We start from the raw sequence: 128,235 nt of genomic DNA, 5'->3' as shown, positions 1-128,235 counted from the left end.
ACTTTAAGTCTAACTATAATACATTCTCGACCACTAAATTTCATGCCTACAATTGTGATATCCTTATTCCAGGACTTTATGTCTAATTATGGTACATTCTCGACAATTTCATGCTTACAATTGTGATATCCTTAATCTAGGACTTTATGTCTAATTATGGTATATTTTCAACCACTAAATTTCATGCCTACTATTGTGATATCCTTATTCCAAAAGCAAATAAGCTTATTGTATATGTTTCCTTATATAATAGACATAAGCTAGGATTTGAACTTAGAATGATGTATTGGATATGTCAAATCTTAACCAATGGGCAAAACAGACCCTACTCATTTTTTTCAAATAGATTAAGAATTAGCATTTTCTAAGGTATTAATGAGGGTGGTATTAGTGGTGAGAATGGAAACTACAACATGATGACTAGGTTTTGAGGTGATGAGTGGCAAATATTTGTAAACTATAGTGCAATCCTGTATTTTTCTTCTATTTTATGAGAAAAAACACACCATGATAAAATAATTTTTGTATGCTACAAATAATATCATTCATCTGTTGTGGACATAGTGAACCATTAACATCAGCTTGAGGAGAAACAAGTAGCCCATGTTATTCCATGACTGAAAATTGTGCTATAAGTATATAAAAATCCTTATCTCATTACACAAATAAGCGCCTTTTTTCAGGTGTCAATCTTTAATTATTACTAACCTTTAGATTGTTTTTTTAAATATTTCAGGGACATATGTGGAATTAGCCCATTATATGAGGACTGATGAGATTCAAACTTTGTTTGTTATCTTTTGTGCCTCTAACCCTAGCACCCCACTACCCACGTTATGGCCCAGAGGGCCTATCCCTTTATTCGACGTGTGCCACGTCATCGTGGTAGTTCCACGTTGGCATCACATTTAGGTGTAGACGAAGAAGATGAGGTGCTCGAGTGGACTAGGAAAATAAGGGGTTGCTAATCCTACAAGGTACTACAGTCGAGCTGACTACGAAATAAAATCATAGTCCGTTAGATCTTGCCGTCCATTGAATGGATGAAGGACGTTTCATGCTCTAGTAGGGCTGTCTCGTTGATCCATCCATTAAGGCGACGATTATGACAATACTTGATTTATGGAACACAATTGTTTTGATATTTAAAAGTTGTTGTACTCTCCAGAAGTGAAATTTTGAGGTTTATTGCAGCATTTACAGCCCTGTTGGGTTTTATTTCAAATAACACAAATGAATTTTTTGCACTTGGAAAAGGTATTTTTCTAACCAGGGAGTTAAATTGTGTACTTCTTGGCATTGAAAGTGCCTTCAAATTTACCGTTGATTCTATGAATCAACGTAGTAGGCCCCCTTAAAGACCAAGCATAATTTTGGCTAATTGTATGTCTATGCTTGTATCTTTTGTTGACCATCAAAGGATAACCCATCATGCTTATAGAGAAGTTAATACGGTCGCCAACTCTTTGGCCAATAAGTGATTTTTGTTTATGAAACAACTGTGTGGCGTGCTCATTCCCCATATTTTGTAACAGCTTTTATTTTATCTGATGTTGCAAGTGTTTCTTTTCCAAAGTTTGTATGATTGCTCACGCAATATATTTGTTAGCTTCTTAATAAATGGGTAGGGCCAAATGTACCCATTGATTCACCCAAAAAATGAAGAAGTTTGAGCACTAGAAAGCCATGGAATTGATTATATTGACCTTTATAATGATAGATTGTAAATAGATTTCAACCCCTGAAAAATGGTGTATCTTGTGACATGTTATCCCAGCTAAACATTTTTAAGTATATACTAATCCATGTATGTGTACCATTTTTTAAATTTTGAATTTCAAAAACACATGTATAAAACATATTTGAGAAAAGCCATTGGTGTGTCAAGGGATGCACTTCTTCAATTTCGTCCTGTGACACACTCAATATCATCTTGTCTATGGATGTAAACAAACAGGCCCCACCCAGCTTTAAAACTAGGATGTTAATACTATATTAAAATTTGTTATTTTTATTTTTGAAATTTACTTTTTCTTTTCTGATTTGTAGTAATCCTGGTGTAGATATTTAATCTTTAGACTTTTAGATCCAAAATCCATTTTTAAAATATATTTTTAAGAGAGGACTCATTTAAATAGGTGGGGGGCGAGAGACTCAAAGAAACCTTGCCTATATATTTTTGGAAAAGGTTTATATAGATCCTAGGCTCTAAACAATCAAATTAGATCCCACCTTAAAAACTTCAATAAAAGAGGTTGTTTTGATGCCCAACTATCGTCAAATTAATCATCTTGACATCAACATGCATGGACATGAGAAAAAAAAAAATAGATTTCAAATTTTAGAAATAATGCATCTTATAAATGCAGTTTTTAACCGTCAATTTTCAACTTTTCATAGATCCGCTTGATCTACATTATGTTTTCAATTTTAAATTTTATAATTAGTGATGAAAATATTTTAACACCATCACAAATATTTTCAGGATTAAATTACATTTCTCGACGCTACTTGAAGGAGCACTTTACTTTGATTGTTTAGAGCCTCGGCTCTATAGTCGCACTATACATTTTTAGGTCCGGATATCTGACATCAAAAATTCCCTATATTTTTAGGTCATCATAAGGATATCTGACATCAAAATTCCATTTTTCCAGCAAGGTTTTGATCGTACATATTTGCATTATATCTAAAGCTGCAACCTCATGTAAATTGTACTCGTCGATATGTTTATTTTTATAGATGTATATAACACCTAGATATTGACTACAATATTACGTATGCAAATCCATATCTGCCGGTTAATCCATTTTGTTAGAGCTTTGACTTTTAAGAGTGTCAAAATATTATATGCTCCCACTGGAGCATATTGTCTATTCACTCCCTCAGTTAAAAGTAACACCATGCTTTTTTTAGGATCCCACGATTTTGGATATTTAGGCCCCTCAACCTAGCTATCAAAATCCAAAATTAAAATAAAACAAATTCATGAACACCAAAATATTATTGTCCTTAGATTATAGAATAACAGTCTAATTTTTGAATTATCAAATCTAATCTAAGTCTTTAGGAACTCAATTTTCATTTTTTTATTTTTTGAAAATATTCATTCCGTGATTCTCAAAGTGGAGCTCAAGATTTCAAATTGAATAAATCTAAATCTAAGTAGTATTTTTAACTTACGTAGCACGGGCATTCTCCCACAAGTGTATACTATACAGACTTAGAAATTGGAAATGTTTAAGTTTTGGGATTGTATATAATGAGTTCATTTACTTTTTATGTAAACAGGTCACAACTTCTTGTAAACATCTAATGTGAAATCTGATACCTTGGATGTGTCATAAAGTCCGATAAAATTTCTTTTAAAGTTTGGGCTTGATCAATGCAATAAATGCAGCCACCCAATTTCAATTACAATGGTCAAGATTAATCGTGACTATCTTGTACCAAAGATAAATGGTCTCACTATATACTTTTCCTTAAGTTTTCGAAAAATAAAGATATGTACATTCTGGTGATCACTCTCAAGCCAATAGAGTACATGCTCCCATGGGATCGTATCATCCATTCAAATAAGAGTGCGGTTTGTATGGGGTCGAGGCTCTAAACAATCAAAGTAAAGCGTACCTTCAAATAATGTCAAAAAATATGGTTTCAACGCTGAAAATCTTTGTGATGACCTTAAAATATATTTCTAGTTATAATTATAAAATTTAAAGCTTAAAATATAGTGTAGATAGAGCAGATCTATGAAAATCTTGAAAATTGACGGTCAAAAAATTCATTACAAGATGCACTATTTCCAAAACTTGAAATCCATTTTTTTCTCATGTCCATCCATATTGAGGTCGAGATGATCAATTTGAAGATATTTGACCATCAAAACAATCTCTTCTAGTGAATTTTTTGAGATGCGCCCTAATTTGATTGTTTAGAGCATCGCACTTATATCAACTTTTTCCTTCACAAATAAAATCCTATCTTTTTTTCGGACCCATTATTTTGGATATGTAACCACCTCAATTTAGCAACCAACTTTAAAAATAAATAAATTACGACCATATACACCCTATATGTTTGCAATGTTGACGTTTGAAGATTAAACAAAGATAATTGAAGTGTTCATGAGACCGATGGAGCAATGTATGCTCCAACAAATGCACACCATATCCACTTGAAATTTGAAAGTAATTAAGTCTTCCAAAATTTAAGATATGTGCATTGCAATCAGTGTGACATAGACATGCCACTCTCGAACAAAAATGTTATATGCTCACATGAGTGCATATCATCTATTCACGCTGCCAAGTAAAAACATATCAAAGGCTTTTATGGGCCCCCATATTTTGGAACATTTTCATAAAAGGGTTAAGGCCTTCCTTTGGATAGCTGCCAGAAACATGTGCTTGATGGTGGATCACTCAAGAAACAAAGGAGTCATCATCGTGAATGTTTGTATCTTTTGCAAGGAGGATGAAGAAACAAATGATCATATATTCCTCATCGTGAATGTTTGTATCTTTTGCAAGGAGGATGAAGAAACAAATGATCATATATTCCTCATGTATCCTTTTTCGAGAACCATATAGACTTCATTTCTCTCTCAGTTATGCCTCTATTCCTCTTATTTGGTGAGTCATCTTTTTACCCAATGGTATTCACCTCCTTTATCTAAGCAAGGAATTCAGTTATTATGGCTCTCATGGCTGCTGATTTATGGAACATATGACAAGAACCTTTTAAGACCTGGCTAGGGATGCGTACTAAGTGAGAGCCTTTATCCTTAACCACCTATATTCATGGATGCAATCATTGAATGGACTTGTATGTTTTATCTTATTTTAAGAAACCCAAGCCTATTAGACCAAGCCTATGGAGCCCGCCACCTGCAAGATGGGTGAAATTAAATTTTGATGAAGTGTGAAAGAGTTATCTCAGATTGCAGGGTTTGGAGACCTCTTGAGGGATCATAATGCTAATGTGTTGGGGACATATTCAGGTAGCCTGCCTTTTTGTAGTGTGAATGAGGCGGAGTTGATTAAAGAGAGTATTTCAAGATTGTTAAGAAATTAGAGAAAATTATAGATACATCTTAAAATGATTTTTTTAGACATCCTACTTCTAATACTTTTAGTATTACATCCATCCGCCACTCATGGTTTTTTCTCTCTAGCCGAACTCTCTCTCCTTATTTTTCTCTCTCCCCGGACTCTCTTTTCTCTCTAACCGTCCCCTCTCTCTTTCTCTCTCTACACCCCGCTCTCTCTCTACGAACTCCCTCCAAAACTAGATTTTATCTAAAAATAATCTCTACCTTTTTTTTTCTCATGCATATGGTGCCCCAGGACTCACTCTAACATAACCCAACAAGAACCTACAGAACCTCTCACGCGCCCTCTACATTCCACCCAACCCACTTACTTGAATTCCTTGCCCCCTGCAAAAACTAAATCCCCAATTTAGCAGCCATAGCTTGCAAGTCCAAGTTGCAATTTTGCATTCTATGGATGGGATCTTCAGATTGCAGTGAAATTACCAATTTTATTTTGCCTTTCTTTCTTTCTTTCTGTTTTTTTTTTTTTTTTATCATTCTCTGATTCTCTTTCTTACATATTGTAAAATCCATTATAAAAGCAAAAGGATTTCGGGGTTTTGGTGGTGGTGGGTGAGAGAAAGGATTTTGGGGTTCCTACCAATGTGTTACAAGACTTGGAGTTCCTGCCAAATTGTTCTCCCGAAATCTCTCTTTAGAGAGTGAGGGAAAGAGAGAGGAGAGAGAGAGGGTGGGTAGAGGAAGAAAAAGAGATAGAGAGGGCGGGTAGGGAGAGCAAGAGGAAGAAGGTAGGTAGAGAGAGTGAGAGAGGGTAGAGAGAGTGAGAGAGGAGAAGGATATTAGTCTCAATTTTTTTGACTTTGTGATTGGGGGTCTAAATGCAAGAAAAAACAACGTTGGAAGGGAAATATTGACCACGGCTTTATTTGTTTTATAGCAAGTTTGCTTTAAAGGGATATGGTCAATTTGAATAGATAGTAAATTTTGACCTTATCTTATTTATATTTGGTAGTATTTATTTACTTGATAATATTTGTCATATCCTTATGGAATATGTGACATAGAACATGCAATTTTATAGAATACATGACATTTATTTTATTTAAATATATTGGTGGGAAAATGATTTAAAGAAAGGAGGATAATGGTTCAAGTACCTTCCATAATATTGATGGCCCATCTATGGAATGGATGGCTTAGATCTCTCACCCCACAAGTCACATTGATCAACAGTCTAGATTCAATCTCATGAAAGAGGCAAACTATGGGAAAACCTTAAGAAATCCTAAACCTAAATACTTACTATAAATATGAGTGCTCTCCTCCAATCTCTACACAACCGCTCTCTGTCTCCCATAACCTGTCTCTCTCTCCTCCATATTTCTCTCTCTAATTTTCTCTCTCCAAAACCTTAGGTAGTACTCTCTTTCCTCTCTAGACCTAAGTTAATTTTAAGGGTTGAAAAAATTAGAAGGGGGCCTAAGTTAATTTAGGGGGTTATGGTTTAGTAAAGATTTTAAGGGTTGGTTACCTAGTTTGGCCAAAATCAGCTATCCCTGTTCGTGATTGAAGCTAGACCATAGATCCCATGCCATTGGATGTGGTGACTCGGTGTGTGGTATAAAAAGTCCGGTTGAGTAATCTCCGGCATCTTTTCTTTTATTTGTTTGTTCTTTTATTTTATATTCTTAAGCATAGTATTAGGTTGTATGAATTACATCAAGTAGTTGAGATTTATTTTATTGATGTGTTATTTATTTTGAAATTTCTATTGTTTGTAATAAGATCATATGTAAGTGATCTTGTTGCCAAAACTATAAGGGGTTTAGTGATCTTGTTGCCAAAACTATAATGGGTTATTATTATTAAAAAAAAAAAATTGTATTTCCTCGGCAAAAGATCACATAGGTCTTTCTTTCAACTTCTTGTGGCTTTATACTTAGCATGCACATACACAAACCCAACAAGGAAGGTCCCTAACTTCAAATCATGGAGGGGATTTGATCAAGCTTTGCCCCTTAAGTTTTCAAGGTTCATTTGATTTCCTCTCTCTGATTTGGAAGAGCCTGTGTGTGTGAATAACGCTAGTGAGTAAAGAATGAATGTTCTTTCTCTCAACGACTCAAGTGATTTTGGTGATTTAAGCAATAATGTTCCTATACCATGGAAATCTCAATTGCAGTGCCGTCAACGCCCTGCACCTTGGCTTACCCAAAACAAATAAAAAAGAAATTGCTTCTTGATTGATGCATGCCAAAAACACTTGGAATTGCATTCTGGTTAACCCATCCACTGTATTAATCCAAATCAACCTGATTGACTATCGAAGTCTGCCGAAATGGATATCAGCAGTTTGAGAAGGGGGTGGGGAATGTTGGGTTTATGTGGCATTTAAAAGCCTTATGAGAACTTGTACGAGCATTTTATATAGTAAAACATAAACTCAGTGGGAGTGTGGTCCTCTTGTGGACCATACTAGACAAATGCAATTTGTCGATACTCGGACTAGGCTCGACATGTTAGGCCAGCCATGTTTGGAAAAACCTAAGATCCCCGAGGATAAGGATTTACCGAGAAGAGTTTAGTAGGTTAGCCCTTGATGAGATCAAAGTATGCCCAGATGAGAGCTTAGGGACAGTGTGGCCCTTACGTGTGATGAATAGCCTTTAGAGACAAGGCTAAAACCTCATTGTTATATCATCACAGGACATGTAGATAGATAACCATTGTGAGATTCGCCAATGAGGGTGAAGCGTGTATATGTGCGAGAGATTGCCCCTATGCACTATAGAGTCATGGTTGCATCTTGGTAAGGAGGACCATGATTTTTTGATCTTTAGAGAGAACCTAAAATCCATAAATTGTGATTGCATCCCTTAGCCTATTGGCTGACTTTGGTGGTCCAATCATGAGCCTTTACAGTGGACTCTAGGTCATGGGTCAGTTTGGGAAAGCTAAGTGGATTATGGTCCGCAGTTGAAGGTGGAGTGCTCCAGTATATTGATAAATTCTTAGATCTAATGGATCTGATTCCTATCAAAATTAATTAGTTTTAATTAATTTTATGATATATGATTTTTAAAATATTTATTTGAATTTTTGTTAATCTTTTGATATTTTATTTTTGTCATTGGGTTTATAAATTAAAAAATTTTAATTTTCCAATGTTTTAAGGAAAATATAAGATTTAAAATTTATAAATACAAAATAAAATATTTTCTAAAATTATATTGGAGCCTCCATAAATATAGGGCCTAATTTAAAAAATGTGGGATTGGGTGGGGCCACATGTGGCAACACGCCTCACCCATAGGGACTAACTTGTTCTCCAAGATTAGATGATAGTTATCCATTGTTTGTTGGCTTATCTTTTGGGTATAACCAACGTACATAATAAAGTTAAATATTTAAAATATTTAATAAATCTTTGAATCAAGATTGATTGATCCAATAAATAAATATAGGATACACTAAAATAGAAAGGAAGATATATACTTTCTTTATTTTAAAGATTTGATGAGAATAGATCTAAGAAAATGATGATAAAGCTCTAGCTCATCTCTTTGAATCTTAATGGTGGATCAACTAGATGGATGACTCAAATCTCTCACTTCACTAGTGTCCTTAGATCGACGGTCAAGATTTGACCCTACGAATTGGAGCAAACCCCAAGGCATTGAAAATCTATAAAAAGATGGCTCTCCCACCTCATAAAATCTCTACACCTATTTTATCTTCTCTCTCTAAAGGTTTATCTCTCTCTCTCTCTCAAATATTTCTTTATAGGTAGTACACCCTACTTAGGGCTTAAAGATCACTCCCAAGTTTTTCTAAGGGGGCACATCCCAACCAAAATCTCTCTCAAGCCAAAGAGGGCACGCTCAAGTCATCTCTTTCTCGTTTATAGGTGGCACGCCCAAGCTAAGGTTAGCTTTTGGTAGTTTGATTTTTGGGTAACAAAAGGGAGGATTCGTTGCTAGTATATCTCTCCCTCTTTCTTTGATGTATCTCCCATCCCTCCAAAGATCAAGTTAAAGGGGCTTGAGCAAGACTAAGGCATTGAGGCCTTAAGTAGTTAGTTTTAGATCAATATCTATATGCCATTGAGAGAGTTTTGCTATATGAAGAGAATCAAGAGACCTATCATAGATCCCGAGTACCATCGGAAAGAAGAAACTCAGTGTGAGGTGCACTAAACCCGGTTGAAGTAATTTTCGACAAGTTTACTTCTTTAAATATTTATTTGTGATTTGATCTTCTCTTCTCATAAAACAATGAGTTAATGTTTTTATTTAAAGAATTGCATTTAATAGTGGTAGTAAGCGAGAACTCTGTTTTTTTTTCTTTTATTTATTTGTTTTAAGAGTTATTTGTTTGTAATTGGACAATATCAGTGGTATTGTCGGTGTAATAATAAAAAAAGTAAGAAACTTTTTAATTTATATACATTGTGCTTGATCAGTGGGAAAAATCGGGTTGGGGCCTATTTTTCCCACTGGATTTCCAAATTATCAAATGCAGCTGTATGCAACAATGGTAATTGTTTTGATATACCTTTTATTATGGTAAAAGGATTGAGTCAAGCAGTAATATTAGGAACTCCACTTTTAAATATGCTCTATCTCCTAAAAATAGATAATACAAGAATAGAAGCAAATTTAGATGGTCACAAAGTCAAGTTTGAGTTCATAGAAAAACCAAAAGTAAAAGAAATCAATAATATTAAACATACTATAAAAAATAAAGAAAATTTCTCATGCTTTTTAAAAACTGAAGTCAGATATAAGCAAATAGAAAATAGTCTATTACTTCCAGAAATTAAAGAAAAAATTGAGACTATTAAAAGGCAAATAGAACAAGAAATCTGTAATGAATTACCAGATGCCTTCTGGAATAGGAAAAAACATATGGTAAGCCTACCATATGAAGACGGGTTTATTGACAGTAAAATCCCTACAAAAGCAAGATCAATATAAATGAACTCAAGACTTCTAAAAATATGCAAAAAAGAGTTTAATTAGAAAGAGTACATCACCTTGGAGCTGTGCAACATTCTATGTAGAAAACGCTGCTAAAAAGGAACGAGGAGTACCTAGACTAGTAATAAATTATAAACCTCTCAATAAAGTCTTAAAATGGATCAGGTACCCAATACTCAATAAAAAAGACTTACTAGATAGATTACTCAATGCATGTATATTCTCAAAATTCGATTTAAAGTCAGAATATTGGTAAATTCAAATAAATGAACAAAATAGATATAAAACAACTTTTAATGTCCCATTTGGTCAATATGAATGGAATGTAATGCCTTTTGGGCTAAAAAATGCCCCTTCTGAGTTTTAGCAGATTATGAATGATGTTTTTAATCCTTATACAAAATTTATAATTGTTTATATAGATGATGTCTTGATCTTTTCAGAAAACATTCAGCAGCACTTCAAGCATCTCAATGCTTTCTTGAATGCGGTAAAAAATGCAGGTTTGGTTGTTTCTGCTAGAAAAATGAGCTTATGCCAAACTGAAATTAGATTCTTAAGACATAGTATATTTCAAGGAACAATTGTTCCAATAGATAGAGCAATAGAATTTGTAACCAAATTTCCTGATATTACTCTTGATAAAACAGAACTACAAAGGTTTTTAGGATGCTTAAACTATATTGCTAATTTCATTAAAGATTTAGCTATTATAGCTAAACCTTTATATGAAGGATTAAAAAGAACCCTCCGAAATGGACGGATAAACATACTCTTGCAGTACAGCATCTCAAAGGTAATGCAAAAGAATTACCTTGCTTAGTATTAGCTGATCCAAATGCTTATAAAATTATAGAATGTGATGCCTCCGAACTCTGATTAGGAGGAATACTTAAACAAAGAATTGATAATAAAAAACAACTAGTTCGGTTTACATCCAAAGCATGGAATAGTACACAACAAAATTAGTCCACCATTAAAAAGGAAATATTAGCAATAGTCCACTGTGTTACTAAATTCCAGAGTGATATCCTCAATACAACATTTTTAGTGCGAACTGATTGTAAAGCAGCCAAAGATGTCTTGCTTAAAGATGTCAAAAATCTGATTTCTAAACAAATTTTTGCCTGTTGGCAACCCATTCTTTCCTCTTTTGATTTTACTATTGAATATCTCCCTAGTATTGCCAATCACCTTCCTGATTTTCTCACACGTGAATTTTTGCAAGGGGCAGAGCGGAGGACGAACGCCAGCAACAACAGCAAAAATTTAATATCAATGTCAATAAGAATACAAATATAAATCCCCAAAACAAAGGAAAGCCAAGATGGAAATAGTTCCATCCTCACCTGTAGGATCCCCAATAATGAGTTATCCACCTTTATCACCTGCATCCTATCCAGAATACTCTAGCCAAATCAGTAAATCTCAGACCCAGACTCAGACTTCAGTATTTATCCAATCGCCAATCCCAAATAAAGTATCTTCATCCGGATAATCCCAGTTTGAAGAAACCACTTTCTTAATAGATACCATTGTAGAAGATGACCATTGGGCAGCCGACCCAAATAAAATTGCCAACATTTATCTTATGTACAACTTAAACCCATCCAATGGGAATAAAACCTGTAAATGGTATGAAGCTATCTTACCTGAGACAGGCTCAATCACCCTGATACATTTTTACCAGCGGAATACAAATATAATTGCCTACTCAAAACTACAAATAAGAAAAATATTGTCATACAGTGAATGGGGCTCAAATCCCTTCAGAGGAAAAAAGTTACAGGCTCAAGAATTTCACAATAAATATTATAAATACTCAAAATACACTGATGCCAGGCATAAAGTACTTTCTCTCCAAAATAATAATAGTTCTCACACGTGGTTTATTCAGTTTAAAATGCCTATCCTTGAGGCATTCCCTAATTGGTTCAGAAATTGGTTCTTAATCTGGGGATCAGATTCCCAAATTCTTCCTCAAAGCCTACAAGTATCTCAAGTTAAATTTGTTGAATACAATGGAAAAGACCCCAATATAGACTACCACCTATATTTCATGGCTATTTACGAAATACCATGGATAATGAAGTGGCAATATGGAATAGTTGAGAATACAACCAATAATTTTGAATATATCCCAAGATTGGGAGAAAAGATCTTTATAAAATGGTGGGATGTATTTGAGAATAAAGCCCTAGAACCAGAAAAAATAATATTGAAGAAAATACCAGGGCAAGCCCAATATGAAAACCTAAATAGTTTCTCAGAATACATCAATAAAATGAAAAAACAGAACCCGCAAGCAACTAAGGAGGGGTTAAAGAAACAATTATTACAAATGTTTGAAGAAGAAGCATATAATATGACACTCTCTTCTCAAAATGAAGACGAAGCTGAAATGGACGATGAAGGGTTTTTACAAAGGCCCGACCTTAGAGAATTTTCACAAAAACCCGAATAAAGATTAAAGACTCGGTGAAAGCCCTATAAAATCCAAAACCACGTCTCTTCCACTTGAAAAAAGAGATTCCCTCTGTCGGCGATTTAGAAGATGTCGTACCACCACCTGGCGATTCCCTCTCAGATGCAGTGCCTCCACCGACACCACAGTGCCTCCACCGACACCACAGTGCCTCCACTAACAGCACAGTACATCCACTAATACCATCCGTACCTCCAGCTGGCCACAATAAATCACCACCAGCCAAAAAAGATACTATTGAAGATACAGACTTATACAAAATATTTGTTAGTCCTTTGAGTTCTGGACTCTATAAAAGGAGGAAGAAGTCCTCAGTGAAGGCAGATCGAAAATCATCCTCGAGTGAAGCCAGCTCTCTACTTCCTCCACTTCCAGCCCTTATCTTCCCTCTTCATTTTCTTTCCATGTAAAACTCTTCCTTCATACCTATTGCTACACTATTCCTTTTAAGGCTACCGGAAGTTATACTCTTCTTTCAACTCTATAGATATTTCGGGTAACTGTTTTTGTAACCTATTTTGTACTTTTATGCTTCTGTATCAAATGGTATGATGTACCATAAGATAGATGCGCGACTGTAATTTCGGTTCTCTACCTAGTTACTGCCTTGACAATTAGAAACTATTTCATAGTTTCTGTATATGCTCTCAGTAAGTCTTGTAATTTTCTAATCTTGTTATGAATAAATGATTAGTTATTGTGTGCTATGCAATTTTGATTAAATTTGATTAGTATTGCATGCTATGCAATTGAAATTTATTTTTAGCATTAAAGTTCAAGGTATTACATATACCAGTTGGATAATTTTAGACATATCTCCCTTCTCTGTATTTGTGATAATACTTGTTTTATTATATTTAGGATTTATTAAATTATTGAGTTGAAAATAGATTTAAATATTCAAAATCTATTTAATATTCAATACTGCAACTACTTAAAGAATTAACATCAGATTAAAATCGGTCTTGGTTTACATTGGTATCAGAGCCATAGTGCTTTAAGTAGTTGGACTTAAAATCTAAAGGTTTAGAAACTTAATAAAATTTATCCATTTAGGAAGTTAGTCCGAGAGTTAAGACCATTGGCGCCCAGTCCAATTGACCGTTAAGGCCAGGAATAGCCGTTGAGGTTGCAGAGACATAAGAGGTTGCCTAGAGTCATTATCTGTAACTCCAAATGGAAAATTTTATTAGGAACCTATCCAAGAAGACTTTAGCCCCAACTAGTAGCACATTAAGAATTAAAAATAACGAAGAAATAGTAATTGAAAATATAGAAAAACAGATACAGAATTGAAATATTCTTAAAATACCAATAACTGATATATATAAAAAAGGAACATTTGATCTAAAAGTAGGTTATGCTATTAAAACAGTTGAACAAAGCTTATCCGTTACTAGTGACCAAGAAAGTTTTCAATTACTATCAAATAAAATAATTCAATCACATAAAAATAAAAATTTTAAATATTTGCATATACGATTAATACAGGTAGCAATTAAACCTCTTACAAGGCTAGGACTAAATAATTCAATATTACTATGCCTACGAGATAGTCGCCACAATAAATTTACACATTCATTATTAGGAATAGTGGAATCAAGCCTATGTAGTGGTCCGGTTTACTTTAATTGTTTTCCTCATTTTTTGGTATCTTTGAGTGATCCCAACCTTCTTAAGGTCCTTACACTTAATTTGAAAACTTAGGGATTAGGGATTTGATATGAATCGAGGATCTCAAAACATTGCTTTAATATATAGAATTTGCTATAAAGTAATGAATACACTAAGCCCAAACGTATTACAAATTGATACAAAAGGTCAGACTGTAATCTTCCAGACAAACATAGAAAAATCAAATACAGTAATTCCTAAGTCAATAGACTGGTCCCAAATAAATTTGCCAAAAACTTGGACTATCCAAAACGAAAATCAACAATATTTAGTACCTGTAAATAAAACTCCCAAGCAAATAATTGAGCATCCAAATGGAGACATTGAACTACACTTCAATTCTAGTCGAAGGACTAGATTAAATATACTGGATGACAGTACAATCAAACCAGCAAGAAGAGTACCTATTCTGTCAAGGCTTTCCACCTCATCAATAAATACTGAACCAAAATTACAAGGATTAGCTAGAACAACTAGTAATGTTCATATACCCTTATACCAGCCAATAGATTCTATCCCTTCAACTAACGAGGTTACTTTGTTTGATCTAGACCTGCAAGTTTTGACCCTACACAAAAAAGAAAAAATAAACTTAGAATATTTAAAAGAAGATTACCTGTCAAAACAAAATGAACAAATAAGAAATTGGTATTTAGAAACCTTCCCAAAAAAATTAATAGATATGTGCCATAAAAGATATAATAAATTTCTAAAAGAATACAAACAGAATATTGGATATTTTGAATGGTTAAAAGCAACACTTAAACAAAAAGGATATCCTGTACCAGAATTTGAAATAAATACTATTGAAAATCAATATCAGACTTTACAGACAACAGGGGGAGGAAGCGAAGAAAGTATACATCCTCCTGAAACAGTTCTTATCATAACACACTTAGAATCAAGAGCTTCACCATATAAACTAATTCAAGGAGAACATGCCCATAAAATTGAACTACTTCCACATATAATAGAATAGAATAAATATACTAATTTATATCTTCACTCTTTAGGAAAACAGATGACCCGCATAGAAAACCTTATAAATAAACCATAAAAACAGATTGAAGAGAAGAAAAAGGCAATAATGTTTAAACCCCCTCCTACAATAAACAAGGATAGATTTACCCTCAGAGAAGACAATAAAGACTTAAGGGATGAATTAGTAAAAAGACTATCTCAGTTAAAATATAAAAGAATCAGAAGGAAAAAGAATAGTATTATAATTTGAAGCAATGGTACTCCAACAAGAACAAATAAATTTAAATGACATATCACAAATTGAGGAAGCCTTTAAAGAAGAAGATTTAAATATTAATAGAATAGACTATGGAAAGAAATGGAGGCTTACCTCTTTACAGCGCATGTACCATACTAGGCTAACACCTATAGACATACAATTCGAAGAAGACCTAATCTCGCATACCGTATCCTACTCAGGAAGAACTATAGTAAAGTGAAACATAGATGGGATGTCTGATCACCAGATCCTAGATACAATGAGACATATGACTATGTATGCTACTGCATGCAAAGTTTCTGGAAGTCATGACCAAGATGTTGCAAAAGCAATAATCTGCGGTTTTACAGGATAGCTTCGAGGTTGGTGGGACTTCCATATGAGTGAACATATAAAAAAATCAGATATTATCAGCTACTCGACAGCGGGTTGTTAAAAATGAACATAATCAAGATGTTCCCCATAGTGAAATTGATGTGGTAAATACACTCATATTTACCATAACCCTTCACTTTGTAGGAAGCACATCATTACTAGAAGCTAGATCTGAGGATCTACTGTCTAACCTAAGATGCCCTACTCTTTCTCACTATAAATGGTATAAAGACGTGTTCTTCTCCAGACTTTTGTTAAGAGAAGACAGTAGTGCTGACCATTGAAAAGAGAAATTCATAGCTGGCTTACCTTACCTTTTTGCTGAAAAGGTCAAAAATAGATTAAAAAAATAAAAATAACGATATAATCCCATATTCCCAATATACGTTAGGAGAATTATCTGTAAATATATATGCAGAAGGAATAGCTTTATACACTGATCTAAAATTAAAAAGACAACTAGATAAACAAAAAATGACAGGAAAGAAAGAATTAGGAGACTTTTGTGAACAATTTGGGTATAGTATAAGAATATAAAAAATCCTCTGGACATAGAAAAAATAAGCCTCAGAGAAAGGAATATCAAAAGAATGAACATAAACAAAAGAATAAATTCATCAAAAAGTTTGCCCCTAAAAGAAAACAGGGAACAAAGAGACTACCAGTCTATTATAAGTATGGCGGGGTTGGACATTACAAGAGTAATTGTAGAGTAAAAAGAAAAATTGATGCTTTAAGTTTAAACGAAGAAATAAAAGATCAATTATATAATATTATCCAAATAGAAAACCAATCAGATGATGAGTCTTCAACATCCGATGATGGTTCATTAATTGGAAAAATAGAAGATGAACATTTAATTTGGAGTAGTTCTGAATCTGAAACTGATTCAAATGCAGACGAGCAAATGCAAGACTATTTTTGCCATACTCTTACCAAAGAAGAAAATTTTATCCTTGATTTAATAGATAAAATATCTGATCCTAAAGAAAAAAGAGAAGCAATAACCCAATATGTACAAGTAGCAAAAGCTAAAAATAAATCACCTCAATTAGTAAAACCCTAGGAATATAGCCTATCCGAAATTCTCAAACGAATAAATAAAAGGGAAGTTAAACAAAGAGAACCAACTTTAGCGGAATTAAAACAAGAAATTAATGAGGTAAAAACGGAAGTACAACAGTTAAAGAATAGAATTAGAATACTTGAAATGGCAACAGATTTCTCTGAACCTGAATCTAATGAAGAACTAGAATTTGAAAATTTGTTAAATAGAATTGATAAACCTGAGTCATCTGGAATCTCTCAAACAGAGAATATACAAGAAAATCATTTAAATATAATAGATAAAGTTATTACTAAAAAATGGTATACTCTAGTAAGAATAGTAATACAAAATGAATACAGCTTCCAATCATTAGCATTGATTGATTCTGGAGTTGATTTGAACTACATAAATGAAGGTTTAGTTCCCACAAAATATTTTGATAAAACTACTCAAATACTTAACACCGTTGATGGTAGTAGACTTATAATTAATTATAAATTATCAATATATATATATATATATATATATATATATATATATATATGAAAAAATCTGGGATTAGCCCACTAGCTCATATGAACATATGAGCCCAACGGCCTAGATTGAATCTGGGCCGATCTGACGATCACAGATGTTTGATAGTTCTTGAATTTTATTTATTTTTCTACAAATCCAAATCACTTGAAATTTTAGTTGTGTTCTTCTCATCAAGACGCATCTAATAAAAATATAAAAAAAATTATTTGAAAAACAACCAAAATACCCCCAAACATTTTCGGGGTATTTTGGTCAATTTATTTAATGTAAAATATTTTGTTGATATTTTTCAAAGATTCCCCTATTTTTGATAAACAGATGTCTAAAATTTCAAGTGATTTGAATTTTTTAAAAAATAAAAATAAAAATAAAATTCAAACACTATCGAACATCTGTGACCGTCAAATGGACCCAGATTCAATCTGGGTCATTGGGCTCATATGTTCATATAAACTAGTGGGCTAATCCCAACTTTTTCCTATATATATATATATATATAGCAATGATTTCATGCAATTGTTGTATAGTAATATGATGCAACAATCTTACAAAATCATCTTATAGTCATTTGTTTGATCCAAAATTTGGAATATACACTCTTTTCATTCTAATGAACAATCACAAAAAAAGAAAAAATTCAAAACACAACCTAGAAAGTATTTTTTTATCCCAATTAACATAGATTTAGATCTTAGAAGGATTTTCTCATCTCCGATTTTTTTGGATGACTATATTATCATTAGATGAACAATGTTAAAAAAGAAAAAAATAGTTTGAGTTTATAAAGGCTAAGATCTTAAAAATCACCAAACAAATGGTCTAGATTCGTTTTTGGAGCGAACTCATTTTGGCTATATGTAGGATTCAAATTGAACTTTGTTTTTGGGTGGATTGATTATTGAGATGAAGAGAGAGTGTGTACAAAAATTGAGGTCATACAAATACCACAAACATGGTTTTCTAAAAGTGTCGTTTCATTATACTATGGTACAATCGTTGCATTGGATCATTGTTTATATATATATATATATATATATATATATATATATATATATATATATAAACTGCATAACGTCTCTAGGCGAAACTGAATTGTGATTTCGCCAATGCTCATCACCGGTCAAAATTCATTGCACGATCACAGTTGTCCGGTAGTGTTTCAATTTTTATTTTTATTTGTAAAAATGAGAATGGCATGAAATTTGGAGCGTGTCTTCATGAAAAATAGGTGAATCTAATAAAATATAAAACAATTATTTGGAAAAATATAAATTGACCAAAATACCCCTGAAAATTTATAGGGGTATTTTAGCAAATTTATATTTATGAAATATTGTATTCATATTTTTATTAGGTGCGCCTCACTAAGATGTACACACACTCCAAATTTCAGATTATTCCAATTTATAAAATAAATGAAAATTAAAACACTACCGGACAATCGTGACCGTGCAATGAGTTTTGGACGGTAACGAGCACATGCGAAATCACTGTTCATTTTCGCCTATAGGCGTTCGGAATACTTATATATATATATATATATATATATATATATATATATATATGAGCAATAATCCAATGCAACGGTTGTATCATAGTATAATGCGACGACACTTCTAGAAACCATGTTTGTGGTATTTGTATGGCTCCAAATTTTGCACACACACTCCCTTTATCTCAATAATCAATCCCCTAAAAAAAAAAAGTTCAATTTGAACCCTAGATATGATCAAAATGAGTCCCCTCCAAAAACGAATCTGACCATTCATTTTGTGAATTTCAATATCATAGCCTTTATAAACTCAAAATCAAATTTTTTTTTTTAACATTGTTCATCTAATGATAATAATGACATCCAAAAAACTTGGAAATGAAAAAATCCTTCTAAGGCGTAAATCTAAGCATCTCACCAAAATAAACGGATTATGTTAATTGGGCTGAAGAAGTATTTTTTTTTAAGTTGTGCTTTCAATATTTTTTTTTTTTTTTTGTGATTGTTCATTAGAATGAAAATAGTGTATATTTCAAGTTTTGGTTTAAACAAATAGCCACAAGATAGTTTTTTAAGGTTGTTGCATCATATTACTATACAACAGTTGCATGAAATCATTGTGATATATATATATATATATTGCTGATTATTATAAAAATTTGGCGGCTGATTGTAAGCCCCTTTTTTCAACGCCTTCGAAAGAATCCTCCAGATTGGGGGAGGAGCATACTCTTGCAGTAAAAAAAATTAAGGCAAAAGCCAAATAATTACCTTGCTTAGTTATTGCTCATCTTAAAGCTTTCAAAATTATTGAAACTGAAGCTTCTGAGCTTGGTTATGGTGGAATCTTAAAATAAAGATTTCAACCAACTGAAAAGAAACATTGATAAGATAATATTTCTAGACTTTGGAATTTAGCACAACAAAATTATTCAACTATTAAAAAGGAAATACTTTCAATCGTAAAATGTGCTACAAAATTCAAAAGTTATGTTCTTGAAAGTGGATACAAAGACTAGAGCAAATTTTCAAGTAAAAAAACAAGGCAAAATGGACACCTTCAACAAGCCACTTGCTAAAAACTAAGCTAAGTGAATAAGTTACAATCCTTTTACATAATAATTACAATCATTTCTATCCTTGTATAACCACTGTAAATAAACTTAAATACCAACCCCTTATGGGGCAATTACAAATAAAGCATGACTAGCTTATGAATTACATTTTCATAGCACAAATTACATAAACTATGTCCCAAAGCTTAAATACATCATGCAACTAATTTAAACAAAATTATGAAGAATAAAATCAACTAAACAGGGAATTAGAATGCCAAATTAAAATAGAGAAGCCACGTTTCGAACCCCTTGTGCCGGGGCTACACAATCGGGCTCTATAGGGACTTAATTTTGTCCCTTCGGATTGTACAAAAGTGGTTAAATCTTACAAGAGTATCTAATCCAAATGGGAATAAATTACACACCTTAAAATAATTTTTTAAGATCTCAAAACATTGGTATTATCATCTAAAATAGAATGCAAAATGTTTTAATCGAATCAGATAAAGAACACGAGAGTTATGACTAAACTACACACGGTGGTCCCTCGGACCACTAAAACCGTATTGTATGGAAAGATTATGAACCCCCATAGGTAAAAACGTAATGAAAAAGTTTTGAAAATGGAGTAACACTCTGAGACTAAATTATTTGATGGGTTTGAAGCAAAATAATTAATGGATACTATGCATGATCATGAATTCTCATGCATAAAAGCTATAACTCATGAAGGACTACGCTATGAATAAGCATGATGAAAAATATGATCAAATGGAGATTCTAAGATCAATAAAACTTTTCTAAATTCAAAACTCCAGCAACTATAGATGCCAACGACATATTCTTATGAGAAAAGGAAATTCAATGGAGTTTACCTTGATAAATGCATACTATGAACTTAAGCGTAAGAAATGAGAACCACCATGAAGATCACCATTAATGGAACTTTAAAAACTCTCTCTCTTCAATTTTCTCTCACAAAACCTTAAAAGAATGAGGGGAGCAACAATTTTCCAAAATAGTTCAAGAGTTGAGATAGTTAGGGCTTGAGATCTCATGATATACTTTTATAATATGGGTGTAACTTTTGATTTAATCAACACCCTTGATGCACTAATCCAAAGGCACATGAAAGGCTAACGTACCTAGCCACCCATCCCCATCCAACCACTAGGATAAAAGGATGTGATTTCACACTATTATCACTCCCCCTAACCCTAAGTTATGCCACTTTACCATTTTGTCAATGGCCCATGCATTTGTTGCAATTGTATCTAATATGGTTTTACAAAAATACCCTTAGTTTTTTTTAATAATGTATTAGAGTAGATAACCACAAAGGCTAAAAGGCAAAGAAATAATTAGCAAAGCTCACATATGTGGAGATATTCCTTTTTATCAAAGCCAATCACTTTGTAGATCTAAAATTTCAAACTATCAATTTAAAGAAAACGTTCCCTTCATACATGTGTGTGAAGATATTTTTCAACTCAAATATTTTCTCTTTAATATCAAGTAAATAAATAAATTAAACTTCATACATGCCATGCATGACCCATGTGTGAGTTAATTAAGACATGTGATAAAAAGGGGGCCTTAATTTATAACATTATATAATAAAATATAACAAGACACCAAAATACATCCCCTTATAAAACAAGTAACCAAATATCAATCTAGTCCCCCGCCTAGGGATCAGTGCCCAGCTGGGCGGTGATCCTAGAGTGAGGTATGGGTTGCCATGTGGCAGCCCTATGGCCACTCGGACGTCACATGATACTACTAGGTCAGAATTAAAGTGGAATTTGAGCCAAACAATATGAAAACCCTTATTTTTTTTACAAATAAAATTCCAAAATTTTTTCTAAAATTCATAATAAATATTTAAAGTTATTTGAACAATTATTAGGTTTTCTCATCATTATAAAATTAGACAAAAGGTATAGTGAGATATCAGGCTAATAACTATAGGTATCGGAGTACTCCATTGGACTAGTCTCGAATGATGTTCTGCCGAGTCTCAGATCGACCCAATAGATCAATATTCCACAGTCTAAAGTATAGACATATAATTGGTCATATCAAAGCCGTTGAGCCAAAACTTTCGATCATTCGGCTCTCAATGGATTACAGGTATACCCCTGTGGGATATGACCCAACTCAATTACATGGGTCCTCTCAAAGCACATGTACACTGACTCTTCCAAACTCGGATAATGCATTTGGAAGATTGGATATCCATATGAAATGAAAATACACATGCCATACAATGGTCTCGTGTCAGGATACGGACTTATGTCTTATAAGTCTTGACCATTCCTGACAGGTCGAATACTCAATAAGTACTCGAGTTTTATTTTTCTCATTTGGATTCTCCAAGCCCTGGCCTATTGCAGTTAAACATAAGGCTAACCTATAAAATCCTGACTAGGAGGTGACCCTCACACCTACTTGAGAAATTGTTTTATCAACACGTGAACTCTCGATGCCTCATGCGTACTCGGGGTAAAAGAATCTGAGCTCAATTTCGCAAGACGCCAAGATTTCAATCTCTCAATCGCTCCCATTGAATGAGAGACTACATGAATTTAAGCCTTAATAGGCCATATTTTCAACAGTTATGAATCAAGCATTTCTTATAAGAGTTAATTGCAAATCTGCGAAAGGCGTTTTAGAAAAAGATGTTAAAAATATAGCCTCTAAATATATTTTTGCCAGATGGCAAGCGATTCTCTCTGCCTTTGATTTTAAAATTGACATACATCAAGCGAGAAACAAATTCCCTGCATGATTTGTTAACCCATGAATTTCTGCAGGGATACTTGGAGAAAAATGGCTAACACTGCTCCAAGCAGTAGTAAGAATATGTATTCCCCTAAAAATAAGGAGGATCAAAATAAGGCTAAAAGCCCTAAGCCAAAGCCAATGACACCTTATATTGAGAAGGCTATAATTCCTATATGGTCATAGAAAACAAACATGCTCTAAAAGAGCAAAATGATATTGCTAAACTCTATCCTATAGATAATTTGCATCCAAAAACAGGATACAAAACCTGTGAATACTATGAGAAAATATTGACTGAAACTGAGTCAATAAGAATTGTCCATCATTATAGAAGTAGCAAAATCATTGGCTATTCTAAGTTCCAGATTTATAAAATCATAACCTATGAAGAATGGGGATTTGATCCCCTAAAATACAAAGATCTGTCTAAAATCCTCAAACTAAAGGCTTACAATTATTATGACTACATAAAATCTTGGAATGTAGTTATGTTATTCCAAAATATTCAGCGGACTCATAACTGGTTTTTGCAATTTCGTCTAAACACTAAAATAACTGAGTTTCCACAATGGTTCAAAACGTGGATGCCCCGGATATCTACCCACCAAAACCAAAAGAGTCATATGAATTGTTTCAAGTCTCTAATAGATGGATAAATAAGGTAGATATTTGTATGCATTTCACGGCCTTATATGAGGTCCCCTGGATTCTTAGATGGGAATTTTCAGTAACCCCAAACAAAATGAATGGGATTATATCCCTTATTTAGAACGAAGAATATTGATAAAATGGTGGGATTCTTTTGATGATTCTTATCTATATCCTGAAAAAATAAATTTAGAAAGGCTAAAAGCAGCCAGTCTTGAGAGTCCATATTCTAATAAAATAAATGACTATTTTAAGCTTCTAAAAGAGCAAAACTCATAATGGTCTTCAAAAGACATTAAATGACATTTGTTATTAGCTTTTAATGAAGCCTGATGATATATCTATTCCTTCCTTAAAAGACAAGGAAGAAGATTATGAGCAAGAAAATGAGGATGATTCTTATGGTATCATCACACCTCCTAATAATTAAGGAGATATAATTGGGCCAGCTCGACTCCAACCTGATTTAAGACACGAGGCCCATCAATTAACGAAAGCACTTCAGCTCAATTATTGCCCTACAAAGAACACTTTAGCCATAGGAAGAGAATCTCAACTGGAGCAACTTTTCCTGTAGCCACTTACCCCTTGTCGGCTACATGTCTATTACCGACATCTTTATGTCTCATCTCCCATTGAAGCCACATGAAGGCCCAGTTGGAAGCATCTTTCCGGACCTCAAAATTAAAATTTAAAGTCCGTCATCCCTCTATATAAAGGGAAGAAAACCACTTTCTAAGGCATTGAAGTTTAGAAACTTAGGATTGGCTTGAGTGTGTTTTCTCTTAAGAGTGCTCTTCTTTGTTTCAAGATTATAAGATAAGAGTGGATTGTGAGTGTAAAGTTTCCTCTTGAGTGCTTGTAAGATACATGTGTGATGGCTATTGGGGAAATGTACCTGTAAACTTTCCTGAAGAGTGGAAGTTATTTGCCAGTTATTGCCAGTGTGAAATGTAAGTCAGTTTATTATGCAAACAAAATTTGTATTATGCTTTCGTACTTTAAGAATTTCTTATGTTGTCTGGTTTATTTTTAATCTGTCTAGTTCTTTACTTATTTGCGATCTGTGTATAATCATATTCTTATTAAGCATTATTTTAATCAAACACTAGGGACTAATACTTAGTGTAAATTAATGCACTGTCAATACTTTGTCTCAGTGGGTTTTGTAGTTTGATCTAGAATTTAAAATAGTAGTTTTGATTAAGTGGTATCAGAGCCAAGTTTACCAAGTTATCAAGTTATTAAGTTATTGTTTAAAGTTTGACCTAAACCTAAATAGGTAAGCTGTTAAAGTCGTAATTAACAATACGTCTTATCCTGTGAAACCTTAAGTCGTGGTCGAGCACATACACAGAGGAAGTAAGTCGCTAGTGCATTTATCCCATTGACTGTGAACCACGAAATAGATAACTGTGTTATTGCCTCAATGGTCAGCTTGTTTAGGAGTAGATCTCAAACCTTAAACAATGAAGCAAGTTCTTCTAGTTCTCATATTAATAGTATTAAGAATATAGAAGAGATAGTTATATCTAACATAGAAAAAAACATACAAAATTGGAATATTCCTAAGGTCCCAATATACGAGATATATAGAAAATGATATTTTCAATTCAAAAGTGACTATGCAATAAAGACAGTTGAAAAAACTATATCTATTTTAGAATCACAAGATACCTTTTCTCTTCTATCTAAGGACAGATTAGAAAAACTTAAGAAGAAATGATATAATTATTTGCATATAGGATTGGTTTAGGTTGCTGTTAAACCTTTAACTCGAACTGGACTTAATGATTATGTTCTTTTATGCTTAAGATATGTTAGGCATACAAACTTTTCTGATTCCTTATTAGGAATTGTTGAATCTAGCCTTTGTGAATGCCCAATTATTTTAATTGCTATCCCAATTTCTCAGTATCTTTAACTAATCCCAATATATTAAAAGCATTAACTTTAAACCTTAAAACTCAAGGTTTTGACATGGAATTTGATTCGCAAAATATTGTTATAAGCTATCGTATTTGTTATAAGGTAATGAATACAATATGCCTTAATGTCAAGAAAATGGGCAAAAGGGATCAAACCATATATTTTCAAACTAATGTTAAAAAATCAAACCTTATAGTCCCAAAAACAATAACTTGGGAGCAAGTTAAATTGCCAGCACAATGGAATTTACATAATGAAACCCCATCTAGACCTGTGCAGAATACTAATATCAACTCTATAGTTAAATTCCCTAATGGGAAAGTTCAAATACAATTTAACCCCCAAAAGAGTGTTAGAATTCATATAGCTTCACATAGTCCTAGAATTCCTGTTAGAAGCTCAACATCTTATATTCCTAATTCAAAATATGAGCACCAACATATTGATGCTATTATACAAGGATTACAGGTTGGTGGTATATAACAACCCATTTACAATGTGGAAACACCTAAGACAAAAAATTCTAGACCCATGTCACTTGAACCAACCTTTTCTGATGTTCAATATGACCCACAAGTTAACGTAATTGAAATCCAGACATTTCAAATTAATTATGAAAAAATTGAAGCTGATTTCAATTCTGATAATAATAAAGAAATTAGGGAATGGTTCCTAAATAAAAGAACTCAAAGATCACGATAATATAGTAAAGGAAAATATATTGAAGTTATGGAAAAACTGGAGGAAGTATATTCTTTTTTAGATGGTTTGGAGATATTTTTGTCAAGCAAAATAAATTAACGTTCCCATTTCAATATATAGAAAAGACGTATGTCAGAAAATCTCCTAATGTTAATACAATAAATTCACAAATACTATTCTTATAAAACTGCTAAAGGAGAAATAAAATCTAGGCATCCTCTTGAAGATATTATAATGGATGTTATGGGGACTACAACTGCCCCTTACAAAAAAGCTCTTAATACTCATAATATGGAAGGATTTAAAACAATCATTGTCTAAAATAATTGTACAAATCTCTATCTTATATCCTAAGAAGAGCAAACGGATAGGATAGAAGATTTGGTATCTAAAAGAGATACATTTCAAGATAAAGCTTCATCGTCGAAAAATGTACTATCCTCTATCAAAACCACTGCGCCACTAGTTTTTAAACCTTCACCAGAGTTGCCTAAAAATAGGTTCAGATTACAACCTGTAAGCTCTGAATTCCTAGATGCAGTCATATCTAGATTAGGAAATCTAAAAATTGATAAAAAGGGAAAAACTGTAGAAAAAATCCCTGAAACTTCTAATAACATGATTGAAAATATTACTGATGATTGTTCCGAACAGGATATTGATAAGTTGGAGCAAATATTTAAACAATCACTTAATAGTCAGACTGATCAAATTAATAAAGTAGGATGTGGTATTAAAACAAGACCAACAACTCCTACCAAAATGTGCTATCCTAGACCTTCTCCTGTAGATATCAAACATGAAGAAAACATTCTTATGGGGTCTGCCATGTATGATGGCAAAGCAATCGTTGAATGGAACCTGGATACCCTTAGTGAATATCAAATCCTTACCCTACTTAGACATATGGTGATGTACGCCACAACAAATATAAACAATAGAAATCAAGACCCTAATGTAGCCAAAGCAATTATTGTGGGCTTTACTGGTCAATTAAGAGGATGGTGGGATAATTATCTCACAAAAGCAGAGAAAAATTATATCCAGACTTCTAAAAAGCAGTATACTAATAACAAGAGAAATAAACTTGACCAAATACAAACAATTGAGGTTACTGAAGATGAGTGAGTAAACACTCTAATCTATACTATTGCCCTACATTTTATAGGCAGCACTAGCATCCTGACTCAAAGGCAGTCAGACTTATTGCAAAATCTAAGATGTTCTACCCTTTCTCATCATAAATGGTAGAAGGATACCTTTACTTCTAGACTTCTTACAGTTGAAGACTGTAGAGCCAGTTACTAAAGAGGAAAATTTAGTGCTGGACTTCCTAGATTATTTGCTGAAAGAGTTAAAAATACGCTAAAAGCCAAAAATAATGGTGAACTTAATTATGATCTTTATACTCTAAGAGAACTTTATGTTGAGGTCTGTGCATCAGGCTGAGAAATTTGCATTGATCTAAAACTTAGAAAACAATTAGAAAAACAAAATCTAACTAGAAGAAAAAAGTTAGGGGACATTTGTGAACAATTTAGCTTTGAATCCATAAAATCAAAACCGCATATGTCTCAATATGATAAAAAAAAGATCTTTTAAATCCTATAAGGAGAAATCTAAAAGATTTAAGAATTTTTTTTTAAAAAAGAATAATAAGCCAAAAAAAGAAGAAGAGGATAAAGAAAATTTTTCCAGGCATAAAAGGAAGACTATCATTTGTAGGAAGTGCGTAAATTTGGCCATTATGCAAATAAGTGTAGAACAAAAACGAAGATCAATAACTTAAATATTGATGAAGGCCTTGAAAGGCAACAATGTCAAGTCCTCATGACCTCAGATGATGACTCAAAATCTTATCAGAAGAATATGTAAATATTATTGATGAATCTGACTCTTCTAGTGAAGAAGAAATGAGCAATAATACAGATTGCCAATGTGATTATTATAAATTAATTTTCCTTATGAATGGGTTAGAATTAAATAATTTAACCCAAGAAGAAAATATTATTTTAAATATTATAGACAAAATAGAAGATCATGTTGCTAAAAGAGAAGCCATGCTCACTTATATGTCTAAGCTGAAAACTAATGAAGATTCTCTTGAACAAAAATATCGTTATATTGAACCTACTTATGACTTTAAAACTATTATAAGTATGATAAAACCATAGGAAAAATCAATAGGTACTTTCAAGAATACAACTGTGGAGGAAATAAAATATGAAATAAATAATATTAAACAAGACATAAAGTAGCTAAAGCTAAGAGTTGAACAATTAGAAACTCCTAATACATCAGAAGATAAAGAGCTTGTAGCTCCATTGGTTAATGAATTTGAAGACCCTAATGTTCCTCTACCTTAGACTAATCATATTTATGAGAAAGATCTGAAAGACGTAACGTATGTCAATTTGGTTGATAGGGTTATATCACAAAAATGGCATACGTATCTCACTATTGTGATTAATAAAAAATTTAATTTTCAAACTATTTAATTTTCAAACTATCGCCTTAATAGACTCAGGCGCTGATTTAAACTGCAAAAAAGAAGGCTTTATTCACAAAACTACTCAATACTTAATATTGTTGATGGAAAAAAAATGATTATTAATTATAAACTCTCTGATGGAGCAATATGTATAATGGAGCCTGTTTTATTCTGCCATTTATTATGGTAAAAGGCTTATCACAAGCCGTAATACTAGGGACTCCTTTTTTGAACCTTATGTATCCAATAAAACTATTGGATCATACTGGCATAGAATCGGAAATTAATGGTCATAAAGTAAAATTTGAATTTATTGATAAACGTAAAATAAAAGAAACAAACCAAGTACAGAATCAAATAAAGAATAAAGAAAAAATTTTCTTCTCCCAAAAAGACGAAATAAATTATAAGATAATAGAAGAAAAATTGAAATCTCCCGTATTCAAAAGGAAATTCAAACATTTTAGAATGCGCTTGAAAAAAAAGTTTGTGTTGAAATCCTTAATGCTTTTTGGAACAGAAAACAACACATGGTTGAATTGCCTTATGAACCAAATTTTGATGAAAGGGGTATTCCAACAAAGTCCAGGCATATTCAAATGAATAGTAGATTATTGAAAATCTGCAAAAAGGAAATACAAGATTTATTGGACAAAAATCTCATAAGAAAATCGTACTTCCCATGGAGCTGTCCAGCAGTTTATGTAGAAAAAACTGCATAACTAGAAAGAAGAGTATCTAAACTGGTAATAAATTATAAACTGCTAAATAAAACATTAAGAAGGGTTCGTTGTCCAATTCCTAATAAAAGGGATTTGTTGAATAGGCTCTTCAAAGCAACCATATTCTCAAAGTTTGATATGAAGGCGAGATATTGGTAAATGCAAATAGCTGAAAAAGATAAGTATAAAACTGCTTTTACTGTACCATTCGGGCATTAATAATATAATGTAATGCTATATAGACTAAAAAATGCCCCTTCAGAATTTCAAAATATTATGAATGAAATTTTTAATCCTTATACAACATTTACATTTGTTTATATTGATGATGTACTTATATTCTCTGAATCTATAGATCAACATTGGAAAGATATTTTCCATAAAATCATTATGCAAAATGGTTTCGTAGTCTCAGCTAAAAAGATTAAGCTCTTCCAAACTAATTTACGTTTCTTAGGTCACAATATATTCCATGGCACTATAACTCCAATTGATAGAGTTTTGCAATTTGCTGACAAATTTCCTGAATGGTACAGTAAAAGCAGTTTTATACTTATCTTTTTCAGTGATTTGAATTTGCCAATATCCCGCCTTCATATCAAACTTTGAGAATATGGTTGCTTTGAAGAGCCTATTAAGCAAACTCCTTTTATTAGGAATTGGACAACGAACCCTTCTTAATGTTTTATTTAGCAGTTTATAATTTATTACCAGTCTAGGTACTCTTCTTTCCAGTTATGCAGTTTTTTCTACATAAACTGCTGGACTCCATGGGGAGTAAAATTTTCTTATAAGATTTTTATCCAATAAATCTTGTATTTCTTTTTTTGCAGATTTTCAATAATCTACTATTCATTTGAATAGGCCTGGACTTCGTTGGAATACCCCTTTCATCAAAATTTGGTCCATAAGGCAATTCAACCATGTGTTGTTTTCTGTTCCAAAAAGCATTAGGGATTTCAACACAAACTTCTTTTTCAAGCTTATTCTGAAATGTTTGAATTTCCTTTTGAATATGTAGAGGTTTGAAATTTTCTTTTATTATCTTATAATTTATTTCTTCTTTTAGGGAGAATAAGATTTTTTCTTTATTCTTCATTTGATTCTGTACTTGGTTTATTTCTTTTATTTTATGTTTATCAATAAATTCAAATTTTACTTTATGTCCATCAATTTCTGATTCTATGCCAATATGATCCAATAGTTTAATTGGATACATAAGGTTCAAAACAGGAGTTCCTAGTATTACGGCTTGTGATAAGCTTTTTACCATAATAAATGGTAGAATAAAACAAGCGCCATTATTACATATTGCTGTATCTGAGAGTTTATAATTAATAATCATTCTTTTTTCATCCACAGTATTAAATATTTGAGTAGTTTTATCAAAATATGTAGAGGGAACAAGGCATTCATTTATGTAGTTTAAATCAACGTCTGAGTCTATTAAGGTGATAATTTGAAAATTAAATTCTTTATTAACCACAATGGTGACATAAGTATGCCATTTTTGTGATATAACCCTATTAACTAAATTGACATACGTTAAGTCTTTCTAATCTTTCTTAGAAATATGATTATTCTAAGTTAGAGGAATATTAGGGTCTTTAAATTCATTAACCAGTGAAGCTATATGCTCTTTATCTTATGATAAATTAGGAGTTTCCAGTTGTTTAACTCTTAGCTTTAGCTGCTTTATGTCTTGTTTAATATTATTTATTTCATATTTTAATTCTTCCACAGTTGTATTCTTGGAAGTACCTATTGATTTTTCCTTTCGTTTTATCATACTTATAATATTTTTAAAGTCATAAGTAGGTTTAATATAACGATCTTTTTGTTCAAGAGAATCTTCATTAGTTTTCAGCTTAGACATATAAGTGAGTATGGCTTCTCTTTTAGCAACATGATGTTTTATTTTGTCTATAATATTTAAAATAATATTTTCTTCATGGGTTAAATTATTTAATTCTAACTCATTCATAAGGCAAATTGATTTTAATAATCACATTGGCAATCTGTATTATTGCTCATTTCTTCTTCACTAGAAGAGTCAGATTCATCAATAATATTTACAGATTCTTCTGAGAATGATTCCGAGTCATCATCTGAGGTCAGGAGGACTTGACATTGTTGCTTTTTAAGGCCTTCATCAATATTTAAGTTATTGATCTTCTTTTTTGTTCTACCCTTATTTGCATAATGGCCAAATTTACCACACTTCCTACATATGATAATCTTCCTTTTATGCATGGAAAATCTTTCTTTATCCTCTTCTTTTTTTTTCGGCTTATTATTCTTTTTTAAAAAAATTTTCTTAAATATTTTAGATTTCTTCTTCTAGGATTTAAAAGATCCTTTTTTATCAGATTGAGACATATGCGGTTTTGATTTTATGGATTCAAAGCCAAATTGTTCACAAAAGTCCAATAACTCTTTTCTTCTGGTTAGATTTTGTTTTTCTAATTGTTTTTTGAGTTTTAGATCAATGCAAATTTCTAAGCATGATGCACAGGCCTCAACAGAAAGTTCTCCTAGAGTATAAAGATCATAATTAAGTTCACCATTATTTTTTGCTTTTAGCTTATTTTTAACTTTTTCAGCGAATAATCTAAGAAGTCCAACAATGAATTGTCCTTTTTAGTAACTGGCTCTACAGTCTTCAACTATAAGGAGTCTAGAAGTAAATGTATCATTATGCCATTTATAATGAGAAAGGGTAGGACATCTTAGATTTTGCAATAAGTCTGACTGCCTTTGAGTTAGGGTGATAGTGTTGCCTATAAAATGTAGGGCAATAGTATAGATTAGAGTGTTTTGAACTCATCTTCAGTAACCGGAATTATTTGTATTTGGTCAGGTTGTATTGCTCTTGTTGTAGTATGCAAGTAGTCAGGGTATAATTATTCTCTGCTTCTGTGAGATAATTATCCCACCATCCTCTTAATTGACCGGTAAAGCCCACAATAATTGCTTTGGCTACATTAGGGTCTTGATTTCCATTGTTTATATTTGTTGTGGCGTACATCATCATGTGTCTAAGCAGGGTAAGGATTTGAGATTCAATAATGGCTTCCAGGTTCTAATCAATGATTGCTTTGCCATCATACATGGCAGACCCTGTAAGAATATCTTCTTCATGTTGGATATCTACAGGAGAAGGTCTGGGATAGTAAATTTTGGTAGGAGTTGTTGGTCTTGTTTTAATAACACATCCTACTTTATTAATTTCAGCAGTTAGACTATTAAGTGACTGTTTAAATATTTGCTCCAACTTATCAATGTCCTGTTTGGAACAATGATTAGTAATATCTTCAATCATGTTATTAGAAGTTTCAGGGATTTTTTCTAAAGTTTTTCCCTTTTCATCAACTTTTAGATTTTCTAATCTAAATATGATTTCATCGAGGAATTCAGAGCTTACAAGTTGTAATCTGAACCTATTTTTAGGCAACTCTGGTGAAGGTTTAAAAATTAGTGGCACAGTGGTTTTGATAGAGGATAGTACATTTTTTGACGATGAAGCTTTATCTTCAAATGTATCTATTTTAGATACCAAACTTCTATCCTATCCGCTTGCTCTCCTAACGATTTAAGAAAGAGATTTGTATAATTATTTTGGTCAATGATAGTTTTAAATATTAGGAGATTTTTTGACATACCTCTTTTCTATATATTCAAATGGGAAAGTTAATTTATTTTGTTTGGCAAAAATTTCCCCAAACCATCTAGAAAAGAACATATTTCTTCCAGCATTTTCCATCTCTTCAATATATTTTCCTTTGATAGATTGTCGTGATCTTTGAGTTCCTTTATTTAGGATACATTCCCTCATTTCTTTATTAGGATCAGAATTGAAATCAGCTTCAATTTTTTCATAATTAATTTGAAATGTCTGCATTTCAATTACATTAACTTGTGGGTCATATTCAACATCAGAAAAGGTTGGTTCAGGTGATATGGGTCTAGAATTTTCTGTCTTAGGTGTTTTCACATTGTAAATGCGTTGTTGTATACCACCAACCCTTTGTAATTCTTATATAATAGCATCAATATGTTGGTGCTCATATTCCGTATTAGGAATATAAGATGTTGAGCTTCTAACATGAATTCTAGGACTATGTGAAGCTATATGAATTCTAGCACTCCTTTGATGGTTAAATTGTATTTGAACTTCCCCATTAGGGAATTCAACTATAGAGTTGATATTAGTATTCTGATGTTGGGTTTACGTGGCCTTTAAAAGCCTTATGAGTACTTGTAAAATGAAATGATATAGTGAAACATAAACTCAATAGGAGTGTAGTCCCTCGTGGACCATACTTAACAAATGATGGTTTGCTGATACCGATATGTGCTTAACGATTTAGGCCAGTCGGTTGAGAAAAACCCATGTTACCTGGGCATAAAAAACAAACCAATGAGGGTTTATGGGTTAGCCCTTGATGATGTCGGAGAACATGCCCGGATGAGTGAGCCGAGGGACTGTGTGACCCTTGTGTGTGATGGTGACCTACTGAGACATGGGCCAAAACCTCATCCATGTTTCATGTTTCATCACACGTCATGTATATTGATAGATCGTTCGGGAAGGCCAGATATTCACCTTTGGGTGAAGCGAAGCATGTGCGATAGATACCCTTATGCGCCATAGAGCTATGGTAGCATCAAGTCGTGGTGACCTTGACTCGTCTCTAGGGGAAGACCTGTAATCCACATATTGGGATTGCGACCCCTTAATTCATCGATCTGACTTTGGTGACCCGCTAATGAGCCCTTGCTTAGACTGTGGGTCATGAAAAACACTAGGTCGGTAAGATAAAGCTAGTGTGGTCAGTAGTCCACAGTTGAAGGTGGAGTACCCCGTTATTACAGATTGGATTCGTAAAACCATATGGATCATTTTCCCATCATATTAATTTAATTGTGTTCATTTTATTATTGAAATGATTTTAGTTTTATTATTTGAATTTTTATGAATCTCTCAATATTTATTTGTGATTTTTGGACTTATAAGAATATAATTATTGTTCTTACAAAGTTATAAAAAAATTCAAATATATATTAAATTGTTAAAATAATATTTTTTTTAATGGGGGCCCATAGTGCAGATGGGCCCACCATGTGACATGTGGGTGGGGGTCCACATGTGCCACAAAAGAGTGGCACACCCCACCCTCTTTGGATTCTCTTGCTTGCTTTTAAGATAATGTTAGTTTGATTTGTGGTATGTGGTCAAATCTTGGAAGGGATATATTGACTATGTCTTTATCTATTTTGTAGCAAGTTTGTTTTAAAGAGATATGGTCAATTTGAATTGATATGGATCTTATTTTATTTATATTTGATAGTATTTATCTACTTGATATTATTTGACATATCCGTATGGAATATCTGACATGGTTCGTGCAATTTTATAGAATGCATGATATTTATTTTATTTAAATTTATTGATGGGAAAATGGTTTAGGAAAGGGGGATAATGGTTCATGCATCTTCTATAATGTTGATGGTCCATCTATGGAATGGATGGCTCAGATCTCTCACCCCACAAGACGGTCTATGTTCAATCTCACAAGAAGAGGCAAGCCAAAGAAAACCCTAAGAAACCCTAATATTATTCAAAGCCTATAAAAATGGATTGTCTCTACCCAAAAATCTCTACACTTTATCTCTTGTACCTAATTCCTATATTTCTCTCTCATATCCCAAAAAGGGGGCACACACCTCTCTCTCATGTTTGATCTTTCTCTATCACGTTGTGAAAGAACCTAAGGGTATAGGTTATGGATTTCTTCTCTCATATCTCTCACATTGTGAAAGAACCTAAGGGTTTAAGGGTTTAGCAAAAAGATAATCCATCTCTCTCAACTAGGTTGCTAAGAGAAGTCACCTAGGGTTTGAGTTTGTGTTCAAAGGGGTTTATGTTCCATTGGTGTGGCTTGGCTAAAATTTGCTTTCTCAATTCGAGATTGAAGCTAGACTGTTAATCCCGAGCCATCGGATGTTGGTGACTCGGTGTGGGGTGTAATAAGCCCGGTTGAGGTAATCTCCGGCACTTTTCCTTTTTGTTTTTGCAATCCTGTCTTTTATTCTCAAGCATAGTGCATAGTTATTTCAATGACATCAAGTTGTTAAGATCTTGGTTTTATTGTTATCTTGATTTTATTTTGAAATTTATCTTATTATAATAAAGACCACCTGGAAGTGATCTTTTGCCAAAAGAAAGGGTGAAAAAAAAAAAGAAAAAAAAAAAAAATGTATTCCCCAATAAAAGATCACATAGGTCTTTCTTTCATTTTGCACAGGTCTAGATGGGGTTTCATTATATAATTCCATTGTGATGGCAATTTAACTTGGTCCCAAGTTATAGTCTTTAGAACTATAAGGTTTGATTTTTCAACATTAGTTTTGTCCATTTTTTTGACATCATGGCATATCGTATTCATTACCTTAAAACAAATACGATAGCTGATAACAATATTTTGCGAACCAAATTACATGTCAAAACATTCAGTTTTAAGGTTTAAATTTAATACTTTTAATATATTGGGATTAGTTAAAGATATTGAGAAATTGGGATAGTAATTAAAATAAATTGGGCATGCACAAAGCCTAGATTCAACAATTCCTAATACGGAATCAGAAAAGTTTCTATGGCTAACATCTCTTAAGTATCGAAGAACATAATCATTAAGTCCAGTTCGAGTAAAGGTTTAACAACAATCTGAACCAATCCTACATGCAAGTAATTATATCAGTTCTTTTTACGTTCTTCTAATCTGTCCTTAGTTAAAAGAGAAAAGGTATCTTGTGATTCTAAAATAGATATAGTTTTTTCAACTGTCTTTATTGCATAGTGACTTTTGAATTGAAAATATCATTTTCTATATATCTCGTATATTGGGACCTTAGGAATATTTTAATTTTGTATGCTTTTTTCTATGTTAGATATAACTATCTCTTCTGTATTCTGAATAGTACTAATATGAGAATTAGAAGAACTTGCTTCATTGTTTAAGGTTTGAGATCTACTTCTAAACAAGCTGACCATTGAGGCAATAACACAGTTATCTATTTCGTGATTCACAGTCAATGGGATAAATGCACTAGCGACTTACTTCCTCTGTGTACGTGCTCGACCACGACTTAAGGTTTCACAAGATAAGACGTATTGTTAATTACGACTTTAACAGCTTACCTATTTAGATTTAGGTCAAACTTTACACAATAACCTAATAACTTGATAACTAGGTAAACTTGGCTCTGATACCACTTAATCAAAACTACTATTTTAAATTCTAGATCAAACTACAAAAGCCACTGAGACAAAGTATTGACAGTGTATTATTTACACTAAGTATTAATTCCTAAAGTATTAATCCCTAGTGTTTGATTAAAATAATACTTAATAAGAATATGATTATACACAAATATCAAATAAGTAAAGAGCTAGACAGATTAACAAGAAACCAGACAACATAAGAAATTCTTAAAGTACGAAAGCATAATACAAATTTTATTTGCATAATAAACTGACTTACATTTCACACTGGCAATAACTAGCAAGTAACTTCCACTCTTTTGGGAAGTTTACAATTACATTTCCCCAGTAGCAATCACACATGTATCTTACAAGCACTCAAGAGGAAACTTTACCCTCACAATCCACTCTTATCTTAAAATCTTGAGACATAGAAGAACACTGAGAAAACACACTCAAGCCAATCCTAAATTTCTAAACTTCGATGCCTTAGAATGAGGCTTTCTTCCCTTTATATAGAGGGATAATGGACTTCAAATTTTGATTTGAGGTCCGGAAAGATGCTTCCAGCGGGGTCTTCATGTGGCTTCACATGGGAGATGAGACTTAATGATGTCGGCAATAGACAGGTGGCCGATAAGGGGTAAGTGGCTACATGAAAAGTTGCTACAGTGGAGATTCTCTTCCTGTGGCCAAAGTGTTCTTTGTCGGGTAATAATTGAGCAGATGGCGTAAGTGCTTTCGTCAATTGATGGGCCTTGTGTCCTGGATTAGGTTGGAGTCGGGCCGGCCCAATTATATATCCTTAATTATTAGGAGGTGTGAGGATACCATAAGAATCATCCTCATTTTCTTTTGCATAATCTTCTTCCTTGTCTTTTGAGGAAGTAATAGACATATCATCAGGCTCTTCTTCATTAAGAGCTAATAACAATTGTCATTTAATGTCTTTTGAAGACCATTCTAGGTTTTGCTCTTTTAGAAGCTTAAAATAGTCATTTATTTTATTAGGATATGGACTTTCAAGACTGACTGCTTTTAGCCTTTCTAAATTTATTCTTTCAGGATATAGATAAGAATCCTCAAAAGAATCCCACCATTTTATCAATATTCTTCGTTCTAAATAAGGGATATAATCCCATTCATTTTTGTTTGGGGTTACTGACTATTCCCATCTAAAAATCCAGGGGACCTCATATATGGCCGTGAAATGCATACAAATGTCTACCTTATTTATGCCTCTATTAGAGACTTGAAACAATTCATGTGACTCTTTTGGTTTTGGTGGGTAGATATCTGGGGTTGGTCCCCAATATGGCATCCACCTTTTGAACTATTGTGGAAACTCAGTTATTTTAGTATTTAGACAAAATTGCAAAAACCAGTTATGAGGCCGCTGAATATTTGGAACAACAGAACTACATCCCAAGTTTTTATGGAGTCATAATAATTGTAAACCTTTATTTTGAGGGTTTTCGACAAATATTTGTATTTTAGGGGATCAAATCCCCATTCTTCATAGGTTATGATTTTATAAATCTGGAACTTAGAATAGCTAGTGATTTTGCTACTTCTATAATGATGGACAATTCTTATTGACTCAGTTTCAGTCAATATTTTCTCATAGTATTCACGGGTTTTGTATCCTGTTTTCAAATGCAAATTATCTATAAGTTAGAGTTCAACAATATCATTTGGCTCTTTCAGAGCACGTTTGTTTTCTTTGACCATAATAGGAATTATAACCTTCTCAATATAAGGTGTCATTGGCTTTGGGTTAGGGCTTTTAGCCTTATTCTAATCCTCCTTATTTTTAGGGGAATACATATTCTTACAGCTGCTTGGAGCAGTGTTAGCCATTTTTCTCCGAGTGTCGCAGATCAAGGAAAGTATGAAAGTGCATCTCAAATCAGCACTCTAGCTATTCCATCTGACGTTCTGCAGCAGATTATATCGTCTCTCAATATGAAGAGTAATTTTTCTCCCACCAGGTAAACCACTCTTTGAAAGTCAATGTCTTCTTCTTTTAGCTGCTAAATTTTGTAATTCTGAGTGGTTTCTTGACTCTGGTGCTTCGAATCACATGACATGATATCCTACTACCTTTTCCTTTTCCTACGAATTGGATAGTAATTCTCGAGTTTGTCTTGGTGATGGTTCTTATATAAGACCACATTGGTTCTGTCAAAATTTCCGAGAAACGATGAAAAATCATTTCTTCTGTGCTTTAGTAGTTCCCAAACTCTCCAAGAATCAACTATTCGTCTGTTGGACAATTGATTGAACGGTCTTATAATGGAGTCTTTTTTCTGGATCTTTGTGTCCTGGAGGACGATGAATATATTTGAAATCTACAGAAATTCACGAGTTAAAAAATTAGGCAGGGAATTTACTTCTCCTTTAATGTATTCAATTTTAAAATCAAAAGCACAGAGAATCGCTTGCCATCTAGCGAAAATCTGTTTAGAGGCTATATTTTTAACATCTTTTTCTAAAACGTCTTTAGCAACCTTGCAATCAATTCTTATAAGAAATTATTGATTTATAACATTACTTTTGAATTTTGTAACACAATTTACAATTGAAAGAATTTCCTTTTTAATAGTTGATTAATTTTTTTGTGCTGAATTCCAAAGTTCAGAAGTATATCTTACAAATTTTTTTTTTTCAGTTGGTTGAAATCTTTGTTTTAAGATCCACCATAACCAAGCTCAGAAGCATCAGTTTCAATAATTTGGAGTGTATATATATATATATATAGGAAAAAGCTTGGGCGAACCCATTAGCTCATGGAATAGTATAAGCCTAACGACCCAGATTAAATCTGGGCCGATCTGACAAATACGAATGTCAGGTAGTGTTTGAATTTAAATTTTTTTTTTTACAAATCCAAATAACTTGAAATTTTAGGTGTATGTTCTTCTCATCAAGCCGCACCTAATAAAAATATAAAAAAAATTCATAAAAAATAAAAATGTTTTATTTCATGTAAAATATTTTTTTGATATTTTTCAAAGATTCACATATTATTGATGTACACACTATCTAAATTTCAAGTGATTTGGATTTATAGAAAAAAAAAATTAAAATTCAAACACTACTAGACATCCGTAATGGTTAGATCGGCCCAGATTCAATCTGGATCATTGGGCTCATTTTTTCCTGTGAGCTAGTGGGCTCACCCTAAGATCTTCCATATATATATATATATATATATATATATATATATATATATATATATATATATATGTGTGTGTGTGTGTGTGTGTGTGTGTGTGTGTGTGTGTGTGTGTGTGTGTGTGTGTGTGTGTGTGTGTGTGTGTGTGTGTGTGTGTGTGTGTGTGTGTGTGGTGGGAATGGAGACCACAAATGTGGTGAGCTTTAAATTTGATTTTTCATGTAGATTAGTAGTTAGCTTTTTGAATGTATTAGACAGGTGGTGTTATTGGTGGGAATGGAGACCACTGTGTGGTGAGCTTTAAATTTTATAATTAGAGATGAAAATAAATTTGGACGCCGTCACGAAGATTTCCAATACTAAAATAATATCTTTGACACTATTTAAAGGTGTGTGATTGTTTAGAGCTTCGGCCTTATAGAAACCACACATTTAGTGTGAAAATATCTCCTTCAACCCTTTCTCTATCTAGAATAGGTGGATTTTCTATCTCATATCTCAATAGGATGGCTTTTCTTTCTTATCCCCCATTCATTCTCTCTCTCTAATTTGGGTAATTAATGTGGGGAAGGCAAGTCCCTACCCATTTTCTGCAATTCGTTTACGAGTTAAAGTTTTGAAGCCATTAGCGGGGTTGTGTTGGTAAAATGACAACCACAAATGGTGACTATGGTGTCTGGGTGCTACCATGGTGGCTCAGTCTCTCTCTCTACAAAATTTATGGAAGAATTCCCTTTGTCTCTCAATCTCTTACCTTATATATCTCTTTGTACATGCAAAGAAAAATTTCATCTATATAAAGATATTGTATTTCTCCTAGATTATACTGTTACCCCCTCGGAGTAAATTCTTTTTAAGATAAATTTTGGTACTCTGAATTTTGGGGATGTAATCTCTTTAACCCACAAATTAACTTCAATAAAAAAAAATCTTAATTGCATCTCACTTGAAAAAAATATACAGTCTCGAGAATAAAAAGAAACCGTCCAATTTTCAGAGGATGAGATCTAAGTCCTAGAAAAGTTAAATTTCAATTTTTTTAACAATGATCATCTGGTATATTTGTAAAAAGTCATTTAGCTGGGGGAGTAGATGTACATATACTCAGGTGGAAGTATATAATACGTGCTCTAAAAGCCAAAATCCCTGTATAAAATACATCTCTCCAATTCCATGAAATGGCCTTAGTGTCTCTCTCATCCTTGGGCATTACAAAAAACAGCTCTTGATGAGGGGCTTGCTTTCTCTGTTTCCCCCCATTTCTCTCTCCCCACATTTTGGTTTGAAATCCGAATGCCGGGTTGTATCGGTGTTGAGTCAAAGCGGTCGAATTGATGTAGGAAACCACAAACCAAACTCATTTCAATTTGGGTATAATAGCGATGTGAATCAGTAAAGTTTTTGGTGACCCAAAGCCAACCGGTTCTATTACCAGACCTATTTTTGTTCCAACTAAGGGTGGCAATGGGTTGGTTGGGGTCAGGCCAACCTAAAAAATAAAATATTTATATATTTAATTATATTTAAATATATTTCATATATTGGGACCCAAAAAATATTATCAAGCTTGGATCCGAATAGTATTCGTGTTCAAGATTTGGACTTGAACCCGATCTGTTGGGTCTAATTTTTGGACCTATACCCGAACTCAGATTAGGTCGACCCCTCAGAACTCGAATCGGGTCCAGGTCCATTGTGACCTCCTAGTGCCAACGATACTTGGTCGATAACTCGGGGGAAAGCTCAAAAACTACTTTGTAGATAAAATGAGCAGACCGAGAAAAGCAACTCCGTAGATTGTGTGGGTCTTTGGGACCATTTGAGGAAAATGACTACTAGCCTTTAATCAATCGGCTCGATCAACTCAGCAAAGTTTTTTTAAAATTGAATGAGTCTAGAAAGATTAAACCAGGAATAAGAACCCAAATCATTCTAAAAAATAATATTCTTAATATATTGACTTAATGTGATCTGGGGGTGAACATGTTTGAGTTCCAATTTAAGGTCACCCTCCAGTTCTGAGTTGAAACGAGAAAATCGAATAGTTCGGTCTGATTTTTAAAAATCCTGCCTTGACATTTGATCTTTCAATGCCCTATGGTAAAACTTGGTCTTGGTACTACTATTTTTATCATAAATAAATAATCTTTGCTACCCGATTGAATTTTGATAAAAATGACAACTTATTAAAGATGAGCTTGTGTTTGATTACGTTGCATTATAAATTGAAAATTTGTTTTATTTTATTATTTTTAATAACCATGAAAATTCACCAAAAAATATTTACATGTATCATATAACCCATTTTTTAAGTTCAATTTTTAGACAAATATGAAATTATCAATTTTTTTCTATCCCAAAGGTTTTTATGGCACTCACAAATTCCTAGCTCATTTCTTTTTCTCAATTTCTTTAAACAAAAACCAAAGGAATACTCATTTTCTTCTTAGGACAACTTGAAGAGCAAATTAGTAGTCTGTCTTTTGCTTGTAAATTTTTCCTTGGGCATCTAGACCTTGAATGTCAATGGGAGACAAAAAAGATATTTAGGAGTTCCATTGAATAATCAAGGACTTACGATTGGACAAAGGAATGATTCTTGGAAAAGCAACAAATGGATGCAACTTTATCACTAGCCAATAAAATGTAAGGATTATCCTCAAAATTTCATCTCGCCCATGAAAATTTTATGCTATGATTATTCTTTTGAAATGTTATGAAGCTCTGTAGACGTCACGTTGTAGTACCAATCACCCTTTCCACCTCTGCCTACATGACAATTCTTGATTTTTTCTAATATGATATTATTTACAAGGAATGAAGTTTGATCAAGTTTAGAGAAATCACAAATTCCAACTATTAGCTAAGGTAATCTTTCTCATATAGATGGATATTGCTGGCATGATTTTCTAAACAATTTTTTGAATAATTTTTGTGTTCTCATAATTTTGATGGTATCTTTCCAATAACTTGACGATATTGCCAATGTATCTCCGATGTTTTGAAAATATTCACAATATTTTCGCAAGGCCAATTTGTCAAAATACCTGTAACGGATCAACAATTTAACATTTTAGTCATATAGGTTGATTCAATTTCAAAATACCTATCAAAATCCACGACATAGTTTGGAATATTTACAAATATGTAAAATGTTAAATAATATGTCTTGCATGGGGTCGTCATCATCATCATCATTTTAGTTTTTTCGAATCAATTGGGGCTGGCTACATAAATCCTGGTTCTGCATTCTACTTTATTAAAGGTCATATCCTCAGTGAGGCCATATGTCCTTGTATCTTTTCGAATTACTTCCAACTATGTTCTTTTAGGAGTTCCTCTTGCCCTTTTTTGTCATTCTACTTGAACTAATTCGTACCTCTTAACATGTGTTCTACTTGGTCGGTGCCAGACATGGCTAGCCCACCTAAATCTATTCTCTCCTATTTTATCGCCAATTGGTGCGACGCGTAAATTCTCTCGAATAAATTCATAGCAAATTCTATCCCTTTTTGTCTTGCCACTCAGGCATCTCAACATCTTTATCTCTGTTACACTCATACTATGGGTATATTGTTTTTTGTCTGCCCAATATTCTGCCCCATAGAGCAAAGCTGGTCTCACCGCTATCCTATAGAACTTGCCCTTTAGCCTCATTGATATGCGGTGATCAAATAAAATTCCAGTTGCACATCTCCACTTCGCCTACCCAACTCTAATTCTGTGTGACATATTCCTCAATATCTCTATTTTCTTGGATTATCGACCCAAGATATCGAACGTGTACTTTTTTTTGTACTTTTTGGCCATCAATCTTAACTACTTCATTGTCTCTATTCATATTATTACTAAATTTATACTCTATATACTCTATCTTCGTCTGACTAATTTTAAAACCTTTAGATTCTAGAGCATCATTCAAAAGTTTTAACTGTTGATATCGTTTCGGGTTCATTAATCAAAAGTATGTATATGACTCGCATAGGTAATTTTTAAAATTTCTCTTTTCAAAATATTAGTTCTCCTATTTGTGGGAATAGAATAAAAAAATAATCAAGCATGTAATTTGCCTAGAAGAAAATTATGCAACTTGTACCTTAAATAATTACCTTTTTGAAGCATGATTTTGAAATTTTCTCAATGAATTACACCTCCAAGAACTCGAGAATGCGATCTATATTTTCACTCTAGCTTAGAAAGAGAGAGAGCTTAGTTATAGTTTTGTAAGAAAATGAATATTTCTATATGATAGAGGGGACATCTTGTTGGAATGTTGGATTTAAAAGATATTTCTTTTAACGATCACCCAGTAAATAAGGTGATGGGTGGAAGTCAAAGAGACTTCATTCAAGTAAACACACACACTCTCTCTCTCTGTCTCTCTACATTCTGTGTCTCAATATCAATCGTACACTGAAGCTCACATTGTGTTCTCTCTCTCAAAATTAACCCAAGCTCTCTCCCTCAATGTATTCATTGGATTCTCTCTCTCTCTCTCAAACTCAAACATAAACTATCTTCGTCTGTTTGTTCCCTCTCTCTCAAAATCAACATAAACTCTCACTTTCTTTTCTGCGAATGTTTCTTTCTCTAAAAATCTATGTAAACCCTCCCTCCCCCACCTCTCTCTCTCTCTCTCTCTCTCTCTCTCTCTCTCTCTCTCGTTTAGAATGTTTCTTCTCTCCAAGATTAAATGAAAACTCTCTATCTATGAATATTTTCTCTCTTAAAAATTCAAGATAAACTCTCTCTAAAAAGTATCTTGTGAAGACAAGGATTTTCTTTGATTTAGAAAAACATAGGACCATTAACCTATCGAAACCATACTAAACTTAGATATGATACCTTATATAATATGAATGAGAGAGAGATTACAAAGACAGACCAAAGACATGCATATGTCTATTATGGTTTGATATGAGAGAGGAGGGAGAGAGAAAGAGTCATAGAAAACAACAAACTTTTAAACCCACTAGAGGTATATTTGTTTCACGTGAAAAGATTTCCTAGTTAATATCATCACGTAAAAATATTCCCTTATGTAGTTAGTTGTGGGAATATTTTCACACCAATTAGCTCCCAATTGATGTGAAAATATGCATTGAGCCAATTGGTTAAAATTGATGGCCAAGAAATGTCTAAAAGAGAGTCATTTTGATACCTTAGGTCAAAAATCCAAAAAAATTGAGAGATTGAAGAAGAGGCCGCACATAGAATTTGAGCCATGTAGGCAAAGTGGAGATGTGCAACTGCTTTTATGTGATCACCACAATACCAATGAAGCAGAAGGGGAAGTTCTATAAGACAACCATGGGACTAACTTTTCTTTATGAGACATAATGTTGAACGGTCAATAAACAAAATACTCATAGGATGAGTGAAACAGAGATACGAATGTTGAGATGGATGAGTGGTAAGACAAGAAAAGATAGATTTTGGAATGAGCATCATCGTGGGAACTTAGGTGTGGCTATAATAGGTGACAAGATTAGGGAAAGTACACTTAGGTGGGGTGGCCATGTGTTGATCGAATACAACATCGGTTAGGAGGTGCCATTTAATCCAAGTGGACGCTCTAAAAGAGCAAGGGGAAGGTTCAAAATGATATGAATAGAAGTAGTGAGAAAAGATACGGGGACTTATGGTCATATTGATGGCATAACCCTTGATAAAGTAAAATGGCAGAATATGATATATATAGTCAACCCTAAATAACTAGGATAAGACTCTGATGATGATAGCCTTTAGTACAAAAAAATCACAATAACCATCTGATGGTCAAAGATATGCCATTAACTCTACACAAAGTTCAAGAAGCTTCTTTCTTAAATTTGGTGGTACACCCCACCTAAGTGTTAGAGGGAAACTCAATTTCAGAGGTTAGAGAGAAAAAACCAATATGCAGTTTTAGAGAGAGAAACATCGGCAAAAGTAGAGAGTGAAACTGGACAAACAAGAAGATAGAGGAACTCGTGAATAATACAAGAGGGAAAAGAACCCATTACATGGTTTTTTGTTGTTATTGTTGTTGGAGATAGAGAGAGAGATGCATTCATAGGTTTTTACTAAAATTTTAATTTTTGCTGTTATCAGTAAGAGAGGTACAAATCGTGGGTTTGTATTATTAGTGAGAGAAAGATGAAATTTATGCATTGCCTTGTGTTTTTGTTGGAGAGAGTGTACTTCAAGGGTTGGGAAGAGAGAGATTGAGAAATAACAAAGAAGATGACGATGTATAGAGAGAGGCATTGTGGGTATCTTTACTAGCAGAGAGAGAGTTGGATTTAGAGAGAGAGGGGCTTAGATTTAGTGAGAGAAAGAGAGCGTAATGGGACGACTGGCTAATGCTAGTTGTGCTACACAACCTGCTAAGTTACCTAACTATGTCAGAGTAAATGAGATAACATATGCAGATGGATCACCATGAAGAAGAGCTTGAAATTGAAATGAAAGTTTTGCAACTTAACCTGATCACTGAATATTTTTCTCAGAAGAAAACCCTCAAAGAGAGGAGAGTTATGCTTCCCAAAGAGAGGAGAGTTATGCTTCACAGATGGTTGTGAAATATGTCGAGGGATTTTGGTTATTACTGGCTGAGACTTGTTATCTATATTGTAGTCACTATATGCATAGGAACCATCTACTTGAAGATATGAAGGTTTGAGACTTGGGGCTTATGTATAAGCTAATCTTGTCTTTCCATGAATTAGTTAATGCATCTTAAAATTGGGTCTGAATGGAATGTTGCAGGTGTTTCAGAGAGAGAGGCTAAATGTTGCATTTGTCGTAAGCAACACCCTCTTTGCAATGCCATTCCTAATCAATTTGTCTATATGGACCCTCATGCTTGAGGTCTTCCTTTTGTTTCTTAAAATTAGATGGATGATAGGCAGTTGGTATTCTTCTGAATGTTCAAACCCTTATATAGCTATATAGTTAGATTTGATTGGTTAATGGTTGATGAACCCTTATATAGCTATCTAACTCATTGAAAGAGATTTGGATTCTCAGCTTAATCTGTAATCTATTTTAGATTTGTGATATCCTTGTTTTAAAAAGATTGATGTAACTACTATCATAAATTTATGTGGAATTTTTATACTTCCTTTTATATTGTGTAAACTCTCTCTCACTCTCGTGCACACATGTGCGTACACACAATTTAAACACAATCGAATTCTTCTTCTTCTTTTTTGGCAAAATTAACACAGAATTGAATTCAATGATATTCAAACCACGTCCCTAAATTTATTATGATGTCAAAGCACACATAGCCTTCTCTAAATTTGTAGAGTTTATCCAACATGCCCCTGAATTTGTAGAGTTGATCAACAGATTAGAAGCGGGTGATGAAATGTGTGTGTGTGTGTGAGAGAGAGCGAGAGAGAGAGAGAGGGTGAGAGAGAGAGAAGGAGAGAGAGAAATGGGGTGTGCGTGAGAGAGAGGAGTGTATTTTGTGTGTGTGTGTGAGAGAGAGAGAAGCAGATTTTGAAAAATTTATAGTAAGGAGCGTCGCCTGCTAAAAATCAATTTTTTTTGTCTACCTATTTCCTTTTTAATAATGAATTTTGTATGGAGGTCATCGATTGAGAGAAGAGAGGGAGAGAGCCAAGTCAAGGGCAATGGGCAGAGGCAGTTGGGATGAGAGAGTCGAGCATGGAGACAAGGTTGGGGATTTCAAGGGAATGTGGAATAGAATCACTAAAAGTCGAAGATTGGTTGTCGCCATTGCTAGTTCCTATAGGGGCAAAGGCATGAGCTTCAGCGACCTCATTCAGGTCCCCTATCTCTCTCTCTAAAAGTTACAATTCTCTCTCTAAAAGTTTTAGTTGGTTTTGTTGAGAAAGAATGACTTAAAATTGTGAATGTGATGGTTCTCTTTGTCAAAAAAGATTGTGCTTTGACATTATAATGCACCGATCTGGATAGTAGTCGAGTGCTATAACAAACAATCACATATAGGCATTCCTCTTAACAAATCAAAACTGATAGTTTACATAGAATTTAAGCTCAAAATATTGATAAACAAAAGCATTTATGATGCCTCCACGCTGACGGCAGTACAATATGATTCTAAACCCATGATCACAGTTATATAATTAATTTAACTTCTCAATAGATGATGCAAATGATTCTGCAAGACCGGTCAAGTAAACCCAAACATGTAGATGCAAATAAGAGATATCCATAAGCGAGAATAAATAAAACCCTTTAAAGAATATATTTACTAACAATAAAATATTGAGCGTAAAAACATATAAATAAGAGGCTATAGTTTTTTAAATACTTTTAGATACGTAAAGATTAAATGCCATTTTGCAAAGCAAATCTATTGTAAATGAAGATAACAAAGGAAAAATTTACTAACATGTTATTGGAGAGAGGCCCTACAACTTACCCTATTATGTCCCGGTTGATCACACCTGCCACAACGAATAGGTCTCACTTCCACCTCTTGTGACTCCATGCGTTTCTTCTTAGGACGACCAGAAGGGTGTTTTGTGCATGGTGGTAGCACATTTGGCTCATCTGAAAATGACTCCCCATGCAATGACATATCATATAGTGAGACAAGTTTAACTGGTTTAGAATATGTCTCTTAGTACTTTGTAACTGTTAAGTACTCATCACGGTATTCATACAAATCCCTTTTGGCCACATATAGACCTTTAGGTGCATGCTTACTTGACAATCCCATGATCTGCCATGCCCGACACTCACACTCTTGTGTGATTATGTTCACACAGCAACTCCTGTGGTCTCCAATTATTTCAAATTCTTCACTTGAAACCCTTATAACACTTACAGAAAGAGAGCCCTTTATGTTTGCTGCCAATCTCTTTTCCACATTGGGGGTGAGAATAGTAGTCCACTTTTCAGACTCCAAAAGGTGCTCGGCCATCAATTGCGTTATTTAGCTCCTGATTCGATCTAGGTATTGTAATATAGAGAGTTTTCTTCAAAAAGGCTATTAGACTAACTTAATAATGTATAGATATAAATACTTAATAATGTATAGATATAAACATAAAACCAATGATAAACATACCTTGTGTGAATATTTATCAGAGAAGCACCACTCCTTTGTTCACATCCATCAAAGACATATATTTCGAGCTCATTGTAGTTTTCATGTGCAAGTAGTATTGTTTCTAAATCATTGTCACTAATTATGGTGACAAGCCGTTTCTTATTACTTGGGAAAATATATTGCACGTGAGTTTATGGAGAATCGCTTTGCTACATGTTCCTTTATCTCGTCCAACTTCGTGTGTTGGTGAGTAGAAAATGCACTTGAATCACCACCAACATTCTCCACGCTGCCATTTGAGCTAGAGCGAAGCTCAACACCATATATATACAAGAACAATCGACTACTTGTGTTTATCATATTTCAACTGACCTATGAGACCAAAATAATAATTGTTCTCAATAATGTAATTTTTACAATGGTACCAATAATAAAAAAAAAGTAGTGGCTTAAAGCGGGTTAGTGTGGATAGAAATGTGAGGTGGCTACCTGGTTCAGGAATGTCGATTTCCTTTTGGAATCATAAGTGGTTAGATTCTATTCCTCTTAAGTATGTTCACCCATTACTTTTTGAAAAGATATGTTTTCCTCAAGCTTATGTTGCTGATTTGGTGAAAGTAAGGGGTGATAAAGTGGCTTGGAATATTACTCTACCTTATGATTGCATTGATAGCTATCTTTCACATTTCTTACTCACATTATTGAAGGATCTCAGCAATGAGTTAATCTGGGAATTAGATAATGATGGTTTACTTTCAGTCAAATATGTTTATAACCTACTTTTCTTTGATAGAGTTCGTTGGAGGTCTCTAGCGTTGCGGCTGATTTGGAAGTGGTCGGTTCCTCATAAAGTGCAGATCTTCTTGTGGTTAGCTGCACAGAATAAGATATTCACAGTGGATAATTTGATCAAATGGGAAAAAATTATCACTAATATTTGTTTGATGTGCAAGGAGGATGGTGAAACAGGGCCTCATCACTTTATACATTGTGAATTTGTTTCCAGAATTTGGTGGTGGAGTTTCCAGATTTTGGGATTGCATTTACTTTTGCCAGAAAATGTTTTGGATCTCATCGTTCAATGGGATGTGTCTCTTCCTAAAGTGGGGGGTAAGCTGTGGAAGATTTTACCTGCAATAATTTGGGAAATTTGGCTTGAGAGGAATAGAAGAACTTTTGATGGGGAGGTTAGTTCTTTTGGTAAGATTATCAATAATATCAAACTCATTGCGTGGTTGTGGATCTTTATCACCAGAGAAGGGAGAGGCATAACCCAGACGGATGTTATGCTCAATTTGGCCAATCTTTTTAAACTAGACGTACCTAGAGTTTGTCCTTGCGATAGGTGGAAGCCGCCGGAACTGGGGAGTTATAAGTTGAATTTGGATGGGAGTGCTTTGGAGAATCTGGGTCGGGTATGTTTCAGTGGAATTATCCGTGACTCGCCAGGGTCTATGCTACTTCTCTATGTTGGTCCTTGTGGTTCTACCACGGCGGATCACGCAGAATTAGCAGGGGTCTTGGAAGGTTTGAATCTGATTTTGACAAAATTTCCCTCTATTCCTTTTGTGATAGAGGGAGATTCGCTTAATGTAATCAAATGGTGCTGCAAAGATCAACGTATCCTTTGGCAGTTGAAATTATTGGGCCTTCAAATCTTTGACATTCTGCCGCGGTTAACTCTTTCTTTCCAACATGTCTACAGAGAGGCAAATATGATGGCAGACTCATTAGCTAAAAAATGAGTTTCTCTCTCTGAGTTGGTTGTTGCTGATGATATTTCGACGCTGTTGTAATCTTCGTTGATTATTAATAAAGTTATATCTTTTTGTCAAAAGAAAAGAAGGAAGCGGGCATCGGCTTCACAAACCCTAATGGAAGAAGCCCTAACTGATTTTTAGAGAGAGAAAAGGAAGATGGAGGGCTGATTTGGGATAGTTTGAAGAGGGTTTTTATCTCTGATTCGATTTGGGATGTTGTTTGAGAGAAAGCCCTAACTATATTGATTTGTGAATATGCCCTAACTGACTTTTAGAGAAAAAAAAGGAGGGTTTTTCATTTTCTTGAGAGAAACAACAAGCATAGCTGAATGATTAGGGTTGGGGAACTAATCCTATATGTACAAATGATTACACTATATTGTTTATTTTTGTTGTCACATAATCAAAAACAAAATATTGATTACTTGGTTCTGTAGTCACACTTTCTGTTTCTCATTCATCAATATATTGTTTATCTTTGTTATCACATAATCAAAAACAAAATGTTGATTACTTGGTCCTATAGTCATACTCTTTGCTTCTCATTCGTCAGTAAAAGACTATGTTTTGAGCTCTAATTTGTGCCATAACTAGTATTTTCATAAAAAACAATAACAAATAATCACATCAATCTGCATGTATATGATTTCTTTACATAATGATTTACTTTACAAAATGATTTGCTATAAATAGTATTTCATTTACACAATTATTTTCCACAATAACATCTGAAATCTGCATCTATTTGTTTAAGTTTAAAAAAGAGGGAAAAAAAAATTCATACCTTCAATCTGCAAAACCGTGGCTTTGAAGAATACAGTGGCGATAAAAAATTTCTATTTTAGGCTTTTTTTGAAGTAATAATTTTTTTTTTCCAAAAGTATGAAAGTAGTAATGGCTGCAATGGACAAAACAAAATAAGTAAAAAAAAAAAAAAATCTTTTATAAAAAATTATAGGTAAAAAATATATGATTTTTTGAACTGATTTGAATCGTATTATAAAAAAAATGCCTTTAAAACGTTTTTATGAAAACTACGCGATTTTTTCAGACCTTTTCAAAAAGTCACCATTTAAAACTGTTTCCAAAAAACGTCGTTGTTTTGAAAAATTCGCCATTTAACTCCTCGTATGTTTAACTTCCTCGTAGGTTTGCTTTCGCTTTTTTATTGAGCTTAGCTTAATATGTACTGGTAAAGATTTGAAGGAAGAGGAGATTGTCATTTTCCCGTTCCTTCAAGGTGAAATCGCTAGAGCACGAGTACCAAAATTTTTTAAGGTAATAGCTATTTGGTTTTTTGTTTTTTTTTCAAAGATAATAGCTATTTGCCTCCCTCTGCTCCTGGTTCCTTTGTCCTTCATTTTGGTTCTCTCCTCGAGGCCCTCTAGAGATCCTTTCTGCTCCCTGCTCTTCTTCATTTTGGTTCTCTCCCTCTAGGCCCTCTAGGATCTCTACTGCTCTGTCCCTCCCTGCTCACTTCGCTATAATCATCAATGGTTTAAGTCCAATTCCTTTTCCTCCTTGCCATTTCAACATTAGCAGCTCTCTCTATAACCCACCTGCCTCAATACATCACTTTCTACTTCGCTTGCAGTTCCTTCTATAACCCATTATGAACCTAGCTGCCATGAACCTAGTTGCAGGCACCTATGAGCAGGTAGTATGGGGCTTCAAGCTCAGACTCCACAATGAAAACGAAACTGAGCAAGCGTTTCTCTCCCCCATCTTCTCTCATCATGCCCACCTCTCTCCCATCAAAGCTCTGAGTGTTTCAGGCCCTATTGCTGCCTCCTCAGGTTCAGATGAAACAGTTCGGGTATTTGACATAAACCAACGAGCAGAGATTGGAGCCCTAATCCATGACAATGGAGCCGCCTCTTGCCTGGCTTTCTATGGCTTTACTCCTAAAAATTCATCCGTCAATTTCCCTGTACATCTTATCACTGGTTCAGAGCAGGGTTCCATCTCCATTTTTGATGTCGAAGCTCTGGTTCACTTGAAATCGATTCGAGCTCACAAAAAAGGTGTAAATGACCTAACAATCCACCCAACTGGTAGGGTTGGACTGTCCATTGGTAGGGATTTGCAGTTGTGTATGACGAATTTGATAAAGGGGAGGAGGAGTTTCGGTTGTAAGTTGCAGAAAGAGGCGTCATTGATTAGGTATGGGTTGGATGGGAAGACCTTCTTTGTGGTGACTGAGAGGGTGATTTCGAGCCATGATTCAGAGGATGCGAGGTTGCTTTTGTCGATGGAAAACTCGAAGAGGGTCAATTGCATTGCACCTGCTGAGGTTTGGTCTTTCTTTCTCATTTTTTTTTCCCTCTCTCTCTTATGTTATTGTCTCTCGATCTCTTTCTTTATTTTTTTTTCTTTCTTTTTAATAGAGAAGGGTGAAGTGTACATGTTGATGAGAGGTCTGATAGAAAAGAAGAGAATTTTTGTACTTACACACAATGAAACCACTAATAACCAAGCAAAGTTCAGTTGTTTTAATGACTTTGAATTGATATTCCAACACAAAAAGTAGCAACCTTTTAAATTGTCATTTCCTGTTATTTCTTATAATGTTCCATTGCATACAAATTTACGTTTAATTTTACATTGAGGCAGTCAAATCAATATGATTATGAATGAAATGTTTTGGATTATGAAGAATTGACATTTTTTTAGTGGTTGATTTAAAGGGTCTATGGCTAGTAAGTCTCATGACTGTTGATTCTCTAGAGGATGTAAACATCAACTTTTGATAGGAACATCACTTTCCAAAAAAAAGAAAAAATCATGGCAATAACCCCATGTTGAAGCCCATAGCAATAACTATTATGTGACAAACTTGTATTTTGTCCATAATTTTAATTGAAACACCTCGTCACTTTCTGACATATCTACAAAGTCCTTGTCCCTCTCTCCAAAAGTCTAATTCTTCCCTAACACCCTACTCACAAGTCCCAACTTTTGGTATCTTAGGTAGCCATTAGAAATTGTCCACTATTCCTCCGTAATTCAGTTGCGGAGGGGGGTGGTGGTGTTGGTGGTGGGTGGTCGTTTGAGAGAGTGGGTTGGAACCAATTTTTATGCCTGCTTTCCCTCTTTGATGAACAGTCTAAATTGCCCAGATGGGAACAGTTTCTGAAATGTGGGTCTAGAAACTAAGCTCCCGTGTTTTGCTAGTTAAGCAGCTGTATTAAATTTAGCAACACAAAATGACTATCTATAACAGTAAAACTAAACCTACAAGATAATAGTGAAACGGAACCAATAATAATTTCATGCATCCTGATTGACTAGAAATCTATCTAGACAATCTCTATTGAGCAATCCACTAGAAGGAAGGATTTCTTTGGAGACAGAGATGACAAGGTTCGAAACTCTATTTTCCATACTCTACTCATTTGTCCACTTCATCAACCACACAGCTAGCTTTCCCTAAGTTGTGTTGCACTACCTAGGAGATCCATGTTTGATCTTTGAATTTGTGTTTAGATTCAAAACATTAATCCTGAATTAAAAAGTGCCTACCAAGCATTGATGTCCAGTGCTCGCTAAATTTATTGGCAAAATCAGTTCTTCAAAAAGACCCATCTCACAAACAATATGATGCAGATAAAAATTTAGAAAGTGCGCATAAATAAGGTGGGGTGTGCGTTTTAGTAGGATTGGGGATATGAATATTGGGCAAAGAGATTTAGGTTTCCTATTTTGATAGATTTGGGAGATTTACCTAGAGATTTATAGGAGATTTAGATAGAGATGATTTATGGGGAAGATAAAGATTGGGAAATTTTGGTGCGTGAGGATTTAAGGAAATAGGGAGGCGAGAGAAAATAGGGGGAGAGAAAAAATAGGGAGAGAGAGGTGGCACATGAGGTTAAGAGAGAGAAGATAGGGGAAGTATGGATTTTTTTGGTTATTTATTTATTTTATTTGAAGTGTATTTAACGGGAAGAGGTCCCTCATTATAAACAGATCAGAGAATGATCTGAGGATGAGAGTTGAATAAAGTTGATCCTGTGATAAGATCTTTTTGAGGTGGATTCCCTTGCAGACTTTGTTTTTGGGGTGGATTATCTTGTAGACCTTGTTTTTTGGGGTGGATTCCCTTGCGGACCCTGAGAGGGTTTATTCTCTCAACAATTGTTTATTTTATTGTTATTGTTATTGTTCCAGTTTAATTTTCTCCTTGCATCACAATAGCGCATTGTATTTGCATCGTAACAAAGCATAGTATTGTTTAAGTTGTTTGCTGATGTCTGAACGAGTCTTCACTAGAATGATTTCTTTGTACTGGAGGCTATATTGATTTTTCCAAATTTCCAGAAGTCCATGCTAGTCCAGGCCAGTCCATGCCAAAAATCTTTTATTGATCTCATGATAAATGCAATACTATGTTCTACAAGGTTACAGATCGAGAGACTCTTGTCATTGAATGAATTTAACAGAAAAACCATTACTTACAAAGTAATAATGAAGAAGGATTAGGATCACTCTGCTATTACCCTTGCAAACCTTGAGGAAAAGAGGAGAGAAACACTTAGATTTAGGAGCACTGATCAACTCGCTGCATAATGCATCATAATCCAGCAATCAAGTATCTGGAAGGATAGAAATCTTAAATAAATGGCAGGACCTTCTCCTTCCAACGTATAGTGTGGTGCTTATATTTTGAACCACATTTTAGAAGTAAATAGATTTTCATTGCTGGAGTGAGGATAGCATAGGAGTGTGTATTCTCAATAGTCTTGAATAGCTACTGGGTTTGGACGACCTCCTAAGCTGCCCCATTCCCAGAAATCGAGAAATGAAGTGATTCAATGACCTGAAATCAACATATCCATTCTCTATTAAAGCCAAAACATTGGTTATCTCCAGTGAACGAAAATTTGGCCCCTTGCTGCCTAGGCAGTTTTTTTTCCAAATTGCTTAGTCGTGGGCAATGTGGCATGCTCTAGGAGGGTCCATCTAGGCACCTTCCTAGGCGGCGTAAAATGCAGGCGACTAGGCGCCGCCTTGACCTGCACCTTCATTTAGCTGAATTAATACCAAACCAAAAACTGGTATTAATTAATAGATGGAAGGGTTAGATTTTTTTAATAGTAACCATGAGCAGCTATATTAATTTATTGGTAAACCAAAAAATATTAATTCAGTTTTAATTAATTAATGGAAGGATTAGATATTTTATGCCACCCTGAGTAGCTATATTAATTTATTGGTAAACCAAAAAGATAGTATTAATTTAATTTTAATTAATATATGGAAGGATTAGACTTTTTATGCCACTTGTCGATAAAGCTTTTTGCATGTAACAGTCTTGGGTAGCTATATTAATTTATTGCACTGCTTTCGTCAATTGTAAATCAGTTTGATAAATGTCTCGAAGTGCAACTTAAGTTGGAAAAAACAGGAGTCATCTAGGCCGCCTTTGTTTCTGAAGGCCTAGGCGGCCGCATCCGCATTTTTTAACCTTGATTATCTCAAAATGGAATTGCTATTCTACTTTGGTAGAATAGCCAAAACTTGATCTACCTTTGGTTTTTTTTTTGGAAAACTTGATCTACCTTTGTTAGCTAGGTTATATACTTTCCTTAAGCTTATAATAATTTCAGAGCTTATGGTGCACTTCTCATGATGAATTTCTCCTGATAGAGGCTCCTTATTTAGGGATTTTGGGATAAAACCTATTGGGGCTTACTCTTGAATTTTGAGATGATCTTAGAAATGTTAGCAAAGGCCGATAGGTCTGAATCATGAATAGGAGTTGCATAAGTGGAATTGGGAATGAAAGCTGTGTGGGTCGAGAGAGCTGCTATAGAAATGATCACTTCCATCAAGGCAATTGTCGCATCAAAGAAGTCCCCTTAATTTAATCTACCAAAAAACTAGATGTCAACTTTAATTATCTCACAGTGATTCTATAAAAGCTTCTTGGAAGATTCATCTGAGCTAGCACAAGCTACACTATATGAATTGTAAGATCTCTTCTTTGGAGATATTGCTACTGAGCAACTTTGTGCAAATATCCTTAGCCAGCTTGGGGATTCAGTTAAGTAATAAACATTCTCGAGTACACTCTAGAGGAATAACCTCAAAGAAAGAACGGATGGCTCTCCAAATATCTTTTTGTCATGTGAGAGTATTTCATTTACCTGCTTAATTAAGTTCTGAGCTCGACACTTCAGCTTGCTAGAGTGAAAAAAGCTGTACGCTGAGTTGCTGACCATCACCTTTAATTATTTGCTACCCAACTTTTGTACTCTAGGACATCTTTTCTTGCTCTAGCTATGTTAGGCTCTACATGTTGGGACTTTCCCTACACCCAACCAATTGATGCCTTTCTCTAGCATTTCTAATGTGGTTGTGGTTTGCAATAAGGTGTGTCAACATTAAACAATCAAAGTAAGGCACAACTCTGAACTTTGTCAGAAGATGCAGTTTTGGCGCCAAAAGTTTTTACAATGGTCTGAAAATGTATTTTTACCCTTTGTCATGAAATTTAAATCTCGAAAAATGGTGTAAATAAAGCAGATCTAAAATCACTTGAAAATTTTGAAAATGGGTGTTCCAGATAATATGTTCCAAGTTGCACTTTTTATAGGACTTGAAATCATTTTTATTTATATTTGTATATCTTGAGTTTGAGATGATCAATTGAAGGGTTTTATAGCATCAAAACAACCTTTTCCAATGGCTTTTCGAGATGCACCTTACTTCTGTAGTATAAGGTTGATGCCTACTATAAATTTTCTTCCTTCTAATATTTGTTGCATCCAATCCATGAAGCACCTGTGAATAGAGAAGACCCTCACACTTGCCTCCAAAATCCCTCTCTTTTCCCCAGTGAATATATCGAGCATTTGGACTTGCTTTAGTGGACATTCTGTGGGCATCTTTTTTCTTGGGAGCTTTTTTTTTAAGAAATATTCTTTTTCTTAGAATCTGTAAAGATTCTGCAATGTTGATTCCTTTTGCTCTAGACAAGTTGATTGGAAATGACCTATCTTTTAGCAGCTCGATTCTTTTTTACTACCTTCTTTTTGTTTATGTATATGTTTTCTATATGTTTCATGCAGTTTATTATAAAATATGGTACTTAGAAATTCTTTATTTACAATTAGTGAAAACTCTTATGAACCCTAAATAAGAAATAAAGTGCAGAAATTCTCACATGTATGCAGCATAGATAGACAGCCTCTAAGAAAGGAATTGTCATAACGCTAACATCAAAGACATACACCCTTTTTGCAAAATAAATTTATGATATCCTGTTTTATTGTCAATACTTTGTAAAAATATGTTTACCTTTTTCACTCAAAATTCTTCTATTTATGCCATTCATTACTGAAATATGGCATAAACCAGCTCTTGACCTGTCATATATGTGTGTGTGCTTGCACGCGTGTGTTTATTACAAATATATGGTTATTTGACTCATTTATAACAGAATGGCCTCCTATTTACCGGTGGAGAAGATTGTAGTGTGAGAGCATGGGATCCAATGACTGGGAAGGTTGCATTTTCCTTTGAAAATGCACATTCGACTCGTCTAAAAGGCCTTGTTGTTTTTGGGGAAAGATATGACCAGGGTGATGATGCTCCATACATCATCGCATCTGCATCGTCGGATGGGTTCATAAAGGTTTGGGACTTGAGGATGGCTACAGAGAGGCCGACCCCATTGGAGGAAGCTTCCATCAAATGTCGGCTAACTTGCTTTGGAGGATCCTGTATTAGAGGTTTGTTTCTACTTTTTATCCATTCTTATTGTGATTCCTCTATCTTATTTTAACTTTGCTAAAGTATATTATAATCCAATGGACCATGCAAAACCATAGTCAATCGGAATAATGACGGAGGTGGAAAGTGAAGTTTGCCATTGGGGTGGGTCGTCACTGTCCAATGAAATAATGGACACTGATGGAAAGAGAGTGGAAGCTATCCATTAAGTCCTGCCATTGTTCGTAAAACCGGCCGGTCCAAACCGGAACCGGCCGGTTAGATCAGTATCGGCAAGGCGGTTAGATCAGTATCGGCAAGGTATTGATTCCGGTTAAGGCCGGTTTTGCGGTACTACTCAATAGACGCTCATCTTCAAAAAAAATTGGTACAAAAACCGGCCGGTTCGATGTCGAACCGGCGATATTTTCTAAAAACCGGCCGGTTTTCAGCTTACCGGACCGGTTCGTCGTTATAACAGCGTTTTATGGTAAATAACGGTAACTTATAAATGACAGCGTTATTTCAAATTCAAACCGTTATTTGTAGAAGGAAAACTGTGAATCCAAATTTCACCATTTTTTATTCGGTTTGTGGCCATATTTTGGTTTTTTTTCGTGTTTTAATGGTTTAAATCACTATATAATGAATCTAAAACAATAAATTTGGATTTAAACATTGAAAAAAACGAGTTTCTTGGATTGAAATGGCAGTTTTTTTAGGTTTTTGAAAACTTCCGCCATTCTTTCAATAATCTCCTCAATACCTAATGATTCTTCAAGAAAGTTTAGGGGTTTGATTGCTATTCGAAGTATTTACTAGATTCAAGCTTTAATTTGATCATAAAACAAAACAATAAAGGGTTTATTTTAGCCCGAATGGTTGCTGCTCCAAGAACCTGTCTTCTACCTAAAAAACGGATTTTTTGTCATTGGTTGTTTTTTGTCAAATTAAGTTGTGTATTTCAATAATTGAGGCTTTATAGCTCAAATAAAATTACTATGTTTATTTATTATTGAGTAAATTTTTTTATATCAATTTTTTCGTTGCATCATAAACGAAAATTTCATAGATCTCGAATTTCCGCAATTTTTTCAATTAAATAAAAAATAGCTAATATTTTTTGATGATATTGGGTGCGTTTGAAAGATGATCGAAGCCTTTACAATGCATGTATGTTTATTTTTTCAATTATCCAAACATTGAGGGTCGTTTCTTGCTCGAAATGTTGCTTCATTTTTTGGGTTTTTGAAATGTCGATTTTTCTAAAAAAGATATTTTGTTGAAGAAAATTATGTTTTTTGATAAAATTGAGAAATATTTTTCTATTTTGCTTAATAAATTTTTTTTAATAGAATTATGATTTTTTTAATAAAATTACATTTTTTTGATGAATATGGGAAGTGTTTTTCTATTTTGCTTAATAAAATTATTCATTTGATAAAATTATTTATTGATGAAATTGATTCTTCTTTTTGATAAGGGCATGATAATGTCGCTCGATTTTTTAGCTATCTTTTTTTTTAAGTTGATATATTTATATTTGTAATTATGGAAATGGGATATTTTGTTTTTTAAAGTGCATGTAAAAATTATGGTTGCCTTATGTTCAATGAAACACTACACCATCTTGTATGTGCTTTGTTCTTCTCCTTTTTCTTTATTTATTTATTTTGTTCATTCTCTATCAAGTTTTTGGAATGTTATGGAAATAGCCTTTAAAAGATCAACCATTTTTAAAAAAATCGGCCGACTAACTCGGGATCAGTCACTGGCCGATCCTGATCTGGCCCGATTCCAGAGAGAGAGAGAGAGAGTTATGCAACGATCTTAATTTCAAATCATCCCTCATTTGATAAAATGATTTTTCTAAAAAAGAAAAATTTCATTTTGTGTAGTAAAATTATATATATTTTTTATCAATATGGGCAGTTTTTTCTATATTATATGACAAAAATATCTTCAAAAAAATATCCTAAGCTATTTTCAAGCACATGACCATAGTATTCGAATATTACTTTATAAAAAGTTGTTTCAATTTTTTTTTTGTAAAATAAATGTATGTAATAAGATATTATACATTTAGTCTACATATTTTTAGTTTTTTTTTTTAATATTTTGAGAGTTTTTAACCTAGTTTTTTTAAAAAATCTACTTGACCAGTTAGTCAGGTTAACCGCCGCGGTTAGTCCGGGTCCAGTTCAAACCGCTCCTAACCCCATGTCCGATTAACCGTTCCGGTTCGATTTTGCAAACACTGGGTCCTGCTTTCTCTCTCTCTCTCTCTCATCCTTTTATTGGATGGTGATGGCTCTCTCTTTTCATTCATCCCATTGTTGGGTGGTGATGACTCAAGTGGATTATGGTTTTGCCGTTTTATACATTTCCCATTAGATGATAAAATCCTTCAACCTTTTGTTGATTCTGTTGCTTCATTCCCCCTTGCTCATTCACATGAGATTCGATACCGCTTTTCTGGTCTCTTTTCCCTTGAGCATCCTCCTTTGTGGATCGCCAAGCTTTTGTACTTCTCTTTCTTATCAATTTAAGGTTAACAATATCCAAAAGAAAAAAAATACACACTGATGTACGAAAAGAGTCCAACCTTTTTGAGATAGGCCAAAACATCTTACTCAAGTGCTTCCTTTATAGCACTATTTCTGGCAATTGCAAAAGGGTGTTTGAGTGGCTTACTGTTCACTATCACGAAAGGCCATCAATTGGCTGTTCTCTGACTTGTTTTGAAGTTGTAACACTTACCTTTCTTATGTTTTGCCCAATTAAGTTGAAACTGTGTTTTTTTTTTTTGTGTGTGTGTGCATGTGTGTACAACATGTGGAACTATTTGCTTCCATACATTTATGTATAATTATTTGGGTAAGGATACCTTGTGTATGTTCATTTGTATGCATTTACATGCATGCGAGTGTGTATGTGTACCCACACTTGCATCAGGAATTACTGCAAGGGATGCTGCCATTTTGTTCAAAGTGTTTTTTTTTTTTTTCTTTGGATGATTGCCCTTTTGTTCCAAATGTTATTTAATAAGGTTAAACAAGACTAGCTATGCATGGTTTGGGGCTTTTTTGTGGGTTTGGTTGTTAATGCATACATTTTATTATGTTTCCACAACCTTGCTTTGTCAACAAAAATGCTTTCACAAGTGGATTTATGTTCAAATGTGCATGCGATAGTCCACCTCATACATGACTTTGCATGATATATTCTAGCTTCTACACATCCAGCCATCATGAAAAGTTTTTAATTGTGGTTGGTAGAAGTTAAACTCTATTTCTTTGTCAAGGAAACACACATAGGAAAGAAAAACTGTACTGTGTTTTTCAGATATATCTAAATTTTTTGTAAATTTTATGCAGAAAATGTTTGCCTCGTTGATTATAGTTCACATGTTCTTCATTTCTATTAGCATAGTTGATATTTTGGTCACAAATACCCTCTTTTAAGTTTCCGTGCCATTTGTGTATGTGCATGCTCTGTGTGTTTGTGGGTGTGTGTGTGAGAGAGAGAGAGAGAGATGATGATGATGATGACGACAACAATTATGGTGTTTTTTGTTCTCTCAGCTTCGAGAAAATCATTGAAGAGTTGAAACTTTCTGGAGCGTACACTATAACTTTGGGGATTCTATTAGATGATAGATGGGGCCACACAAGATGGACATACGGCTTTTAGTACACCAAAAATGATTGATTGAGGTATTATTCTGGAGTCTGAAAATGGTGAGAGATTCACAGCCTGTTGGTTACTTTGTTTTTTCATGGGATCAACTTTATGTTGGATTTGAATAGTCAAGATTGTATAAATATTCGGAAGCCTATCAATTTTGATGTGAAATGCTTATTGGACCATTTCCTTAAAGGCTGATAGTGTCATTTTCTTTGGGCATATTAGCTTTTTGAACTTGCGCATGAGACAATTCTTCAGTTTTCTTTATGCGCTCCTATGCTTCTTTTGTTGGAGAGAGCTTAATATATATTTGGTTTTAGTGTTTAGTCAAGAATGTGTAAAGCGGTGACGAAAAATCATCAATCCAACCGATCCTGAATCGCTTGAGTAAGATCGAGTTCATCAGCTGGAAATCGGCTCGATTATCTGGTTTTTAGCTACTTTATTATTATTATTTTTAATCTCTTTGTTAGATATCAACCTGTCTTGGGTATCACTCAAGCCCGAAGGGTCCAATTGGAATGGGATCCTCGCAAGTTGGGGCCCTGTTCTGATATTTGAAACGCTAGTATAAACATTTGAAATGCTTATTGAACCTTTTTTGTTTTAATTGGTTTCTTAGGTTGGAATCGGCTTGTTCACGGGCTTATGAGATTTTTCCATCTAGCTCAAATGTTGGGAGACTATTTTTCAGTCCTCTTCTTGTACTTCTTTTTTCATCCGAGAGAGAGATTAAATGTGGTGCCATGTAAAAGAGAGGGATAGGATTGGTTGCTTTCATATGAGAGAGAGAGATTAAATGTGGTGCCATCTAATACAGAGGGATAGGATTAGTTGCTTTCTTATGAGAGAGACAGACTTATTGTTCTTTTGCGATTGTGATGTAACAAAAACTATACAAGTCTATTTATCTTTGGTACAGAAGGTCGCAATCACTCATAGCTGTCTGTCTGATATAGGAATTGATAGTTGGGAACATTGCCTTTGATTGTGCTCAAGTTTAAAAGAATTTTTTTTGGAACTTTGTTCGTAAATATGATATATTCTATTAGTATGATTTTACATCTAACAACTAGTGGTGATTATGACTTTGTTTTATGCCTTTTGCCTGCAAGACCTTAAGTTAGGAGTTGGCACTAGTCACACTCATACATTCTTGGCCTCTTCTTGATGATGGAACTAAGAGGTGGGAACCTTAAAAGTGAGGAATCATGTGCTAAAAGCCTATCACTTGGGGACCTTGCTTTTTTTTGTACTACATTGGTGGGTTTTGGAATGGACTGGCCGGTCTGAGTTATCGGATTGCTGACTTGTGCCTTGATCAGTTTGGTCTAAACTAAAAATTGGTTTAATAAGAAGTGTTCAAATTAATGTTTGACTGATTTTGGCTAGTAAGATTTATTATTTTAACTAGCTAAATGAAGTTAGGCAAATTTTTTGTACTATACTATTTCATATTTAAAATTCTTATTTTTATATCTGTCTTTTATTTTCTAAGATTTGGTCTAAGGGGTTTAACCAAGGTTTAGGTCTTTGGATTGATTTTAATTGAACCAAACCCTTCAACTCTTCTCCGGTTGGTATAATCCTCGTAACGTTGTTAATTTGTTGGGTGAAAAATTTATATTCTTTGACTTGTTGAATATGACTATGGGCAGTCAATAATCGAACCAATCTTTTGTTGATGAAGTAGAGGCAAAGAAACCTTATGACCTCTGTTTGTTCTCAACAATCATATTGCCTCTATTTGTTCTCAACAAATCATCCCATGCCTATTAATGCTCTTTTAATAGTAGTTCAGGTTTTAAAGGTTGCACGCTGTTTGTTTTGCAAAACGTTGTGTGAAACTCATGGAGAGAAAGAGAGAGAGGAGGAGGGGACTTACTATCAGCATGCATTATAATATTAGGGCACAAAGGTTGATGTATCCTTTATAAAAAAAAGTATACGATAAACTATTTATCTTACAATTAATCTTCATTATTGGATGTGAAATTAAATTGCTGCATTTATTCATTGATCAAGCTCAACTTTTGAAAGATTTTTCTCGAACTTTGTAATACAACCATATTATCGATTTCTCCTCGAATAGTTATAAGTAATTGTGACTTCCTTATATCAAATGTAAATGGTCTCATTGTATACAATAATCCCATCATTTGTGGCTCATGTGGATGCCCATCACAACATGTTTTAGCCATGTTGGGTAGTGTGTTAGGTGATGGCCAGTTTGTGCTTTGGGTGGTTTATTTGACTACTGATTTTTGGAAGTGTTACCAATGAAAATGGAGCCTAAGACGTTATGTTGAGGCACCTGTACCGTAAACCACCAATGCCCCGATCAAATTCCTTTTAACTGCCACTTTAGGAGCTTGTTTAGGTGCAGTTGAAATCATAGAATGTCGCTGCTTTGTGAGTGAGAATGTACATATTGTGTTATGAGGGTTCAGGTTTTGCCTCAAATCTAGATCAACAAAAAGATTCCAAGAGAGGACATTTTAGGGAAAAAAAAACAAAAAGTGAGAAGTGGAGTCTTTTTTTTTTTTTTTTTTGGGTAAGTTAGTGAGGGACCGATTTTCATTAATAAATAAATATGCAAAGTACAACTCATAATCTTACAGCCCCAATATAGGGAATTTGTGCAACATCACAAGTAAGGAAGAAGAATAAAATATGTTGGTCCTGCTCACCAAGTGGTGGCATCAGAAAAACAATCGTGGCTTTCTAGACGAAAAATGGAGTGGAGAAAGAAATATGAGTTCCCTTAAAATTAGAGCCACTTTATACTCAAATGAGAACCTTGTGAGTCCAGAATTTGGGCGGTGGATCTGACTAAAACTCTTCGACCTTTTTCCACGAACCTAATTCAAGTGTGCAAGAGGAATTGTAAAAATGTCTTAAAGGTGGGTTTTGGGCCCCCACAAGAGGAAACGTTGGGTTGGGTGGATTGGGCATTGAAAATTCTTTGAAGGTCCAGATCCGCACGGATTATAAGCATTGGCATAAAAATCTTTAATGTAATGCATGTCTAAACCATGACCAATAATATTCAAGAACTAGTGGGCATAGTGATAGCCAAACCTTCTCCAATATGAAAATGGCTCCCACCCCTCCCTCTCTCTTTCTCTTACCTCTCGCCCCTCTTCTTCTCTTCTCCGCCCTCCTTCCATCATATCAATCTCCTCCTCTTCTTAACTTTTCTTCAGTTCAGATCCTCTCTAGTGGGGGTCTTCTATCCCCAGAGAGATGATTCCAAGGGCATCAAGAAATGGAGCAGGACCTTATGGAAGGAACTTGGCCTGGCTTGTAGGCAACTCTCTAACGGTTCCTACCTCTTCTCCTTCCCATCTGTTGATGTCGCTTCTTCTATCCTCGACAACTCTTCTGTGAGCTACTTTCACGGGGCTGCTCTCCATCTCTCCAAATGGTCGGGGGACCCGGGTGCCTATCGTCTACAGAAAGTTTGGCTTAAAGTCTCTGCCGTTCCTCTGCCTACTTGGTGCATGGATACCTTCAAGGCCATTGCTGAGGCTTGTGGTACTGAGGCCTGTGGTACCTTTGTAGGGTGAATTGGAAGTCACTAGACAGCCTTCCCCTCGAGTCTTTGTTGATGATAATCGAGGTGCTATACCCCGGGACTATCCCCGCTTTTATTTGGCTCGAAGTGGATGGAGCCTTCCATCAGGTCTTCATCTCCTGGTCCACGGCCTACCCTCTGTCCAACTGCATAGTTCAGCATGGCAGCCTCGCTTGCTTTGCTTTGGAGCATGGTACCAACCCCCCTAACGAATGGACTCTGGTAGCAAGGAAACACTGCATTTCCTATCGAAATCGTCGGGGTTACCGTGAGGATGTCGGCAAGGCAAAAATGTTTTTACCCAATCCCCCACTGCTGCCTACCCCTCCTCCACCACCACCCCCTTCTTCAGACCCCCCATTTACAATCAGGCAACTCATCCTTGACCATGTGTCTTCCAGACGTGTCTAATGCGACAGACGCATACCACCTAACAACCTCGGTTGGGATGATGGAGCAGCCGTGAATTAATGACCCTCCCATGCAGCCCCTTTGCCCTGCTGAACCGTCATTGTCTACTCCATTTGGCTGTACCTTGTAGCTGCCCTCAATTAATGTTGGAGGAGGCGGGTTGTGCAGCTCGTTGCACCCCCCCCCCCCCCCCCCCCGTCACCTTCCTCGACAGCCCCCCATCACTTCCCTTGGTAGCTGAGCCGTTGCCTAAGGTAAACCCTCTACCTGTTCGCAAACCACCATCCCTCTCTGTACCTTGTAGCTGCCCTCAATTAATGTTGGAGGAGGAGGGTTGTGCAGCTCGTTGCACCCCCCCGTCACCTTCCTTGACAGCCCCCCATCACTTCCCTTGGTAGCTGAGCCGTTGCCTAAGGTAAACCCTCTAGCTGTTCGCAAACCACCATCCCTCTGTGTGTGTGTATATATATATATATATACATATATATATATATATATATATATATATATATATATATATATATATATATATATATCTACTTCCCGCCCCTCTTCACCTATTTCTTGCTCTCCATTCCTTTGTGCTCCACTCTCTTCTGTCTCTCCCTCGCTTCATTTACCTTGTCCTGAGCAAGATCTATGCCCCACCCACATCCCTCCCAACATGAACGCTTGTTTCTTTGCCACCCCTCTCTCGGCACCTCCGGTCATTATCAACATCCCTGAGGACCCTATTGACCATATTCTGGTTTCGCTCTTGGCTGGCTTCATCCGTCCAACCCTAACCCTTATGCCTCCCCTGTCACAACCCCGCCCCCTGACCCCCACTGGAGGGTGAAAGAGTGCGGGATCGCGACCGGAGGTCGCGTACGTCACTCAGGTGGGAGTTGCATCAACATGTATTAAAAACGTGAAATCAAAGCAAACCACAACAAGAAGATAAAACTCATCCATCGAGCAACATGAAATTGAATGAATTTAAACCATTAATTTCATTCATCTCCAAAAGTCTTTACAATAAGGTTTAAGGCTTACAAGTTTAACATTCATCTCAAAATATTACATTAAAAAGAATAATAAGTGGCAAAGCCACCTGGCACCTACAAAGCCAAGAAGAAAATCCTGAACCGGTTTGAACTCCGAACACCCGCTATCACCAGTCCGCTGCTCGCCACAAGCGATCAGGCACTAATGCTCTACACAGATGACATAAGCAGAGTGAGCAATAAGCTCAGTAAGTAGACTACTTATGTACCATTCAAATGGCAGTGGTTTGGAAGTAAATGGACACATTTTGGTCACTCGAACTCCGTGACATCAGATACATCGATATTGTGTTTTTACTAAAACTATCCACAATGACCTACTGGTATATTTCAAACTTTAACTGTACATACATGAATAATCAGAACAAGATGGAAACATGAACATTGAAATAGACTCAGAAATATTTCCAACGGCTGTGGTTTAACATCATTTGGACTTCCATTGCTTAGTCAAACTCTCAGATCAACAGAAGTAATATTTTTGGAAATTATCACAGTCTACTAACAGTGACATATATAAATAAAACAAAGCATATCTTCAAAACTATTAAGAATCTCAACTAGTCATAAACATCAAACTCAAAATAGACTCATAGGCCTTTCTAATAGTGGCAATTCGAAGTTAATCAGATATCATTTGTTCAGTCAGAATCTTATCACAACAGCAGGTAAAATCCCTGGAAAATCACAGTGCAAGCATGACATGTTCCAAAAACTATTCCATAACTTCAAATCCATCCAAGATAACAACTTGACACCAACTCTAGCTTAAACTAGACTCACAAGAGCATTAGCCCACAAATTTTCAAGCTCAACAAAAATGATAACAGTGCCTAACAATTCATACAAAGAAGGCCAAATTTCTAGAAAGACAGAGCACAAATATATGCATGTTATCTTATTCTTTTACCCAATTTCTATACAACGTCGTGTCTCATCTCATGCTTAAACTCGAGCTTCATTCATGGCTAAATCATGCTTCATACATACTTAATTCATGCTTCATACAACTTGATGCAAGGGGTAGAAATCCACTTACCTAAACAACAATTGTGCCTTCTCCAATCTTCCTGTCACAGGTCTCACCCACCCAACAAAGGCTGCCCTCCAAAGCTATTTCTCCAAACTTCCTTTTAGAGAGAGAAGAGATGAGGGAAAAGTGAGTGACGTGGGTGAGAGAGGAGGCTTAAGTACTCATGAGGGTGGGGTGGCTGTCCAAGTGGCGTCAAGAGGTAATAAAATCTGGACAAGTGGCTCCCACATCAGCATGCATTCTACAAGTGGCACTTACAACCCATGCAACTAGACAAGTGGCGAACACTAACCATGCATGGCAATGCCGCAGCCAGCGCTACCTACATGGTAATGGCCCTTGTTCACTAGCGGCGTTGCGCTCTCGCTGCAACGCGCACACTACCGCGCTCTCTTCTACCGCCTCGTGCGCACAATCGCCGTGCTTACTTCTGCCGCGCACTTACTTCCAGAAAAGTATGGGTCCTTACATCATCCTCCCTTTAAAAAAATTTTGTCATCAAAATCGTCAATCGAACAAATGGGGGTATATAGCTCGGATTTCATCTTCTCGCTCCCACGTTGATTCGTATCACGAATGATACTGCTACAAAACCCGGACTAGGGGAATCTCTTTGTTACGCAAAACTTGAACCCTTTTGTCCAGAATCTCAATTGGTTACTCAATATAAGTTAAGTCTTTTTTGATTGGTATTGGTTCATACTTCAGGATGTGGGACAGATCGGGCTAATACTTTCTCAACAGCGAAATATGGAAGACATCATGAATATTAGCCAACTCGGGTGGTAATGTCAGCCGATATGCCACGACTCCAATTCTCTCTAATATCTCAAAGGGTCTGATGAATCGCGGACTTAGCTTCCATTTCTTGCCGAACCTCATAATTCCCTTTATTGGTGATACTTTCAAAAAGACCCGATTACCTACTTCAAATTCAAGGTCCCTTCGACCATTATCAGCATAACTCTTCTGTCGATTCTGAGCAGTTGTAAGCCTTTCTCGAATTAGTGCGATCTTTTCTGATGTTACTTGAACAATTTTTGGACCTAACAGTCTCCTTTCGCTGACTGCTTCCCAACATATTGGTGATTTACATTTTCTCCCATACAGGGCCTCAAAAGGTGTCATTTGATTACTGGCATGGAAACTGTTGTTATATGCAAATTCTATCGAGGTAAGTGATCATCCTATTTTCATTTAAAGTCTGCAACACAGACCCTTAACATATCTTATAAGGTCTGAATGGTCCTTTCTGATTGTCCATAGGTCTGGGGGTGAAAAGTAGTACTAAAAGTAAGTCTCGACGCCAAGGCTGTTTGCAGACTGTTCCAAAACCTCTAAGTAAATCTAGAGTCCCTATCAGACACAATACTAATAGGTACTCCATGCCGCCTTACTATTTCTTTGACATACAAGTGAGCTAGTTTATTCAGGGTATAGGTAGTGCGGACTGGTAAGAAATGTGCAGCCTTAGTTAATCGATCCACAATAACCCAAACATTGTCATGTCCAGTGTCTGATCTTGGCAACCCAAATACAAAGTCCATAGTGATGTGCTCCTACTTCCATTCAGGCACAAACAAGGGTTGCAACAGCCCGACATGTCTCTAGTGCTTAGCCTTTACTTGCTGATAGGCCAAACATTTAGAAACAAATTGTGCCACCTCCCTCTTTCATATTATTTCACCAGAAAGTCTTCTTTAAATCCTGATGCATTTTTGTGCTTCCTGGGTATATAGTATAATGGGAGTGGTGTGCCTCTTCTAAAATGACCCTCTGGATATTCCCATCATTTGGGACACATACCCATTCTCTAATCTTAACAAGTCATCGTTGTCAATAGAAAAATCCTCCTTTCTTCCCTGCTTTAATTCTTTCAGGATTGTCATAAGCTGGGGGTCTGTCTTTTTATACTACCCGAATTTGTTGAAAGAGCTAAGGTTCCACTCTTATACCCGCAATTATTCCTGCCCCAGAACTAGAGGGTAAAGTCGGGCGCCACTCTACTGCATCTTCTAACAGTTTCATCTCTCGGGCCATCAGATGGGTTACTGATATCAAGGGTTTCCGACTTAAAGCGTCGGCAACTACATTTGTCTTGCCCGGTTGGTAATTGATGGTGCAGTCATAGTCATTTAGTTGGTTCATCCATCTTCTTTGTCTCATATTCAACTCCTTTTGAGAAAATAAATACTTGAGGCTCTTATGCTCTGTGAATATCTTAAACTGGGCTCCATAGAGATGATGTCTCCAAACCTTTAAAGCAAAGACTACGCCTGCGAGCTCTAAGTTATGAGTTGGGTAATTTTGCTCATGCAGCTTTAATTGTCTAGAGGTATAGGTTATAAGTTTCCCGTGTTGCATTAACACACACCCCAGTTCCTTACGGGAAGCATCAGTGTAGACCACAAAGCCTGTGTTTCCTTCGGGCAAGGTTAGTATTGGGGTCGTAGTCAATCTCTTCTTTCATTCTTGAAAACTCTTCTCACAGTCATCTGACCATATAAATTCCACTTCCTTTTGGGTTAAGTGAGTCAAGGGAAGCACTATCTTCGAGAAGCCTTCTAAAACTCCTATAGTATCCCAGCAAACCCAGAAAACTACGGACTTCCGTTACATTCGTTGCCTTCCCCATTTTAGTACTACCTTAATCTTACAAGGGTCAACTGCGACCCCATCATTCGAAACAACGGGCCCAAGGAAGGCCACGCTTGGAAGCCAAAATTCACTTTTCCCCAACTTAGCATATAACTTTTCTGTCTTCAGGATCTGAAGAACCATCCTCAACTGCCGTTCATGCTCTTCTCGATTCCTAAGTACACCAGGATGTCATCTATAAAGACTATTACAAAGTCATCTAAGAAGGGTCTAAAAACCATATTCATCATCCATAAAAACGGTTGGGGCATTAGTTAGTCCAAACGGCATTACTAAAAACTCGTAATGACCATAACGAGTCTTGAATGCAGTCTTAGGGACATCTTCTTCCTTGACTTGCAGCTGATGATAACCTGACCGAAGGTCAATCTTGGAAAAAACTTGGGCCCCTTGGAGTTGGTCAAAGAGATCATCAATTCTTGACAAGGGGTACCTATTCATTACAGTGACTTGGTTCAGCTGCCGATGATCTATACATAACCTCAAAGACCCATCCTTCTTTTTAACAAACAGGATAGGTGCACCCCAGGGAGATACACTAGGCCGAATGAAACCCTTCTCCAGTAACTCCTGTAATTGTTCTTTCAATTCCTTTAGTTCAGCTGGGGCCATCCTATAAGGGGATTTAGAGATGGGGGCAGTGCTAAGGACCACATCGATTTCAAATTCTATTTTTCTAATTGGAGGCAGAGAGGTTAACTCTTCAGGAAAGACCTCTGGATAATCTCTTACCACCAGTATTTCTTCTAACTTAGACCGGTTATCCCGATTTTCCACTACGTAAGCTAGATACTCAACACATCTTTTAGCCAGTATTCGGGAAGCCCGAATAGCCAAAATAAAATGCAGAGGGGAAACATCTTTGACACTAATAAAGTTTAACTCAGGCTGGTTTGAACATCTTAAGGTTACAGTCTTATCATGACAATCCGCAGTAGCATGGTGAGTGGATAGCCAATCCATGCCCAGAATAACGTCAAAGTCTTGGATATCTAACAATATCAAATCTATAGGTAGTACACACCCTTCAAGCAAAACCCCACAATGTTTATAAACAGTATCGGTTTCTATATATTCCCTCATAGGTGTGCATATTACCAATGTCCAATCAAGCAAAGAAGGCCTAACATTTATGTGGCATGCAAAGTGGGGTGCAACAAAAGAGTGTGTAGATCTAGGATCAACCAGAATTTAGCTTCAATGCCATAAGTGGAGAGCGCACTTTTGATAATTGAAGTTGATGCCTTGGCCTCCTGCTCGGTAAGAGCAAACACCCGACCTTGAGTCTTTGGTCAGTTCTTTGGTTCCTTGACTGGGCAATCTCTAATCTGGTGGCTTGGCTTGCCACACCTAAAGCACACCCCGGTCTTCCTCCGGCAATCAGCCGCCAAGTGATTATCTTTCCCACAGTGTGGGCAAGTTGAGAGAAGACTCTCTCTTACATCGCTCGGCAATGTTCTTTGAATCTTCTTGCCTCTCTGATCCCCCCCCTAAAGTTCCTCTTCGGTGGTGGTTGAGCTTTTCTCCCCAAGTTTCCAAACTGGGCTGGTCTCATCTTCCAGTTTTCCCCAACCTGGGACTCTTCGCAGTCCCTCTCGATTTTCCTGGCTAAATCCATCAAAAGGGGGAAAACCTTCAGATTCGCTGATATCACCTTCCCCCTTATTTTTGACCTAAGACCCCTCTCAAACTTACTTTTCGTGCCTCAGTATTGATGATATGTGGCTCATACCTCGACAACTCAACAAATTTGGCTGCATACTGTTCCACAGTTAGATTTTCCTGTTGCAGCTCGATGAATTCTACTTCCTTTCTTTCCCACACAGAATCAGAAAAGTACTTCTCTTTTTAAAGCTTCAAGAAAATTTCCCCAATTTGCTTTTGTCCCAGATTCCTTCCAACACTGCTTCACTGAGCCCCACCAGTGCTCAGCATCCCCTTCAAGCATCAAAGTGCCTAGCCTTACTTTCTACTCATCAGTACAGTTTAAAACTTTGAATATCTTCTCACTTGTCTTCTCCATCTCTCAGCCTTTTCTACTCCCCCAAGCTTTATGAAGGTTGGAGGAGCCAACCTCCTAAACTTCTCTATCAAGCTACTATCATTCGAGTCAAGGGCAGGGGTAGATGGGGCTAGCATAGCTTCCTTCATCGTCTGTGTCATGGCCCCTAAAGTCCTAACAAACTGTCCGAGGGCATCAGTGTTTTCGTTGCTGAAGGTTGCATTATTAGCCCGTGTCCTCGGCATCTTCAACCTAAGACACAAACACTCAGTTACTAATCTACCCAAAACTATTCTAAAGACACTTCTAACTTCCGAGGCCAAACCTGGCTACTCATACCATAACTGTCATGACCCCACCCCCCGACCCCACCGAAAGGCAACAAAGTGCAGGATCGCGATCGGAGGTCGTGTACGTCACTCAGGTGGGAGTGTCATCAATACGTATTAAAAGTGTTAAATCAAAGCAAACCACGATAAGAAGATAAAACTCATCCATCAAGCGACATTAAACTCAATAAATTTAAACCATTAACTTCATTGATCTCCAAAAGTCTTTACAATAAGGTTTGAGGCTTACAAGCCTAACATTCATCTCAAAATATTACAACAAAAAGAAAAATACGTGGCAAAGCCACCTAGCACCTACAAAGCCAAGAAGAAAATCCTGATCCAGGTTGAACTCCAAACACCTGCTATCACGGGTCCGATGCTTGCTACACGCGATCAGGCACTAATGCTCTACACAGACGAAATAAACGGAGTGAGCAATAAGCTTAATGAGTATATCATTGCCCTTACATTCCTGACTATCAGTAAATATATAATAACATGTCCATGGTTTGTCAGAAATCACATTTGTCTCATAGAGTATGGTCACACAACATAGTATATATGAATGCCGCATAAAGATGGTAAGATTCAATTAACAAAGCATTTCTTGTTCTCAAGACGACATCAACATTTGTAAATAGTACAGATACAGTCAGATGTTCATACATAATACCGAATTCGAATAAGCAGAACAGACGAATTCAAATAAGAAGAACAGAACAAGTTACTCCCGAAGTAGAAGTCACATCGATCGGGTCAAGCTAACCCGAAAACTTAGGACTACCCTCATTCAGGAGGGAGGATACTAACAAGTGGAGGTCCCACTCCATAATATCCTCACTCACACACACATCCTCAACGCGCTTTGGGGTTTTCGATATGTTGAGGCTTTGCAAGACACGACCCTCTCTTGTGCCGTCACGCGAGAGGGTGTTACACTACCATTGGAGGACCCAATGCGTAGTGCCCATGACAATTTGGGGGGCGCGACCCTCCCAGTTAATTACAGTTACATCTCGAATCCATTCCTATCATAGGAGTCGAGGTACAATATACGCTACTACCAATGGAGGACCCATTGTGTAGCAGTCAGATATCAGTATTCATATAACAAAAACAAAAAGTCTACTACCAATGAAGGACTCATTACATAACACTCAGATATCAGTATTCATATAACAGAAACAGAAGGTCTACTACCAATGGAGGACCCATTGCGTAGCATTTAGATATCAGTAGTCATATAACAGAAACCCGATATCACAAATACAGAGTGGCGGTATCGGTATGGCATGTAACATTATTAGAGTCACAGAATCTCGATGTCGAAGTCACACACTAACAATAATAATGTTCATGTGTTACAGTTGCAAATTTTAAGCCGTGACATCTAGTTAAAAATAGGGTCATAACTTTCAATTCACTGGAAATTTAAAGATAGTTCCATAATCAATTTTGTGCTAGACACAACCATCTTTCAAATATGAGTAGTTTGAAAGCAATTGAACCTTGTTTGACCCCTCAAAAGTATAAAATAATAGAGACATTAAATTTGAAATCTATTGTGCAGTGAAGGCAGTGACATGTCTTTAAAACTTAGCCCATAACTCGAAATCAAGAAGAGGTTTCAAAAAGTGCTCAACATGTGAAATGAAGCTTACTTATATACCGTTCAAATGGCAGTGGTTTGGAAGTAAATGGACACATTTTGGTTAGTCGAACTCCGAGACATCAGATACATCGATTATGTCTTTTTACTAAAAATGTCAACAGTGACCTACTGGCATATTTCGAACTATAACTTTACATATACGAAAAAACATAACAAGATGAAAACATGAATATTGAAATAGACTTAGAAATATTTCCAATGGTTGTGGTTTAGCGTCTAAACTCTCAGTTCAACAGAAGTAATATTTCTGTAAATTATCACAGTCTGCTAACAGTGACATATATGCACAAAACAAAGCATATCTTCCAAACTATCAAGAATCTCAACTAGTCATAAACACCAAACTCAAAATAAACTCATGGACCTTGCCAATTGTGGTAATTTGAAGTCAATTGGATATCATTTGCTCAGTCAGAATCTCATCACAACAGCAGGTAAAATCCCTGGAAAATCACAGTGCAAGCATGGCATGTGCCAAAAATTATTCCATTAGTTCAAATCCATCCAAGATAACAACATGAAACCAACTCTAGCTTAAACTAGACTCACAAGAGCATCAGTCCACAAATTTTCAAGCTCAACAGAAATGATAACAGTGCCTAACAATTCATACAAAGAAGGTCAAATTTCTTGAAAAACAGAGCACAAATAATTCATGCTATCTTGTTCTTTTACCCAATTTTTATACAACCTCATGTCTCGTCTCATGCTTAAACTCAAACTTCATTCATGGCTAAATCATGCTTCATACAACTTGATGCAAGGGATAGAAATCCACTTACCTAAACAACAATGGTGCCTTCTCCAATCTTCCTATCACAGCTCTCACCCACCCAACAAAGGCTGCCCTCCAAAGCTATTTCTCCAAACTTCCTTAAAGAGAGAGAAGAGATGAGGGAAGAGTGAGTGACGTGGGTGAGAGACGAGGCTTAAGTACTCATGAGGGTGGGGTGGCTGTCCAAGTGTCGTCAAGAGGCAATAAACTATGGACAAGTGGCTCCCACATCAACATGCATTCTACAAGTGGCACTTACAACCCATGCAAACAAGTGGCGAACACTAACCATGCATGGTAGTGTCGCAGCCGGCATTGTGCAGCCGACGCTACGCGCACGGTGATGCCCCTTGTTCACTAGTGCCGTTGCGCTCTCGCTGTCGCGCCCACACTGTTACCCTCTTTTCTGCCGTCGTGCGTGCACTATCGTCGCGTGCTCACTTCCGCCTCTCGCTTACTTCTGTTGCGCTTACTTCAGGAAAAGTCTGGGTCCTTATATCCCCCCACCTTGGCCTCTCCTCTACCTCCCACCACTTGTTTCCCCTCCCCCTCCCCTAATCTTCTGGGGCCCCCCACTTTCTTGCTGCCTGATCAGGCGCCGCCTCTCCAGGATGACATTCCCTTTTCTACTCCAGCTCCTCGCTTTCCCGTTTGCCCTTTGACCCCCGGACTCGACTCTGGTTTGAACCCTGTTCTCACGCCCACTCCTACTCCCCCTGTGGCACTAGATGAGGTCAACCCCCTCTCTCTACCCCTCACCCCTTTTCCTTCTTCCCCTCCCTTCCCCGTGGTTAACCAAGTCGATCCTGAGCCTCTTGCTACTGGTTCGAGAGACACCGACTATGCTGATCCTTACGGACTGACCTCGACAATCTTCTGGCCTACACCTGCAGATGGTTTGCATCCCCTTGGAAGGACTAATATGGGAGTGTCGGATCCCTCCAACCAGCTTGTTTCGAGTATCCCTGGAAATCAAAGGTTCCTTGGCTTCAGTGGACACTTTCGGCGACCCTAGGTCCCCCCCCCCCCCTCGGTGACTTCAAGCTTTGCAAATGGGATCGATGCTGCCTAGGGGAAGATTCTTAATGTTATGGAAGCTATGGGCTTCCCCCATTCGGGCCCTAATGGCCTTCCTTGACTTCTTCCAAGCTGAAGTTAAAACGCGCTTTCGGGTGAGCAGGAAGATCAACCGCGAGGTTCAGAATCTCCTTTTTTCTGCAAACTTCGATAGGGGCTCTTCAAGTTCTTTCTCTCTCCTCCTAAAGTTGCCCTCCTTTAGGGGTCTCTTCAAGCGTTCCCCGAGGAATGCCTCCTGCTTAAGATATTCTCTATGCATATATTACCATTGAACATCCGCGAGCTCGAAATGCCCCATAAAAAACAAGCTGTTAGAGACGCTTGTCTCAAATTCGGGCCCTCCATTATGGCTCTAACAGAAATGAAAATGCCCACCCCTACTGTGGTTCAAGTTCATTAAGTATGGGGTCGTCGCCCTTGCAATTGGCTAGCAATTCCAACTGAGGGGGCCTCGAGAGGCATTTGGTCGTCTGGGACCCCACTTCTCTTGCTCTGTCCCCTTCTTTCATAGCCAGATTTTCGGTGTCTATACTTGTTACTAGATTTCCAGATGGCCTCCCCTCGTAATTCACAGTCGTTTAAGGCCCGAACAATGATACTCTTAGACCTCTGCTCTGGAATGAGCTCAATACTGTCAGTTCCATGCCTCACCCTATCAGGTGCATAGGGAGGACTTCAACGTCATCAAATGGTCTTTCGAAAGGATTAACTCCAATAGGATCACCCCTGCAATGCTCCTCTTTTCGGACTTTGTGGCCCAAAATAACTTTCTACCAAAGCACCCTAAAAAAACAGTAGATTCATTGGTACCAAAAGTCTAGGATCAAGTGGTTGAAAGCCGAATATCTTAAGACCGGCTTCTTCCACAAGACCGCAAACTGTCGTCACAGGGACAATACTATCTCCCACCTAGCAGTGGGCAACAGGGTTCTCCACCAGCCCCTCGATATTGAGCAGGCTATTGTCACTTACTTCAAATCCCTGTTTTCACCCCCTTGGGCCTTAGACCACCCATGGGGGACCTATCCTTCCTCACCTTACTTGTTGAATCTGCCAACTGGCTGGAAAGACCTTTCTTTGAAGGAGAAAATTTGGAAGCTTTGTCGCAATTGGACTCAGACAGAGCCCCTATTCCGGATGGTTACTCAGTAGCACCCTTCAAACTCTTTTGGGAAACATTCAGAAGTGACTTCCTTGCCTTGTTCGATGAGTTTCATTATAGGGGAGTCATGCATAGGACTATGAATGCCACTTTTATAACACTGGTCTCCAAGATTGAGGGTGCCAAAGAACTTAAGGACTATCATCCCATAAGCTTAGTTAATTCCTCCTGTAAAATTCTATCCAAAGTCCTAGCCAACCGCCTAAAAACTGTTCTGCCCTTAGTCATTTCCACAACCTAGAGTGCCTTCATCAATGATAGGCATATTCTCGATGGGGCTTTAATAGCCCACGAGTGCATCCATTCCCATCATTTGGCTAAAAAATTAGGCCTCATGGACAAATTGGATTGGGAGAAAGCCTACGACCAGGTAGATTGGGTTATTTTGGATGAAACTCAACGTCGAATGGGTTTTGGGACAAGGTGGCGATCATGGATGTAGCATGCCACACCCAACCTTTTTGCTCTATCCTAGTCAACGGCTCCCCGAAAGGATACTTCCCATCTGCCAGGGGCCTCAGGCAAGGAGATCCACTCTCCCCTTTCTTATTTTCCATTGTGGCAGAAGTATTTAGCCAGTCAGCAGGCCTGCTAGAAGGTTTCTCTTTTGGGAACCATGGTCCCTCGGTTTCACACCTACAATACGCAGATGATTCATAGGTCTTTTGCGATGCCACACCGGAACAGGCAGAAACTCTTTTCTTGTTCTTTAGGTGTTTTGAATTCGTGACTGGCTTTAAGGTCAATTTCAATAAATCCAAGATGATGGGGATAGCCATTGATCTATCTACTCTGAGGTCCTACGCTGATAGCTGGGGTTGCGGGGCAGATAACCTCCTCCAATTACTTAGGACTTCCCATCTGCATAGGAAAACCTAAGAAACTGGAATGGTCACACATCGTTGATAAAGTTGAACACAAACTGACTGATTGGAAAGGCCGTTTCCTATCTCCCAGGGGGAGGGGAGCAACTACGCTGAGCGGGCAGATGAGGATGTTCCCTGTTAGGTAGCAGAGTAAGGAAGGCAAGAAAGGGCAGGAGTAGAGCCAGTCTCAAGATTGATTGATCCAATAAATAAGGATTGGATATACTAAAATAGAAAAGAAGATTTAAACTTTCTTTATTTTAAAGATTTGACGGGAATAGATCTAGGAAAGGGAGGATAAGGCTCGAACTAATCTCGGTGGATCAAAGAGATTGATGACTCAAATATCTCATCCCACAAGTGTCTTTAGATCGACGGTCAAGATTTGACCCTACGAATTGGGGCAAACCCCCACCTCATAAAATCTCTACACATGTTTTTTCTTCTCTCTCTAAGGGTTTATCTTTGTTTCTCAAAGACCTCTCTATAGATGGTACGCCCTACCTAGGGCTTCAAGATCTCTCCCAAGTTTTTTTAAGGGGGCACGCTCCAATTAAAATCTCTTTCAAGCCAAGGAGGGCACACCTAAGTCATCTCTCTCTCGTTTCTAGGTAACACACCCAAGCTAAGGTTAGCTTGTGGTGGTTTGATTTCTAGGTAACCAAGGGGAGGATGCCCTTGCTAGCAGATTTCTCCCTCTCTCTTTGATCTATCACTCATTCCTCCAAAGATCAAGTCACAGGGGCTTGAGCAAAAGACTAAAGCATTGAGGCCTTAGGTAGTTGGATTTAGATCAAGATCCATATGCCATTAAGAGGGTTTTCCATATGTAGGAGAATTAAGAGACCGATCATAGATCTTGAGCCTCATCAAAAAGAAAAGACTCGGTGTGGGGTACACTAAACCCGGTTGAGATTATCTCCGATAATTTTATATCTTTAAATATTTATTTGTGATTTGATCTTCTCTTCCCATAAAATAATGAGTTAATGTTTTGATTTAAAGAATTGTATTTAATAGTGGTAGCAAGTGATAACCGTATTTATTTCAATTTATTTATTTGTTTTAAAAGTTATTTGTTTTAAAAGTTATTTGTTTGTAATTGGCATTGTGAGTGGTCTTACCAATGTAAGAATAAGAAAATAATTTTTTTTTTTAATTTATATATATTGTACTTGATTACGTAGACCAACTTTTAGGGAACACATATCACCTACCTGCTAAATACAATCTAAATTGATGATTCCCAATCTAGATCATCGAGTTTTAAACCCAGCCTACAATTGTAATGCAGGAAGTGCATTAAAATCGGCTAGGTCACCGTCCTTTCTCAAACAGGTACAGGGAATTAGATTAATTGCCTCATTCACAATTCTTAAATTCATCCTATGTCAAGGTTGCCAAGAGGCAATACAAGCCCATCCTTTGTGTTGGTCTTTCTCTTTCTCCTATTCCCTCCTCTCCTCTCCTCTTTCTTTCTCTCTCCTTGAACTCAAACAGAGTAATGAAGAAATTTTATCTGTTTTCCCCTAGTCCCTTCTCTGCTCTCTCTCTCTCTCTCCTAAGGCTAAGCTCTCTCCACTCTTCTCACCTCGGTAATCTATATCCTTCGTCCCCTCGCCTTTCACTCTCTCCTCTCTTTTCCTCTAGTTTCTATTCGCACAATCCTTTGTTCTATGTGATCGTAATCTTTTTAGGGTAACCTTTCTGCTCTTTCTCTACAGCATAAAACTTATATACTTCCCCTTATCCAATTGTCCATTCTGAATGGAGGGCTAAGATTGCCCCCAATCACAATATCATATCTCTATACTATTTTATTTTTAATTTTTTTTCTATAAACTACTTTGACACCAAATTTGAACATCCGATCCTTTATTAAACTCGAACTAACGAAAAATATTAAAAATATATTTCTAATGAAATATAATAACCAAAATACCCCTGAAAGTTTCAAGGGGTATTTTGGTCATTATATTTTATCGAAAAATTATTTTTAATATTTTTTATAGGTGCGCCCCCATGAAAAGATGGCATGTACCAAATTTCATATTCAGACAATTTGTATAAAAATAATCTAAAAATAAAATACTTTGAAACATCAGATCTAAGATCAAACGGTGAGTGGTTTTCTTGATCAAAATTGGATGGCTTGATGGTAGAAGCATAGATCTTCTATATTATAAGAGAAGCATAAAAACCTTTGCCGAACCCATCTTTTTATAGCACCCCATTTGTTTACCGAGCTTAGGGTTTTGTGATTCACTACATTTGTTTACCGAGCTTAGGGTTTTGTGATTCACTGCATTTGTTTACCGAGCTTAGGGTTTTATGATTCACTACATTTGTGAAAGTTTTTGTTATTGTATTTATTTGTTGTATTTTACTTACATTGTCACTTTCTTTAAAAAAAAAACAAGGACAGACAAACCCACGTATTCAAAGTTCCAGCGGTTTTCTCTTCCATTTTTGTCATGTAGGCCTTTTAAATTGATTTCTTTTCACTTCCCAAAATGAAGCTCAGATTAATGTTTTTCGTCATTGGAATCAGTCCGATACAAATGTTCATATCCATGGATTCACAGGTAGTTTTCAAATTAGGATAAAACCACTAACTCTATTGTGATCTTGTCAGAAAAAAAGAAGAAGAAAAAGTACATCCACTAACTCTATACCCAGATTAAACTTGGCAAATCACGTATCAATATGAAAAATGAATCTTGAGTCGCAATTAGGAAATTGAATCAATTTTGGAAGAATTTCGGTCCTAATTAGTGTTTGATTACACAAACTGGCTGCGGAAACTGGTTATGGGCTCGGTAACCCGAACCAGGCCGAGCAACTGGCCCAAGTCCAGCACCACCTAGGCAGAATTTTTGCTAAAACTGCAAAAAGTTCCCAAAAAAAAGAATAAAAAAATATGCGTTTAAAGTAGATTAAAGAAAAACTATCTACATGAGGTTAAAAAAAATAGTAAACAAATAGATTTTAAAAAATCAATTTGTGACTGGAGTTATTTTTGAAATAATCCCAAAAAGATGGGAAAATATAAAAAGTAAATATTCATCACCAAAATACTTTTCAATGCTTGCCAAAATGATGTAACACAAAAAAAAAAAAAACATGTCATGAATAGATTTCTTTCATTTTTTTTTGAATTTTTTATTATTTTTTTTAATATCCTTGATTTTGGGGACACCCAACCCGGGGATACTTGAGCTCGCTAGGGTGGCAAGCCTAAGTTACTCGACAAGTCTGAGCAGACTCGCCCGATTAGTCGAACACTGGTCCTAATGAACCTCAAACAATGTTATAATTCCCTAACTCATCAAAGGAATCCCATCTTGCTCGCAGTCTTACTCCATTCTTAATAGCTTGACAATTGAAGCTCGCCTACTTTAACTTTGAAACTCCATGGAAAACATAACGTATTCTGCATTTCCTTTCCAACAAATACACCACCTTCTTTCAAGTAATCATCCATTGTATGTAATAAATTTTGTGTCGATCCAACCATGCCTTCACCCTAGCTCGCATTGCTCCCTCTGCTTAATTCTCCTTTTCTTTTATGTTGACTGAGAGACCTCTCTATTAATCTGAAACAACCATCCTTTATAATGGTAAGTTAGGCATGTCACTATTGAAGCATATTATGGCACAACTCAATCAAGCCAACCCCAAATAATCATACAATCTTGGCTGCTGAGAATCAAATCTGATAGCCCACCTAAACAAAAATAAAGACTTAAATCTCATATATGCGTGAGAATAAGTTAGTTAAGGTGACAATGGAGCTTGGCCTGGCTGGCCCCTACAGGCCCAGCCCAGCTCTCAGCCCAGAATGGGCCACAGGTCCCTGCCCAGCTCTCAGCCCAGACTGGGCCACAGGTCCTGCCATTTGCCCAAACCTATGCATGAGCTAGTTAGCCTGGCCTGTGCCCATCAGTGGTTAGGTCAGGCCAGTTTGGGCAACTAGATAGTGAAGTTTTTTTTATTTTTTTTAAAAAAGACAAGGCTGGGATGCACTGGGCTACAACCCCTGAATTACGCAGAGATGCCCAAGGGCCGGACCTAGGCGCCTTGTCCAGGCTCGGAGTAGCCAGGGCCTGGGCTGGGGCTGGGCCTAGGCTGCCCATTGCCATCCTACTAGTTGCAAAAGAGCAACCATGGGCAACACTTGGAGTGCCACTTACACAAGAAAATGATAAAGACAACCTTATCGATGACTAAATGGGAGCAGCCTTTCATTCGGCAGACATCAAGAAACAATTGACAACAGTCAAACAGAGCTATGAAGTAAAGAAGCCTAAATTTTTTAAGTTTATAGCTTGGACGGCAGCCATAGATTTTTTATATCTTCATTGCCAGCATAGAAGTTCTAGAAAACCATACCAGCTTGGCCCAAGAGTATCACACTAGAAATCGTCTCAAGAATGATAAAAGGGGGAGCAAATTCATGGCCCAATCACTGTCACGGCTCTTACGCTTTATGGAAATCACATGTTTCCTTGCCTTTCTGATACTATCCATGGAGCATTGCCCCACTTTTCAGTAAACTAATCCATAGGCATGATAGAGAAAGAGATTGCCTTTTCACATATGACAAAGCAACCCACAAGTAGAAACATCCTTCCCTTTTAATGCCCCCTTTTCAGAAAACAGACTAACAAAGGGTAAACCTTATAACATGACATATTGGTCTTGTCGGGAAAGGGTCTGGGTCGTGGTGGTAGTACCCCCATACCTAGTTACCACATTTTGGTTTTCAATCCCACAGCCACCACTCACTGACACCTTCAAAAAAAGCTAACTCGTAATCAATTTGAAAAAAACGGGTAGGGGCCTGTCTTCCCCACTGAACTACCCAAAAACAAAACATATTGGTCCAGTTTTGGTATGTGTGCATGAGTGTGTGTGAGAGAGAGAGATCCCATGATTCCCATCAGTAAACATTGATATTGTAACGACAAAGATGCCCTTGAAAGTTGGAGGACTTAGTCATCAAAACAGAAAAGGTCATCTCGAGCCATATCCACAAGGTTTCATTGAGGCATATACCCATTTTGCCTGGTGCTAAATCATTCTTCTAGTAATTTATTTCATCAATTAAAGGGCTCAAATTAAATAATCCCTCAAAAGACCGAAGAGCACATCTTTTATTATCAAACATGTCATTTAACATCTGTTCTCTCAAACTCTCGAATTGATTAAACTATCTGGCATCCTAAACATATTATTTACACTCAAGAAATGGACACTTTGATCAAAACATACTGTAACGAATATGTATATTTGAGAAATAGCAACCCACGAACAGAATAGTCCTCAAAATATATCACCTCAATTAAAAGCATCAATATTAACAAAATGGATAGATGAATGACTAATCAAACGCATTGCAACATTTTAGTATTTTCCTTACATACAATTGAATTGGGAGAAATGTCCACATTCTCAGTGAACCCACTACTCCACAAAGGGGAGCCTTTCAATGGTTGACTAGAACCAATGCACACCTCTATTCTACGATGAAATTGACTATCATTTGGCTTCAATATAACAGGAAGAGGAAGATATATATGATTCTCCAACAACAACATATGCCTCGGCTTTATCCTGTTTTCCAAGCTAAAGGAGAAGTATTGAGGAAACTCCTTCAATTCATCCAAATCACGGCGCATATTCTCAACAAAATAATGAAGTTTTGGCTCGAAATTGCCCTTTATGCTATAACAAAAAAGTTGGGGGTACCTCCTTACCATGACCTCAACATCTTTACGAGAAAACCCAACCTCCCGGAAGTACTGTATTCTCGGCAAAAACTTTTGTTCGACACTGCATGATAGGAGAGATGTATATTTATGAACCTCTTCAATTCCAATTGACTGAAGATAATAAAGAGTAGGTCGAAGTTGCTTCTCAACACTGCAAGCAAGCAGTCTAGGACGCCTTATAATGACCTTTCTGATATTTGAGCCCAATACATTCACCTCTCTCAATAGAAATGTGATAACAGGTAATAGGTCTTTGGAAACACTTGAAATTAATATCTCGGGGCACATGCCAAAGATCCGATCAAGGTCAGAAAGTAAAATACCTATTGATTCCAAGAACCCAACAACCGATTTCATGTCAAGTATAGATGCAGAGCTTATAGGACGGTAATCAGAGATTAAGCGCACAGTATCGACTCCTATGGATTCAAGATAAAGAACTTTCTCTCTAAGGTGAAGATGGGCATCTTGGGTAGACAGAGATACGGGCTTCTTAAGGGGTTTTTGGAGATTGTGTGTGTTGGAGAGGGAAATGGTGGTCGTTTGGGGGCGTTCAGTAGGTATTGTCAGGGGGGCTGGTGAGAGATTGTGAGGAAAGTTGGGCTTTCGAAGAGGTTGGATAGTGTTGCAGAGATGGAAAGTGTCTTCCACAGACTGTGTGCAAAATGAGAGAGTAGAATGCAACTTTGACAACATATTACATGCATCAGCCATCAAACGAGGAAATTAAAGAGAATTTCAACAAACAAGATAATGAGAACCTTAACTAGAACTAGAATCCATCGATAAAAGTTGAAATAAGCACTAGAAAGTGGTTTAAATTACTGATTTCAACATAGAACGTAGCTCCAGGATATCCCAAAAATTTGCCCAAAAAAAAACAAGGAAACCTAAAAAAGGAAGTTTTGGTTCAGGATTTCACCAAATGAATCCTAGAAAACCCCATAAACCCAGTCCAAACCATTAATCGGCACACAGTGTTGACAACAGGACATCAACACTCTCAATCAATACTAAAAACCTAAACATTATGACTGGAGAAGAACCCTAAATAGACATCCAACAAATGAAATGATCAAACAATCAACAAAAGAATACGCACGGTGGAACAGAAAATGGAGGAAGAAAACCCTAAAAATACCTTCAGCTTACACCGTTCACCAAAACACCTATTGGAGAAGCTCCATTAAAACCCTGGGAAGAGAAACGATTTTCAAAAGCCCTGCAACACCGAGGGGACAGAGCTTGTTTACAGAGAATATTTCAGTGAGAGAGACGGAGAGGATAAGTGGCAGGATGGAAATTTATATAGTGGACGTCTGGCGCCACAAATTGAAGTGCTGTGGATTTCGCAGTGCCCTCGATTGGATTTGTAGCCACGTGCGAATCCATAATACTGCGGATCATAGAAGGGTGCGGTTTTGTATAGAGCCGAGGCTCTCAACAATCGAACTGCACCTTCAAATAATGTTGAAAAATATGGTTTCAATATTGAAAATTTTTATGATAGCCTTAAAATATAAGACAGTTGTAGAGAGAACCAGAGGAACTAGCGTACCAAGTTAGTGAATGCCTTGTGGGCTTACTGAACAGCTTCCCAAAGCTCAACAGGTTACTCATTGTTCATGTATTTTTTATTTTTAATTATTAAATTTAAAGCTACAAAAATAGTGTAAATCGTGCATATACATGAAAACTTAAACAAATTAAAAGTTTTCGGTACAAAAATGTATTACGAGATCACTATTTTCAAAATTTGAAATCTATTTTTTTGTCATAATCATGCATATTGATGTCAAGAAGATCAAATATAAAGATATGTGGTCCTCAAAACAACCTTTTCTAATGAGATTTTTGAGGTGGGCTTTAATTTGATTGTTTAGAGCCTAGACTCTATATAAACTTTTTTCATTATAGAATGGGTTAAGGCAATCAGCAGCCTTACACAAGTATTTCTCTAGTGGACACGGCCAAGCCTGTACATGTAGAAATACAGGCCCCTTAATAATTTTATTTTTGAAATAAAATTCAATTTTAATTTTTAGAGAATATATAATCTTTAATATGGAGATCATGAATACGGATAAATAAATACAATTTGAGTATTAAAAATAATAATTTTATTAAAAAAACATTTGGACCGTTAATTTCAATTGTTTTTAGATGGACCACATCTTTGCATCCATCTTTATGATGGAGGTTTTATACAAATGCGGTCCAGCCTGCATCAAACAATACTCTTATCTATTACGTTATCGAGTATTTAGTAGTCTGTCCAAAATTTCAATGCTGCACCAATAGGTTTGCCAATCATACATATAACACCTTCGTTACATGTAAAAACATCAATTAGAAGCTTGCATATTCAGATTTATATATTTAGATTATAAAACATATTTTAATTTAATAAGTAAAAATATACTTTGTAAAAGAAAAAAATTATATAAGTGAGAGGCTCTAAACCATCAAATTAGGGTGCACATCAAAAATCTTACTAGGAGAGGTTCTATATAGAGAGTCTTTAAAAACTTAGTCGATTTTTTAAAAATCGGCTGACTACTTCGGGATCGGTCACTAACTGATCTTGATCTAGCCGTTTTATATATTGAGAGAGAATTTTACAAAAGCGATCTTAATTTCAAATTATCCTTCAGATTTGGCTATATAATCATTAATATCAAAATACACCAAAGATGTCTAGGTTAATCTATGGAAAGGAACCTATCTTTAGAAGGTCGAACTTGAAAAGTGCCTCTACTAGAATTATTTGGATTTTTTTATTTTTTTAGGTATTCTTTTCTTATTTTAAAAAAATATATCCTGGACCGGTTAGTCAGATTAACCAGCCAGTTAGTCCGATTCCGACTCCAAATGTTTGGAGCCCTATGTCCGGTTAACCGTTGGATGCTACCATGGAATCGGGCTTCTTACGGCCAAATTCCTATTTTACCCTTAATTCCGCCCAAGTGTCTTCTCTTCATCTCGTCCATACGAAAGTCACGATTTTCTCTTTCTCCAATGTCACGGCCCTTTACAATCCAATCAACAGCCGACTCCAAGCCCCGTCTACCAGACAAGAGGAACCGAACGGGATCTGGAAACTAGGGCTTGAAGCCCGCCTCAAAGATACCTACAGGTAAATACTGGCCGATTTTATCACATAGGCGACGATTACTTTCCTTTATCTTCTGCATTAATTGATTCTGAAAAAGATGTTATATTCATAAAATTTGTATATGAAGTCTTTGCTTGCTATTTTTCATTGGTTTTTTAGCCATTTTTCTGTTTATATTTGAAGTTTTTGAGCTGATATATTTCATTTGTGGTTTGCTTCACTGTTAAGAAAACGTTAACAATATTTAAATAATGCAAATGCTTCAATTTTTTGTTATGTTGATCGTAAGCCTCTGCAGTAAAATTTGAATTCTGAAATCCTGAAAATTTTCGAGCTTAAACAGTGGCCAATTTAACATTTTTCGTATTGCCCTCTTTCTCGGTTGTTCAGTACATTGGTAATTGGTTTCATTCTTCAAAATTTCCCTTTCATTCCTTTCTGATTTGTTGATGGGAACCGAAAACTCTGAATTTCGAATTTATTTTTTATTTTGAATTTTGGGGAGCTTGTGGAACTTCAGTTCCTCTTTTTTCCAAATTTTGAATTTCCTTTTGATTTACATCTCAAATTGCAGAGAAATTCATTGAGATTCCCATTCAAATCTGGGGTTGAAAAGATCAGTTTTGAACGTTTATTTGAAATATGTACCAAAATTCTGCTTTTTTTTTTTTCTTTAAACTGTTAAGTGTTCAAAATTTTGCTATTGTTTGGCTCAAATGGGACGTAAAAATTTCCCATTATTTCTTGAAAATTAGAATTGAAATTTATTTTAACGCAATTGTCTTATAAGAGTTAGTGGATATGAGCGGTCACTTGAGTACCCAAATTCCTGATCAGAAATTGCTGGATATACCCATGGTTAAATAACTGCCAGTTAAAATAATATGTGTATTACAAGTAGTCAACAATACACTGATTTCTTGGGATTATATGCTGGTTTTTCTTTTCTCATTCATAACCAGGAAGAAAGCCCAAGTAGTTGTATCCAGAGAATGTTACAGATTATTAAATTTTGGCACATTATTGGTTTTCTATCCTCTTCTATCTGCTTTAGAAGAATTAACACTTTAGCATTTAAGTGACAAGTTTACGGATTATATACATTACCTAGCTGGATTTTTCCCTGAGGTGGTTGTTTGTTTGTATGATTATGATGAATGCCTCTCATGGAAAATTTAAAACCAAGAAGTAGGAATTTGATCAACTTTGTGCATTAGGAAATATTTGTGGTAATGCCATATATAGTGCAATTTTATGAATCACCTGGTACCTAGTACGTGAATTTAGCAGAAAACCTTCACCAACTTATGCTTAATGTCTGAGTTTTCTCTCCTTATGCTTACGCCATATCTACTGAATGATGTAATATTGGGTACCAAGATTAATTATTGTTTGGCTTCGTGCTTGGTGTAGCATGTGAAATCGAAGCACCTAGAGCCTCCATGCTATGCAAGTCCTCGTTACAATCCAAGGGCTATTTTTTCATTCTTAAAATGATTATTAGATATGTCCCTTTATAGATTGTCTACTGATGTCCTGGCTTGGTTTTTTGTTGTATTGCAGTTGTGCCTCTAATGATGTGTTCATTTATTTCATTCCAGTTATTTTAGCTTTCTGCAAACTTTTCTTTTTGATATGTCAGAACTAATTTGATTGGTTATTTTGCCACCTATGTTTTTCACTTGTTTGGGATGTGCCCTATTTTTTCAAATATTTATGATTTTGGGGCCATGCAAATATATGGTGTAAATGATGAGGCTGGAAATGCCTCACCTAGGTACTCGTTGTTGCAAACCAAGGTTCGGGGTTCAAGAGCCTAATATTAGAAAACAATTAATACAAGAATGCATTGCTTATCTCACAAAAGAAAAGGATCTTAAACAAAAGAAAAGAGACATGATTTTTCAGAAAAGAAAAAACCAAGAGCAAAAGATAGGAAGTATATAGTAGAAAAGCCAAGTATCATCCTTTATTCCTTCAAAATGGCAGTATTGGTTGTTAATGCATAAACCGGATCCTGATATTCTATCTATACCAGCTTTACTAATTAGTTTTGCCTATCAAAATTTTCTGTCACTCTGACAATAGTTGTTACAGGGTGCAATACCCCACCTCTTTTGATATGGGAAACAAACCTACAAAGAGAGAACCTACAAAGAGAGAGAGTGATGTGATTCAAGTGAAAGTTATGCCACCATTAGATCAAGCCCTTTTGAAGTGGCTTACTCGAGATTTGGATCGCATTCATAGCTTTGCTCCAAGGAATCCACGTGCCATCAAGCCACCAGAACATTATATCGAGTACATGCGTATGAATGGATGGTTGGATGTGAACTTAGATGATCCTGATTTGGCTCACCTTTTCAAGTGACAAGGCCCCTACTCTTTTGTCTCTGTGTTTTAATATTGTTTTGGCTCAACTCATTAAGTTCCCTTCTCTTCTTTTCTCTTTCCGCGTACGGGTGAGGTGGGATGATGATCTTGATTTGATTAGCCTCTCAAAATAACAAGATCTTTCTCTTTCTTCTGTCTTTGTTTTTCATTGTTGGTTGAGCTAGGTTTGGCAGAAATCAGTTCGAAGGCATGTGATGCTTAACCCAACAACAATGATAAATTGAGGCAATGATTGTCCCACCTCTTCAAGTGAAGAATCATCTTTTCTATTTGCATGACCAGATCTATTTTGAAGCTTCAATGCATAACTAACTCATGAATGTTAGATCTGTCTTGGTGGTATCTATGTTGTTGGACTCAGTTTCTATGCGGCCAAGCCCACGTATATAGAAATGCGGGCCCATTAATAAATCTATTTTTTAGATGGATTTTTGGTAATGTAATCTCTAACATGGATGTCATGAATATGAAAAAATAAGTAAATTTTAAAAGCTAGAAATAATAATTTTAATAAGAAAACATTTGGACTGTTAGTTTCCATTGTTTTTAGATGGAACACCTACTGGCATCCATCTTTAATACGCTTGCTTTACACTTTTTGGACTGCATATGTAGTTATGCGGTCCAGCTCGCATGAAACAATTTTCCTATGCTGTTACTTCCAAACAATTACATATGCCGTTTACTGTACGTGGAAGTTTTAGGGATGTGCATTGTTGTTGAGGATGTTTAGTTGGGCCTACTTGGGGAATTCCATAAAGCTTGAGCAAGAACATTTAGCTTTCAAATAACTCGAGGAACGGAGGTAAATGGTGGATGAATGATTTGGACCTTCCGTTGAGAGAATTCTTGAGAATCACAACCATAGAGTTCGATGATTTTATTAGATGGAGATATGCCATGACAAAATGGAATGTGATACCTGGTATTCCAAAGCAGCAAGCGTCCACTGCCTGTTCTTGCCAACAGATGGCGGTGATCAACTGTAGCGGGCGCACCTGAGCCATGCACCAGTAGAGGTAATCCCCAACACTTTGGCATTAGGAGTTGACAGTACTCAAGAGTTACCATGTACCAAGCCAAATTAGATACCATATACCAAACTCCATCGGATTACGGTATATAACCACCTTGACTATCAGTTGATCCACATTTCAGGGTTATGTTTGGATATTTCTCGTAGGACAGATACTTGTTGAGAGTCCAAAAGCTAATTAACTCAAGGAAATGACCTTGCGTGAGCCATCTCCCACTTTCATGCAATTCTCAAATTATCGGGACGCTCTCTTACAACCACATTGGCTCCATCTTTGTTAGCATGAATCTTATTGCAGTGCGAACTTGTGATCCACTGTTGAGAACATATACTTTCTTTGTTAGCATGAATCTTAACGTAGCGCAAACTTATGATCCCCTGTTGAGAACATGTACTTTTGTTCTCTTTCTCAACGCAGCAAACGTACTTTTGTGCCGTATATGGGAACTGTCTCAATCTCTCTCACGGAGATGTCACTGAACTCATTTTATACAAATATCTAGCGGTACGATTTTGTGGCATCCAAATAATGGAAAACCATGCAAGTAAATCCAAGCAAAAACTAAAATTTTTAGACAATTTGTTGAACTCTCTTATGGTACCGCCCCTCCCCCTCCCCCAAAAAAAGAAGTAATTATAGGGGAATAAGATTTTGAGTGTGGGATGCGTACACAATTTATAAAATTTCTCAAACGTAATTCTATCTAAAGCGCAAAAAGAAAGTAATTTAACTTCTCCAATAAAAGAGATTAGCTAATGTGCTTCTTCTCTTCCTCTTTTTATATTTCTTTTCGAGCATTGGTATGTGTTTTGGTAGGTATTTCGATTATTCTCTATGTTGCTAAGTTTTCTTGATAAAAGTACGAAATTTTATTAATCAAGGAAAAATACAAAGAACAATGAAGGAAAATGAGGTATCATGGAATCCAGCAAACACCATTAGCTGTAACCGTAACACCTCCAACTTGGCAGCAAACACCATTAGCTGTAACCGTAACACCTCCAACTTAGCAAGATTACAGCTTCATTGGCTTCTCTATACACGTTTATAAGAAACCTCTAATAAGTTGTCGCGGTCGTTTATTTGAAGCCAAATGGATTTTAGATTCGAAGGAATTCTTTGCTCCTTATTAGACCATTTAATAGACCACTTAATGATATTTAAAGAAAGGGCGACTTTTCATGTGACCCCACCCACATAAAAAAAAAAAATGTGATTGTTACTTTGTAGCCGTCGGATCTAAATGAACGGTTGAGATAACACGTCCAAATGTCACAAAATTAGGTGTAAACTTAGGAATTGGCTCTCAGCCAGTAACCTTTTCGTTTTTTTTGGGTACGTGGGTCTCGCACCATACTCTCTCTCTCTCTGTATCCCAGTGTCTCTCTAACCCTATCCACAGTAACCCTAACCCTCTGTCAATAGCTTCTTGCTCTTTCAGTAATGCAAGGAAGCCACAAAAACCTAACCCTTTGTCAAATGAAAGGAAGCTGTAGGAACCCTACTCTTTTGTCAAATAGAAGAAAGTTGCAGGAACCTACCCCTCTGTCAATCGCTTCAATAATGGAGGGTTAGGTTTGCAAATGGAGGGCATTGCTAATTATCACTAGTTTTGAGAGAGAGGTGGTGGACTACTGCCACTTCACTAATGGAGGGTTATGTTTGCAAATGGAAAGCATTTCTAGTTTTGAGAGAGAGGGGTGAACTACTGCCGTTTCAACTATGGAGAGTTGGGTTTGCAAATGTTGGGCATCGCTAGTTTTGAGAGAGATGAGGTGGACTACTGCTTAATGTTGCAGGTGGAAATAGTCCCAGCGAAGCTTCAAATATTTGCTTCAATTTGGGTTGTCGTTCCTCTTTGTTCTATGAATATTTGTTCTGTCAATATTTGCGTTTTGTCAATTTGGAATGTGGTTTGGTAATCAAAAGACAAATTTTCAATTTGCATTGTGTTGTTCTGTCAATATTTGCTTCAATTTGTGCTGTGGTTTGGGTTGTGGTTTGTTCATAAAAACAAAATAATATAATTGATTTGGTTAATTAAGAAAGTTTATTTTTTGGGGTAATTGTTGTTGGTGGTTTGGGCTGTGGTTTGTTCATCAAAAGCACAATAATATCAAGGGTGCGGTTTCTATAAGGTTGAAACCTTAAACCATCCAATTAACACGCACCTTAAAATTTTATCATAACAAGTAATTTTGTTGTAAAAAATTCTTAGTATTATCTTAAAATCTATTTTCATACCTAATTAGAAAATTTTAATTTCCAAAAATAGTTCAAATTAAATATATGAAAATCTTGAAAATGGGCGGTCTAGATAATGTGTTGCAAGATGCACTATTTTCGGGACTCAAAAACCTTTGTTTTCATATTCATAGACCTCGATATTGAGATGATCGATTAGAGTATTTTATCCACATTAAAACAACATATCCAATAGATTTTTGAGGTGCATCTATGATTCTACATTTTAAGGTTGCAACCTTATATAAACTTATCCCTAATATCAATCGATTTGGTTAATTAAGAAAGTTTTTTTTTTTTTTTTGGGTAATTGGTGCTTGTGGTTTGGGCTGTGATTTGTCCGTCAATATATATATATATATATATATATATATATATATATATATATATATATATATATATATATATATATATATATATATATATATATATATATATATATATATATATATATATATATATATATATATCGATTTGGTTAATTAAGAAAGTTTTTTTTTTTTTTTGGTAATTTTAATATTTTGATTTTAGTTAATTTTGGTGTTCATAATGTTTTATGCTTTTTTCTTTTTTTGAAGGATCAAAATCAAATGAACAAAAGTTCTATTGGTCTAGCTTTCATTTTTTTATTTGATATATTGAGTGGTTGAGGAGGTGAGTTTTTGTGGGTTTTAAAAGTAGTAGAGGTATGAACATCATTAAGATTCTGTAATTTTTTCCGGTTTCATTTTTGTAGGAAAAAAAAGCTCTCTCTCTCACCCTTTGATTGTAAAGTTCTTCTCTCTCTTACTCTAAAATTGGTATGTCTTTTTCTCTCGCTATGCCTTTGATTGTAAAATTAGTAATTTTGAGCTAAGCATTGAGTTCACAACTTTGGGTAAGGCCTTTTTGGGTAAAGTATTACAATTCTAACATTGCTTCGTGTTAATGCTAGTTCATCATCCTCCTTAAATTTGAAAATCATAAATCGATGAAAATTTGGCAGCTACTGGCTGAGAAGATGTTTTCTGAAATGTGCAAAAGCGACATTTCAAAGAAATTGAAATGAATTTCACATCTTTAAAGTAATAACCAATAGTAAGATATTTCTAAGTTGGGATTCAAGGATAGCTAGAACATTGTTTACTTGTCCGTATTGGAATGAGAATTTTAACCAATTGGTGTGAACCATGTACATCATAGTATATGTAAGTAGAGTTGTTGTATATGAAAGATACAAATGGATTAGAAAGGAGAATGAAAATTGCAACTTCAATATATTGAATCCATCGTTAATCGACATGGATATACATCGTTAAAGCAAAGACGGCATAAAAAAACGTTTGGTAACTCGGATCTCTAAAATTTCGCAAGATTGTGGTTGAGTTTGACTCTAATTTAAAAAGTACTTGTCAGGATTAAAATGACAGCAAAACTCAAAAAAAACAAAAACCACAAAAAAACAGAGCAGGGAAAGAGATGATTCTTGACACTAGCATAATTCTTGACACTAGCATAGTAGCTCTTCTCAAGCTCCCTGGACTTAATCTGCACAAAAACAATTAATCTTAAAAAAAAAAAAAGCATCTCTTTAGAATTTCATATACTAATATTAAAACTTTACAAGGAGAAGAATTATAAAGATAAAAAGCCATACGAGAGGCTATATACTATGCACAAACAACAAGTGGACTTGGGAACATTGAGAGAGTATATATTATACAAAAACAACAAGTGAATAATAGGGATGATCAACAATCTCTAATTGTGGACCATTATATAGAACCGATGCAACTGTTATATGATAACCCAGAAAAGGTTTTGAAGTTCTAAAAAATAGCACCATACTTAAACAAGAGAGAGCAGCACAAAAGCTTTACAAAGAAGAGCAAGAAAGAAACTCAAAAAACTCTACAAAAGGAGAATCTATTAAAAATAATTTCTTCATTGTTTGAATGTTACGTATATTAAAATGAATATTTTTACATTAAAATTAAAGCAAAAAATAAATAAAAAGGCTAAATGGTAAGAAAATAAATCTACGTTCATCCCTATCCTCCTTTCAAAATCCACAAAAATGATGAATTTGCTCTCAAAAAAATCAGCACCATTCAAAACCCACAAAAATGATGAATTTGCTCTCTAAAAAAATCAGCACTATACATAAACTTCAAAAAGCTTTACAAAGAAAGAGCAAGAAAGAAACTCAAAAAACTCTACAAAGGGAGAGTTTTTTTTTGCTTGTGTTGTAAGAATCAGATGTTTGTTTGCTTGTTTTTAACGTTTTTTAATGGATTTGATTGGTCACCATAAGACTACATGTTTAATTCGTAAACACAGTAAGCAGTAGGCACAAACCCAATTACCATCTAACTACACCAGAAAGCAAAGCATATGCTAAAAAGACAAGGCATTTAATAGGTTAATAGATTCATGTTCATCATTCTACTCCTTTCAAAACCCACAAAAATGATGGATTTTCTCTCTCTGCACTTCCTAAGCCACTCAATTATATCCCTAGAATACGAAAGGCAAGAACAACAAATTTTTTGTTCATTTGATTTTTAATTCTCCAAAACCAAGAAAAAAACACAATGAACAAAAGATCAAAGAAAACAAAAACTTTTAGGTCCATGTAAGAACCATAGTAAGAACTCCAATTAACAAAAAAAAAAAAAAAAATCTATGAGTAATGAGAGAGAAAGCGAGAACTGTTGCAGCTACTGCTCTCATCTCTACCTCTTCCTCTCGTTTTTGTTAGAGAGAAAAAGCTAGATAGTTGTTGTTGCTATTGCTCTCCTTTCTTCCTCTTCCTCTTGTTTTTTAGAGAGAGAGAGCGAGATAGTTGTTGTTGCTGCTCTCCTCTCTTCCTCTTCCTCTCATTTTTGCTAGAGAGAGAGCAGTTGAGAGGGTTAGGGTTTCCGGTGGGTGAGGAATGTAGGGGTTAGAGAGAGATAATGAGATTAGAAAGAGATTGAGTATTGAGATAGACAGAGAGAGAATGGGGTGCGTGATAGGTGGGATGGGAAAGGGAAGGGCAACATGTGAGAGCTGGTTGCCAAGTTTGTTACCAAATAGTGATATTTTGATTGGTGTTATTCTATTCCTTTGGATCCAATGGCGGGAAAGTAACAGTCACATATTTCTTCTAAGGAAAATATCTCCTTATCTCCTATTTTTTACTTCTATATCTCATGAGACCTAATGATTGAAAATATTACTTATAACATCATTATTGCAAGTGCAGACATGCATTGTAGTGGAAGGGGATTCTTTAAAGGGGAATGTTTTTTATGGGACCCCACCCACATAGAAACAAGGGAAAATATCTTCTTATCCTTTATTTTTGACTTCTACATGTCATGAGACTTGTGGATTGAAAATATTACTTGTAAGTAAAATGTTTCATCTTTTCTATCTTACAACCCTCTGAATCCTTTTGATCATGAATTTTTAACCCAAAGAAACACTAAAATGACACCCTTTCCATTTTTTTTTCTTTTCCGTTAACATTCTCTCTCAAATCACCATCTCTCTCTAAAATCCAAAGTTGTAAAAAAATTCCCCTCTATCTCTGTCTAAAAATTATCTCCCCTCTCTACATCGACTCTCCTTGCAAAGATATATTAAAGTATGAGACTGGCAGTACCGGTTTGGCATAACTTTTTTTGAAGAGAATTGTTTAGAAAAGAGGAGAGAGACGATGTAGAGAGGGAAACTTCTCTATAACCTAGGGTTTTAGAGAGAGATAGAGTTGAGAGAGAGACGGTGATTTGAGAGAGAAAACGTTAGCGAATAAATTTGGAGAGGATGTCATTTTAGTGTTTTACTGGATAAAAAATTCATGGTCAAAGTGACACAGGGAGTTGTAAGATAGAAAAGATGAAGCCTTTTGCTTACAAGTAATATTTTCAATCTTTGAGTGTCATGAAATATAAAAGTAAAAAATAACGAATAATAAGATATTTTTCTTTTTTCTATGTGGGTGGGGTCCCATAGAAACATTCCTCTTTAAAAAATCCCTTTCTACCACAATGCACGCCTGCGCTTGCAACAAAGATGCTAATTCTGCTTGATTCATCATTGCATGGCCACACAGTCCCAAGAACGAGAAAAAAGCAACACCCTCACTATCCCTTGTCAAACCTAGGCACTGGGTTTCCACAAGAACCGCCATCAAAATTTAGTCTCAGTTTATTCACCCTCATCTTGCTGCAGTCTCCAGATTCAGCATTATATCCACTTTCAAAATTCTGAATGCTCTTTTGAAATAAAAAACCAGTTCCACAAAGAGTCCACCATTTTATATCTTATCCTCTCCTCATTGATCATCACTCCCTCAAAAACTCTTCGGCTTCTTTTCTTCCAAATTTCCTATAAAAGAGCCGCCCGAAATGCTTTCCAAATTGTCTTTCCCACTTTAGGCAACTCAGGCAGATTCACTTGCTCCACAATATTCGTGTAAGCTATTGGTATTGTCAAACAAACACCTATTTTCTCTAATACTCACACCCAAATATTGTGACTGAAGGTGCAAATCTTGTTTAAGCTCGATCATGGCATAATAAATAATATAATGTTTCATTTAAAATTGACAGTCATTTTCTCTCTCCCAAACCGCCTCATCATCAGCTTCAGCAACAATATATACATCCCGTATTTCCCATAGAAGCTCCGTTAATGGCATAATGACCACATCAGAAACCCAACTCTATTCAACCCGCAAGTAATATTCCATTAGTGTTGAACCCTTTACCCGTCGAAACTCTGTAGTCCTAGCTGAAGGTTTACTAACCAAATCAAAAAGGTCCCAAAAACAACGTTATTAAATTATAACGGTTGTTTACCCATAATTATAATAGTTGCTTGAAAGTATATTGATTTGTACTCTACGTTCGTCAATAATTAGATTGAATGGGGGAAAGGTGGCTAGCTTTGTTATTTTGTTTGAATTCTTTTCACATATTTCTCAGTAATTTTCTAAAATTTATTGTTATTTATTTTTTTTAGCATTTCTTTTCTTTGATGCAAGAACTATTGCTTTGATATTTTTCTTTCATTCTAATTCATAACAATAAACAAATTATAATGAAGTTAATAGGGCTTTTGGCATATGAGACTTAGAAAGCTAACATCTTAAATACTTACATTAGCTAGTATTCATTTGGGGATATACTTCTTTATACTCAAAATAATAATTAGCTAGTATTCATTTGGGGATATACTTCTTTATACTCAAAATAATAATTAGCTAGTATTCATTTGGGGATATACTTCTTTATACTCAAAATAATAATGGCAGAAAATTATGGATATATGAAATTTTTTTCATGTGGATGCCGTGTTTTTGTAATTTTTATTTTCCACCCATTTTTATGATATGTTATTCGAAGTTTTTCCTTTTCTCAACTTTTTCAATTTCTCGAATGAACATCTTTCTTAATAAGAGGTTCTAATACATTATAAAGGATGAATTATTTTTAAAGAGTTACTATTAAAAAATAACTTTTAAAAAATTACTATTATTGAAATCCATTTCTCATGTTCAAGCATCTTGCTGTCGAGATGATCAATTTGAAGATATTTGGGTATCAAAACAACCTCTTCTAGTGAAAGCTTTGAGGTAGGCTCTATAATTTGATTGTTTAGAACCTAGGCTCTATATAAACTTTTTCCATAAAACATCCACCTTCCCTTCCAAATATCAAAAACAAGTATACGGCTCAAATGGTAGGTAGACCACCAGAACACGATACAAACTGATTACCCTTGACAAATACAAATCCAGTTCTCCTGAAGAACTTCCCACTCCCTCCACAATTGGTTCATAAAGTTACTCTCTCTCTCTACCAAAGAACTTCCCAGTCCTTCCATAATTGGTTCTCTCTCTCTCTCTCTCTCAAACCTCACAGGAAATCAAAACAAAACTTTCTAGGACAACAGAGAAGATTGACATGGTTTTCAAATAGCTGCGAAGTATTCTTTGCTTAGCTTGGGGTCCGGCTTCATCGACTTCTCTCCAGGCTTCCATCCAGCTGGGCAAACCTCATCAGGGTTTTCTTGGACATACTGCAGAGCCTGTTCAACAAAAGATTCAAAATAGGAACTTGGATTAATTATAATTCAAAAACAAATAAAACATCAAATTTCTGTGTGTGAGACAGAGAGAGGGCGTGATAGTTGGGACTCGGGAATCACTTGACTTCCTTGATTTCAAAGGGCATTGATGACTTGGAAACAGCCAATATCATAAATTTTGCTTAAATTCAGTGGAATATAATTATTTCCTATCATAATTTAGAAAATCTGCAAAATGTAAGGATTGAGCCTTTGCAAAATAATAAAACAGTTCATTGCTTTAACTGCTCACCTGAAGTGTTCTCATTGTCTCATCAACGCTCCTTCCAATTGCCAGATTGTTGATGGTGGAGTGTTGAATCACTCCTTCCTTGTCAATAATGAATAGCCCACGCAATGCGATCCCCTGGAATAGAGAAAGGAAAAGAAACAACAGGAATTAAACAATAATGATATCATATGGACAGCAATAACATTACTCCAAATAGGATAAAGGTTGATCTTGGTCACATTTCCAACAAAAAAGAGGAGCAATAATACTATCTAGTACTTACCAAAAGGAAAAGACAAATCAAACTCTTGACTGCACATCAGTTTGAAGAGAGTCAATATGAACTATGAAGAGAAACACGTCTACATTCTACAGTACAATTTAAAGTCTTTATAGAAACATTGATACCTGCTCTGGAATCAAAACCCCATAGGATTGTGAAATAGACTTGGTCACATCAGATATCAATGGATATTTCAAATCACCAAGGCCACCAGATTTTCTATCGGTTTGAACCCAAGCAAGATGGGAGAACTGGAACAAGATGAAACACAAGGGTTAGAGAGACGATAAGCTGTCCAGCATTAGCACCAACAAAAGGGGCGAAAAAAAAAGAAATTGCCCTCATGGACTCTTTCACAAACTCCGAGAGCACCATAAAAGACTGAATAGTTGCATCATACTACTTTGATCAGCATTAAAAGCCTGTTCGCAGTTTTCTATGCCTAGCACACTTTAAATGGTTTCTGCACCTATTTCTAGGATCATCTTTTCCCTTACCAGCGATAAAACCATTTAAGCTCCTAGACTTTGCATAATCGCTAAGAGAAAAATATGTATTCCTTCATTAAACAGTTCCAATAGCATTTATTATCCAAATAGTTTCCGTACTCTTCACATTTGAAAAAACGTAAACAAAGAAAATCGAAGTAAATTCATAAGCATTAAAGGGAAACTCCACAACTCTATGAGGTTCAGACTTCAGAGGCAATGGTAATAAGCAGAGAGACCAGAAACTGATGACAAAAGCACAGATTCATTGACTTGATTACTTGACTCATGAGTAAACCTGTTTAGAATGATGTCCCAAGGTAAAACAAACAAAAACTATCAATATCTTTGTGCATAAACTTGCAAAAGCAAGTATAAGTCTTTCAATTGATTCAGACCATATCAACCTACTACTGCACAGTATGTGCACTTCAGAGGCACAATCAATTAAAATTATGAATTATATTTTTTATATAATATTTTAAATTGATAAAAATGATTTATTTTATCATGATAGAGATGATGTTAATAAATTAAAATAAAAGAGAAATTATCATATCCCTTAATCTTACTTTAAAACACAAGTAATGAAGGAAACCATATAAATTCAAGAAATTATGTTCATCCGAAATTATATCATCCTATACATTGTGAAGAAATTTTACTATTAGGAGTCTAACCTGTAAGGATGATTTTTCTTCAAATCCCCTAATTTAAATTTTGGCACTTTTTTTAGAAAAATAAAGTTCATAATTAAAAAGTTCAAAATATTAAGAAGGTACTCCCTTTCTTTCTTCAACTTCTTGATGGAGAGACAAATGGAAAGGCTGTTGTTAGATCAAACCATAGTTGTTAGAATCAAGAGTGAATTGGGAGCCGAATAGGGATTAAGAGCCAGGGGGTCATGAAAGGCTAAAAGATTTCTATGGTTGGGAGCATCATCTGTGCTGCATATGTTAGAGATCGAGGATCCCAACCTTTTGGGGATCTTCCTCCAAATCTTAGAGAGTATATATAGCCTGACACTATACATACTCTTTAAAGTAGGGATCTCTTTGTTTATGGCCAGCAAGCAATGCAACTATATTTGAAGTATAATTGTGTTGCTAGCTGGCATGAAAATCATCATTTGCTCGTTGTCTTGGTCTTTAAGGTGGGTAACAAGATCCCTAACCAAGGGGATTGAGATCGCAAAATATAGAAATGAGATCCTTTAAAGATCTCTTCCCCGAAACCCGGGGGAGAGATTTTTAGTGGGATTGCCACATAGGTTGGGAGATCCCAGCAACTAGGGTAAAACACAGTGGATGGCCATTTTTGCATGATGATGACGGAAGGACCTACATCCTAAGAAGATTAGCACATATAGTAGATATGCACAAGCTATTCAACGAGTCCTGAAAAGAAAAAGCTATGCTCAGAAGAATTAGGCATCAGTAGCTCTGCAAAAATCCAAAAGTAAAACCAACTTACCACACTGTCTATTGAAACACCCAATATTTCAGTATTTAACTTCTCGAAGTCAGAATGCCTATCACTGAAAGCAGTAATCTCTGCAATGCAGAAATTCAAAATATGCAAACGTGTCAGACAACAGCCAGCTTAACTCTTATTAATTTATTATCATTGTTTGTAAGAAAATGGACAAAATTTCATAGAGTAACCATGTAAAGGATCAGAAGCATCTCATATACTGCAGAAACAGGATGAAACTGACCAGTGGGACAGACAAATGTGAAGTCAAGTGGATAGAAAAAGAGAATCACATATTTCTTCCCAATATATTCCGAAAGCTTGACCTGCATGGAAAAATAAAATGTAATTAGCAATCTTCTCAATGATATATAGTAACCGTGTTGGCACCTGTCTTCCCCTTACCAAGAATGCGAAATGAGAACTTACTGAAATTTGTAAGAAGTATGCTTTAGCATTAGCTAGTGTATTGTTAGAAGCATGCTTTTAGCATTAGCTACTGTAGTCACATGCTTGGCTAACTTCGAGCACGGGTCATGTATGTTGTTAGTGCTTCAGCATAAAATATCCATGCACATTGCAACCTACATCCTTCTCTTTTTTTCGTGTTTTTTTCCTTTTTTTCTTTTTTTTCTTTTTTCTTTTCCTTATTTTTTTAAGGGTGCTGTTTGTATAGAGCCGAGGCTCTAAACAATCAAATTAGAGCCCACCTTCAAATAGTGTCGAGAAATGTGGTTTCAATACTGTAAATCTTTGACTAGCCTTAAAATATATTTCCATCTTTAATTATAAAATTTAAAACTTCAAAAATAGTGTAGACCGAGCAGATCTATGAAAACTTGAATAACTAAAAAATTGACGGTCCAAAAATGCGTTACAATATGCACTATTTCTAAAACTTGAAATCCATTTTTTTCTCAAGTCCATGTATCTTGATGTCGAAATGATCAATTTGAGGATATTTGGGCATCAAAACAACCTCTTCTAATGAAATTTTTTAGGTAGGCTCTAATTTGATTGTTTAGAGCCTAGGCTCTATATAAACTTTTCCCTTTTTTTCATAGCCTGGTGCAATCTGCATAGTGGTACGCTTTTTCTAGTTCACACGAGAACATAGGAAAAATGCAAATATGTCTAATAGGAGACAAATTGTTTATATGTTTCCTAAAGCGATTTCCCTCACCCTGTTAGTATTTGACCGGAATGTGTTGAAGGAAGTAAGTGAAAGAAAGCTTTCACTTCGGCATGCAGATAGCGATTATAATAGTTTAAAATCGTTTTTAAAATCACCAATAAACAAGTTCAAAGCTTAATACTCATCAATTCTACATTAACAAAGATAGTGTACCATATTTCAACTCTAGAACTACCAAAATAAACTAAACCTCAAGAACTTCAATAATTGAGTAGAATATTTCTTACCACAAACCAGGGAGCAACCTGAAAAACACAGTCCATTCATTTATCGGTATTCCCAAATGGACAAGGAGTCCTTCCCAACTCCCTCAAGTGAAAACCTACCCTTCCTATTGAGTACTCTAGTGCACAAAATGATACAACTTCTATCAGTACCCTAGGTAAGACGAACAAAAACAAAATTTAAGACAAAACATTACACAAAAACCATACTTGCTGCTCATCTAATTGAGTGCTTTCCTCAGAAGGCCCACTCCTGGATTATCATCCTTGTTCTTAATAAGAACTCATCATATAGAACAATTTCATCAATAATCTTATCTCTTTACTCAAGTTATATTATGGAAAGGACATTGGAATTTTGTTTCCCTTCCAAACAGCCCCCACTTCCTGAGTTTTTGCTTATATGATGAATAGTCAGATAGGGCTCAAGTTCCTTTCAAAAATATTCATCCAATTCTAAATGTTTTTAACTCTGTGAGCATAAAGCTCCTCTTAAATAATGGAACTTTTGTTTCTAGAGAGATGACAACTTGTCCACTTTTCAACTATCAAGAATCACTCACACTTATGTGCCATTAAAGCACCATCTAGAATACCTTGTCTGACAAAGAATTGTGTCCTGCTCTTTGAGGAGTTTCCGCATATTTATTGAACACTGCCTTAACTTGTAAGGAACAATTCTTGGATTTGATTGGCATTTGCTTAAGTCCTCTAAACTCAGTTGTATTTCTGACATGTCCGTCTGTCTCCATAAATCCTCTGAGTTTTCCAGGCCCCTCTACGACATGTCTTTGTGACTGTGCCTAACAAAATTTCTTTACCTTTACAGTACCCAAAAACCAATATGCAAAGTTAAGTAGAACACATTGTGGAGCTGTAATTACAAGAAACTACAATTGGCCTCTATGAAACTTGTTTTCTAGCAACGGTAGTCTTAGTATATAATAGAGATTGTAGCTAAAGGACGAGAGCATATTTTGGGTTGTATCATGCCGACTAACTAAAACTATCAGACCCCTCTGCAGGAACACAAGAAAACACAAGCTCCCAAACGTCTAAAGGAAAATCAAGCAAATTAAGTACCTTGATAAATTCTTGATCAAAAACGGCTTCAGCTTCAAAGTCAGGGGCTTTATTTCCAACCAATGGAGGCTCATACTGCAGAGAACCACATTCACAAGTACATATCAGACAAAATCAGAAGTATATAATCATGACAAAAAAGCAAACAAAAATATAGCATACATTCAGCATAAAATGTGATAGTTTGCACCTTATAACTAAGAAAATAAGTGCCCAAACCCACTATTTGTTTTTTACTTTCTGTGTAATCTCTGTGTGGGGGCATGCATGTGTGTGGTTGTGAGTTTGGGATGCAGTTTTGAGGTAGTTAATTTAGACTGCTTTGACCTAGATCCAAGATTTAGGCAAACCTTCAAAAGATCAGTATTTATGTCCAGATTAGCTGAACGCAATACCATAACATACCAGTATCAGCAGATCTATCATGGTTTAAAACAAGACAAGAAAATAATTATCATTTTCTAAAATATAATAGTTTAACAGGTGATAATAGTTGTGAAATTTCTATGTATTAATATTCTCAAGAAATAATGGATTTATTTTCTTAAAGTTAGAAATAATGGCTTTATAGCGAATGTAAAACAGGTGAAGCAAAAAACTATCATGTTCTAAACTACACCACTTTTTAACAGGTAATATTAGGAAAATATAAGATACAAACAGATATAGTAATCACGTTTTAGTGATTAAAATTTTCAAGAAATTTCTTAGTGACAAAACCATTTCCAAGAAATCAGGAATTTATTTTTTAATAGTTAGAAGCAATGGCTTTATACCAATTTATAACTGGCAACTCTTTTTAAGAAAAATCATATATAATGGGGTTTATATTGCTTGCTTGTTTCAACTATTGCAAAGACAGTATATCAACTGCCATGCTGATATATAACAGCCATTATAAACCTCAGAAGAGCTGATATTCAACCATATCAAGTGATTTTCACTTTGTAGGGTAGTCCATCACATGTTAGTCTGGGACGAGCTTGGCCCATTAAAATCGGTCAACATAACCGACTTTAACATTCTTGAACACTGGTCGTAGGCAATTGCAAAATAGTCTTTTGTTCTAGAAACAATTCAGCCAGCAAAAGAAACTGTCCAAGATGATTCCAATAATAAACAATAAAAATAAAAAGAACACATAAGTCTCCTGATTTTAAGAACCAATAAAGGCTATCCTTGCTGATCATAAATTATATAGAATGTTTGTTGCATATACAGATAACAGATATGGATTCCGTATACAGAAAGTGTTTTACAACCGGGAATAGGGTGCCGGCTCGGCCCCCAAGTGAACCAATCCGAATCAGTGATCCCAATATGATTGTTGATTTTCCAACGTAAAAACTTTTAAATATTTAAATAATATTGAAAAATTATATTAGGTAGCCACCAAATCGGACCACTTCCAAGTTTTGTAAAGGAACCATGTCGGTAGCCTGCCCAATTATGATTTGGATGAGCGATTCCCGATCAGGATCAGCATGTTTTAAAACATTGTATCCAACTATAAATAGTATACATAGTATCCATACTTGGTATGAGTATGGAATAGTATTCCATGGTTGGTATGAGTACAGAATAGGGTACTCAGACCCAGCATCCTCCATCCATGATTATCCAAGGACAATGGATGATGAGTTCTTACCTACTTTTATGGCCACCTTCGTTTTCTTAGCAAGAACAATTACATGACTCCACTGCCAATGAATAAGTGTGAATGATGCATGCTGGCTATGATTACCCAAATGCTATACTCATGCTAAGTAAAGTATCAGTCACTACATCCAAACCCCACAATTTCTACACCTAAACAGAAGGGGGAAAATAAATTGCAGAGAGTAAGAAACCAAGAAACGTTTTGATAAGGAAAAGATATTATCGAATTATTAACAATGTAGAGTAAGAAACCAAGAAACTTTTGATAAGGAAAGTATATTATCAAGTTATTAACAATGTGGTCTTCAGGTATCTCAATACAATGATAATCATCAAGACTTTCTTTTCCAGCATTATGGAACTTCCCTTCAACCAATTGCCAGCAACGCAACAAAGATTAACAAAGGGAATTATTTTTTGAGGGGACTAACAAAGGGAAATTAATAAAATATAAAACATAAACAGCACTCCGACTAACTGAAAGTATAGAGATTAACAAAGGGAAATTAATAAAATATACTTACCCAAAAAAAAATAATAAAATATAAAACGTAAACAGCACTCCAACTAAATAAAAGTATAGCTTAATAGGTTAAACAACTTCAGTTCAGTGTAAGGGTCACAGCCCTAACGGTCAATGTTTCAATCCATCTTTTAGATGGGGAAAACATAAAGCGTTAAATAAACAATTAGAATAATTTTTTTCCAAAGAAACAAAATCCACAAGCTTGAAGACAGTGAAAGTAGGACTAAGGTGATCAAGTATGGTGTACACTGATTTTTATTTTTCTTTTCTACACCGACTAGAACACTTACAATGATCATTTACAATTAATTCAACTCAAAAGAGATAAATAAATAAATAAATCGGCCCTCGCTTACTGCCACTAAGAACAATAAGTTTCATTGAATAATAAAAAAAAAATACAAAACTATGGGAAAAGAAGATAAGGGATAATGAATTGTAGAAATCAAAAGAAGAATGCCGAAAGATTACCTCAACCGGTCCTTGAAACACCCCACACCGTGTCTCCACCTCCAATGGCGCTTGGGATCAAAAGGTCAATTTCAGATCTCAATATGGAAAGCTTTGGTTATCTCTTCACAAAATGAGAGTAGGTGGAACTACATAAGGCTAATCTCAAACTATGTGGGACGTGCCCACCTTCTCTACTTTAGGTGGGGCGTGACCCCTCTTCTAGACCTATTGGGAGAGGAAGAGAGAATATTTTAGAGAGAGAGAAGAGAGGAGCCTAGAGTGGGGAGTGCCCCCTAGAGCGAGTAGAAAGAGAGAAGAGAGAGAGGTGTGTTTAGAATGGGAGAGGAGGTCTCTATTTATAGTGTTCCAAGAGGGGATAGGGTTCTTTAGAGATTGCCATCACAAAATTTGATCCTGATTGTTTGATCTTGGACACCTGGGGGGTGAGAGATTGGAGTCATTAATTCCTCAAATCAGTCATCATGATCAAAAGGAAGGTACTAGAACCTTATCCTTCAATTCCTAGACCCTTATCCCATCAAATAAAATATATACTCAAATATTAGATATACTATATCTAATCAAAAAATTTCTTCTTGTTTATATCTCTTTAACCACTTTAATATTTCAAAATATATCTTATTTTCAAAAACAAATCTCCCTTCTTTTTAAAACATATCACCACAACCCACAAAATGTGGATCTCCACAAAGTAGGGCGTGGCCCCTCATGGCCCCACTAAAAGTGGCATGCCACCTAGTGGGAACCCTCCCCCCCCCCCACACACACACACACACAAATCTCAGTGGGGTCCAATGGGCCCCATGAGCTCACACAATTAATAAAAAAAATTATCTTTATGAAATAAACCTTTTTAATAATTATTTTATCTCTCTCTGAATATTTTAATTAATAATAAAATATTCAAACTCTTAAAATAATTATTCTAAAATTAATCAATATTTAAGAAAATAAATTTGATGGGAATAGGATCTTTTTAGGTCTAGGATTTATTTTGAAACACTCCATCTTCTACTGTGGACTATGACCCACAGTTCATGATTGAGATACCAAAGTCAGCAAATAAGCAAGGGGATATAATCCTAGTCTATGGATTACAGGTTCTCCCGTAGAGATTAGGTGTAAGGTCAAACAGACCTGCTGCAACAACAGCTCTATGGTGCATAGGGGTAATCTCTCGTACATGTGCATGTGTCACCCTCAATGGTGAACTGTTTCCCAATATGGCCATCTTAAGCACATGTCGTGTGATGGATCAATGGCTTTAGCCCTCTTCTCTAACGACCAACCATCACACATAAGAGTCACATCGTCCCTTGGCTCACCCATTTGGGCAACTCCAACCTCAACAAGAGGTAACCCATTAACCCTCATCAGTTTTTATTCCATGCCCAGGCATCAAGGGTTTTCTAACTCGACTGGGCTAGCATGTGAAGCCTAGTCTGAGTTATGGCAAATAACATTTGCATCTCATGGTCCACACAAGACCACTCCCACTCCACTAAAATTTGATTTACAAGCTCTCATTAGGCCTTTAATGGCCGCACAAACCCAACATTCTCCCACTTGGCCTTTGAAGGCCTTACACTATCTCTTGTTGACTTTCTCTCAGCCTCATCTCTCTCACATGTTTTACAAAAACATTTGCAGCAAGCCCCTTTGTAAGAGGTTCAACAATCATTACCTCTTTGGATATGTAATTGATCTCGATATCTCCACACCGCACCTCAATGCGCAGATGATAGAATTAGAGCTTTATATGCTTGGACTTCTTATGGAATCATGGCTCCTTAGACATGCAAATTGCAGTTGTGTTGTCGCAGAAGATTCTCACGCACTCACATCATACGCGCTCATACTCTAGCCGATTAAGAAACTTCTCAATCCTTACAGCCTCCTTAGCTACCATGCAACATGTCACATACTCTGACTCCATGGTGGACAATGCTACCACATCTTGTTTATTCGATTCCAAGAAACAGTTCTTCCTCCAAGCATGAACACATTCAGATGTGGACTTCGCATCATCCGGATCTCCTAGATACCTCGCATCAGAATATCCTTCAATTGCTATTTCCGATCCTCTTCCATATGTAAACATGTAGTTCTCAATTCACTTTAAGTCTCTTAGAACTCTCTTAACCGCTTTCAAATGCTTAATCCCAGGGCTGCATTGGAACTGGCTAATCATGCTCATGGCATAAGACAAGTCAGGCTTTGTTCCTGTCATGGTGTACATGAGGGACCCTACTGCGCTTCTATAGAGTATTCTTTCCATGGCTTTCTTTTCTTCATCTTCAGTAGGGCACATCTTATTTCTTACCTTTGCCTTCTTATCTATGGGAGTTGCCATGGGCTTACATTTATCCATTTCAAACTTTTTCCAGTATTCTTTTACAGTAAGTAGCTTGGGAAAATTAAATGGTTCTTTCTTTTGTATTTCTTATTATTTTTATGCCCAACACATAAGAGCCTTCCCCTAGATCCTTCATATCAAACTGTTGTGCAAGGAATATCTTTGTTTTTGACACAACGGCAATTAAGCTACTAACAATTAGCATATCATCCACATGCAAAGAGATGAATACTACATCACTCCCACTAAATTTTTTTATAGATGCACTAGTCTTCCTCATTTGTGGTGAATCCAGCCAAAGATAAGGGTTCTTGAAACTTGATGTACCACTGAAACGATGCTTGTTTAAGGCCATAAAGGAATTTGTTAAATTTACAGACTAGATTTCCCTTTCCCTTTTCTTCAAATCCCTTGGGTAAATTTCCTCTTGTAAATCCTTTAATGACCACAAAAATTTCCTCGTCTAAATTAATTCTTTATTAGTTGCTTGGGCTCATGGGGTCCTTATGGACCCCACTGAGATTTGCATTGAGGGGCCCACTAGGTGGCACGCTACTTTTAGTGGGGCCATGAGAGGCCATACCCCACTTTGTGAAGATCTACATTTTGTGGGTTGCGGAAATATGTTTTAAAAAGATATCAGATTTGTCTTTGAAAATAAGATATATTTTGAAAGATTGAAGTGGTTAATGAGATATAAACAAGAAAATATTTTCATTAAATACAATATATATAATATTTGAGTATATCTTTTATGTGATGGGATAAAGGTCTAGGAACTGAAGGATAAGGTTCTAACACCTTATTTTTTATCATGATGACGATATGAAGAATGGATGGCTCAAATCTCTCACCCCACAGAACTCCAAGATCAAAAGATTAAGATCAGATTTTGTGATGGTTATCTCTACATAACCCTATCTCCTCTTGTAACACTATAAATAGGGCCTCCTCTCCCATTCTAAACACAACTTTCTCTCTTCTCTCTTTCAACTCTCTCTCTAGGGGGCACACCCCCCTCTAGGCTTCTCTCTTCTCTCGCTAACATATTCTCTCTTCCTCTCTCAATAGGTCTAACCATCTAAAGTAGAGAAGGTGGGCATGCCCACGTAGTTTTGATATTAGCCTTATGTAGTTCCACATACTCTCATTTTGTGAAGAGATAACCAAAGCTTTCTATATTAAGATCCGAAATTGACCTTTTAATCCCATGCGTCATTGGAGACGGAGACGAAGACCCAATGTAGGGTGTTTCAAATACTAGTTGAGGAAATCTTTTGGCACTGTTTTTTTTATTTCTGCAGTTCATTATCCCTTATGTTATTTTCTCTTAGTTTTATATTCTCTTTTTATTATTCAATGAAACTAATTGTTCTTAGTGGCAACAAGCGAGAGTCGATTTATTCTTTTGAGTTGAATTAATTGTAAAGGACCATTATAAGTGTTCTAGTCAACGTAGAAAAACAAAAATAAAAATAATGTACATCATACTAGATCACCTTAGTCCTACTTTCATTGGTATTAGAGAGATTGTAAGGCATTCAAAGGCTAATTGGGAGAATGTTGTATTTATGTCGCTATTAAAGGCCTTACAAATCCAACAGACAAAACATCACAAACAATTGAAATGAAAACCCTAAACTTATTCCTAAAATGACAAAAACTCTAATAGAAATCAATTAATGTCAAAACTAAGAATAAATCACATGTTCATCTAAAATCTGGCAAAACTAGTTACTTTTAAATTCTCCCACAAGAACTAATGAGCATGAAACTCAACAAAAGAAAACCAAGTTATATCACAGCTTTGCTCAATAAAACTAAACCCAAAACGCAAAAGAGGAAAAAAAAATGCTCTTTGCACCATAATTCACCAGGTTTTTGCTGAAAATATAAATCATTCCCACTGACAGATTCCCCGTTAAACACCAGGGATTTGCTGAAAATAACCCTAAAATCACTCCCACTGACAGATTTCCCGTTAAACATCAAAGCCAAAAGTTCATTAAACCCTAGGAGTTAGGGTATATTAACTTTAACTAAACTAAAAAAGAAATGGCCATCACGAGATTCCTAATCCTGAAGCATGAGCAATGATTAAAAATAAAAGAAAACGCGATAAAAAAGCTATCAAGCCATGAACACAAAAATGGTTCATAACGAAGACCCTAAAAAAGCATTTTACTTACAGCATTCACCACCAGACTCCTCTTAGAGCAGTTCTGATAGACTCTGGAGCGAGATTTGAAAGACTTTCCAAAGCTCTGAAAGCCCTTAGGAAGGGAGAGCCTCTGAGAGATTGGCTTAGGCGAAGGGAATAACGAGGCCTTCGGTAAGGATTTGCAGGAGAGTGCAGAAGAGGAAGAAGTGGAAGAAAGCAACGAAGAGGCAGCAATAGAAGCCATGGCCATTAGAGAGAGAAAGAGCGACAGATTTCCTCTCACTCTACTGTTGTCGTGGGAGCATGGAGATAAGAGAGTAGGTGGTTGCGTTTATATACTGGAGCTGCCTACGCCGCATATTTTGGAAGGGCAGGATTTTGCCGAGCCTGAGCCCAGAAAATTTGCACGTGCCGGATGACCCTAAAAGCTACGCAAAATGCAATCATTGCACTTATTAAGGGCGAGTTGGTGCCCTAAGAAATGAGAGATGAATGCCTCTCTTTTAAAAATACGAACGTTTGAAAATTCGGTGGTGTATATCGGAATCGCCTGATCTTGTTAAGAAATTGAAGACGGTTTTGAATTCCTCAATATGTCGAGATCTGGTAGTGTCCCTTTTAACCAGCCTGATTTTTGACTGAACCAGTTGTTATGTCATAAACCAATTGATTATGTCAAATTAGAACCGGTCGATTTGGATCCGGTTTGAAAAAACTTGTTAAATGCATTTTTTGAAGAAAAAAAATTACAATGACATTTTCGATATTTTTATCAAAACTGAAACGGCCGGTTTGGATTCTGTTTGAAAAAACATGGTAAATGTATTTTTTGAATTTTTCAAAAGAACTTTCGATATTTTTTCAAAACAAGGGGCAACAATGTACCTCTTAAAAACTAGTGTCACCTTCATGTGAGCATACCATCACACTCATATGTCAGACGCACTGATTAGTGTGCACATATGCACTGCCGCCCTGAATTTTCAATGTGGGATTGTCCCATTTCTTCACCGCCCAAGAAACATATAAGACTTTCATTGAATTTTCATCTAAAACTTTGGCATTGTAAAACTTATAAAACCCTAGAGATAAAAAGTGAAGAGAAAATCACGAATTATTCATTCCCTTCAACAATTAGTTTTAAATATTATTATATATATGTATAGTGGACAAAAATACCCTTGAGGGTAAAGAATGAACAAATACCATATACATTGTTATGAAAGACAATTTCATCCTTAACACCCCCTCAAGCCGAGCATGTGTCTTGTGTATCAAGAGTTTGTATGTGGACTCATGGTGCCTTGATCTAGTTAATGCTTTAGTGAACATGTTTGTCAGTTGATGAGATGAAGGAACAAAGGTAATTGAAATAGAACCAGATACAACCTTTTCTCTAATCAAATGATAATTAACTTCTATGTGTTTAGTGCGAGCATGGAAGATAGGACTGGTGGCTAGGCGCATGGCACTTTGATTATCACAAGCTATAATAGTAGAAATACCAATTTCCTTAAAGAGCATACGTAACCAAGTAATTTTTGCCGCAACAATACTCGTTGTTCTATATTCTGATTCTGTACTGGATTTAGATACTGAGGCTTGCTTTTTGCTACTCAGGAAATCAAACTCTTTCCTAAAAAGATACAGAATCCTGTAATGGACCTACGATCATTAGGACATCCAACCCAATCAGCATCAGAGTGTGCTTTGAGGTCAGATAAACTGAACAAAGTATAGAATAAGTCATCATGTATAGAACCCTTTAAATACATCAAAATCTTTTTTGTGGTTTCCCAATGAGGTTGTTGAGGAGCCTGCATGAATTGACATATTGTATTCACTGCATAAGCAATGTCAAGACGTGTAAATGTAAGATATTAAAGATCACCAATTACACTTTTGTACAAGGAAGGATTAGGTAACAATTCCCCTTCTTCAATCTTTAACTTCTTATTTACTTCAGCCGGGGTAGAAATAGGCTTGCATCCCAACATCATTGTTTTAGATAATAAGTCAAGAATATACTCATGTTGGGTGAGAACAATGTCTTTTTTGTTCCGATGAATTTCAATCCTAAAAAAATATTCTAATTCTCCAAGATCCTTCATTTCAAAGTTCAGTTTCAATTCTTTCTTAATATGTTCAAGGCCTTTAATATCATTTCCAGTAACAATGATATCATCCACATAAATTAGAAGGATAACAATACCTAATGATGATCTTTTAAGAAATAAGGAGTAGTCAACCATACTTCTTTGGAAATCAATACTATGGAGTAAACAACTGAATTTCTCAAACCATGCCCGAGGAGCTTGTTTGAGTCTATAAAATCGCCTTTTTTAATTTGCAGGCATGATGTGGTCGTAAGGGATCTTCAAATCCTTTAGGTTGTTGCATGTACACCTCTTCTTTCAAATCACCATGAAGAAATACATTTTTTCACATCAAGTTGATGAAGTTTCCAATTAAACATAGATGACATAGCCAGGATGGATCAAATAGTGAGTGTCTTCACAACTGAACTGAAAGTTTCATCATAATCAATGCCATATTATTAATTAAAGCCCTTGGCCACTAGTCTGGACTTTAAGTTTTCAACTGAGCCATCTGATCTGGCCTTAACTTTGTACACCCATTTTGAACCCACTATATTTTTGCCTGGAGGCAATGGCACTAATTCCCAAGTGTGATTCCTTTTAAGTGCATGAATCTCTTCTTTCATTGAGGCCAGCCATCCCGAGTCAAAGACAGCTTCTTCATAGGTGGTTGGTTCTCAAATTTGAGACATTTGTCTTGCAAATGCTAGATGATCGAAAGATAATATCTTTCTCAAGGCATAACTTTCAATGGGGTATTTTGTTCTTAAGATCCTGGAGATGGTGTCAGGAGAAGAAACAATTGTACAGTAAAGCTAGTAGTCTGACAGATGTCTAGGAGGTTGTGTGGAGCGAGAGGAATGGCGTGGTGGTATAGGTGAGACTGCTAAGGGTCCTTCAGATAAATCATGTTGCACTATGGGAGATGCATCTAAGTTTGAACTAGGAGAAGAAAAAGAAAGTGGTGAAACATCTGTCGAGGAAATAGGTTGTTGATCAGACCTGTCAGAGTGAGGCGATGACTGATGAGGGTGATGTTGCTAAGATGATTCATTTGTAACTTCAGATGAGATTGGAGCTTGTGAGTGTACTTTTTCTTGTGATTGAAAAGGCATTGAAATAGGTGCAGACACATTATTTGACATGCTATTTGTATTAGTTTGGGAACACTGGTTCTTAAAGTAGAACCTAGTTTCATCAAATGTTACATGTCTCGCAATGAAAAAGCGTCTTGACACTTTGTCATAACATCGGTAACTTTTATGTTCGAAGTTGTATCCAATAAACCTACACTTATAAGCCTTAGGAAAAAAATTATTTCTTTGAGAAGAATAAATGTGTGAGAAGCATATGCATCCAAATACCTGGAGAAAAGATTAATTTGGTTTACTACAAAAGAGCTTTTGGAAGGGAGATATGAATGACAATGTAGAGCTTGGCAATTTGTTAATGAGATATACAACAGTAGAAAAAGCTTCTGGCCAAAGGAATTAAGGTAGACCACTTGTATACAGCATGAAAAGACTACTCTCAACAATGTGATGATGCTTGCTCTCAGCAACACTAGTTTGTGCTAGAGTGTATGGACAAGAATATTTGCGATGAATTCCCTGCTGACTCAAATATTATTTAAAAACATGAGAGGTAAATTCACCTCCACTATCAGATCTAAAAGCCTTGAGTTTGCGATCAAATAGAAGCTCAACATAAGTGTGAAATTTAACAAAAACAATTAAACACATCAGATTTTTTGCTTCAAAAAATATATCGAAGTAAATCTAACATAATCATCCACAAAGATAACATAAAATTTAAAACATGATAAGGAAGTAACTGGGGCTGGACCCCAAACATTAATGTGAATCAAATCAAGAGGAGCATTACACTTTCTATTAGAAGAGTTAAGTGTAGTCTCGGAGTATTTTCCTAACTGACAAGAAGAATACAATAAACCAAGAGATAAATCGTCAACAAAATTAAGTAGAGCCAACTCTCTTCCAAGACGACTGACAACAGTGAAACTACGATGACCTAAGGGCTCATGCTACAAAATAGTTCCTCCTCTAGCTGTGGAGATAATTGTAGCAAGACCAGAGAGTTGATCATTTTGAAGCACATACAAACCTTCTCTCAGCACCCCCTCAGCAATCACCTTCCCACTTTATAGATCCTTCACAACACAACCATAATGGGTAAACTCAAAACAACACTTAAAATCTTTAGCAAATTGAGATACATATATGAGTTGTTTCTTTAGTTTGGGAACAAGTAAAACATTAGGAATATTTAAGGAACCAAAGGTAGTGGAAATACTCACAGTTCTAATATGGGTTATAGGTAGGGCAGTACCATCTCTAGTGAATACTATACAAGAACCATGGTAAAGAATCATACCTCTAAGTTGAGAGTTGTCATCTGTCATATGAGCAGTTGCACCGGAATCCATAACCCAAGAACAATCAGTTGGCGTAGTGGTTGATAGATTGATGAAATCATGCACTAGAGCATTGTGGGATGATGAGAGTTTTTTTGTCCCAGCAGTTTTTAGCAATATGTCCATGTCACCTACAATACTGGCAAGTTACGCGAGGTATCATGCCCATTCTTAGCTGAAGAGGTTGATGGAAAGGTGGGTTGGCTCTAAGGATGCCTTGCTGATTTGGGTTGCGACCTTTACCTCCATGACTACGTCCTCGAACATATCCACCTATTTGCCCTGATGATGCGTTCACCCAGGCTTGAGGATTACTTTCAATAATCGATGAAGATACAAGCCGAGCTTCATATGTGAGAAGAGAAAATCGAAGCTCTGAGAAGAACGGAAATGGTGGTTTAGTCATCAAGGAGGTCTCAAAGGTCTTAAACTCTAGACCAAGACCTTTGAGGGTATAGAGAACCATATCTTGATCACTTACTGGACTACCAATTGCTGCAAAGTGGTCACATATAGTTTTGAACTTGTTCAAGTATTCAGTTACTGATTAAGAGCCCTTTTGTAAATTGATCAATTATGTTTTAAATTGGAGAACATTGGCAAATGTTTCCCTTTGATATATGTTGTGAAGCATCTCCCACATTTCTTGAGTTGTCGTAAGGTGCATCACTTCATTGAACATGTCATCGGAAAGAATAGAAAATAACCAACTCAATAGTGTTTTATCCTTTATTTGTCATTCCAGAAATTTGGAGTCCTTAGACAGTTCTGGTTTAGTGCCTTGATTTTCTTTTGGTTCCTCATAAATAAGTTCATTTTGTGATTGACTAGATCCATCAAGATGACTTTCAATATTCAGGCCTTCAATACAATTGAAAAATTGGGCCTTCCATTTGAGATAGTTGTCTCTACTGAGTTTAATAGAGATAAATCTTGGGAAAGTTAACGAGGCCATAATAAAAAAATTTACTTCACTTAAGATTTTGGAAATAAGGTTTTCACTTACTTCACTTGAGATTTTTGAAATAAGGTCTTCACCAGAAGAGAACCATTTCTGAGAGATAACAGGGAGTACTTCGATACCACATTTTATGAAGTTAAGAAACAAAATAGGACCTACTTCAGTAGATAGAGTTCCGAAGTTAAACAAATAGGCCACAAGAACAGATGTTACTTCAATATATTAGTTATCGATTTTTTTTTTTTTTTCTTACAAGGGTACAAACACCGACCCTTTCTCAAAACACCAACAAGACCTTTTTGCAGGATTCAAGCTCTAGAGAGGAAAAACTTTTGCAAGAATCAAGCAATAGAGAGGACAAACTTTTGGGAAAGAGAGAGAGAGAGGGATGATAATCTCAATAGATTGAACAGGGCTATGGTAAAAAGAATTTAAATTTGTAGAAAGAGAATCAATCTTTAGAGAGGACAAACTTTTGGGAAGGAAAGAGAGTGATGATAATCTCAATAGATTGAACAGAGAAGAATAAAGAAAAGAGAGAATATGAAGGATGAACTTACAGAGACCTTCGTACTCAAAACAGAGACCTTTGTCTTCAAATAAGGAAGAGGAAGGATGCATCTATAGATGGTGATGGTGAAGCTTTGATACCATGTAAAACTTATGAAACCCTAGAGAGAGAAAGTGAAGAGAAGACTACAAATCAATCATTCCCCTCAACAATTAGTTTTACATCTTAGTATATATATGTACAGTGGACAAAAATACCATTGAGGGTAAAGAATGAACAAATGCCCTATACAATGTTATGAAATACAATCTCATCCTTAACAGGCGTCTCTCTCTCTCCCTTGTGTGAAAGCAAACTATATATTGTATATCCAGTTAATATGGAAGGTGTATATTGTAATTAATAAATATCGAAAGGGTAAGATATTGTGTATTGTATTTTATGGTAAGTCCGGGTATAATATAGGTGTCTATGATTTAGTTTCTATTAGTGTTATTTGTAATTTGTCTATAAAAGACAAGTCTGTATATTCATATCAATCAATGGACACCGAGTCTCTTCAGAGAAACCTGAGACTCTTCACATGGTATCAGATCGAGGTTCATCTTAGCTATGTTCATTCGTCGTCCCTGAAGCATTGTTGTCAATTTTCAAGACGAGTTTGTTGCTCACCCAGTTGGTGCAACTTCTACAGAGTTGTGTTTCGACTCTTTGTCGAGTCGTGTTTCGACTCTCTGATTTTTTCACTCTGTCGAGTCATATTTTGACTCTTTGATCTGTCACTATGCCGAGTCATATTTCGATTCTCAGCTCTATTTAATCTTTTCCAAGAGTTCATGAAGCCATATATTCTTGAAGCTTGTTGATTCGCCACTACTTTCTATGCTTGTTGATCAACAATATGAGTATGCACCTGAAGATCCAACTGCTCATTTTCGCGACTTGGTGTTCAAACTCTAGCTACTCTCTTTCATAGCATCTTGAGTTTGAGGGAGAGTGTGAAAGGAAAGTATATATTGTATATTTAGTTAATATAGAATGTGTATATTGTAATCAATAAATATCGGAAAGGTAGGATATTGTGTCTTGTACTTTATGGTAAGTCCTGGTATAGTATAGGTGTCTATAATTTAGTTTCTATTAGAGTCATATGTAATTTGTCTATAAAAGAGAAATTTGCATATTCATATTAATTAATGGACACCGAGTCTCTTCAGAGAAACCTTAAACTCTTCACAACTTGTACCCCTTCTCTCTCTACTAACAACTTGGAGGTTACTATTGTATTTTGACAAAAATAACATCTACTATTTTCAAGGCTAAATTTTGGTTTGGGGGGGGGGGCTTTGCGGTTGCTGGTGCTGATGATCATTCAGGCCTGTTCGGCAGTAAAGGTGTAGCAATGCCATCTACAAACTTAGAAGAGGATATGCATACAACAGAAGCCATGGTTGATTCAACCATGCAGTATAGTGTACGCGAGGTAGTTGGCCCAGATCAACGCGATGATAGTGTATGTTCCATAACATTACAATTTGTAAAGGGAGGCAGCGATGGCATGTTACATGAACACTAGGAGATAAATCTATTGGGCTGAAATCTTTTTCTGGAGGAGCCAAATCTTTTAGATGGCCTAAGCCTTTCTTTGTTGTGAGTGGATGCCATAAAGAAGGCACCAAACCTAGGAAAGTCCAAAGAATTATAAAGTAGGCAGCGCTAGCTAGTGATAATAATGCTAGCTCAGCAGGTATCTCACCACCTCTATGATTTTTATATGTTTGTGAGTGCGTGGAATGTTTGAGGTCCGAGAGGGCCTGAGAGAGTTTCTGATATTGCTGATTTAGTCAATAATTATAATACTGGGCTATTATTTCTTCTAGAGACCAAACTTCCTATTGAACTTGCTATTAGATGGGCTCGCAAGCTTGGATTTAAGATAATGTAACTTAGCTGATATTCTGGCTTATCGTGCTTTGACTGATCTTGGTTCTATTAGAAGGTGGTTCTCATGGTCTAATAGTCAGATAAACAGAAGATGTATTCGGGAATGCCTAGATCATGCATTTGCTAATATAGAATAAATTTTTTCTTATCCCGATTCAAAGGTGGAGCTTTTGCCTAAAGGTAATTCTAACCATTGTCCCCTTCTTGCTTCTTTATCGAATTTGCCTTCAGTAGGTCCAAAACTCTTCAAGTATTTCACTATGTAGCAAGGGCCTTAAGGTTTTCTGGATATCATATCTGAATTTTAGAGAGGAAGCGTGGGGGGCACACCCATGTTTAGGTTTGTTTCCAAATTAAAAAGACTATGAAAAGATATTAGTGAATGAAATTCTAATTCGTTTGGACATGTTGGCGAAAATATCTTTGTTGCTCATAGGTAACTTTCTATTATTTATAATAATTTGATTCGGGACCGTTCCAATGAGTCCATAATGGTGGAGGAGAAAGAGTTATCCAGAGATTTGCCGCAAGTGTTTTTATATGAAGAGAGCATGTGGAGACAAAAGTCACGACCAAATTGGCTTCGAGATGGGGATTCCATTACATATTTTTTTTATCTTTCAACTATTGTACGAAAGAGGAATGACGGGACCACTTTGTTAAAGGATCAGAATGGGGTTCCTATTACCACTGCCACATAAATTGAGGACCATATTATTGAGTTTTTTGAGGATCTTCTGGCTAAGGAGAGTGAAATTGATTTACATATGGCAGACCAATTTCCATCTCCTTCTCAACTTAACTAAAGTCAATTGAAAAAGCTTATTAAAAATGGTTCTCTAGATGAGCTTAAAGCATGTATCTGGGATATGATCAACGAGGGCGCCCCTGGATCAGGTGGTTTTACAATCGAGTTCTATAAGTTCAGCTGGGATGTGATCCAGAAAGACTTAATTGCAGCCTTGAATGACTTCTTTAATAGAGGTAAATTCCTTAATCAAATTAGTTTTACTTTTATTTTCCTTATTCCTAAATTTAGTTCTCCAAATGTTATGAAGGATTTCTTACCGATTGGTCTTTGCAATATTATGTATAAGAACATTAGCAAACTCATTTGAAATAGACTTAAAACGATATTGAGATCCCTCATATATTCTAGACAAACTGCCCTAAATTGTCTATTTCCTGTGTTCGTTTATGCATTACCACCCCGCTCTTGGCTCTCCAAAAGGGCATTTTAGGGGTAAAAAAGGTAGGATATGGAGTTCTTATATCTCCTTACCTTTTTCTATTGGTTATGGACTTCCTTGTTGTGCGCAGAAGCTCTAAACCAAATATATTGATTTTTGGCAAATGAAGTATGAGAAAAATAGAACAAGCAACAAGCAAGAAGAATAAAGCATGAAAGAAATAATAGAAAAGGAACACCAGAATTTACGTACTACATCACAAATATGACTACACGAAGATGATCGATGTTTCTCACTAAATCAAAGAAAGAAAATTACAAGACACTTACTTGAGAAAACCAGAAACACAGAGCTCAATCTTCCACCAAGCCTGTTTTTCTCTACAATTTTCTCTCTACAAAAAACCCAAAAATATTCCCTTTTCTTTTTTTTGACAAGAGTACATCTATTTTATTAATAACTCATAAATGTTACACATATACAAAGCAAACTCAAAAGAAACGAAAAAAGGAAAGGTAAAAAAAAGATCATCAACAATCATTAAGGCATCGATATCAACTCCTTTGTTTGCAAGATCATTAGCCAACTCATTTGCTTCTCTATACACATGTTAAAAAGTAATCATCATCAGATTACTTATGTCCACAGTTTCCATCCACTTACTTCTCAACTTCCATGGTGATCTTGTTTCTTTCTTAAACTAATTGATGATATTTAACGAATCGCCTTCAACAATACATAGATAATTCTGAAAGCGTTGAAACAAGATGTGCATACCTTGCAGTGCAACTTCTATCTCTGCACCATTTGCAATTGCTATTCCACAAAGTCCACCATAGCATAAAACCATTTCCCCATTAGAACTCTTAATCAGCTACACCAGGATTCCCATGTGATCTTCCATCAAAGTTTAGGTTGCGTATGCTAGGTATAGTGGACACCAAACATATCTTGGTTGAACTTTAAGTATTCTTTGTCCCAACGTATCGAAAAGGTTGATTGCAACATCAGTCTCAAACACACCGAAGCCTTCCTTTTAATGGACAACCAACTCCAAATTATATGAATCTTCACCACGCCCATCTCCACTGCTCTCCCTTCAAAGACCCTATCATTTCTCTCTTTCCTCATCTCCCACAAAACCGCTGCCTTCACAATCTGCCAAATCTTTCTCCTCATATCATAAGAAATAATACAATCTCATTGGTCTTTAATATGAGCAATAGATTCCGAAGTAACCATAGAAATAAGTGATCACCACATTTGGCATCATCTTTACGGAACATACACACATTCACCATCACACGGTCTCTTTTGATTAAATTGTCCATAGTTAAAACTCTTCCTTGGAATAGAATTCACAAAAAACCTCGCACTTTCAAAGGTACATGCCATTTTCAAATATTGTGCAAGCGTGCCCAATTCCACCGCATTCTATCCTGAAATAATAAATCATAGGCAGATTTAATACTAAATTAACAATCATTTTGTGTATCTCATATCAATTCATCATTCATCGTTTGAGTGATGTCATGATTATCAAGAAAATCTATAAGTGTTGCAAACTGCTGAATCACAATATCTAATACACAATTACGAGTCAAACAAACTTTCCACTGTGCTTTCCGCCCATACACCTCCACCATATTCGCTATTGTCATGTCTTTACAAGTTGAAAGTTCATAACGTTCTGAAAACTGATATACTAACGCATTACCCTCCGCCCATACACCTACACCATACACCTCCACCATATTTGTGACAGTGATATGTCCTACTTAGCAAGGTCATAACTTTCAATCCATAAGGCATTTAACGATGGTTTCGAAACCAAAGTTTAAGTGAAAACATGTATATTTCCAACAAGGGAAGTTTTAAAGCATTTGGACTCTATTTGGTTATTCAAAAGTTTGTGACAACCGAAGTGATAGTTTTGGAATTTGGTGAAATCTGCCAGCAGTGACATGTTCTCACTATTTAATGCATAACTTTCAATCTAGGAGGAATTTTGAAATATTTCAACATGAAACTTTAAGCTCACATAGAGATTTCAAATGGCAGTAGTTGAGAGCAATTGGACTTCATTTGACTAGTCAAAACTCATAGCAACAAAGGTGACAATTAAAATTTTAGAGAAAACCGTTAACAGTGACATGCTTGTACAATTGAAAGCATAACTCCTCATTTATAAAGAGTCTTAACAAGGTTTAAATATGAACATCAAAATAGACACCTATATCTTTATAGGGGCAGTAATTGGAAATCATTTGAACCTCTGTTTCAAAAATATGAACATTTTTGAAAATTCACAGTGTGCACATGACATGCCTCAAAGAATGATTAATAACTTTCTATTCACAGTAGGGAACATCATAAAATATTTTCCATTTTAGTTTAGACATACATAAAAACTTTTGCACAGATTTTTATGAGCAATAGAGTCATTTTCAATATCAAAACCCATCATGCAACAGAGGCATCAATTCTGTGAAATAGTTCATAAACCACTACTACACAATCACTTTCTTTCACCCATTCATGCTTGTACTATTTTAGTTTCATGTTCACAAGTTTAAATGCAATGGCGGATTGATCCACTTACCTAGTGTGTAATGGTGCCTCCAAAACTCCCTTTTCACAGTCCCCTTCAAGCTTCATACAGTGGCTCTTCAAACAATGAGCTCTAAGTGTTGGGCTCTAGAGAGAGAGATAGTGTGAAACTCTTGAGAGGAATGTTTGAAGGGGTATTTATAATCAAGAAAGGGGAGAGGAGGCAGCATGCACAAACCGAGTGGCAACAAGGGTTACTAGTGTTATGTTTGTAGTGTCCAAGTGGATGTCAAAGGCCCACAAGTGGCTTACATGTGCAACATAGCATACACTCACAACAGTTACACAGACGACGATAACACAAATGGCAGCTACACAGACATCAATAACATAAATGGCAGCTACATAGACGACGATAACACAAATGATAGCTACATAAACGACAGTAACACAAATGGCAACTACACAGACGATAATAACACAAATGGCAGCTACACAGATGGCGATACCCCAAATGGTAGCTACACAGATGACGATAACACAAATGGGAGCTACACAGATGGCAGTAACATAAATGACAGCTACACAGACGACAATAACACAAATGGCAGCTACACAGACGGTACACAAATGGCAACTACACAGACACCAATAACACAAATGGCTGCTACACAGACAACGATAACATAGCTCCATAGATGACAATAACACATATGGCAACTACACGGACGACAATAACACAAATGACAGCTACATAGACGTCGATAACACAAATGGCAGCTACACAAATGACAGTAACACAAATGGCAACTCCACAGATAGTGATAACACAAATGGCAGCTTAACTTCTCTTCTCCTCTTCCATTGGCTTTCACTGCTGTGCAAGCCTTTCTAGCCGGGAAAAGTTTCGGTCCTTACATCATCCCCCCCTTAAAAAGGATTTTGTCCTCAAAATCGTTAGTTAATCAAATAGATGAGGGTATTTATCCCGGATCTCTTCTTTTCGTTCCCATGTTGACTTTTCTCTTGAATGATACTGCCATAGTACAAGGACAAGAGGAATTTCTTTATTACTCAATACCTGCACCTCTTGTTTTGTGTTTCAATCGGTTGCTCAACATAGGTCAAATCTTCTCTGATTGGGATTGGTTCATACCTCAAAACATGGGACGGGTCAAGCTTATATTTTCTCAATAGTGATACATGAAAAACATCATGAATGTTAGCCAACTCGAGTGGTAAGTCCAGTCGATATGCCACGCTTCCAACTCTTCCTAGAATTTCGAAGGGTCCAATAAATCGCGGGCTCAGTTTCCCTTTCTTACCAAATCTCATAATGGCCTTAGTTATCGATACTTTCAAGAAGACCTGATCACCCATTTCAAATTCAAGGTCTCGTCTGCGACTATCGACGTAACTCTTATGGCGACTTTGGGCTGTCCTGAGCCATTCACGAATTAAATCGATCTTTTTTTATGTTAACTGAATACTTTTTTGCCCTAACAGTTTCCTTTCACCGACTTCGTCCCACCAAATGGGTGATCTACACTTCCTTCCATATAGTGCCTCAAAAGGTGCCATCCGAATACTGAGTTGAAAAGTGTTGTTATATGCAAACTCTACTAGGGGAAAATGATCATCCCAGTTTCCTTTAAAATTTATAACACATGCCTTTAACATATCTTTCAGGATCTGAATAGTCCTCTCCTACTACTCGTCAGTCTGGAGGTGAAAAGCAATATTAAAGGTGAGTTTTGTCCCCAAGGCTGATTGCAGACTATTCCAAAATATTGAGGTAATCCTAGCATCCCTGTCGGACACAATACTAACAGGTACTCCATGCAACCTTACTATCTCTTTGATGTATAGCTGAGCCAGTCTATCTAGGGTATAGGTTGTGCGGACCCGTAAGAAATGAGCAGCTTTAATTAATAGGTCCATAATGACCTGAACACTATCGTGTCCAGTACCTGATCTAGGCAGGCCAGATACAAAGTTCATAATGATGTGTTCCCATTTCCACTCTGGTAAGGGTAAGAGCTGTAATAGTCCGATAGGTTTTTGATGTTCGGCTTTCACTTGCTGACATGTCAAGCATTTAGAAACAAACTGTGTTATTTCCATCTTCATATTATTCCACTAGAAAACCTTCTTCAGGCCCTGATACATTTTTGTACTCCTTGGATGTACCGTGTAACGGGAGTTGTGTGCTTCTTCCAAAATAGCCATTTTTACATTCTCATCACATATTCAATCTTTAAATCTTAACATTTCATTGATGCCCACAGCGAAGTCCTCTTTTCCTTCTAACTTCATTTCCTCAAGAATTTTCATAAGTTGAGGATCTTTTTTTTGTGCCACTCGGATTTGCTGAAAGTGCTGAAGCTCCACCCTTATACATGGAATCATTCCTACCCCATCACTAAGAGGTAGAGTCGGGTGCCACTCTACAGTGTCTTTTAATGGTTTCATCTCTCATATGATCCATTGATACCACGGGCTTCCTACTCAAGGCATCTGCTACGACGTTAGTCTTACCTGGGTGGTAATTGATGGTACAGTCATAATCATTCAACAAGTCCATCCATCGTCTTTATCTCATGTTCAACTCTTTCTGAGAAAACAAATACTTGAAGCTCCTATGGTCAGTAAACACTTTAAATTGGGTTCCATAAAAATAATGCCTCCAAATCTTCAAGGCGAAAACCACAGCCGCAAGCTCAAAATCGTGAGTTGGATAATTTTGTTCATATGGCTTTAACTGCCTGGAGGCGTAGTCTATGACCTTTCCCCGCTGCATCAACACACCTCCAAGCCCTTTATGTCAAGCGTCAGTATAAACTACAAAATCCTCATTCTCCTCAAGCAAGGTCAGAATGGGGGCCGTAGTCAATCTCTTCTTCAGCTCTTGAAAACTTTTCTCATAGGCATTTGACCACACAAACTTTACTTCCTTCTAGGTTAGGCTAGTCAGGGGAAGTGCTATCTTTGAGAAACCTTCCACAAAATGTCTATAATAACCTGCTAGTCCCAAAAAGTTGCGGACTTCTGACACATTTGTTGGTTTTCCCCACTTACAGCCTCGATTTTACAAGGGTCAACTGCGACCCCGTCCTTAGAAACAATATGCCCGAGGAAAGACATGCTCGTGAGCCAGAATTCACTCTTACTTAACTTAGCATACATCTTTTCAAATGTTAAGGTCTGGAGGACCATCCTTAGATGTTGTTCATGCTCATCCAGACTCTTTGAGTATACCAGAATGTCATCTATATAGACCACCACAAAATCGTCTAGAAAGGGTCTAAAAAATCAATTCATTAGATCCATAAAGACAACTGGAGCATTGTTTAATCCAAACGGCATTACCAAAAATTCCTAGTGACCATACAGGGTCCTGAATGCAGTCTTGGGAACATCCCCTTCCTTAACCTGCTGTTGATGATAGCCTGACCAGAGGTCAATCTTGGCAAATACTTAGACCCCTTGAAGTTGATCAAACAAGTCATCAATTCTGGGTAAGGGGTACTTGTCCTTTATCATAACCTGATTCAGCTGTCTATAATCAATGCAACTCCTCAATGACCCATCTTTCTTCTTTACAAACAGAACTAGGGCACCCACAATGATACGCTGGGTCGGATGAACCCTTTATCCAATAATTCCTTTAATTGCTCTTTCAGTTCTTTTAATTCTGCTTAGACCATCTTGTAAGGGGCTTTAGAAATGAGAGCAGTACGAGAGGCTACTTCTATTTCAATTTCTATCTCCCTAATTGGGGGACAAAGAGGTTAACTCCTCAGAAAAAACTTCTGAATATTCCCTCATCACTAGTATCTCCTCTAACTTAGACTGGACATCCTGATTTTCCACCGCATAAGCCAAATATCCAACACATCTTTGGCAAACAGGCAGGAAGCTCAAAGGAACAAGATGAGTATAGGGGGAAACATCCTTAATGCCCATAAAATTCAATTCAGGCTGTTTCGAGCGTCTAAAGGTTATAATTTTCTCTTAACAATCCCCCGTAGCATGGTGTGTGGACAATCAGTCCATGCCCAAAATAATATCAAAATCCTGAATGTCTAGGAGTATCAAGTCTATAGGTAAAATATGCCGCTCAAGCACAATCCCTTAATGTTTATATATTATATCAGTTTCTAAGGATTCCCCCATGGTGTGCATACAACCAAGGTCCAGTCAAGTTGTGCAGTTTTAACATTCATATGGCATGTAAAATGTGGTGCAACAAAAGAGTGGGAGGATCCTGGATCAATTAAAATTTTTGCTTCAATTCCACAAACAGAGAGCGTACCATGAATCATAGAGGTAGACGCCTTAGCCCCTTGTTCTGTCAGAGCTAAAACCCGACCTTGAGTCCTTGGTCAGTTCTCTGGTCCTTTAACTGGATGTCCTTGACCAGGTGGCTCGGCTTGCCACATCAGAAACATGCCTTGGCCTTCGTGAAGCACTCAACCGCAGTGTGGTTGCTCAATCCACAGTGAAGGCATGACGAGCTCCCTTAAATCCCCCTAGAAGGTCCTCTGAATCTTAGTATTTCCTTGATTATTCCCGCCCTTAAACTCTCTCCTTGGAGGTGGTCGAACCCTTCTCTTAAAATTCCCAGGCAGTGTGGCCCCCACTTTCCCTTCTCTCCTCAAACAGAATTCTTCACAGTCTCTCTCTATCTTCATGGAAAGATCTACTAAGGGGGAGAAAATCTTGAGGTTGGTTAAAACTATTCTTCCCCTTATATAGGGCTGAAGGCCCCTCTCAAACTTGTTGGCTTTTCGCGCTTCTGTGTCAATGATATGCGGCACGAACCGTAAGAGCTCAGCAAACTTTGCTGCTTACTGTTCCACAGACAACTTTCCTTGCTGCAGCTCTATAAACTCTACCTCCTTCCTCTCTCACACGGAGTCAGAGAAGTACTTTTCGTAGAAAGCTTCTAGAAAATTCTCTCAGGTGGTTACTGCCGCTGACCTTTCTCGAGATTGCTTTACTGAGCCCTACCAATGCTCAGCTTCTTCTTCTAACGTGAAGGTTTCCAGCCTAACCTTTTGTTTATCTGTACAGTGTAAGATATCAAAGATCTTCTCCACCTGTCTTCTCCATCTCTCAACATTCTCCACTCCCCCATGCCCCACGAAGGTCAGAGGTGCATGCCTCCTTAATCTCTCTATGAAACCACTATCATTTTGTTCTGGGGTAGGGATAGACGGGGCTGGCATCTCTTCTCTCATCATCTGGGTCATGGCCCTT

At 36.0% G+C, this 128,235-nt stretch overlaps 4 protein-coding genes and 1 long non-coding RNA gene across 7 annotated transcripts; 2 read left to right on the top strand and 3 right to left on the bottom strand.

Moving 5' to 3' along the window:
• The first annotated feature begins 51,552 nt into the window (after nucleotides 1-51,552).
• Nucleotides 51,553-62,078, top strand: LOC18444469 (uncharacterized). Its single transcript, XM_011628849.3, has 3 exons — nucleotides 51,553-52,749; nucleotides 57,901-58,192; nucleotides 61,757-62,078. The coding sequence occupies exons 1-3, from the start codon at nucleotides 52,069-52,071 to the stop codon at nucleotides 61,780-61,782; spliced, it is 999 nt and encodes a 332-aa protein (XP_011627151.1). The 5' UTR covers nucleotides 51,553-52,068; the 3' UTR covers nucleotides 61,783-62,078.
• Nucleotides 62,079-73,103: 11,025 nt separating this feature from the next.
• LOC148779736 (uncharacterized) lies at nucleotides 73,104-85,589 on the bottom strand. Of its 3 annotated transcripts, XR_016044232.1 has the most exons (3): nucleotides 85,386-85,504; nucleotides 74,955-75,033; nucleotides 73,104-73,326 (listed from the first exon to the last, which is right to left on the bottom strand). It is a non-coding gene; the product is annotated as an uncharacterized LOC148779736 (long non-coding RNA). The 3 variants fall into 3 exon arrangements; XR_016044231.1 differs by lacking the exon at nucleotides 74,955-75,033 and having other exon boundaries at nucleotides 85,386-85,589; XR_016044230.1 differs by lacking the exons at nucleotides 73,104-73,326; nucleotides 74,955-75,033 and adding an exon at nucleotides 81,617-82,066 and having other exon boundaries at nucleotides 85,386-85,521.
• EMB3114 (Mitochondrial transcription termination factor family protein) lies at nucleotides 83,790-85,391 on the bottom strand. Its single transcript, XM_006854639.4, has one exon. It carries the CDS (start codon nucleotides 84,956-84,958, stop codon nucleotides 83,858-83,860), a length of 1,101 nt encoding a protein of 366 aa, XP_006854701.1. The 5' UTR covers nucleotides 84,959-85,391; the 3' UTR covers nucleotides 83,790-83,857.
• A 1,614-nt stretch (nucleotides 85,590-87,203) lies between the features above and the next one.
• LOC18444465 (aspartyl/glutamyl-tRNA (Asn/Gln) amidotransferase subunit B) lies at nucleotides 87,204-90,022 on the top strand. Its single transcript, XM_006854638.4, has 2 exons — nucleotides 87,204-87,380; nucleotides 89,457-90,022. The coding sequence occupies exon 2, from the start codon at nucleotides 89,482-89,484 to the stop codon at nucleotides 89,728-89,730; it is 249 nt and encodes an 82-aa protein (XP_006854700.4). The 5' UTR covers nucleotides 87,204-87,380; nucleotides 89,457-89,481; the 3' UTR covers nucleotides 89,731-90,022.
• An 8,660-nt stretch (nucleotides 90,023-98,682) lies between these two features.
• On the bottom strand, nucleotides 98,683-111,589 carry LOC18444464 (2-Cys peroxiredoxin BAS1, chloroplastic). Its single transcript, XM_006854637.4, has 7 exons — nucleotides 111,313-111,589; nucleotides 104,109-104,183; nucleotides 101,851-101,932; nucleotides 101,607-101,686; nucleotides 99,771-99,896; nucleotides 99,384-99,497; nucleotides 98,683-99,091 (listed from the first exon to the last, which is right to left on the bottom strand). The coding sequence occupies exons 1-7, from the start codon at nucleotides 111,532-111,534 to the stop codon at nucleotides 98,975-98,977; spliced, it is 816 nt and encodes a 271-aa protein (XP_006854699.1). The 5' UTR covers nucleotides 111,535-111,589; the 3' UTR covers nucleotides 98,683-98,974.
• Between the last annotated feature and the right edge of the window lie 16,646 nt (nucleotides 111,590-128,235).

The sequence above is a fragment of the Amborella trichopoda genome, chromosome 11, assembly GCF_054954075.1.
Source record: "Amborella trichopoda isolate Santa Cruz 75 chromosome 11, AtrichopodaSantaCruz75HAP2 v2.0, whole genome shotgun sequence".
Taxonomy (NCBI): Eukaryota; Viridiplantae; Streptophyta; class Magnoliopsida; order Amborellales; family Amborellaceae; genus Amborella; species Amborella trichopoda.
The sequence above is the reverse complement of the archived record's forward strand: the minus strand, read 5'-3'. Positions and strand labels throughout refer to the sequence as shown.

Excerpts from the sequence above, each read along its gene's own strand:
- LOC18444469 (XM_011628849.3), top strand. The coding sequence starts at position 52,069 with ATGAACCTAGCTGCCATGAACCTAGTTGCAGGCACCTATGAGCAGGTA. Across the intron at positions 52,750-57,900 it reads ATTGCATTGCACCTGCTGAG|AATGGCCTCCTATTTACCGG; the intron begins GTTTGGTCTTTC and ends CATTTATAACAG. Across the intron at positions 58,193-61,756 it reads TGGAGGATCCTGTATTAGAG|CTTCGAGAAAATCATTGAAG; the intron begins GTTTGTTTCTAC and ends TTGTTCTCTCAG.
- EMB3114 (XM_006854639.4), bottom strand. The coding sequence starts at position 84,958 with ATGGCTGATGCATGTAATATGTTGTCAAAGTTGCATTCTACTCTCTCA.
- LOC18444465 (XM_006854638.4), top strand. The coding sequence starts at position 89,482 with ATGGGAAACAAACCTACAAAGAGAGAACCTACAAAGAGAGAGAGTGAT.
- LOC18444464 (XM_006854637.4), bottom strand. The coding sequence starts at position 111,534 with ATGGCCATGGCTTCTATTGCTGCCTCTTCGTTGCTTTCTTCCACTTCT. Across the intron at positions 99,897-101,606 it reads GTGTTTCAATAGACAGTGTG|TTCTCCCATCTTGCTTGGGT; the intron begins GTAAGTTGGTTT and ends ATCTTGTTCCAG. Across the intron at positions 99,498-99,770 it reads GGGTTTTGATTCCAGAGCAG|GGGATCGCATTGCGTGGGCT; the intron begins GTATCAATGTTT and ends TCTCTATTCCAG.